Source organism: Bubalus bubalis, chromosome 11 (genome assembly GCF_019923935.1).
Source record: "Bubalus bubalis isolate 160015118507 breed Murrah chromosome 11, NDDB_SH_1, whole genome shotgun sequence".
NCBI lineage: Eukaryota > Metazoa > Chordata > Mammalia > Artiodactyla > Bovidae > Bubalus > Bubalus bubalis.
Window position 1 is genome coordinate 21876249 of NC_059167.1, and position 144179 is coordinate 22020427.

The window sequence follows — 144179 nt, forward strand, 5'->3', positions numbered from 1 at the left end:
AAGGAAATGGCAACCCACTCCAGTGTTCTTGCCTGGAGAATCCCAGGGATGGGGGAGCCTGGTGGGCTGCCATCTATGGGGTTGCACAGAGTCGGACACGACTGAAGCAACTTAGCAGCAATAATACTTTTCTAAGGATGAAATTTTAATTTTAAAAGACCTTTAGAAGAGAATGTGTTCAATAATTATTAGTTTCAGTGATATTAATAAATTCATGTGAGAGGAAGACCCTGTGAATATAAGGAATTTTTAAAAACTGTCCACTGATTTTCATTTTGTTTACTTAAATAATTAATTATGGATAAAGTCTAGTAAAATAAACTTTCACTTCTAAAATTAAGAAGTCATTTCCAAAAACTAATGTGAGAAAGAAATCTCTAGAGTTGATAAATGTGGAGATTATGAGAGAAAGCTTTTGAAGAAGCTGGGAGTGCTGTAATGCTTTTTCTTTTATAATCCATAAAGCAGACATGTTACTGTCTGCTTTTTCTGCTCCAAATCCATGATAAATTAGAAACTAACAATGAAAAGACCACTGTCTATTTGGAAAAATAAAAGAAAAATGCAATGAAAAAAATAAAAATAAAAAGCTAAGATCATGGCATCCGGTCCCATCACTTTATGGCAAATAGATGGGGAACAATGGAAACTGTGACAGACTTTATTTTCTTGGGCTCCAAAATCACTGCAGATGGTGACTGCAGCCATGAAAGTAAAAGACGCCTGCTCCTTGGAAGAAAAGCTATGGCCAACCTAGATAGCCTATTAAAAAGCAGAGACATTACTTTGCCAACAAAGGTCCGTATAGTTAAAGCTATAGTTTTTCCTGTAGTTATATATGGATATGAGAATTGGACCGTAAAGCAAGCTGAGCACCAAAGAATTGATGCTTTTGAAATGTAATGTTGGAGAAGACTCTTGAGAGCTCTTTGGACAGGAAGGAGATCAAACAAGTCAATCCTAAAGGAAATTAACTCTGAATGTTCATTGGAAGGACTGATGCTTAAGCTGAAACTCCAATACTTTGGCCTCCTGATGCGAAGAACTGACTCATTGGAAAAGACCCTGATGCTGGGAAAGACTGAGGGCAGGAGGAGAAGGAGACGACAGAGGATGAGATTGTTGGATGGCATCACTGACTGGATGGACATGAGTTTGATCAAACTCCGGGAGTTGGTGATGGACAGGGAGGCCTGGCATGCTGCAGTCCATGGGGTCACAAAGAGTCGGACATGACTGAGGGGCTGAACTACTGAACTGAACTGAAGACCAAAGAAGGAAATTTTTAAATGATACAATAACAATAGAAAGCAACAACAACAAAACACAATAGAGAGGGACTGACAAGCCCCCAGTCTCATCATATTTTTTTTTTTTTAACTCATGAACTTCATTTAAATTGGAAACTTCAGGGCTTCCCTAGTAGCTTAGAGGTGAAGAATCCACCTGCCAATGCAGGAGACACAGGTTCAGTCCCTGGTCTAGGAAGATCCCACGTGCCAAGGGGCAACTAAGCCAACATGCCACAACTACCGAAGCCCATGTGCTCTAGAGCCTGTGCTCCACAGCAAGAGAGGCCACCGCAATGAGAAGCCCAAGCACCGCAACAAAGAGTAGCCCCTGCTCATCGCAACTAGAGAAAGTCTGTGTACAGCAATGAAAACCCAGAACAGCCAAATGAATAAACAACAAAATACGAATGACTAAAAAACTGGTACATCCAGGGCCTAGAGACTGTCATACTGAGAAATAAGTCAAAGAAAGAGAAATATTGTATTATATCCCTTATATTCAGGATCTAAAAAGAAGTGATACAAATGAACTTATTTATAAAACAGAAACAGACTCAGACTTAGAGAAGGAACTTCTGGTTACCAGTAGGGAGGGGTGGAGGGGAGGGATAGTTAGGGAGTTTGGGATTGACATGTACACACTGCTGTATTTAAAAGTGATAACCGCCAAGGATCTAGTGCATAGCATAGGGAACTCTGCTCAGTATTATATAACAACTGAAATGGGAAAAGAACTTGAAAAAGGATACATGTGTATGTATAACTGAATCACTTTGCTGTACCCCTGAAACTAACACAACATTGTCAATAAACTATGGAACAAGTGAAAGTGTTCATCGCTTGGTCGTGTCTGACTCTTTGAGAACCCATGGACTGTGATCCGCCAGGCTCCTCTGTCCATGGAATTCTCCAGGCAAGAATAATGGACTAGGTAGCCATTCCCTTCTCCAGGGGATGCTCCCAACCCAGGGATCGAGCCCAGGTCTCCCGCATTCCAGGAGGATTCTTTACTGTGTGAGCCACCGTGACAAACTATGCTCCAGTATAAAATAAAAAGTTTTAAAAAATGATACATCACTTTTTTTAAAAGCTGATTACCAAACTTTGTTGAAACAAAACAAACAAAACCCTGGTACATCTGTACAATGGGAGGCTATTTGATGATAAAAAGGAAGAACTTATTGATACATGTAAAACATGGACAAAAATCAGACACATTATGCTAAGTAAAGGAAGCCAGACTCAGAAGGCTACATAATGTATGATTCTGTTTATATGATATTCTGTAAAAGCAGAAATTTTATAGACGCAACACAAATCAGTGTTTGCCTCTGGCTAGAGTTGGGAAGGGGTGGTTACGCAGGAATACAAAGAAATCTTAGAGGGTGATGGAACAGTTTTAATTGTAGTGGTGATTACGTGATTATATTAGTGTCAAAACTAAAAATGAAAAAGTGTAAATTTTACTGTATAAAACTAGCTGTTAATAAACCCAACTAAAACAAATGAAGCCAAAGGTAAGACTCTGGTAAACAGCTCTTGAACTCTTCAAAAAAAAAAAAAGGACTCTGGTGAGATTGCTCAATAAAAAGTGAAAGTCACAACAAGTAAACAATTTTAGAAATTGATAAATATTAAAGGGGTATGATTACAGATAGCAAAGTTTTAAAAATCAAAATGCTCTATGCCAACATATTTGAAAAACATACATTGAAATAGACAACTTTATAGAAAAAAAATCACCAAAATTATTTCAATAAAATGGAAAACCTAATTCAATAAATAATCATTCAGGGAATTGCACATATGGTTTTATAGGTCATCTTCATCCAACTATTAAGAAACCAATAAGCTTCCAAAAGTTAAAAAGATGGAAGTCACAAAATACTGTTACATGGGGTTACCATAGCTCTGTGGCAAACAAGGGCAAGAAAAGAACTTTTCAAAAAATGCAGAACATGAGAGCTGTGAGTTCAATTTTATTTGGGGCCAAATGAGAATTACAGCCTGGGATACCTCCACTCAGAAAGGGCTGAGGACCCGCTCTGAAGGCGGGGCCAGGGGTGGGCAGTCACAGTATATATATGATTTTAGCAAAGGAAGGAAGTAAAGGAAAGTTGCTCAGTCATATCTGACTCTTTGCGACCCCATGGACTATACAGTCCATGGAATTCTCCAGGCCAGAATACTGGAGTGGGTAGTCTTTCCCTTCTCCAGGGGATCTTCCCAACCCAGGGATTGAACCCAGGTCTTGCACACTGCAGGCGGATTGTTTACCAGCTGAGCCACAAGGTGAAGGGGGATACATACAAGCAGGCACACATTTTTGGCAGAAGATTGCTGCGGGTCATGAGAAGCAGATGCTTCTATTAAGAATTTTAGTCCTTTTCTAGCTATGAGAAGATGTGAGAAATTGAGCTCATAACATCTTCTCCTGAAAATGTCCGAGTATCTGAAGGCTTGTTCTACCAGCTTTTCCCAGAGCACAGAGGGCCTCATTCCTGATCTTTGGCCCGGAACTCCTTCTGGGGTGTGTGGAGGGTCTGCAACAGCAGGCAACAGTGGCTTCATTCTTGCAAAACCAGATGGTGATCAACAGCTTTTAATTGGCAATAGATGTCAATTAAACAAAAATAGCAGTGTATTTTAAAACACACAATCACACACATGCTTTTATCCTAATCAAGTTGGGTTTAGCAAGAATATAAGGATGGTTTAATAGCAATCAATTCTATTACTATTCAATATAATGAGTTACATTAATGGATTAAAGAAAACTATGTTAAATCTTATCTATTCTAGCGGAAAAAGTATTCCATGAAGTCAAACGCTCATTAATTATTAACAACAATTAGCAAACTAGAAATTAAATGACACTTACTTAACTACATTGAAACCTACAACCACAGCCTATGGGGGACACATCTGAAGTCACACAGATTGGATCTCTTGGTATTTGCTGCCGTGAAGGAGCTTGCACACTACGAGGGGCTTGTTTTGGAAGCATGTGTTAAGTAGTTGGGGTAAGTTTCAAGGCAGTGTGGTTTTATTCTGCACTAGATGCTCTCCGGAGAAGGCAATGGCACCCGCCTCCAGTACTCTTGCCTGGAAAATCCCATGGACGGAGGAGCCTGGTAGGCTGCAGTCCATGGGGTGGCGACTGAGTGACTTCACTTTCACTTTTCACTTTCATGCGTTGGAGAAGGAAATGGCAACCCACTCTAGTGTTCTTGCCTGGACAATCCCAGGGATGAGGGAGCCTGGTGGGCTGCCGTCTATGGGGTCGCACAGAGTCGGACACGACTGAAGCAACTTAGCAGCAGCAAATGCTCTCAGAAAATGGGGGCAATTCTGAGACTGGATATTTTCATTTTTATCCAGGACGCCCTCTAAAGCCCTTTTTCATGAGTCTCTGCCTGCTTCAGTCTCTGTGTGTGTGCATTAGTCCCTCAGTCTGACTCTTTGCAACCCCATAGACTATAGCCCACCAGGCTCCTCTGTCCATGGGATTCTCCAGGCAAGAATACTGGAGTAGGTTGCCATTCTCTTCTCCAGGGGATCTACCTGACCCAGGGATCAAACCCTGGTCTCCTGCATTGCAGGCAGATTCTTTACCATCTTCGCTACCAGGGAAACCCTGCTTCAGTCTCTACCCCTGGTAATTTTGACACCTAGTGCAGGCTTTAAAACCTCCTAAGGTGTCTGTCCACCTAGATGTAGTATTTAAAGCCCTGAGAATGGCCCACCCAGCCTTCACCATAGAGCACAGCACAGGCGCATATCCCCCACCACACACACACCCTCCCTTCCAGCCACACCAAACCCCTCAATGTCACAAGCTTCCTTCAGGCTTCTAGGTCGCTGCTCGGACTTTTAGCTCAGCCCAGAAGGCCTCTTTTCTGGGCAAACTCGAGTCCCAGCTTAAGGTCACCTCTCTGCAAAAGCTCTAGCCAGTGGTCCTGCGGCCCCTTCCCCATTTTCCCCCGTGTCATCTCCCCCCTCATCCTTCCTGCAGCCCCTCCTTCCTCTCTCCTGCCCTTCTTCCATCCTCTTTTCCTACTTCAGTGAAACACTGAGTCTCTGGACCTGCCCTGCTGGGCTCTGAGGAGTCAAGGGTGATCCAGTGACAAGACTCTTAAGGAGCCTCAAGGCCCCAGCAGTGTCCACACCTTCAGCCCCGCAAGCCCAGCCCTGGCACAGGCCTGGCCCTTTGCAGACACACTGTTGGATGAGAGGAGTCTGTTGTAGATTGAGTTGCATTTCCCACTATGGTAGGTTCAAGTCCTAACCCCCAGGACCTGTGAACGTGACCTTACTTGGAAACAGGGATTCGAAGATGTCCTCCTGTTTAGATGAGGTCATAGTGGATCAGGCGGATCCTAATCTGACGACGGGTGGAGACAGAGGGAATGCAGGAAGTACAGGAAACTAATACAGAGTTCCAGGCTCATTGCCTGTGAACTCTGGGCCACATTCCCTCTCTATCGCCCCTGGAGGCCACAGCTGCCCAAAACTCCCCTGCAGGCTGGACCCCAACTTTCCAGTTTTATCCCATCAGCCTAGCCTAAGCCTCCCCTCTGATGGGCAGAGGACTAGTGTCTCAGTTCAGTTCAGTTCAGTTCAGTTGCTCAGTCGTGTTCGACCCTTTGGAACCTCATGGACTGCAGCACACCAGCCTTCCCTGTCCATCACCAACTCCCGGAGCTTGCTCAAATTCATGTCCATCGAGTCGGTGATGCCATCCAACCATCTCTTCCTCTGTCGTCCCCTTCTCCTCCCGCCTTCAATCTTTCCCTGCATCAGGGTCTTTTCAAATGAGTCATTTCTCCTCAGGTGGCCAAAGTATTGGAGTTTCAGCTTCAGCATCAGTCCTTCCCATGAATATTCAGGACTGATTTCCTTTAGGATGGACTGGTTGGATCTCCTTGCTGTCCAAGGGACTCTCAAAGAGTCTTCAACACCACAGTTCAAAAGCATCAGTTCTTCCGAGTCTCACCAGGCGGACACTAGATGGCGCCAGCAGGCTGAGCCATCCCAACTCCCCCCAACTGTGGGCTGATCTTCCAAGGCCAAGACAAGGACCAGGCATCAACTACTTCAAGTTCTTCCCCAACAATTGGCTTTTGTTCTATCAGAGAGAGGAAATCAGATCCTTCTGCCAGCAAATCATCCTTCCCAGCCTCAGTTTGAGTTTCTCGGAGGAGAAATAAGAGGAACCAGATTACTGCCCCCACGCCCCCACGATACCCCCCACCCTACCCTCCAGATTCTGCCTTTCCAGGTTGGGTGTGCTCTGATCCTTTGGTGTTCCCCTACATCTTCCTGTGGGAGGCCAACCAGTTCTTTTTTCACCCCAGAAGCAATTCCCTAGGACAAGCTTTAGTTCCTTCCCTGAACAAGTATGATGACCCTTCCCTGAGTCCAGGACCCTCAGCCTCACTCCTGAACCCTCTGCAAGACTCCCTACACACTCTCTTTCCAGTACTCCCTTTGTGTATTTCTCTGTCCTTCCTCTTTTTCTCCTCCTCCAGTTCAGTTCAGTTCAGTTCAGTTCAGTCGCTCAGTCGTGTCCAACTCTTTGCGACCCCATGAATTGCAGCACACCAGGCCTCCCTGTCCATCACCAACTTCCGGAGTTCACTCAGACTCATGCCCATTGAGTCAGTGATGCCATCCAGCCATCTCATCCTCTGTTGTCCCCTTCTCCTCCTGCCCCCAATCCCTCCCAGCATCAGAGTCTTTTCCAATGAGTCAACTCTTCGCATGAGGTGGCCAAAGTACTGGAGTTTCCGCTTTAGCATCATTCCTTCCAATGAACACCCAGGACTGATCTCCTTTAGAATGGACTACTTGGATCTCCTTGCAGTCCAAGGGACTCTCAAGAGTCTTCTCCAACACCACAGTTCAAAAGCATCAATTCTTCAGCGCTCAGCCTTCTCCACAGTCCAACTCTCACATCCATACATGACCACAGGAAAAACCATAGCCTTGACTAGACGGACTTGTGTTGGCAAAGTAATGTCTCTGCTTTTGAATATGCTATCTAGGTCGGTCATAACTGTCCTTCCAAGGAGTAAGCGTCTTTTAATTTCATGGCTGCAGTCACCATCTGCAGTGATTTTGGAGCCCCGAAAAATAAAGTCTGACACTGTTTCCACTGTTTCCCCATCTATCTCCCATAAAGTGATGGGACCGCATGCCATGATCTTTGTTTTCTGAATGTTGAGCTTTAAGCTAACTTTTTCACTCTCCACTTTCACTTTCATCAAAAGGCTTTTGAGTTCCTCTTCACTTTCTGCCATAAGGGTGGTGTCATCTGCATATCTGAGGTTACTGATATTTCTCCCAGCAATCTTGATTCCAGCTTGTGCTTCTTCCAGCCCAGCGTTTCTCATGATGTACTCTGCATATAAGTTAAATAAGCAGGGTGACAATATACAACCTTGACATACTCTTTTCCTATGAGGTTGACTCTTCAACAACATGGGGGTTAGCGGTGCCCACGCTCAGAAGTGGAAAATCTGAGCATAATTTTACAGTCTGCCCTCCATATCCAAGGTTCCCCATCTGTGAATTCAACCTACCTCAGATCCCGTTCTATTTGTTGTTGTTCGGTCACTCATTGGTGTCCAACTCTTTTCGACCCCGTGGACTGCAGCACACCAGGCTTCCCTGTCCTTCTCCATCTCCCAGAGTTTGCTCTAACACACATCCATTGACATGTTGGATCGGCAATGCCATCCAACCATCTCATCCTCTGTCGTGCCCTTCTCCTGCCTCCAATCTTTCCCAGCATCAGGGTCTTTTCCAATGAGTCAGCTCCTTGCGTCAGGTGGCCGAAGTATTGGAGATTCAGCTTCAGCGTCAGTTCTTCCTTCTGTACTATTCACCATAGTATTTGTTGTCGTTTAGTCTCTAAGTCATATCCAATTCTTTGCAACCCCATGGACTGCAGCACGCCAGTCTTCCCTATCCTTTACCACCTCCCAGAGCTTGTTCAAACTCATGTCCATTGAATCAACGATGCCATCCGATTATCTTATCCTCTATCATTTCCTTCTCCTTCTGCCCTCACTCTTTCCCAGCATCAAGGTCTTTTCCAGTGAGTCTGCTCCTAGTATTTACAACTGAAAAATATCCATGTATAAATGGATGAGTGCAGTTCACAGCCATGTTATTCCAGGGTCACCGGTACTGTCATTTTGACCTTTCGTCTCTTATTCCTCTCCATCCAGTACAGGATGCTTGCAGTGGTCTCCTGGGTGGGTTTCGATTCTGATTCATTGTCCACCAAGTTCTTTTCTAATATACTCAGAGCCTCTCCTGCTCTCCAGAATCCTTTGATGGCTCCCACTTGCCTAAGGGAAAGTGGAAGTTAGTCGCTCAGTCGTGTCCGACTCTTTGCAATCCCATGGACTGCAGCCCACCAGGCTCCTCTGTCCATGGGATTCTCCAAGCAAGAACACTGGAGTGGGTTGCCCTCCAGGGCATCTTCCCAATCCAGGGATCGAACTCGCATCTCTTATGTCTCCTGCTTTGGCAGGCAGATTCTTTACCACTGAGCCATCAGGGAAGCCCTCTTCCTTCTGTATGTATGTGTGTGTGTGTGTATATATATATATATATATATATATATAAAAATTCTCTCTTCTTATGAGGACACCAGTCATACTGGATTATGACCCACTCTAATGACCTCATTTTAACCTAATTACGCTTTTAAAGATGCTGTCTCCAATTTCAGACACATTCCAAGATACTGGGAATTGAGACTTCAACATATGCATTTGGTCAGGGGAGTGTGGACACAATTCAGTTCATAATACTAAAGATTCTAGTAAATAGTTTTATTTTCTCCAGAAAGGCAGATGGAAATAGCAGGCAGTGAATATGGTTTATTAGTTCCTAAGCAAAGCTCTTTGGGGAGCTGTGTGTCCCTTCCCAGAAGGCAGATTACTAATTTGTAACAAATTAAAAGATCAGATACATTTTCAACATTCTTTGAGAATATCTTCTGTGTGCTTAGGTATCAGGCATTTTGCTTTTTTAAGGAATAGTTTATTGAAGAGGCAATATATTCACTTGCTACAAAATTCAAAAGTGCAAAAGGTATGGAAAGTGACCCTTCCTCCCAAGTCACTCTCTCTCCTCAAGAGGTTCTCAATGTTACCCATATCTGGAGTGATTCTCTGTGAAAAGAAAAGGTTGCACATTGACACATTTAAAAGATCTTTTTTTTGGTATACAAATGATAGTGTTCCAGCACCCTCTTCTGTGCCTGTTTTGTTGTTTGTTTGTTTTTACAACAATGTATCCTGCAGAATAGTCCAGAACTGTTTTATTCTCTTCCCCTGCCTCCTCCACCATATTCATTTAATGTTTGATGTATCATATGTAGTTAGCCTGTGTTGATGATCATTTAGGTTATTTTGAAGTTTTGGCTTTATTCAGTTCAGTTCAGTTCAGTCACTCAGTTGTGTCCAACTCTGCAAACTCATGAATTGCAGCATGCCAGGCCTCCCTGTCCATCACCAACTCCCGGAGTTTACTCAAACTCACGTCCATCAAGTCCTTGATGCCATCCAGCCATCTCATCCTCTGTTGTCCCCTTCTCCTCCTGCCCCAAACCCCTCACAGCATCAGGGTCTTTTCCAATGAGTCAACTCTTCGCATGAGGTGGCCAAAGTATTGGAGTTTCAGCTTTAGTATCATTCCTTCCAATGAACACACCCAGGACTGATCTCCTTTAGAACGGACCAGTTGGATCTCCTTGCAGTCCAAGGGACTCTCAAGAGTCTTCTCCAACACCACAGTTCAAAAGCATCAATTCTTCGGCGCTCAGCTTTCTTCACAGTCCAACTCTCACATCCATACATGACCACTGGAAAAACCATAGCCTTGACTAGACGGACCTTTGTTGGCAAAGTAATGTCTCTGCTTTTGAATATGCTATCTAGGTTGGTCATAACTTTCCTTCCAAGGAGTAAGCGTCTTTTAATTTCATGGCTGCAATCACCATCTGCAGTGATTAGACAACTGCAATGAACAGCTTGTATACATTTGATATTTTTATGCAAGAACATCTTTCAGAAAAAATTCCTGAAAGGAGAATTTCTTGGCCAAAGAATACATTGTAATATTTTTTAAGTAAATAATTTTATTTAGAAACAAATTTATAGAAAGTTTTCTGAATCATTTGGGGGAGTATGTTGATGGATCCCCTTTAACATGTATTCCCTACGAACAAGGACATGACCCTGAATAACCTCAATATAACCAACAGAACAAGAAATTAACACAGATGCATCACTACCATCTAATCCTCACACTGGACTCAAGTTTCACCAGTTGTCCCAATAACGTCTTTTATGTCAAAGGATTCAATTCAGAATCACACCTTGCATTTCTCAGTGTTTTTTGTTCTGTGTGAACTTGGCATTTTGAGGACTATATGCCCTTTTTTGTAAAAAATACTCAGTCTGGGTTTGTATCATTTTTTCATGATTAGATTTAGGTTGAGTTTGGTGGACGTGTTGCATTCTGTCAGGTGGTACATGACTTTTGATTTGTCTCCCTGAATGAAGTAATGTCTACCAGGTTTACCTATATGGATTTCAGCTTACCTATATGGATTTGTGGCCTTCTATTTTATGCAATGGATTAAAATCTATTATCATTATTTTGATGCTCATGTCATTCCTGATTTGGTCAGTAGATGCCCATGCAAATGGGAGTACTTTGGACATGTACCCATCATTTTTTTAGCACTTTTTTTTTTTAACTTTCTGATACAACAAGATATTGCAAGTTCATCTAGTAATCTTCCTGCTGGGGCTCTGGAATCAGCCATTTCTCCAAGGAGCCCAGGTTCCTTTTAGTGGAAAACAGTCTTTAAAAGCCAAGATCCAAACTTCAGGTGTGCTAGCTGCTGTTGAAGTGTCACTGATCCCAAATCCTCTGGAAAGAGCTTGGGAATATCTAGCTCATGTGTGTGTACCTGCATATATGCATTATTTATATTTCTATATTTATATAGATTGAAACCATGAAATCTTACCATTCCAACCTGACACTGCATGGTTCATTGTGTTCGTCCTGTTTCCTTTTCTGATTGTGTAATTCTGCCCTCCCTTAGTGGTATTAGAATAGAATTGTTCAGTAAATGAAGGGAAGAGGAACTGCATTGTAATTTGATGGTTGTCGCCAAATTACTCTCCATGGATAATGTACCGATTTACACTCCCACTAGATAAAGGCAATGGCACCCCACTCCAGTACTCTTGCCTGGAAAATCCCATGGGCAGAGGAGCCTGGTGGGCTGTAGTCCATGGGGTCACTAAGAGTTGGACACGACTGAGCAACTTCACTTTCACTTTTCACTTTCATGCATTGGAGAAGGAAGTGGCAACCCACTCCAGTGTTCTTGCCTGGAGAATCCCAGGGACGGGGGAGCCTGGTGGGCTGCCATCTATGGGGTCGCAGAGTTGGACACGACTGAAGTGACTTAGCAGCAGCAGATATTTTTAAGCTTTTCCTTTTGCCAAACTGATAGGTGAAAAAAATATTACTTTCGATGTTTTAACATGTATCACTCATTATAAGGCAGCTTATTTTCCAATGTTTCTAATGAAAAATAAACGTGACAAGGAAGGAGTATTGTAGTTGGATGTAACCACTGTCCCTTAATTCCGCTTCAAGGAAATGATAGAAAGGGCAAAAACACCTCTCAACATTGAAATGGCTGCCTGGCTGCTGCTGGCAGAAACTTGGTTGCAAGCACTGGGCGTCTGTTCTGTCCCCAAAGATCTAGTGAACCGGCCCTGTACTGGAGACTTGGACGCGTTCGCGCTATCTCTGAGGACGCCCCCTGCAGGCAGGAGCAGGAGCTGGCAGGTTGGCAGCAAGTCAGCTATGCTCAGTGCTCTGTTTTTGTAGGGAACAGACTGTGGGACAGGAAGTCTCAGACACTTGTCTATGGGTATCCTGGATTTCTTTCTTGTGATTAAAATAATTAAAGTTTAATCAACCTAGAGGAGAAAGGCATTTCTAATTTTGGCAGATCTTAAGTTTTAGGTTGAAATTGCTCACACTGACCTTCTTTAATTAACCTGCAGAAGTGGTGATTTCAGATGCTTCCTCATCTTATATGCTGGTGCTTTGCTCCTCTAGGTCTCTGTAGCCTGAAGAATGGGCTGTCTATGTGGCTCAGTGGTAAAGAATCTGCCTGCCAATGCGCAAGATACAAGAAACTCGGATTTGATCCCTGGAGTAGGAAATGGCAATTCATCCCAGTATTCTTGACTGGAAGATTCCATGCACAGAGGAGCCTGGTGGGATGCAGTCCATAGGGTCGCCAAGAGTAGGACACGACTGACTGACGGAGCACACACACACAGCCCAAAGGAACTGCTTCTTCACACTTCCCACCTTATAGCTCCTTGTTGACTTACTCTTCTACCTAAAGTATTAAAATAAAATTCATCCTTTATGACGTAAAGCAAATAGCACCTTCCCTGGGGAATCTTTGCTCATCCCCCAAGAAATGAACTCTTCACTCTTCACTCCCCAGGCACTTTGCGGGTGCCCCAATAGCTTCCTTTAAGTTCTGCCTTAAATTTTAGGCAGCTGTTTAATCTCTTTCTCCTCTATTAGTCTGCAAACTCCTTGAGGACAAAGACTGACTCTTACTCACTGCTGTACTCCTGGGACCTAGTACCAGATTTTGTGTAAAGCTAACTCTAAAAAAAAAAAACAGAAACAAAGAAAGAAAGTGAAAGTGAAGTCGCTCAGTCGTGTCCAACTCTTTGTGACCCCATGAACTGTAGTCTATCAGGCTCCTCTGTCCATGGGATTCTCCAGGCAAGAATACTGGAGTGGGTTGCCATTTCCTTCTCCAGGGAATCTTCCCAACCCAGGGACTGAACCTGGGTCTTCCACATTGCAGGCAAACGCTTTACCATCTGAGCCACCAGGGAAGCTTTAAAACAACAACAACAACAAAAAACTGTTGAGTAAATTGGCAAATGAATGAATGACTAGGAGTGAGAATGGCCACCCCATAAAAAGGCTGCTGCTGCTGCTACTGCTAAGTCGCTTTAGTCGTGTCCGACTCTGTGCGACCCCATAGACGGCAGCCCACCAGGCTGCCCCGTCCCTGGGATTCTCCAGGCAAGAACACTGGAGTGGGTTGCCATTTCCTTCTCCAATGCATGAAAGTGAAAAGTGAAAGTGAAGTCGCTCAGTTGTGTCCAACTCTTAGTGACCCCATGGACTGTAGCCTACCAGGGTCCTCCATCCATGGGATTTTCCAGGCAAGAGTACTGGAGTGGGGTACCATTGCCTTCTCCATAAAAAGGCTACAGAACCAAATTCTGTAAAAGTCTTCAGAGCTCGATGTTCAAGGGCTTTGAGACCACCCTAGAAGTCACAGCACCAGCCCCCGTCCTTGGTGTGTTTGTGTGGAGCCGAAGTCCTTCCTTCACACACCCGAGATCACCTCAGATGCTCAGCCCAGGTCAGCAGGCTGAACCCGCAAGCATGCTGCCTTTTGCTGGAGGCTAGACAACCCACTTCCCCAGCAAGCTCCACGGCGGGGAAGTCCATACTTGCAAAGCCTCCGCAGCTTTCTGCCAAGTTGAGTCGTCAGCCACCCCAGGCTCGGGAACAGTTCAAGTTACCCCAGACGGGCTGTTCAGGACATTCCTATGTTATGAAATTTCCTTTTCTGGTGGCCCTGGGGCATCATGGGAAATCTGAGATACCAAACAGCTGTTCACCTCTGGGCGTGGGATGGGACAGTCCCCAAGCCGTGATGCTCCCCTACCTCCACAGAGCTTAGAGCAACAACCTGGGCCTGTCATCATGGGAATGTACCATGTCTATCCAGGTACAGATTCATTTCTTGCCTCAGGAACTTCTCTCTCTCTCTCCCAAACCCGGATGTCTTGGACCTCAAACTTGGACAGTTTCAATTTATTTTAAAATTCAACTTCAGGAATAATGAAACAACTATAGATCAAAATGCCATTTTCTTTCAACTGGCTTATTTTTTTTTTTTTAAAAGATAATACCTCATGCTGGACTTCCCTGGTGGTCCAATGGTTAAGAATCCACCTGCCAATACAAGGGACATGAGTTTGATCCCTCGTCTGGGAAGACCCAACATGCCTAGAGGCAACTAAACCCCTGTGCCACAACTACTGAGCCCACGAGCCCTAGGGCCCGTGCTCCACAACAGAAACAAGGGAAGCCACTGTAATGAAAAGCCTGCACCCCACAACTGGAGAGCAGTCCCTGCTGGTGGCAACTAGAGAAAGTCCCTGTGCAGCAATGAAGACCCAGTGCAGCCAATACATTAAAAACAAAAACAAAATAACCCATGCTGGCTGGTGAGGCTGCTGGGAAAATGAACACTGCCAATGAGATTGTAATTTGGGGTAACTTTCTTGGTGGGCAATTTGAGCTGTCTCAAAAGCCTCTAAATGTGCTTCTTCTGATCTTGCAATTCCATTTCCAGCAGTTTATCCCAGAGAAGTAATTTAAAATACTATCAAACCATTGGCTATAAGAATTTAAAAAAAATTGACAACCTAAAAGTCCAGATTACCAATATGATGGAGTCTATGCAACCGTTAAAAATGGTGTCAATGAAATCTTATGATTAGAACACTGTCAGTAGAAGGTGGAATTATGGGTGATTTTAACTTTCTTTCTAAATTTTCTGAAATGATTATGTGTTACTTTGGCATATTTAAAGATATTTTAAGTAGTCTGAGAAAGCCCGGCCCTGGAGATTGTTACTTTTGTCCTTGTCTAGGAGTCTCGGCTTTCCAAATTGGGAAATGGGGGTTCAGTAGCAGGGTAGGAAATTTCTTTTTTCCCCTTCCATCTCCTTTCCAATCTAGGCCAATCACTTCAAAGACAGCCCTTCCCCCAGCAGTTCTGCAGGTTTTGTGGGCTGTTTCTTTTGTTCCTCTCATCTGTCATCAAGAGGAGGGCTGCCAACCTGTGGTTGACCCCGTTTGGACAAAACTCCCTTCCCCAGCATTCCTTACCTGATGGGATATGCTTCTCTCCTATATTCCGAAGAGAGAGGTGACTTACCTCTCATTGAAACAAGCGGTCTTGTCTGTTTTTTTTTCTCGTGGAGGAACAACTCTTGCTGCTTGGCGAATTTATTTCTCATCACATTTTGCATAGCTTAAATGCCTCCTCCCTCAACGCTATGAAGGGCACATCCCAATCCTCTGAGATGAGAGTACCGTATTGTCCTCGTGACAGAATGCCATTTCCTTGCTCTGAAATTAAGAGTTCTTCCTCTATCTGAAGCTCACTGCTGACAACAGAGACTCTGAAAGGCAGTAGGAAGGGGATGAGGGCCTTGAGAGGCAGGCAGAATCTGGTGGGGTGGGAAGTGGGCTGGGGAGGGGATCACTCCTTCAGGGCTATCTGGGTTCGAATTCAATTCTGGCTCCACCTTGGGCAAGTCGATTCACCTCTTTAGGCCTCACTTCCATTCTATGTGATTCAGGGCTCTGAGTTGGTACACATGGAACACTTAGAACCCTGCCTGGTGCAGAGTAAGTGCTTTTTTAAGGACCAGCCATTACCACCATCAGACTTCCCTGGTGGCTCAGATGGTAAAGAATCTTCCTGCAATGCAGGAGACCTGAGTTCCATCTCTGGGTTGGGAAGGTCCCCTGGAGAAGGGAATGGCAATCCACTCCAGTCTTCTTGCCTGGAGAATTCCATGGACTGAGGAGCCTAGCGGGCTACAGTCCATGGGGTCGCAAAGAGTTGGACACAACTGAGTGCCTTTCATTTCACTTCTACTATCACCATCACTCTTCAAAGCTGGACCACTCGTCTCCCACCCCCTTGCAGTTATGGCAGTGTTGCCTGGGCAGACCCTACTGAAGACAGGTGTTCTGAGCTTGAGACTGGGTGCTGGGCACAGATAACCCCTAGAATGCTTTTCCACATGACACTGTGTGTAAACACATCCTGACCATTTCCCAGGGGGACAAAACTAAGGGTGGCCTGAATTTTTATCCTGAAGTACCCGGTACATCTTTCTACTCATACCCTTACTACCTGTTGAGTACTGTTGACCTCTCCTACCTGGCAGTGACCTCTTTTCACCTCTACACCTTCTGCTCTTTCAGCTCTAGGTCTCCAGCACTTCCTCTCCCCCTCAGAGAATGGTGTTGCTGTTTACCCAGCTGCTCAAACTACCTTATTCCCCACAGGACCAACAACTTCTTACATGGTCTCTCTCTTATGTATGTTTTTATCCCCATAAATTCATTCTTCTTAAGAGACAGAGATAGCTTCCGAAAACAAAGTGGAGCTAAGTCATTCTATTAATTAAAACCATGAGGGCACTTCCTGTTGCCCTTAGGAAGAAGTGAAACGTCCCAGCGTGGCTGGCAAGGGTTTCCTACCATTAGCCTCTGTCTGCCTCCTTCAGCGGTCCCTGAGCCCTCTGCCCTCAGCCCCCTGCAGCGGCCCTAGACCCCTTTTGGTTTCTCAAACTCCAAGTGCTTTTCTGTTGCCCAGGCAGACGCTGGGTCCTGCCCCTCAGTCTCACTGTTCTGGCTTCTCTCTTCTCAGTTACATGGCCTTTCACCCATAAAGTGTTCCTGACTGTCCCCTCAACATAACTTCCGTCACCACGGCCATCTCTGGCTGCTGCTCTGTCTTCCTTCCTGGCATGTCAGGAATTCCATGCAGGCCCCCAACTCACCACCTGGCTCACTGCTGAACCGCAGCCTGAGCACAGTAGTTGGCACGCTGAGAGGACTGACCTGTTTTCACTTGTGTCTGCGGTCCCTCCTCCTTGCTCCACACACCACCTCCCTGTCCCATCTCCTATCAGGCATCTGTTCCCCTCAGAGCTGGTGTTTTCATGCCCTTCATGAGTTCCTGCCCTTGGGAGGGTTTCTGCAAAAACTTTCTGGAAGGATCACATCTCTCACAACTGCCTTCAAAAGAACTTTTTTTTTTATTATTATTATTTAGAAATGCAGTTATATACAGAGAACAATTAAAATTAAATTAAACTTTGTACAAATATTAAAATACTATCTTCACACCCACTGCAATGTACAGGATACCAAAAAATATATATATAAAATAAAATAAAGCAAACCCAAACTGATTGGGTGACATCCTGCACAGTCAGTGATGCGCGTGTCATGTGAAACCGTTGCTGAGGCTCCATGGTGGCGTGATGAGCCGCCAGGCCACCCTCAACCCTCTCTTCTCCCTGCATGATGGTCCAAGCGTTTTGCCCAGGCACATCCCCCAGCTCCTAACACAGGACTCAACCTTGGGGTTCTCGTTCGAAATTCTACTCGATTTTCAACTGGCGGTTAAGAGGAGTTGCTTCCCAGGAAAGCTGAGCCTGCCCTTCCCTCTCTGGGGAACTAGCTACTCTACCACTTGGTCTACAAACCTGCCACACAAAATCCTCTCCGAGCCCCTCACCGGACTCCAGTAACAACAGGCCTTGTGCTGAAGGCCAGGAGCCCCGGCAGGCTTCAGGGAAGCTCCTGGACTCTGTCCTCAGCAAGCACATCTGGAATGAAGCTGTCAAGCCTGTGTCCTTTCCCTTCTGGGCCCTATATTTTCAAGGAGAGGGGGGGAAATAACAAACAAACAGGCAAGGATCTAGAAATGTCTGCAGCATTTTCCATTCTCTATGTAGCGATGCTCCCTGGGAATGGAAGTGACAGTTATATGGGAAGCGAGTGGTTTGAGCTCCATAGGGGTGGGGAGGGGAAAGGTCAAGTGCTAGGGTTCCTGTGCCACCACTGACGTAGCAGGAAAAGTATACCTTTGTCTGGCCATCAGCTTCTCCACGAAGCTTCACGGCTGGGGGAGGGGAGGAGGCGGCAGGCAGGAAGAATGGGGATGAGACAGGAGTTAAGTTCTGTTTGCAAATGGAGTGTTGGGAGGATGTACGTTGAAATGCCTTATAAAACCAAAAGAACTCACAAAGTGGCCAGGACTTGGCCCATTTCACAGTTCACACCCAGTGAAATGGGAACACAGCACACAAAACTCAAAAATGGCAAAAGATAGAGCCTACCTGCTGAACTAAGGCATTGAAAATGTTAGAAAATTTAAGTGATTTTTCACCATATACTGGCCCTTGAAAGTCACTGGAATGTGACTGCAAGTTGCCAAGATATAAAACCTGCATTGAGTCAGCCCGTGTACGCAAATAGAAGAAAAAAACGCTTCTTAAAAGTCCTTTGGTGCCGACTGTTCTCCTGTACAAGTCCTCTCTCTGCTGGGTTCCCCTAGAGGTGAGCCCGGGGAAGCCAGACCAGGGCAGCTTTCCCCACTGCTCCAGGCCCCTCTGGTGGCCCCCAACACCACCTTGTCTCTCAGCCAGCCCCCACCCCAAGGCCACCGTGGAGGCCCTGATCCTTCACAAGAAACAAGGGCCAGAAGCTCTAGAAACAGCAGTTCATGGCTGATGTGGGAGACGAGAACTAACTGCGGGAAGCCATCACGGCGGGTAAGCAGGGAGGTGAGGCTGGCCCGGTACCCACATGCCAGGGGCCTCCAGGAGGCAGGCTTCATCAAAGCCAGGGACAGGGGAGCAGGGAAGGGGAGCCTCCCAACTTTTCTCTCCTCCCTCCCAGGTGGCAAGTCTGGGCTTGTGATCCCCCCAGGGTGGGCGGGCAAGGTGAAAGAAGAGTTCAGAAGGCAGGCTTTTTCATTTTTTTCAAGCGGCAGGCGGATCATCTCTGTGGCTGGATAAACCGCAAACAAAAAGTGCAATCTCATGGGGAAAACCCCCAGAGTACTTATATAAAAAAAGGGTAAGAGCCCCGTTTAAAAAAATATTCTAGACGCGAGTTCAGGTGCTGGAAGATGGGGAAACGAAAGCTGCAGGCTCAGCAGTGAGACTCTGGAGGCCCCCCAGCCCATCCCCCTACAGGGCCTTGCTCCCTTCTGGAGGAAGACAAGGGTACCACGGGTGGAGCAGAACCTGTGCGGGCTGAAGTGACTGGGGTCGTGGGGACCCTGCCCTCCAGATGGGCCCCGGGTCAGCCACAGCCGGCAGGCGCATCTCTGGACACGGCCTCTTTGGAGGCCAAGGGCAGGCCTACTCCGTTCTGCACTTTCCCTCAGGCACCTCCTCCTTGCGGGCCAGGGCTGTGGGCGCCAGGTGGGAAGGAGAGAGAGAGAAACGCTTGGCAGGCACTGCCCTTACCTGAGAGGAAGGAAGACTACAAGAGTGAGAGAGGCCAGGATGAGTGGGAATAAAGTGCGAGTGTTGAGCAAGGGGGCGGAAGGCTGAGAGAAGGCCACCGGAGCTACCCTGTTAGGTCAGGAACTGAAAACGCCCTGGGCTTGAGTATTTTCAGGCTCAGGGGGGAGCAGAGGGGCAGCGCTTCAGGAACAAAATCAACAACAAGCACTCCCTAATGCCACATCTCATATAGAGGCAGCAGCCTGCCGAGGGAGCGGCCCCAGCGAGGGCCCTGGCCACTCCTTCCACACCAGGGCCCTGGAGCCAGTCTGCTCCCAAACCGTCCCCACCAGCAAGCGCACGCGGCGGGTCGGGGTGTGTGCTGATGTCTCCAGGGGGGTCGTGTGTCAGCTGTGACGAGTGGAAGGCAGCAGGGGAGGGCGGGAGGAGGAGGAGAAGCAGCAGCGAGCAAGCGGCAGCATGCTTCCCGGGCACAGTTACTAAGGCACGTGACTGCGGTGACGAGGACCCTCAGGACCAGGCTGGAGCTGCCTGCAGCCATCTGGGGGCTCGGTCGGTGCCCCGCAGGCCCCCTTCCATCACCACGAACCCACGACAAGGCCACTGGCCCCCAACTGCCAGTGACCAGTGGGGCATCCCACGGCATCTCAGAACTCTCACATCCCATGGGGGACGCCGCCGGCCCTGGCCGGCAAGGAAGCCAGAGCCACGTGGTGTCACACCCAGGAGGCAGCAGGCACCTTCCCCTCAGGCTCCAGGGAAAGAGAAAAAAAAACCAAGGCCAGGAAGGCCAGATGCTGAAGTAGGAAGTGAGGACTTGCATATTAGGAAGACAAATCATTAACAGCCACCTTCCTCCCCTCCCTTGGGATCTTCTGGACACTTCTCAGAAACTCACCAGGGCCAGGAGCTGCCACCTCTGAGCTAGACAGCTGGGAGTGAGGATGGCTGCGGGGTGACTTTTCACAGCCTCCGTCCTCAGTCGAGGCAGCACGCCGCCACTGTCAGCCAATGGCAGGCCCAGGGCCCCACACTCTGGCCCCTCCTGAAGCCACTTTGGGATCTGCTCCTGCCAAGGGCAGTGGTGCCAGCCTCCAAAGCAAATGGGCCAGATCCAGGCCTGGCCCCCCTGGGGGGCAGCAGCGCAGCCATGAAGGCTTGTAGGACAGCAACCAGCCCGCGTGACAGGGAAACCGGACGGGGTGGGAGGAAGGCACAAGTAAACACGGCGTGCTCGGGCCACGGGAGCCGGGGGGCTGCCACCCAAGAGCTGGCTGGAGGGGACCGGACGGCTCCGGGGAGGGAAGGGGTCAACCCAGCACGTTCAGATAACGTCCCCGACACAGGTGGAAAAGCTGGGGCGCGCAGGGAGCCAGCTCCTCCAGCCGTCCAGCAGGCAGATGGCGAGACTCTTCCTGGAGTTTCCAGCGAAGTGGGCCTGCGTGCCCTCAGAGGTGCGGAGATACAGACACACAGGTGGGCAGCTCAGGTCCCCGGGCAGGGCGGCTGGAGGACGTGGTGCTTAAACCCACAGGGAGAGGAGGAAGGGCAGAGAGGAGAGAAGCCCGTGGCAGCCCTCATGCTTCTTTCAACAGTGGGATGTCTGTGGGCGGAGGAAGACGGAAAGCAGAGCGGTTACCCGAGAGGGTGATGGCAGCGCAGCTCACCCCGCTGCGGGCCCCTCGCACGCTTCTAGCTAGTCTAAACCCCTCACCCCTTCTCCAGGCCTTCCTGCTCATCTCTCCGTCTGTCTGTGTGAGAAAACCTGAACAGCCAGTCCAGTACTCAAACCCTTTCTGGCCCTGCCACCCTGCACCCTCCTCTGCTTGGATGCTGATGGTTTAGTTGCTTCTCTTTCTACCCTTATTCTCATCTTATGAGGCTACTGAGCCCTGGTAAGTCTCACCTCCTTCTTAAAGCCATCCTTCAGCTGTGTGATTCTGAGTAAATCAATGCCCTTCTCTGGGTCTCAAGTCATCTCACATGTCACCTGGGTTAGACTGATACCTGAAGGGCCTGGCTTCCTGCACAACAGTCTGCCCTGGATAACTTGGGCTTAGCCTGCAACCAACTCAATAACCTCTGTGTCTGGTTTTGCACACCCCTCATTCTGACATACCTAATTCAACTGACATGAATTTGAGCAAACTCTGGGAGATATGGAAGACAGAGGACTCTGGCATGCTGTAGTCCATGGGGTGGCAAAGTGTTGGACACGACAGCAACCGAACAATATTCTGACATGGACCCTACCATTTGGTTCCATTTTTTTCTCTAACTCTCAGGTATATGCTCCATCTTCCCAACTGACTGACAGTCCATGCATGCAGACAGCATGTTTTGTGGTTCTTTCCATCGCACCTGAAACCTATTCCAACACCAGGCACAAGATGGGCTCTGAATAATGCTTGTTCAACACGTGGAACAAAGCCAGGGGACAAGGAGAAGGGAGAAGAGCTGGCACTCCAGGGCTCTTTAGGAAGGACAAGGACTGAGGTCTACATCAGTACATGCAGACACACAGCATGTATAGCTGGCTGCCCTGGGGGCCACTGGCTTCCAACTTTAAATCTGGCCCAAGTATTTAATGGCCCCTTCCTAGCTCTACATCCCACCAAGAAAATAGGAGGCATACTGATGATACTCAGGAAACCCTAAACCTGATCTGCACTTAAAAATTTCCAACTTCTTGGCTTGCAGATATTCTAAACCTTAGACACTAACTGTGGCCAGGACTTGCAGGAAGGGGAGAGCTCTAAAGCACTTTTGGCAGAGGGGTCAGGGGGCAGTGGTGGTGGGGTGAACGGGATTGGTAAGCATGGAAGTCCTGACTTTCTAAAGGGAAACATTTAGGTTTATTCTGCATCCTGAACCACAGTGGGATTTCATGTAAAGATGGTTTTTAAAGTGACAAGAATTGACGCTCCAGGCTCCAGTAAAGGCAGAGGTGTCAGGAGGGAGCAATTTCATCCTCTGACGGCTTTACCACAAAGGCCCCGGAGTTACCTGGGAGGCAGTATGGCACCATGGATTTTAATACAGGCTTGGGAGCAGATCCATCTGGCTTCAAATCCCAACTCAGCCATTTACCAAGACTTACCCTCTTGGAGCCTCAGCTTCCCTATCTGTAAATTGGTGTTTGTAACAACACCGTGAGGTCTGACCTGAGATAGTGCAAGAAAACCGAACAGCACAGGAGCTGACATGCTCCTGGTTAGAATGAAGCAGCAGAATGCTCTGGCAGAGATACAGGCTCCAGTTTTTCTAAGACCCCACACCTCCTTGTCATTCCTGTCCTTTCAGGAACATAAGAATTATAACAAGAGGACAGGCCCCACTTTCACCTCCAACTGGCTGTCTACCCTTTGATTTAGCATTTCCCTGAGGCCATGAATAGTTTCAGAGACTCCAAACCTATTAAGACTCACAGACAATAGCAAAAAGTCTCCCAATACAGAGCCCAAAGGCCCACCTAGGGTAAAATCCTATTTTGTACGATAATCCCCTAGGTACTATCCTTCTTTGCCCCAGGCACACCAATGATTAGAAAGGCTCACGCCCTTCCTCACTCCCAGCAAGGGCCCTGGGCACCGGCACAGACCACCTACCGTCTGTGTAGTCCTCTGATGCGAGGCTCTGTATGTCACTGTTCTCTGAATCCGGGGCTTCTTTGTGTGCCGCTCGGCTGTTCCCTGAGCCGGCCACCCAGGAAGAGGTGGTTGCCTGGTGCACCATCACAGTCTCTGAGCCCCGAGAGCCCCAGGCTTCACACAGTCCAGACTGGCCCGGGGCCTCTTCCTCGATGCCTGCAGAACAGGACCCCTGGTCCTGCGGGTGCGGCTCCCTCGGCCCGCTCCTCCCGCTGGGCCCAGACCCTTCTGACAGCACAATCTGCACTCTGGGGTCTGCTGGCGGCACGCAGTGACCGGAACTGCCGTATACAGCCTCCTCGTACGACGGGAGCGCAACCTGGACTCCATCCACCATGATGGAGACCTGGTCCCCGGACACTCCCTGGTCACGCCTGCATCCGGAGAAGGAAAGGACAAAGGAAGAATCAGAATATGCACACAAGTAGGTATCACAATACCAACAATACCAACCATTTCTGAGGGCTTACTAGGTACCAGGCACGGCACTAGGGCTTTATACACTTCACCCCACTGCATCCTCACCTGAGTCCTTCACCAAGAATGCGGATGAGGCTCCGAGGAGCTAAGCAACCTGCCCAGGCACACAGCTGGTAAGGGAGGAAACTAGGATGTGCACCCATTCCACCTGCTTCCAGAGACTATGTTACTAGCCTCTGGGTATACAGGCACCTGGCCCTCTGGTCCTGTGCAAAAACTAGGAAGCTCGAGACTCAGAAATAAAGCCACGGGCTCAGCACAGCTAAGCCAGGAAAGTGGAAGAGCGGTGGCTGTGTGTACTTGTGAACACACCCTGCCTGTACACTTCCAGTGGGCACACGGTGTGGCATGTACACTCGTTGTTGTTTAGTTGCTAAGTCGTCCCTGACCCTTTTGCGACCCCATGGACTGGAGCCCACCAGTCCCCTCTGTCCATGGGATTTCCCAGGCAAGAACACTGGACTGGGTTGCCATTTCCCCTCCAGGATCTCCTCAACCCAGGGACTGAATCTGCGTCTCCTGCATTGGCAGGTGGATTCTTCACTGCTGAGCCACCAGGGAAGCAAATTACATCTCCATAGAGGTCCTTTTAAAAAGAGGAGAAGGAAAAGAAACACCGTGATCTTGAAATGGGACACTGGACTCGAAAACTGAAGGAAGAATTCTGTTCTTTTGACTCAAGTCACTTTACTTGCCTTTTATTTATTTTTTAATTTTGTAAAGTTAAAAAAAAAATCTGTGGATTATAACACAAATGTCAGACAAACACAGAAAAATGTACAGCTGATTTATTCCAAAGGTAATACTAGTGTATGGGCTTCCCTACTGGCTCAGCAGTAAAGAATCTGCTTGCAGTGTAGAAGATGCAGAGCAGCAGATTCGATCCCTAGGTCAGGAAGATCCCCTGGAGAGGGAAATGGTAAATCACTCCAGTAATCTTGCCTGGAAAATCCCACGGACAGAGGAGCCTGGTGGTCCAGGAGGTCGCAAAGAGTCAGTCATGACCGAGCGACTAAACAACAATAATGCCAGTGTATAACCTCTGTCTGGGTCAAGAAATTGAACCCTGCCAGCACCCAAGCCCCAGCAACCCATGACCATTCCTATCACCTCACCACCAAAAGTAACCACTATCCTAACTTACATTAAAATCATTCTTTTGACTTTTATTTTGATAACTTTAATGCCTAAGCATGAATTCTTCAACATCGTTTAGTTTTGAGATTTTGTGACCTTTTATGAATGAGATAGATAATAAATGTGTGTGCCTGTGTGAGAACAGGCGTGTCTGGTTTTGTATTTTACTCGACATTATGTTTGGGAGATTTAGCCGTGCAAACACCTTTTTTCTGGATCACTTTTATACACAGGCTCCCACCCCAAACCAAATAAATCTGGGGATGGAGGCCCAGGTGCTGGCGCCTGTGTTTAGTTCCCCACTGGAGCCTCTCTGTGCATCCAGGAGGGGGGACTAGGGAGACAGGGCAGCGGCCTGCAAACCCGAGCCTGCCCCAGAATCGCCTGGAGTGCTGACGAAAGGCAGAGCCTCTCATTCTGTCAGTCTGGGTGGGGCCTGGAAATCTGCATTCCTAACAGGTTCCCAGGTGATGCTGCTGCTGCCGGGACCACATGTGAGAACCACTGACATAGCGGAAATAAAACGGCACTGAAGTGGGAGACTGGGGTTTAAATCTCAGCTCTGTCGTCACCTAGAGCAGTGGCACCCAACCTTTTTGGCACCAGAAACTGATGTCGTGGAAGATAATTTTCAGGGGGTGGTTTGGGGAAGATTCAAGTGCATCACTTTTACTGTGCACCTTATCTCTAATCTAACACTGCCACTGATCTAACAGGAGCTACTGGTCTGTGGTCCAGAGGTAGGGGCGGGTCCCCTGACCTAGAGGGATGACCCTCTCTGACTTTTACCTCTCTGAGCCTCAGTTTCCTAATCTGCAATGATCCTCTGAGGATTACGATGATGGATGTGAAGCAAAAGCACATTGCCTGGTACACCTGGAAGTTTAACACACGCAGGGCCCTCCCCTTTCCCTGGGCACACACGGACCAGCAGAGGCCAGCAAGCCCACCAGCACCCCTCTGCCAGTCCAGGGCCAGCCCCCAACAGTGACGCCTGCTGCCACGGCCACTGGGCTCACCGGCTGTGATGGAAAGACTTCAGCTTTGGCTGCAGCAGCACAAACAGCACCACGAGGAGGAGAATGAGCGCCACGGAGCTGGCAGTGGAAGCCACAATGGACAGCGTGGGGACCCCGAGCGACGTGTGGGTGTCTTTATCTATGGAAACAAGCCATCATCACCAGTGTTTTGTACCCAGACACATGGAACATGAGCCCCATGGCTGACCTTCAAAGGCCCCCTGCATGGTGCCCCAGTGAGATGTGCTAGGTATGGCCAGGGTCACTTTTGGAGCAACGGTGCAGAGCCAAACGGCTTTTATGTCAAGGAAAATGGACATTTCCCTATTCTGTTCCTGAAACTAAAACTCCCTTCACCTTGGACCACTGAGGAACATCTAACACCTAAATTCACTTACCCCTAGAGATCTTACCTTTATAAACCCAAGCTGATCCTGTCCTCAACAGCAGGTTCAAAGACATGAACCATTCAAATGCACACATCTTTCCACCATCTAAAGTTCGACCCATGTGGCAGGAAACTATAAAAACAGGGCTGTAATAACCCTCTGTTCTAAGGTCCTGCATCTTTAGCTGTATATCTAAGGCTGGTCTCCACCCTTCTCCAGGGTGTCACGGTCCTGAAACTGGAGTGAAAAGCCCGGAAATGGCTGCATGTCACACACTTTCCTCAGGAGGCTGGACCTCATGTCATGTACGACAGGAGGAGGCTGAGGGGGAGCGTGCTTCTGTCCAGCTGGACTGCGGCTCTGCAACAAAACAGCGCCCTTCCATTCAGGGAAAAAAATATACCAGAGACACTACAGAAGGTGCCTGCACTGTATCCCTGTGTTAGCAGAACACAGCCAGAGGTCACCAGCCCTGAGCTAGAGCATCAAGGGACTTTGCATCGCACAGCAGATGCCTCAGTGACTCAGCTGAAACGCCGTAGGACACGCATCAGCAATCCAAAAGTCTAACCGAGATGTGAACCCCAGAGGAGGGGAGGCTGCAGGGCGCCAGAGGAGCCACACTGCCCTCCACAGCACAGGGCCCTCTGGAGCAAGTGCGTGCCACTTCCTGGGAGCCGGAAGGGAAGCAGGAGCCCAGCAGCAAGTACCCCACTCTCGCCTGCCAAACTGACCCTCGTTGAGACGGCAGCTGATCTCCATGGCTGGTTTCCACTCGCCATTCTTACACGTCAGGTATTTGTAGTCACCCTTCAACATGTAGCCTTCGGCACACAGGTACTCAATGACGCTGCCGGAGTTCAGGGGGTCTCTGCAGGGCCGGGGGTGGCAGATGTAGCCACCATTCTCTGGCTCCGGTGGCAGGGAACACACTGCAGAGATGGAGAGAGAGGAGGTACCTTGATGAGGTTTTCCAGCGGGAGTGCCGTTGGCAACACGGAGCGGGGCAGTGCTGAAGGCCTAGGTAGGAAACACCTCAGGAGCAGAGCACCAGACCCTTGGAAAGGCTGCTGCCAAACACTGGAAGCTCAGGTTGCCAAAGACAGAAGGAGGCGCCCTGGCAACAGGGGAAGCCGGGCTGCCAACACCACGCCCCCCTGCCCTCCCCCTCCCTACTGCCTGCAGAGAACCGCATCCTTCACTCAACAGTAGACTCTGACCAAGCTATATTTACAGAGACCTAGTGTGTAATACGGTTTTAATAAAACCTGCTGGAACACAATGAAACCAAGTGACAGGTGGTAAAACACCAGTAACCTGCACGGGGGAAATGTTAGCTTTGTTTCCAGATCAGGATCAGAAAGGACTCCTTTGTGTGATAAAATGTGCCTTCTTGGCTTCTGATGCGTTTCCTGGGAGGCTTCCCAAGCCCCCTGCACCATGCATTCCCTGAACTGCGTGGTCACTGGCATCACTCAACTCCATCCTACAGTGAAGCCTGTATTTTTCATTGAGGTAGGTCTGCTCAGTTTTAAAAGCACCTTCATTCATCTCTGTGGAGTAGTTATCATGCCTCCCCTTTGATGATGAGGACGCTGGTCCACAAAAGTTAAATGACTTTGAGCCAAGTTTAAGGCAGAGAGAGTCAAGGGCAGACCAGGGAACAGAGCTGGGTCTCCTGATTCAAAACCTGTGCTCTTCCCACCAGCAGACACTGCTTCCACCCCAGGAGTGAGCGGGCCTTTAAGAACTGTGAATGTCAAGGTTACCTCCCTCTGAAACAAGGAAAATGGCAAACGGTACCTAAGTGCTGGGGGAACTGGGATGGAGACAAGCTGCCGTAACAAGCTCCCTGGAGCGGCCCAGGGAGAAGGCGGCCTCCAATTCCAAGGCCTGGGGAGGACGTGAAGCGCCTGGATGGACACTGCAGAACCCAAGTCCCCAGGCAATAGATCAAAGGGTGTGCCTTGCAAAAATAGGAAGGGGACAACAGGGGCCCTCAGGGATCACTGTTTAGAAGAAGATATGCTGGCAGGTGGCCAGGCACCCACAAACTTCAGCTTACCCCAAGCCTTACTAACACAGGAAAGATGAAAGTCTCCAAAGGACTTTAGATTTTGCTGACATATACCCTGTCCCCATCAAGATATCACCAGGACATCAATATGAAAATAAGAACCGCTGGGTTTCTGTTTTTCACTTCCTCTAATAGACTGAGTTTCTGACTGTCTGAGATAAGGTACTCTCCCTTCATGGGACTGCCCACCACTCTCACCAAATAAATACCACATCCCTTCAGCCTGCAAACTGCTCTTATGTAAGATGACTGCCAACCAGGAGAGGCGGGGATATGAAGTAAAAAAAGAGATAATGGTTCCCTGCCCTCAGGCTACTTATCACTGAGATTCAGAGAAAAGACTCCATTACTTAACCTATTAAAATAATGAGGTAGGTCCACAGGTATCAGAGAAGTCTGAACGTCCTCTCTGAAACTAGTAGATGAGCCCAAATAAGCCCACTCAGCGCCCTCTAAGGACACGCGTCATCTCTAGACTCTTCCCATGCCACCCAGCTCGCCCAAAGGCTAGAACAGGAGGGAGACACAGGCATCACACCTCTCCTGGTGCCTCTCTAAACTCTGGCCAAGGTGCTCAAAGAGCTGGCCAGCTGGATTGCCAAAGGAAGCTCAGCAAACCACTTTACCTTGTACACTCTCCCTCTTTTGTTCAGGGCAACAAGCCTGCCAGAGATCGCCTGGCTCTCTCCAGATTGTGTCTAATTGGTTCATTTCCTCAGTGTAATTACTGCTGAGCATCTGACAGCAGCTCCCAAAAGCAGGCAGGACTCACACAGGTCCAGTATGCGGGGGAGGACAGTCCCAGGGGAAGGGCTGCTGATTCTCAAGTCATTCCGGCTCTGCTGGGCACTTCTGCCCAAAAAGCCCACGTCGTCATGGAACCCCTGAGAGGGCCCTGGACATCACCCGGCACTCACTGCATCAGTACCAAAAGTGAGGTCTACAAAGACGCTACGTACAATTCATTCTGGTTCACTAATATTTACTGATGACTGGGCAGGGATCACTGTGCTCTGCTCTGAAAAAGGATAAAAAGACACGCACTGCAGGCACATGTGTGCTCAGCTGCTCAGTCCTATCTGTCTTCTGTGACCCCATGGACTGTAGCCTACCTGGCTCCTCTGTCCATGGGATTCTCCAGGTGAGAATACTGGAGTGGGTTGCCATGCCCTCCTCCAGAGGATCTTCCCAACCCAGGGATCAAGCCTGCATCTCCTGCATTGCAGGCAGATTCTTTACCACTGAGCCATCTGGGAAGCCCAAGCACTCCGGGTACTTGTAGCCAAACAGGGGTATGACAAATAAGTCCACACGTGTATTTTAAAAGCTTCTTTCTTCATGGCTTCTGAGTTTTATGTCGTGACACATTTTGGAGAGTATGTTTAGGAAACTCTTCTAAACATACACTCCAATATTTTGTTCTCAAGTTTTACAGACTGGGTTTTTGTTATGTAAATAATACCTTCAGAGGGGAAAAAAAATTATAGGAAATATATACCTAGAAAAAAATTCAAAAAGTAAGAGGGTGAACACAGAAAAGTAAGCCCTCTTTCCCAGTCACTCAGTGCTTCTTCCCAGAGATACTCCACACAGATTTTACCCTATACATGTCAAAGAATGAGATTAGTGCTGCAAGAGGGGGAGTTCAGAGCAGGAGAGATCAACCTTGTGTGGGGAAGGCCAGGAATGGCTACTGGAGGAAGCAGCATTTTCAATGGGGCTTGATTCAGCAGGAAAGGAGGTGGCGGTTTGAATCGAATGCTCCAAAGTAGCAAAGTGTAGATTAAGCCCAGAGAACATGAGGTAGCCTAGGTTAGCTTGACTGCATTAGAAAATTTGTCCAAATAAATAAATAAGTAAAATAATGGTAATAGTAGTAAGAGAATAGAGTAGTAGTAGAATAGAATAATATCGTGAAGAAACCCTTTTGCAGAGGGGCCCTGGCTGCAATAGGAGGTGTTCATACCATATTCAACGGGTGAAATCACAAGAAGAGCTGACTTTGATGTAAGGTGAAGAGAGGAGGAGAAAACCTCTGGAGAAGGTCAGCAGTACAGCCACCCTCGCACGGGGAAATAAACTGGACTAAAACGTTCTAGGAGGATCATACAAAAGAGACAAACTAGGGTAGAGCAGCCTCAGCATCACAAAGGGACCGCCCCAAGTCAAAGGAAGACATAAGGAGGTCTCAGAAGGAAAAATCAGAAAAAGGCAGGATTGTTTTAAGATGCCAAGAACATAAGGAAAAAAATACAGCCCTCCTGCCCAATCAGAAAGCAGAGTGGGAGCGTCTTGGCAGGGAGCAGGCGTTGGGAGAGGACCCTCAGGGATGCCTGGGCGTCAAAGGACCGGGAAGAACATGAGGAGGAGCAAATAAATCACTCGGTGGCTTCCGGGAGCCACTGTTCTGGGCAAGAGGCTGACTTAATCTGTGCATCAGGCTTGCTCTCTCTGACAACCCCAGGTCCGCAGAGGGAGTTTCAAGATCTGTTCGTAGCCCCAAGAAGACAATGAACTCATCTGATTTGGCAAAGCTGCATAATTTTAAAAAGAAGAGGGAGAAAGCCAGAAGACAGAAATTTTACAGAAAAAAAAAAAAAATCAATTAGCTCTCTTTAGCTTCCTTCTCTGCTTCCCATTATCTCTTACAGCCACTTTTCTTGGCCTCCCATGAGCACAGGAATCAGCGAGGTAATTCTTCAGGGTGCCTGTGCAGTGCCCAGGGCACAGCTGTCATGAAGCAGGAGACACAGACCAGATGCGGAGGGAGCAGACGGAGGGGAGGCAGAATGATCTGGCTGGTACTCCCACCCCTGAGCCTAAACCAAGAGCAGAAACCAATAAGAACCCCCAGTCAGCCCTCAGATAATGTGATTTTCTTCTGCTGTTCTGGGGACCAGACTTTTAAGAGGAAGCGAGGAATCAGAGACAAAACAAATTCTAAGATTCCATAACAAATGAATCAAAACAAGCTCCAGGAATGGCCTTGGAGTCAAAGTGTCGAGTTTAACACACTGTTCAGTTCAGTTCAGTCGCTCAGTCGTGTCCAACTCTTTGCGACCCCATGAATCGCAGCAAGCCAGGCCTCCCTGTCCATCACCATCTCCCGGAGTTCACTCAGACTCACATCCGTCGAGTCAGTGATGCCGTCCAGCCATCTCATCCTCTGTTGTCCCCTTCTCCTCCTGCCCCCAATCCATCCCAGCATCAGAGTCTTTTCCAATGAGTCAACTCTTCGCATGAGGTGGCCAAAGTACTGGAGTTTTAGCTTTAGCATCATTCCTTCCAAAGAAATCCCAGGGCTGATCTCCTTCAGAATGGACTGGTTGGATCTCCTTGCAGTCCAAGGGACTCTCAAGAGTCTTCTCCAACACCACACTTCAAAAGCATCAATTCTTCGGCGCTCAGCCTTCTTCACAGTCCAACTCTCACATCCATACATGACCACAGGAAAAACCATAGCCTTGACTAGACGGACCTTTGTTGGCAAAGTAATGTCTCTGCTTTTGAATATGCTATCTAGGTTGGTCATAACTTTCCTTCCAAGAGCCCCTTTTAAAATGAGGTGTGGAGGGCAGGGATGGTGAAGATCAGCTTGAAGAAGGGAAGCAGAATGCAAATACCTAGTTCAGTTAAAAAGACTCAACAGAAGAGACTTCCGTCTGATGTCAGTCATCAAGAAAACCCTGAACTCCCACAAATATGTATAAAATAGATAATGAGAACCCCCTGCATAGCACAGGGAACTCTACTCAATGCTCTGTAGTGACCTAAATGGGAAGGAAATTCAAAAAAGAGGGGATATATGTATACATATAGTTGATTCGCATCACTGTACAGCAGAAACACAACATTGTAAAGCAACTATACCCCAACAAAACACAAAACAACACCCCCCACCAACTCCCTCACATCGTGCGTACGTGCCAAGTTGCTTCAGTCGCGTCTGATTCTTTTGTGACTTTAAGTGCCTGGGCTTAAGAAACTGTTAGTGTCCACTTGCAGGTTTGAAATAATGTCGTTTTACACTAAAACCAGTGTAGTGGCATTTATAACACAATGGGCACACAGAAATAGGTGCTTAGTGAAGGTGCTGAAAGAAAGGATGGCCAGAGAAAACTTTCCTAGGAATTCAGAGGGGAAAAAAGTGGTTCCCCCAAACCCAGCACATCAGCACAGCAGCTGTGGTCACCAAGGGACGCAGCAGAGGCGGTATCACACGTGTCCCTGCGTGGCTGTAACTCCATCACACAATCAGAGCATCCCTCCTCCTAAGATGCTCTAGCAGGGCCACAGAGCTAAGCATGACAAGACCAAACCCTCAGAAAGATTACAGTCGACAGGACACAGACATGCAGGGCTAACTCTCATGTAAATGAAAGAAGCAAAGTGCTCAAAGCTGAGCTCTTCTATTGGCCCTGGGTGTCCTTCTGAGCAGGGACATCTTTTCTGTTCATCTGAGAACTGCTGGCAACCAGAGGAAGGTGAGGGCCCAGGCAAAGAGAAGCAGGTGTGAAGAAATAGAAAGGGGAGGAAGGAATGGATGGGAAGCAAACACCGAGCACAATACTGTCCCCCAGAAATACGATGCGGCCACAGAGGTGATTTTAGATTTTTCTTAGTCACATTAATCTTAATGATATATTTTATTTAACCAAAATATGCAAAATGCATGTTTGATATCTCAATACATAATATAAAAATTTATTAATGAGATATTTGATAATATTCTTTTCTACAATTATGGCACATTTCAGGTCAAACAAATCTCATTTCAAGTTCTCAACAGTCACTCGAGGCTAGTGGCCATTGTACTGATGGCACAAATGATGGGGGTCTGAGAACAGAAGGAAGGGTTCAGACCACACCACTAGGTGTGAGACAGGAGGGTAACAGCAGATGAAGATGCCGTGGGGCACTCAGGGTCCCTTCAGGTTGTTCTTTAAAGCACTGTTGACATGCTTGCTTTCAAAACCCTTTCTCAATACACGAAGGTTTAATTTCTATTTCTAGCCCTCAAGGCTTTGTTAGGAATAGAGAGAGCCAGAGAGAAAGCAAGGCAAAACGGGGAGTGGGGGTTGGGAAAGGTATTCAAATGTGCAAATTTCTTTTTGGACGTAAGACTAGGAAAATAATAATTACTGCAAAAAATATTATTACTGTGCCAGGCACTCTTCTGAGCTCTCTCTTTACACAAAGCAGGTACTATATTTTTTTCCATTTTACAGATTAAAAACAATGAGGCTTAATTTTTTTTTCCATTTTACCGATTAAAACCAATGAGCCTTAGCTGAGTTGAGTAATTTCCTCCGAGCCGCTCATCTCTAAATGACTCAACAGGCGCTTGGCTCCTGAGCTGCAGGCTTGACAGAGAAGTCCAGGCAGACCTGCAGAGGAGGCGAGGGTACCAGTCCATCCCCCAATGGACTAGGCCTGGACCTCTGGAACATCTCGCTGCTCTGGGAAAGGTGTGAGCTCGCTAGTTCAACAGGGAGGTGATTCTCCTCAAGAAAGCCTCTCAAGGAAGCTGGAACTGGGTATTACAGACAAATGCAAGGGGCTGGGGTGGGGGTGGGGGTAGTGGTTGGGTTACCACATCTCACTGTGGTATAAAGGTTTCTTCTAAGGCCTCCCTTAGAAATCTCAGTAATAATAGCTCCTATTCACTGCTGCTGCTGCTAAGTCATGTCAGTGGCGTCCGACTCTGTGCAACCACATAGAAAACAGCTCACCAGGCTCTTGTCCCTGGGATTCTCCAGGCAAGAACACTGGAGTGCCATTTCCTTCTCCAATGCATGAAAGTGAAAAGTGAAGTCGCTCAGTTGTGTCCGACTCTTCACGATGCCATGGACTGTAGCCTACCAGGCTCCTCCTATTCACTGACCACCTACTATATGCCAAGTATCAGTCTAAGCACTTTACATGTCTTAACACAATCAAATTTCACAAAAACCCTATAAGAAACGTATTGTTATAACATTATACAGATGAGCAAATTGATGGAGTGAGAGAGGTTAAAAAATTTGGTCACGGTCACCCGGTGAGTAAAGATCTGAACCGAGGAAGGCTGGCTTCCGCTCCATGGCACTGGGCAGTAACAAGGGTTCTGTGTCCAGCTTCTCCTCTCACAGCCCACCTGAGAAAGTGAGCCACAAGGAGGGGAGCCCAGTGACAAAGGCGATCTGCGTGCTGCCTGTGGACACTGGTCTCTCCTGGTCTCAATTTCTATACATGCAGGCACTGAACCAGAAGGCCTCTGAGGTCTTGTCTGCCATTTGCAAACCTGCGTCAAGCTGGGTGGATGGCCAGCCTCATCGCCCCCTGAGATTCCTCTCCTGTTAGTCCTGTAGCCACCCCAGTTCTCAACTGAGCACCGTGTGGGAGGCTCGAGGAGAAGCATCCTATCTGTGCAGAAGCGCCTGCAGCCATGTCAGGGCAGAGTCCCACCTTGGGTGCACGGCGGGGGCGGAGAACCAGGCCAGAGGAGGTTGGCTCCTCCAGAGAGAACCAGGGGCTGCTTCTGTCCATCGCTTTCCCCCTCGCTCTGCCTTCCTGATCCCCTAGTCAAACAGTCACCAGTCTAAAACAGGCAGCATGCAGCGAGAGGGAAGAGACGATTTCTCATGCCATTTGCAACCTTCCTCTCCTCTGAGACAAACCTTCCCAGCGGTCAGACAGGAAGCCCATTGTCCAGCCAGGATCCCTTTTCTCATGAGAACTTCCCAAATGCGAGGGAGGGCCAGCTGCGGGCACTCCAGCCTTTCCCAGGGTGTGGTCCCAGAGCAAGTGGGGGTGAGCAGTAGCAGAAGCCACCATGGCTCAGGCTGCCCTCTCGCAGGGGCCAGGCCCAAGCCCCGCTCCTGGGGACTGAGGCTCACATGCAGGTCCAGCTTCAGAGGCTGTCCCTCCTGCTTCAGGCCTGCATCTTTCACTCCCCTCACCTCACAGGAGAGGGGACATGCCAGCCAGCAGGTCAGAGCCCACAAGAAGGAAGAACATTTTCTTTATGGCACCTTGCCCCAAACATGAAAACTCCTGTCATCTGAGAGCGGCCACCAAAGTCGTTCTGAAAGAAGCAGTGCTGCTCCTTGGCCTGGAAACCCTGACCTGAGAGTACACAGGGTCAGCTGGAGCCCCACCCAACTGTCAAGACTCGGCTCCCAGGTCGCCTGCCCAGGACACCGTCCCAAAGAGAACTAAGCGGCATGGGCAGAGCCTACCCCCGGCCTACAGTGAGAGCAGCCGGGTGAGCTAGGACAGTTCCTCACTACGTGGGCTTGGGCAGGTCTTCCCATTCCCCAGTTCCCTCACCTCTAAGAGGTGGACAGTAAAGGTGTGTACCTCATGGGCACTAAGCAGATTCATCACAATCATGCCTCTCACATACCAAGCAGTCAATAAACAGCAGCTCTATCACCCTCCTCTTTTCTCCACACATCTTTCTGCCTCCCCATAAAGCACTGGCTATACTGTTGTCTCTGCAATTATTTTCTCACAGGTCGGTCCACCCCAGCTCTCCACTAACCCACCCACATACCCAAGCTGTAGGGCAAGCATTTGTTCTGCTTCTTGTATTCCCAGATCTCGGTACAGAAACTGGCAGAAACTGACTTCACCTACAAAATTTTGCCCACATTTCAAGGCACTGTCTTTTTAAATGCAAAGGGTCACATGGTTTCTGATTTGAGATGAATCAGGAGCAGATAACAGCTGAAACAGGAGAGAAGTTGGCAGGCAGGGCACAATGTTTAGAATGACATAGTCATAGGACACAACAAAAAACTGGTTAGAACTAACAAGGCCCAAGATGGTGGAAGATGAAACTTCCAGGAGACTCTGAGCCTCTTTAAACACTCACTGTAACGCATCAGCTAAATGACACATCGGCCAGGGCCATGACAGCTCTGAGGCCAACCATAGAAAGCTGAAAAGCGGGTGGTGGCCCAGTTCCTGGAAATCCCCACCCTCTTCCCCAAAACAGTTGGAATAACCCTCCCACTTATTAGCCTATGAAATCAGCCAATCCATACAAAGTATAACCACACCACATTTCGGAGTCTCGCTTTCTGAGATGGCCCACACTCTTGTCTGTGGACTGTGCTTCTCTGTAAATAAATCTACTTCTTACCTATCACTCTGTCTCTCACTGAATTCTTTCTGCAATCAGACGTCAAGAACCTGTGCTTCATTAAGCCCTGAGACCAGGTGTGTGATCTCAGTTAAAAGACCTTGGGCTCCATCCTAATCTGAGCTGCGTGGTTTCTAGCAGGGAGACTCCCTCGGCATGGGACATCTCATGTTCTCTAAAATGCCATCTCCCCGTGAAAATACACTCCCAGCCACCAGAATCGGGCCATGCAGGGTCACAGCATGGTCTGATGGTGAATAGGGTCTGACCTGGGGGCCTGCCCTCTCCTGGGCCTTACTTCCTAGCAGCCAATACTCACCTTCGTGAAGTGCTTAAGGGGACGGATGAAAACTGTTACCTGAAAGTGTCTTGCATCATGCCTGGCACACAGTAGGCACTTTCTTTAAATTCTTTACATTTATTATTCACACTATAAATGTGATTTGTAAATGTAAACTGATTTGTATAAATGTAAACTAATTTCTTACCTGTGGTTTTTGGAATAGGGTAGGGCAAAGACTCCAGCAAAGAAAAAGGATTGCTTCAGAAATTTCTCGATGTCTGGAGAGGGACAGGCAGTGAGAGGAGTAGGATGAGCACGTCTACCAGGCTCCTCTGTCCGTGGAATTTTCCGGGCAAGAGTACTAGAGTGGGTTGCCATTGCCTTCTCTGGGGCATCTTCCCGATCTGGGAATTGAACCCAGGTCTCCAGCACTGCAGACAGACACTTTACCCTCTGAGCCACCAGGGAAGATTAATGGCCTCCATATGGCCTGTTACCCTTTCACCCCTTTTCTCACAGCTCAGGGACTTGAGAGACACGCGGCCACCTGGGGCTACACCTTCACCCCACCCCTACTGTACAACTGAGAAGACGAGCAGGCAGGAGGACCCTTCTCCCATTGCTGCTCCAGGCCGGGGCCTCACAGTATCAAAAACCCTCCCACCCACCGCAGTGACTTAAGAGAGCAGCACCCACAATTTTCCACCGCCTCCACCCCAGGATGGTGGGATGCCAGCAGGGCTAAGGAGACAGGCCATTCCACGTGCATTAACAAATGATATTACGTTCCCCTGAGAGCAGTAAAGGGTTAAGAGAAAATAGATGTTTATTTTTTCTCATCAGCGACTGCTACTTCCTGGTCTCATCTCCTTTCTCCTATCATTGAAGAAGCTGCCCACGTGTCTGCTCTTGCCCTCAGAATTCCCCACCTCTAGGAGGATGGAGGCTGGTCCTCTGCAGGAAGGCCCCAGTCAGCTGCTTAAGGCACTTAGCAACCTCAGAAGGAGAACTGATGAGCGAGTGATAACTGACTTCAGAGTCTGGCTGGGAGTTTACGACAGGGCTGGACTCAGAGTTGTGGTTTCATTCCCAGTCTACCATCTGATGGAAATACCTTATGCCAAGTCTGGTGTCAGGCACACACAGTAGGCCTTTGAGAAACACAAATTTAAATTTAAAACAAATTTTAAGATCTCTGCTGTCCAACAGGGTAGAAGTGATGAAGAGAATTAACATTTATCATCAGGCGCTATGAGAGGCAATTTAAAGTTACCATCCTATTTTTAACTCTCCCATCCTATGAGGAAAGTGGTGTCATACTCAATTTGTTCAGATGAAGAAAGTGATGCTCTGAGCAATTTAGTAGTGGCCTGAGATTACAAATCTACCTGGTAGTAGAGCCTGGATTGAAACTCGCATGCCTTTCTCCAGCTCCTTGACTACAGATGCCACCAAAAAAGTTACCCCAAGACCTACAAAAGTGTAGCATGGGGGTGGGGTCCATCTGACGAAAAGTTGCAGTAATTCCTGTTTGGAGAAGAATGTGGACTGGTGAGTTTACTTGTGCCCAGAGAACTCAGCTCATATCTCAAGTGGGGCCACATTTTTCCAGAGAGCTGGGGGGAAAAGGCAAGACGGTTTCCTTTAGTAATCTGTGAGCATTACAAACAATGAAGCTATTTAAGGAGCACGGATCCCAAAGCTGCAAGTAGGAGAGGGCATGGGGGCATTTTCAGCTTGGGAACACCCACCTTCCAAGAGGGATACATGACAGGAAGCCCGCCACTGAGTGCAGAACGGGGGTGTGAGCTACATTTAGACAGAGGGCTGCCCCTCTGCCCACCGCCTGGAATACAGAGGATCACCAGGGCAGCTCTGCCAAGGCCCAGAATAAACAGCCTCTGCTGCGTGCCTCCAAACAGGGAGTCAGGCAGCGCCTTGCTTATGCTGGGTGCTCAACAAGCCACTGCTGCTTGCCCAGGCTCACACACCTGCAGAGAACGAAAGGGAGCAACTGGTAAACTCTAGCCACAGACGGCGGCAGAAATCAGCTGAGGGGGCAGAAATCAGCGATGGAGGTGACCTATAACTGGCAAGCGCCACACTTCTTGGAAAAACACCCACCCAGTAATTGAGGGGTAAAGGTCTGAATCATCTTTTCTGAAGAAAGAGATGTGATGGATCTTGCTGTGACAGACAAGGTGCAAATAACAGACTACAGGTCGAAGGCCGGCCATAAAGTGAGCCCTGCACATTCCGTGGGGGTTTGTGTCAGGCCTGACCCTACCATGAAACTAGGAGATATAAAAAGGAAAAGACAAGGTGGTTCTTTGGAGGGTGGGGTGCGTGGCATGGGGAATGAAGTGGCAAGGGCCAGGGGTCATTGCCTTAATCACCTCTGAGCCAACAAAAATGAAGAACACTGTGACCAATGGGCCATGGGAAGATGGAGTCAAAAGTTACAAAATCTATTCATCTGGAGAGTCTTCCTCCATCTCGTAAGGAAGGAGAGTCTCTTCTTTAAATGCCTCATCAGTTTAACCACACTATTCATACAGCCACCACAGGAAAAGGAGCTTGTCTGGCCTTCTTGGTTTCCTCTGCACTTCCTAGAAAGGGAACTTCCCACCCTCTGCTATCATCAGCTGATCAAGGGTGCTGAGAAGTCTCCCCAGAGGAGTTTTATTCTTCTCTACTCCCAGTCAATCCTAAAGGCAATCAGTCTTGAATATTCATTGGAAGGACTGATGGATGCTGAAGCTGAAACTTCAATACTTTGGCCACCTGATGCAAAAAACTGACTCATTGGAAAACACCCTGATGCTGAGAAAGATTAAAGGCAGGAAGAGAAGAGGACGACAGAGGATAAGATGGTTGGAAGGCATCACCAACTCAACTGACATGAGTTTGAGCAAGCTCCGGGAGTTGGTGATGGATAGGGAAGCCGGGGTGCTGCAGTCCATGGGATCGCAAAGAGTCAGACACGACTGAGCGACTGAACTGAACTTTCAGCTTGTGAGTCTTTCTAAAGTTCTGGGCCAGACGGAGCCAGAGGACTCCTGGCAGATCCCTTTCCTTGTCCCAGGCAGCAGGGAAGGCCAGAGTCTCTCTCACCTCCTGTGAATTCACTCACATCAGACCCTGCTGTGAGGTCCATGGCAGGGCCCCTGCCCTCAAGCGCTTTCTCACATGTCTGGGACCTGCTTCCCCTTTGATTTTAGCTTGAGTATTTATTAGCCTGGCTGTGACAGACTGTCAAGATCCCTTGATCATTAAACAAAGCAAACACAAAACAGATTAGTGAGCTTCAGGGACAGAGTCTCAACCGTGCTTTTTGTCCATCTGAGCCCCACCTTCCTGTTGCCTCCCCTGCCTCTCTCAGGTCTTTGGGCCCCTGCGCCTGGTAAGCCACTTGTGACTGACCAGTCAAGAGTCTAGGTCAGAAGACATTGCCTGTTGCAGCCTCAATCATTTGTGCATCAGAAGATACCTGTGTCCAAACATCACACAGGTGAACAGAAAATATCCTTTAATCTTTTGTCTTCCAAAGAATGGTTTAATGACTTTCACCCATTAGAAGAGAGTTAAAAAACACTTGCAAACCTAGATTCTTATTTCCTCTGGATTTCTTTCTACTAGGAATGCTTTCTCAATATAACAAATTCATATCTATGAGCCCCAACCAGTGTGCCAGGTTGGTGATAGAACTTCGAGAGTAAATAATACATCCCTGGTGACTCGGACGGCAAACAGTCCACCTGCAATGCGGGAGACCCGGGTTCGACCCCTGGGTTGGGAAGATCCCCTGGAGAAGGGAATGGCTGCCCACTCCAGTATCCTGGCCTGGAGAATTCCATGGACAGAGGAGCCTGGCACGCTACAGTCCACGGGGTCACAAAGAGGCAGACACAACTGAGCGACTTTCACTGTCCCTGAGGAGACTTTACACTCTTTGGGGGTACAGATGAGGCACCCCAAGTAGGTTATAATAATAGTAACATCTACTCTATCTCCCAGAGTTCACCTAAGGATTGTATGTATCCCTCCGTTCTTTCAACAGGTTTTTACTAAGCACTACAGCACTGTGGCAGGCAATGGGGAAGGAGGGTTGGGAAGGCAACAAAGATACAGACCCTACCTTCTGGGAGCTTATGGTCTAATAAATAACCACAGGAGACACATGTTAGAAATCAATCTGGGCTACACTAGGAGGTTCTGAAGAAGGGTTAATTCAACGGGGGAAGAGATCAGAAAGGAAGAAAGAAATGATACCAGAACTCCAAATCTAGAGGTAAACAGGACTGTGACATGGGATGAAAGACTGTGATTAGGGGACTGTGACTTGCATAAAGGAGGGGGAAGAGCATGCAAGGGGGAGACAAGGGCATAAGCAGAGGAACAAGAAGAGGGTGTGTGTGTGTGTGTGTGTGTGTGTATGTGTGTGTAGCAGGAGATAGCTGGAAATTCAGAAAATCAGGGAGGGCCCCAAATACAAATCTGAATAATGAAAAACTCTTGGGTTTTCTTCCCTATAACGAGATTTTAGGGATCTTTCCAGTTCCTAAAATGCAAAGTCATGTTACTACTAATAAAACAAAAAGCCTGCTCTATGTTTCTAATCCAGCTGAAGAAGCCATCTGAATCTCCCTGCCAACTCTGGCAACTAGTTTTCAGTGGAGCTGGGGGTGCAGGTGTGGCAGAGCCAGGGCAACAGAAGGACCGAAAGAAAACCATGTGAGTTCTCCGGTGCAGATGCATCATGTGTCTTAAGTGTGCCAAGGTGAGGGGGCCCGGGAAAAACTGCAGGGACTAGAGCAGAGAAAAGGAGTACAGAGAAATCCTGCGGTCAATTTCCTTCCCAGGGTTCTCTCACACAGCAGCAGATGGCCTATCCCTGGAGGACTGAATCTCGGAAAACAGCTGCTCCCAGATCCCGGTCTAACAGCTGGGGTCACAGGACCTCTCCGCGCAAGCTGAATGCCAGAAATCAATGGGTTCCATTGTGCCTTAGCTCTCATGTCCAGGCTCATGCCCTAGGCCTGCCTGGAATTGAGGACTGAGAAAAATAAAACTATACACTTTGAAAGACTGCACTTGCAAATTCACGGAAAGATATAGTATTATAAAGTCCAATTTCATTTAAATTACCTTGACTTTGCTTGGAAACTATTGAGATGCTAATTATTTGAGAGATAAAGGAGAGTGGGGGCGGGGGCAGGGAGCAGAGGGACAGATCATAATCGGAGGAAAACCCCAAACTGTCTCTGGCCCTCCTCGTCTTCCTGCCCATGGCACAGAATACCAACCAAACCAAAAAGCAGGCGAGATGCCCCATGTACTGGAAAAGGGGATAAAAATCCATAAAACGGTGTGTGTGTACACAGAGGAGTGTAAGTGTATGATTACATAATTAGGCACATTAAAGTATTTATACTGCTGAGACTAAAAGCCCCCACTCAAAGGCATTCCACCAAAGTTGAAAGGGGAAAAAGAAAATAGAAAATAAAGCATCTAATTGCAATCTTCCACAAAGCCAGACATCCCCAGCTGGTGCCACAGCTGAATTCTCTTAATTAACATGTTGTAATGGCAAGTATGAAAGACACTGTATGCTTATCAATTCCATGCCTTGGCTAGCCAGGCATGGGAGAAGGCCACAACGCTGCTATAATTAAAGATTTTTCTCTTTCCATTATAATGGTACCCTGGTGTGGGATGTCAGTGGTTTTTGCTTAAAAACTTAGTTGTTTAAAGCACACATACAATAAAACTCTATACTCACAAAGTCAAGGACTGAGACTGGAGTATACAAAAGAGTTCACAGTCCAGGCACGAGTTTCTAGTTTATTTTTGGTGGTTGATTTTCTCTTACCTCCCCAAACCTGGGACTTTTCCAGTTAGAGAAAGCCAGCAGTGTTTGAGCAGCCTAGCCTTTTAAATAAACGCAGCCCATCTGACAGCTTAAAATCATAGGTTAAAAGTATCTAAATAGAAAAAAGATGACAGACATCAGCATATAAACTGCCAGGGGAAAGGCCTTGAGCGTAGGTCAATATGGACTGTGTTACAAGGGACAGATTCAGCCCCAGAAGCCCAGAAGGGCCTTGCACCCTTACAAACAGGGTTTTGTTTCTACACAATTCTTGATCACAGGGGAACCTGGTTATAGTCTTTCCATTTCTCCAGAGAGAGCCCCCGTGAAGTCAAATGATAGGTTTATATATTATAAGGAAGATGGGCTCTCAGGAAGCCAAACAAGATGGTAAAATGCCTAATTATGCTTTGGCTTTTATACTCCTGGACAGCATAACTCAGGTTTTTTTTTTTTGGTTTTTTTTTTACACTATTCTTTAACTATTTTCTTCCTCTTCACCACTGAGGAGGGCCGTTGACTTAAGAGTCAGCAAATGCTCAACCGACACTAAAGATCCCCGGCTCTTGGCATGCTGAGCTTCAAAATCTTCTCCTCAATTATTATCAGCTTTAGAAGACCTGCCCTTCTTATAACTACCATCAGCAATGTCATTTTCCCATTTTCAACTCATCTGTAGAGAATAAAGGGCCCCAAATCCAAGTTACTGCTGCAACATACACGGCTGCACAGATGGAGTCCGTGAGGCTGCTCAGAGCATGCTGCAGGCTGGCAGGCAGCCACACCCCAGACCCACCGCTCATGAGGTTTCCTTCTCAGCTGCTGCACCAAAGTCCAAACTCGTTACCCAAAAGGCAACTGGGGTGTCAATTTACAATGTACCAAAGTACAGGTTGTTTCTAAGACAAACTTTTAAAAGCTGACTGCTCAGCACTGTTTCAGAACCACCTAATGAGGTATCTGATTTGCACTCTTTTGCCCCTTACACCCTAGCCCCAAAGGCCCGAATACGAATGAGGAATGTGTCTATGGATCACTGGCACTCAGCAACACACACATACCTGCACTTCACAAAGAAGCTGCAGGACTGCAGCCAGGGTGCATAGGTTTGCACGGCACCAAGGGAAGCCAAGCTAGTCGGCACACGCCACAGGCCTGTTACTCATCCTGGGTTTCTCATTCTCTCTGCCTTGTTGATGGAAAAGGCTTGTCACATGTGCAAGTGGCGATCCTGAGTCTTCGCAGGTACTTCTTGCAGTGGAATAATGTGAGCAGAACATAGTCTCTCCCTTCCCACCTCACCCCCAGCTGCTGGGAGTAACTAGGCCTACAGGAAAGAGAATCCATGTACTTCATAGACTCCACAGGAGTGGGTGGGCAATCCTCTGGGGCTAGTCTATTTGTACTTGCAGCCCATGTGCAAAACCAAATGAAACCATACACTCCAAGATGGCAGAGAAGTTGCAGAGCAACTGATTCTGAACTGTGGGCATGCTGCTTTCTCTCACACAATCCTCTCAATTTTCCCAGCCAGCCTCACCTCTCTGAGGGACAGAGATAATAAAGAGCAAAGAGAGCTGTGTGTGTCACAGAAATCCCTTGCATTCCTATACACTAACAATGAGAAAACAGAAAGAGAGATTAAGGAAACAATTCCATTCACCATTGCAAAGAAAAGAATAAAATATTTAGGAATATATCTACCTAAAGAAACAAAAGACCTATATATAGAAAACTATAAAACACTGGTGAAAGAAATCAAAGAGGACACAAATAGATGGAGAGATATACTGTGTTCATGGATCAGAAGAATCAATATAGTGAAAATGAGTATACTCCTCAAAGCAATCTATAGATGCAATGTAATCCTTATCAAGCTACCAATGGTATTTTTCAGAGAACTAGAACAAATAATTTCACAATTTGTATGAAAATACAAAAAACCTCGAATAGCCAAACCAATCTTGAGAAAGAAGAATGGAACTGGAGGAATAAACCTGCCTGACTTCAGGCTCTACTACAAAGCCACAGTCATTGAGACAGTATGGTACTGGCACAAAGACAGAAATATAGATCAACGGAACAAAATAGAAACCCCAGAGATAAATCCATGCACCCATGGACACCTTATCTTTGACAAAGGAGGCAAGAATATACAATGCAGAAAGGACAATCTCTTTAACAAGTGGTGCTGGGAAAACTGGTCAACCACTTGTAAAAGAATGAAACTAGCTCTTTGAGGAAGACGTGGTCGTGGCTGCCGCGGACCTTTGTCCGCCCGCTCCTGCTCCTGACTCACCGCTGTTCGCTCTCGCCAAGGAACAAGTCGGTCAGGAAGCCACGCCGCAGCCATGGCCTTTAAAGACACTGGCAAGACTCCTGTGGAGCCAGAGGTGGCCATTCACCGGATTAGGATCACCCTCACCAGCCGCAACGTGAAGTCTCTGGAGAAGGTGTGTGCTGACCTGATCAGAGGCGTGAAGGAAAAGAATCTCAAAGTGAAAGGACCAGTTCAGATGACTACCAGGACTCTGAGAAAAACTACGAGGAAAACTCCTTGTGGTGAAGGTTCTAAGACTTGGGATCGATTCCAAATGAAGATTCACAAGCGACTCATTGATCTGCACAGTCCTTCTGAAGTTGTCAAGCAGATCACTTCCATCAGTATTGAGCCGGGAGTCGAGGTGGAAGTCACCACTGCCGATGCCTAAATCAACCTTTTTAATAAATCAATAATCAGTTGTTAAAAAAAAAAAAAAGAATGAAACTAGAACACTTTCTAACACCATACACAAAAATTAACTCAAAATGGATTAAAGATCTAAATGTAAGACCAGGAACTATAAAACTCCTAGAGGAAAACATAGGCAAAACACTCTCTGACATAAATCACAGCAGGATCCTCTATGACCCACCTCCCAGAATATTGGAAACAAAAGCAAAAATAAACAAATGGGGCCTAATTAAAATTAAAAGCTTCTGCACAACAAAGGCAACTATAAGCAAGATGAAAAGACAGCCTTCAGAATGGGAGAAAATAACAGCAAACGAAGCAACGGACAAAGAATTAATCTCACAACTATACAAGCAACTCTTGAAGCTCAATTTCAGAAAAATAAATGACCCAATCAAAAAGTGGGCCAAAGAACTAAACAGACATTTCTCCAAAGAAGACATACAGATAGCTAACAAATGTATGAAAAGATGCTCAACATCACTCATTATCAGAGAAATGCAAATCAAAACCACAATGAGGTACCATTTCACGCCAGTCAGAATGGCTGCTATCCTTTAAAAGTCAACAAGCAATAAATGCTGGAGAGGGTGTGGAGAAAAGGGAACCCTGTTACTTACACTGTTGGTGGGAATGCAAACTAGTACAGCCACTATGGAGAACAGTGTGGAGATTCCTTAATAAACTGGAAATAGAACTGCCATATAACCCAGCAATCCCACTGCTGGGCATACACACCAAGGAAACCAGAATTGAAAGAGATACGTGTACCCCAATGTTCATCGCAGCACTGTTTATAACAGACAGGACATGGAAGCAACCTAGATGTCCATCAGCAGATGAATAGATAAGAAAGCTGTGGTACATATACACAATGGAATATTACTCAGCCATTAAAAAGAATACATTTGAATCAGTTCTAATGAGGTGGATGAAACTGGAGTCTATTATACAGAGTGAAGTAAGCCAGAAAGAAAAACACCAATACAGTATACTAACGCATATATATGGAATTTAGAAAGATGGTAACGATAACTCTGTATGCAAGACAGCAAAAGACACACAGATGTACAGAACAGTCTTTCGGACTCTGTGGGAGAGGGCGAGGTTGGGATGATTTGGGAGAATGGCATTGAAACATGTATAATATCATATGTGAAAGGAATCACCAGTCCAGGTTTGATGCATGATACAGGGTGCTTGGGGCTGGTACACTGAGATGACCCAGAGGGATGGGATGGGGAGGGAGGTGGGAGGGGGGTTCAGGATGGGGAACACATGTACACCAGTGGCGGATTCATGTCAATGTATGGAAAACCAATACAATATTGTAAAGTAAAATAATTAATTTAAAAATTAATAATAAAATAAAATGAAGCATTAAAAAAAACACAAGAACAAAAAAAAGAGAGCTGTGTGTGTGTGTTAAGTTGCTTCAGTCATGTCTGACTCTTTGCGACCCTATGGACTGCAGCCAACCAGGCTCCTCTGTCCATGGGATTCTCCAGGCAAGAACACTGGAATGGGCTGCCATGTCCTCCTCCAGGGGATCTTACCAACCCAGGGATCAAACCCACATCTCTTAGGTCTCCTGCATTAGCAGGAGAGGGTTCTTTACCACTAGTGCCACCTGGGAAGCCCAAAGACAGCTGGGCCTTCTGCAAATGTGGGCTGGCCCATTACAGTCAAATCTTGTTTTGTGGACTACTCTGTTACTCAACTGTTAAAAAAAAAAAAAAAGGCGATTACTCAGAATGGGTTTTAGCATTTATCTACCAGCAATCTGAACAGTGTGTCTGGGGCCTTAGTTTTCACAAAAAAAAAAAAAGGGAAAAAACCACTGGTCTTTAAAAGCAGCAACATGATGTCAAAGTTAATGTCTTGAGGCTTCAAGCTAAGCCCTCGTCCCTCTCCTGCACCAGGGCCCATACCCACAGTGGCAGCTGAGCCTCTGCTGGCCTACACCCTGCCCTAGCGACAGGCTGGGATGATCCCCAAAGAGGAGCCGCTGACTTCCCAGGGTTCCAAACCTGATGCCTGCCCTGGACATGCTCTGGGTCCGTGCCAGGGAGCTTGGGGTGGGTCAGCTGGGAGGGGCAGGCCCCGCCCAGGCCCAGTGGCTGGTATGGAAACTGTCACTATGTTCCTGACTTAGGCAAACTGGGCAGTACTTCCCTTGGCAATCATTTACTCTTCCCTCTTTCTACTGGAACTTAATAGATCTTGCGATGATGTGTTTGTCCCCACTGATGCAATCTCCCTCAACAATAATTTATTTTCTCAATTTTCACTTTCTATAAACAGCAGCTACTAGTAGTCTATTAAGAAGAATACTTTCTGACTGATCCTCTTTGGTATTATTTATAGTCCAAAGCTACCCAATCTCCTTATTTACAATTGTGAACGGGTGGAGGGCATGGGTCGAGGGCACAGAACTCAGCACGGACAAGGATTCTGCACACTGTACCCCGACTCCTGATTAGGCACAAGGTGACCCATGTTGTCTGGATCTGAGCAATCATCCCTGGTCAATCCCAACCTAAAACGAGCAGCATGGAATCCACCGCACTTCGTGCCTGGCTCCACTGGGCCCACCTGGGCATAGCACCTCCACAGGGGCCCTGGTCAAAGTTTAGCTCGAGCTGGCACCTAACACCTGCTCCTACCCAGACAGCACTAACCTCGTGGCCTAAGTTGCTGTGCCCTGCCAGGGGAAGCTGCGGGTGGCCATAGGCCACGGGCAATGTGCGACCACGCTCACCCAAGACAGAAGCCCTGTACCAGGCCATCCCTCTCTCCAAGGACCCAAGAGCGGTGGACAGAGCTGGGGTTCTCCTCCTGCCCACCTGAAGGCATATTCTAGCTTACTCTGGTCAGCTAATATTCCCCAAAGCCACATTTTTCCTAATGCTGCTGCTCTCTTCTCAGAATCTGAGAAAGGCTGCCCATTTCTTTCTGTAAGTCTAAATGTTTCTCCTGGATGTGCCAGGCTCTCCACAATTTGGTCTGTCCTGTTTCTCTGACGTCAAGTCCCGCTAGGCTACCCCCACCATTGGGCTTACTCACCCATGTTCGTGGCCTCAGGTCAGCCTGCTGGCTCTTCTCAGCTCCTCCTTCCCCTCTCAAACGTCCTTTCTTACCCGACATCAGCTTAACACCCCCCTCCCCCGACAGTGCAAGGCCTGGCCTCAGTGCTCTCTTCTGTAGGAATTCCCTTTCTCTGAAATGAAGTGCCCACGACTTCACAATTTAGCCCACACTTACTACTGTTTTGTTCACCGTTGCTATGCATGAGTCGGTCTTGCCTTTCCAGGGTACCATGAGCATCTCAAAAGAACAGCAAATCCACGTTCTCCAGCCTGAGCACACTGAAGGCACTGGACAAAAACGTGATAGAGTCTGTGCCCAGAAGGGCTGATACCTCTTACAACATGGACTGTTTAAATGCTTAAAAAGACCCCAGTTCTTGCATCTCAGGGAGTCTCTCCCCCTCAATACCCCACTCCTGGACCCAGTCCTGGCAAATCCTGACACTTCTGCCTGCAGAGAGTGAGCATTCCAGCTCTCATCAAAGCGTCAAACAAAAGATTTCACAACACCCCCATCCCGCTTCAGGCTCCAAAGCTCTTCAAGGGCACCCTGTTTAAACAAGAGGTGCGGTATATTTTTGGGAAATGATGAAGCAACTTCCCATAAGAGAAAAGAAAAAAATTCCCCAAGTGCAAAAAGGCTTCTTTAAAAAACAAATATAACACCCTGCCTTGCCAAGGGCAGAGAGAAAGAATTTGACATCCAAGCTCTTCATCCTTGGCAAAGAAGCCTGCTGTGCAGGAGCAGGAGAGACAAGCCGTGGTGGGTGGGAGAGGGAAGGAGGCAAATCCTCCCGGCCAGGCGTAGAGTGCAGCAGTTCTCAGAACTGGTGGCCCTACCTAATGCCTAATTTCATTCTGCCAAGGTGCCATGGAAGCTCCCCATCTCCTCCTTCTCTTCCTGGACTCCTTCAACAGCAGATGTGACCCTGCCAAGCTGGGTGCTAATGCAGTATTTCACACCCACCAGAGACACTTCCACTTAAAAGCAACTGCACAGGGAATTCTCTGGCGGTCCAGTGGTTAGGACTGGGTGCTCTCACTGACAGGGCTCAGGTTTGATCCCCAGTCAGGGAACTGAGATCCCACAAGCTGCACCACACAAAACAACTATGGTAACTCCTTTGGAGGAGTTGCTTAGTCACTAAGTTGTGTCTGACTCCTTGCAACTCCATGGACTACAGCCTGCTGGGCTCCTCTGTCCATGGAATTTTCCCAGCAAGAATACTGGAATGGGTTGCCACTTCCTTTGGAGGATGGTAAAATCCTTTTGCAATGATCGCATTCTTCTTTTTTTTTTTAATGGGGAGGTCGGTATGTTTTGTATTTTATACATTATGTTTGATCATAAGGATTATTTTCTCACATATTCCAGAGTGTCTGCATTTCAGCGGAGGGCGCACGAACAAACTGGGTTAGGAGGAGAAAATTCGTATCATTTTGCTTGATCTGCAAGGCTTACCTAACTACTCCTCATCTTTCATCTTTATAACTACTGCTAATCAAACAGTACAGCAACATTAGCAGTACTTTTCAAATAAGAAGAAAGAAAAGCATCACCCGCAAAGGAAACCACTCAGGTCCATGTCCATATAAAGGCCTAATGTATTCATACCCAGTAACCAGTATCTGTGTGTTTAGACCTCACTTTGGCATAAGCCCCTTCTCCCTGAACTGGAGAATTCATGCCCATATGGCCTGTTTGCATGAACCAGGAGGCAGTGTGCAACGGATCAATCCTAGCTTTGCCCTTATCAGCAACACAGCAAAGAATAACTTGTCCCCTTCTGCTTCTTACTCTCCCAATCTACCTAGTGACCATTCTCAAGAACCAATGAAAGGGCCATAAACAAGCTGTCAAAGAAAGTCTCATCTTTCAGACACAAAAATGATGTGAAGAAGGCTCCTGCAAGCTCAGAGTCTCTGACTTGCAGCCCCTTCTTAGGTCCCCACCCCAACCTCCTACAGCAAGCACACAGGCCTGCAGGCGTTCATGTGGGAGCCCCCTTTCTCTAGAACCATGTGGATTCCTGCTACAAAGCTCTTTCAGAAAAGAAGTTAATCTACCTAGTCTGCATCTTTAACAGATTTCCAGAGTTTGTGAAATTTTCTTTTTTTAAGCTGCTGAAGGGGAAGCAGGAGTCTGGGTGTGGCTAAATGGAAAACACAACACCATCCAGAATTCCCTCCCTGAGCAGCGCCTTTCTGCTGGCAGCGTTATCGCATACATACAACTCATGCATCACTTTCAAAATACGCTAGTCAATTTGAAATAAATGTCAGTTTATTATTTTTTTCAAAACGAGCAGTAACTGTGGGGGACTAGGTGCTTTCATTTGTCTGTTCAGCACATTCCCGCCCTTGCAAGTAAGACATGCTGGAAGACAATTTATTAGGATGTCTACATCAGCTCCTTAACCACAAAAAAGAAATCCCCTTCGCTTGTGGTTACTAAAGAACCGGAGTGCAAAGTGACAGGAGTCAACGCAGTAAACAATTTATGGGGAAGGAACTTGCGGGAAGGGAAGGAGATGGAGCAGCTGTCCCCCAGAAAAGCCACAAGTGAAACAAAGACTAAAAAGAGGTCAACTCCAAGTCTTCATTTTAATTGGAAAGGCTGAGTTAGTAGGGATGAAAGATGAAAGGGATGATCATCTTAGAATCTGTATTTGAGTTTTGTGGGGCCTGGCTGAGAGTCAAACAAGCTCTCCCCTGACACATGGGGCACATACAAACACTTCTAAAACATAACTAAGGGGTAAATAATATAATTTATGGTGTTGCTTTACTGAAAAGATCGGCAGTCAAAGCAGCATCTGAGGTGAAGGGAACAGCATCAGCGAGGCACTGGGGGCCCATCTGATGGTGTGTCATGGGAATAAACGCCTGGTGGCGTTTCCCGGACCGAGCATAGGCTAGGGAAGTGGCTGGAGAGATTGCACAGGTGAGGGTACAGACCTTAATAGCAGCCTCACAGCAAGCTTTGAGTTTGCTTTTGTTTTAAGGGGAGAAGAATCATGCTAAGTCTGAGATTTTTTTTTTTTTTTAAATCTTTAAACTTTACAATATTGTATTGGTTCTGCCATATATCGAAATGAATCCGCCACAGGCATACACGTGTTCCCCATCCTGAACCCTCCTCCCTCCTCCCTCCCCATACCATCCCTCTGGGTCTTCCCAGTGCACCAGACCCAAGCATCCGGTATCGTGCATCGAACCTGGACTGGTGACTCGTTTCATATATGATATTATACATATTTCAATGCCATTCTCCCAAATCATCTCACCCTCTCCCTCTCCCACAGAGTCCAAAAGACTGTTCTATACATCAGTGTCTTTTTTGCTGTCTCATATACAGGGTTATTGTTACCATCTTTCTAAATTCCATATATATGCGTTAGTATACTGTATTGGTCTTTTTCCTTCTGGCTTAAGTCTGAGATTTTGAGTTATGCTGCCTGCAGGGTAGAAGACAGATTTGAGGGGAGGGAGGTAAGGAATATACTGGAAACAGAGAAACCAGTTAAGAGTCTAGTGAAAGGTGAGGCCTTGGATGTTAGCAGTACTTTTTCTTTTTTTTTTTTCCCCTTAAAGGGGGCTACCATTTATGCCCCCAACTGTAGTTAACCTGGCAGCTGCCTGCCTGCACACTGCCCCCACCCCCCTGCCCAGCCAGCCCGCCCGGACACAACCAGGAAGAAGAGAGCTTCCTGGTTCCTTCTCTAAAAGGAACTCAAACGTCCAGTGGAAAATGGGGGCTTTAGAGAGGGTAGGCGCTTTCAGAATCCCTGTCACTGGTGAGTTCTGGTCCTTGGACAGCAAGTTGTGATGAACTAATAAACACAAGGATCCAAAATCAGAGTGCACCAGCATCTCAAGGAGACACGGCAATAACCTGCAGAATGCTAGGACCCTCTCTTAAACAAAGGATCTGGGAAAGGTGACTAAATCCCTGCCTATCCTTCCATCCACACTGCTCCCCTCACCCCAAAAAGCTCAAAAAAATTCTGCTATAAAAAAAGGCATGGAAAATGTTCTATTAAGGCTCTACAAATGTTCTGAGAAGGTATAAAATTAAGTGGCTGAAGGGCCTGGGAAACGGCAGACAGCATCCACAAAAGTACACTAGTAAACTTGTAGAAGAAAGACTTATGTGGTGGTCCAGTGGTGAATCCACCTGCCAAAGAAGCAGACGCCAGTTTAATCCCCGGGGTCCCGGAAGATTTCACACGCTGCAGGGCAACTAAGCCTGTGCGCCACGACTACCGAGGCCCCACCCTAGAGCCCCTGCTCCACAGCAAGAGAAGCCCGTGCACCGCAACTAGAGGAGACCCCGCTTGCCGCAACTACAGAAGGCCTGTGCTCAGCAAGGAAGACCTACGGCAGCCATAAAGAAAGAAAGAAATTGAAAAAAAACTTCTAGAAGAAAATATGAGCCCATCTTTTATGAAATTTGAAGAGGATTTCTTAAGAAAGTCAAAGAAAACACATTTCAGAAAGAAATAATTATGAATAAAGGGGCAGTGGTTCTCAACTCTTTGTTCTCAAGTCCCCCTTACACTATCAAAAATTATTGAGAATCCTCAAAGTTGTCTCTGTCTTACATCTATCAACACACACCATTGTTGAAAATAAAACTAGTTTTTATTACTAATTTACAAATTCATTTAAAAATAAAATCACAGTGATTGTGTCAAGACATATTATGTAGTCTCTGAAACTCCACTACACACCTGTGAAACAATGAGTGCAAAAAAGGCAAACAGTATCTTAGTAGTAATGCGAAAACTGTTTTAACCTTGTCAATCACCTGAAAAGACCCCAATGACCCTTCAGAACCACTGCCATAGATAAAAGTTAAAATAATCTGCAAACTAGAAGACAGTCAAAGAAATATGAAACTCAAGAGATTCCATTTTATGTCCATCAGATTGGCAAAAATTAATATCTAACAATACTAGCTGTTGCAAAACATATGGTGCTGTGCTTAGTCACTCAGTTGTGTCTGACTCTTTGCAACCCCATGGACTGTAGCCTGCCAGGCTCCTCTGTCCATGGGATTCTCCAGCCACGAATACTGAAGTGGGTTGCCATGCCCTCCTCCAGCAGCTCTTGCCAACCCAGGGACTGAACCCAGGTCTCCAGCATTGCGTGTGGATTCTTTATCATCTGAGCCACCAGGGCAGAACTATGAATTTTCATATGCATCACTAGTGGTGAAAACTCAAACAACTACTTTGGAAAGCTACTTGGTAATACACAGAAAGTTGAATACTTCTAACAATTCAGCAATACTATCGTTAGGTGTGTATGTCAGAGAAACCTTGGACACATGTACAAGGATGTTCCTTGCAGTATTGTTTTTAACAATGAAAAACTTGTCACCTATATGTCCATTAATGAGAGAGTGGTTACAAATATTCTGGTATATTAACAGTATATCAGAATTCCAACTAAAAATGGAATGCTATACCCTAGGTAAAACAAATTTATCAACATAGCTAAACCTCAAAAACAATGTTGAGTGAAAAAAGGAAGCTACAGAAGATTACACCCACTTTAAAACACAAAACAATATTCTGTATCACCTAGGAACGCATGAGTAAGTATGTAAAACTTGTAATATACAAAATGCAAAAAAATAAATCAATGAAATCCGACTTCCACAGATTGAGGGCCCTTTAAAAAACTAGATGTAAATGCACATGTAAGTATGTAAAAATACAAGAGGCATGGTTAGAAGGATACATATTGATTTAGGATACTGGCTATATCTCTGCAGAAAAACATGTGAAGCAAATGAGGTAAAATATGAAATGCGGGGGCAAATATCCAGGTGTATTAGTCTCTGTATTTTTTTAGTATTTGAAAATTTTCATTGACTAAGAATGGGATAACAGATTTAAAGTGGCTATTAGTTGAAATATATCACACATTTACTATAGGTATTTTACAACACCCCCAAACTAAGACATATCATTCTTTTGGGCCATACCCCTAGGCATGTGAGATCTTAGCTCCCCAACCAAAGATGGAACCCAGGCCCCCTGCAATGGAAGCACAGAGTCTTAACCACTGGACCATCAAGGAAATCCCAAGACATGTTAATTCCTAACAGAGTGTTTAGTAACTTGGTAAGTTTTCTAATCTTCACAGCCACCCCAGGTCCCATCTGGTGCCAAAATACTGACAGAAAAATCATAAGATTCACCAAGACTGCCAACTCCTATGGAAGACACAGCATTACCTTTTCCAGGGCTCTCAGTGTAAACGATCCTGAATCCCAGACCAACTTCCACCCCCCCACTGACTGATCCCTGACTGCTTCTACCCCCAAGATCCACCTGAAAACTAAGCTACCACACAGCATCTATAAAAATGCTTTTCTTAAGAGTCAGAGGCACATGCAGTTAACTCCCAAGCATGACCTGTTTAAAGGTCCTCGGCCTCAAAGCCCCCACCACTTACCTACCTTCCATAGAGCACCCCGACTGACCCAGTGGCTATCAGAGTCACCTTAAACTTACATCAGTTAATACCATGCCTCCCCTTCCCCCTTAGTTAACCTAAACACTTAGTCCTCAGGAGTGGGGCTTCTATGGTGTCAAAACCCAGATTCTTAACCCCTAACGCTTCCTGCAGCGGAGGGCATTTGCTAGGGTACAGTGTTTCTAAAAGTGCGGCCAACCTCACCACCTGAAACAGTGTGTTAAATAGCTTCTGCCTCTGGAACAAATGAAACCTGCACTCTTGTTTTCTTCTGTTCAGGAAAGAGAACTGAAAGGAGGGGAGATTGTTTGATATTATTTTAAAAAAAACTTTTAAAGAATGCAGATTGCTGGGCTGCACTCCAGACAAACTGAATGGTTCTTTGTGGGCATGGGGTGTGTGAACCTGATTTTAAAAGCACAGGCAATCTGGGAAAGCATCACCCAGAGGATGTTAGTTTTCTCAGTCTGATGAAGGACTAAAATCTCATCACCATTTCTGCATCCCAGAATCTTAGGCGGCCAAATGCCAAACTCCCCTTTCCTGCTCTCCTTGGTTTGGATCCTGCCTTCCCACCAGGCCCAGCATTAAGTCTCAGCTCTCTGGAAGCCTTCCTGGATGACGTCAGGCTTAATTCTCTTCCTTCTAATAGCACTCAGTACCTGAACTGCTCAAGGGAATGAAGATGCATTCTATCTTATCTTTTCCCCCAATTAGACTGTGAGGACTTCAGCTTCTGGCAGAAGGCCCAGTGCATACGTAACAGTTTAACACTTATGTGGTTGATCTGCTAAAGACAATGACATTGGAAAGTCAGTGTTAAACACACACACACACGAACACAATGTAGTACAAAAAGCATTTCACTTGCAATGGGAGGACCTGGGTTCAAAACCAGCTTTATCCTTTCCTGGCTGTGGTAAGTCACTGAGAGAACACTAGTGTGACATGATACCCAAGAAAGCGCTTTACATTTTGTCAACTGCCAACAGCAGCAAGCAACCATTATTTCTCTGATCTTGGGAGGTGGTTCATATTATTTATTTCTCTTTAGAGCCAAGAAAGTAAAAACTGAAACAGGCATCGCTATCATACAAACATACAGAGAAAGCCTTGGAGACAATTCCCAAGGTCTGTGGTTAGTCACAAGCTCTGCTGGAACCTCACGGGCTCAGGCCTCTGTGCTTCCACCAGGGCAGGGAAGAGGGGGCAGGGAAACGCTCAGTAACTAGACCGTGCCTGGCACACCTCGTAGGTCTGCAAATGTTGAGTGACGAAAAGCTTGCACACACTACCTGGGACAAGAGAGCCCCAGGGCCCTCTCCCCCTGGGGCCCCTTCTCACAGGGCCCCCTCCCACCTGCATGCCAAGAACAAAGCAGAGTTTCAGAGGAGCAAGGTAAGTGAGCCAGAGGCCCCCAAGTGGGTGTGAACTGAAGAGCGGCAACAGTCTCGGCTTCTGGAAGTACTGTCAAAGCCGGTCATTAAAATCATCCTCAAACTGCTCTTCCAGTAAATGAAAAAGCAGAGTGCAGTATCCAGCTGCCTCAGATTAAAGCAGAGGAGTGGGGGGAAATGAGAAACAGAGTCAGGATTTCCAATTACTACTAGCGTGAGCGTGTTCAGAAGGGAGGAAATTAATGGAATCATCAAAAGGCTGGTGATTTCACTTAAAATGAGTTAAATCAGCCTCAATCTTCCCTGTTTCCAGGGAGACCTCAGGCTAGTCACTGCCTGAGCTGCCTGAAAGCCACCCAGGCAGGATCAGAGCGGTTAAGTGACAGTCAGCCAAGACAGAGGCTGGGGAGACGGGCCAGACGATGGTTCTGAGGCAGGACATGCTAATTTTCTCCAGGCCAGGAGTCCTTCAGCTTGCCAATACAGCGGGCAGGAAATAAAGACTGCAAACGGGGTCCAACTCAATCTGAAGAGTGGCAACCTCCCCTAGGATGGTGAAAACATTCTGTAACTCACAGCTCCCATAAAGTGGGCATAAGAGAGAAGGGAATAGGGGAAAGACTTGGGAGCCTGGATGTGCTCCTCACAGAGATGGCTAGGGTAGGACCCCTGGGAACTCCCCAGGCACACCCCAACCCCTCCACGCACGGTGCACAGACACTGACGGCCAGCTGCGCCAGAACACAGAGTGGGTAAAGCGAGCAGAGAGGGAGGAGAGAGACGAGGGCAAAGGAGGGCGATGAACACAACGTAAGAAGGGAGAAATCAAAGGAAAGGAGGCGCGTGGGTGCATCCCTCTATTCCATACACCAGCTAATACTTCCACGGGCCTCCCATGAGCACTGTGCTGGGCAGTGCGGAAGGGAGGCCAACATCTCTGGGTACCTGGAAATGAGAACTCAGACATCCAGAAACACTGCTGGCAATGAGTGTGATGTTCTGGGGTACAGGGACCAGCACCTGACAATGATGCGAAGTCACCCCTCTGTGGGCAGTTTTATGGGACAGCATAACTGTAGAGGCCAGAGACTCTAAAAAGTAAAGTTACTCTAATTTCCAAACTTCTCTGGTTTCACTTTCAGACAGTCAGTCCCTCAGTGGGATTCTGGTTCAATATCAACAGAAGTTTTCACACAAATTAAAGAATAAAAAAAAAAAAAAACAAGTTAACAAGCAAGCGGAAGTTCCTGACCCTGCTGAGGAAGCCATCAGAGAAGGCATTAAAGAATGCCAGGTAGGATTTCCCTGGTGGTACAGTGGGCAAGAATCCATCTTCCAAAGCAGGGAACACAGGTTCAATCCCTGGTCCATGAAGATCCACATGCAGCAGAGCAACTAAATCCACGTGCTGCAATTATTGAAGCCCGTGTGCTTAGAGCCTATGCTCTGCAACCTGAGAAGCCACCACAGTGAGAAGCCCACGCACTGCAACTAGAGAGTAGCCTCAGCTCTGTGCAGACAGAGAAAGCCCACACGTAAGCAATGAAGACCCAGCACAACCAAAAAAGAAAAAAGAATGTTGGGTATCCAAGCTCAAAGGACCCTGGAGAGCGCTTGCCCCTGAGCAAAGTGAGGGGCCTTCAGTTACTGCTCGTGAGAGGTGGTGCACAGGCTGATCCGTGGGACCCCAGCTCAGCACCCTGCTCTCCGTACCATGGACCTCAAGCTGTGGAAAGACTTAAAACACAAACTTCCAGAGCTCGCCACTGCCTAAAAGGGCAGAATAGGAAGTGGAGGGAGGAGATGCCCAAAGTGATGCCGCTGAGGCTCCCCAGGCCTGGCCCCTCCCTCTGTCGGATAGCTGGAAAGGACCAGAACTGGACTGGTGAAGGTAAGAGCCCAGCCAGCACCTTCTTTAATCATTTAACCTCTTCTCAGTTTTTAAGTTAGGCTGATCCACCTGCAACATCCTATTTCTGACCTTCCTCTATCCCCAGCAGTTTGTGACCTCTCCAACCCTCTGTTCACATCTTATCAAATTTGCTCTGGAAAGGTCAAGTGGGCTTTTTCAGCCCAAGTGCAAACTGGTGGTTCTCAGAGTGTGGTCCCCAGACCATCAGCAGCAGTCCGTAAGAACTTAGTAGAAACACAGACTCTCAGGCCTCACCTGAGACCTGACGAATCAGAAACTCTGGAGGTGAGGCAAAGCAATCCAGGCCCCCAGAGGATTCGAACATACACTCAAGTTTGAGACCCAATTGTGCATATGATCTACAAGGGTCAGCTGGCTGCTTCTCTCACAAGCCGGTGACTCTTAGCTGGCACAGTTGAATGACCTGAACTTCAAGCTAGGAGCCCACGGAGCTGCCACTGGAGGAAGGAGGAACTTTCCAACTCAGCCTGTCTTCCCCTGCTTCTAGGTTCAAGACCTTGTACAAGAAAGTACACAAACTGCCCTTGAAGCTGTGACCAGAGGCTGGAAAGCACGAGCTTGGGAAGAAACATCTTGATGGTCCTGGAGGACCTTACCTAGCAATGAGAACAAAACAAAACCTCCCTTCGCCAGCTCTACACTGCTGAGACCATACGTCAGAAGAGACAATGGTGAGTCAAAGAGCCCAGGCCTCTTCCTGACTAGAGAGCTGTCATGACTCTGATCTGCCCAGATGCCATCCTACCCAGTGGAGGCTGCAGTATTTGTTCTGCAGGAAAACTGCCCTAGGCCAGACACTCAGGGAGGTACCTGATCCCACCCCTCCCTGGGGCCTTGCCATGGGACCTGCAGAAGGCAACAGTCACCAGCGGTGGGTGCCCTGACACATCCTGGGACACGTTGGGGTGGCAAGTGGGTTTCCATGGGGGTGTACCGGGGTTGGGGGGGGGGGGGGGACTGGCACTATGGTACAGAATCTGGAGCCTCAGGTACCGCCAACCACAGCCTAAAGAGAACTCTGTGTCCAGGGTTAACTTGTGCCTGGGTTAGCCTTCTGCTTCCCTAGCTGATGCCAGGCCCTCATTCCCAACAGGACTCTGGGGCTTTCCAAGAGGAACATGGGTCTTTCCAAGAGGAAGATTTCTAGGCTTCTCAAAATCCTGACTACAGCCACCTTGTCTGACATGACTATGTCAGTGGAAATTTAAAAAAATTTTTTAAAGGATCCCTCCATTTCTTCTCTCACATTCTTTGTTCCCAGGAGTGAGGCAGTCTCACACTTGGGAGATCCAAGCTTTAGACTCCACAGATTTGGGCTTTAGATTCAAGATTTGGGGCTCTGTTGGAAACTTTAGTTTGATCTATACGAAGTGAGCTATTTAAAAGCCAGCCTTCTGCCCAGGGATGGATGAAGGATTAACCAGTTAGTGTTAACCAAGTGCTTCGAGCAATTCAAAGAAGAGATGCTCTCTAAAGGAAAAAAAAAAAAAGCATTACAGTAATCCTTTCCACTGGTTTACCCAGAACTTTTACATGTACAAACTCACCTAATCCTATCAATCCTATCATAATGTTAATTATTCCTGCAGGGCCAGGGCTTTCTGTTACCAGTAACAGAATTCTGAACAAGAGGGACCACAAAGCTTCTCAAGTGCCTGACAAGGAGGTGCTGAGAGCAATAGCATAGAGAACGGGTTCCTCTGCTAAAGGTCTCTCATAAGAAATTTGAGACACGGGGACGTCCCTGGTGATTCAGGGGTTAAGACTCTGTTCCTCCACTGCAGATGGCAGGGGTTTGATCCCTGGTCAAGGAACTGCATCCCAGGTGGCCGAAGCGGAAACACATCTCTACTAGAAGGCACGACGGTTCTCTGTACTTGGACACATCAAATCACAGGAGAGTCCTCACCCCAACAGCTCCAGGCACTGGCCGGATACCAGCTGACCAGTCTTGGATACACTTGCATGCCCATGGCCAGCTGCTCCTCCCCTCTTCTCCCTTCCCTTCTCAAGCATGAGGAAACTTCCCCATGGAATTCCTGATGTGGGACCCCGTGCAGTGCACCAGACTGGCTGAAATAAGTCATTCTTGTCAGGCAGGCCTCCCACGGGCTGGCTGGGCAGACGCAGAGGATGAGGGACCAGCCTGGAGGGGCGGCCTCACTCAGCCAGTCCCTTCCAGTCCCCACAGGCAAAGAGTCCATTCTCCTCCCTATCTTCTCCATGGACTTGTACCAAAAGCAACACCCTCTTCCAGTCCTCCACATTTCCTTGTTTAGATTCATTCAACCCTTAATCCATTAACTGGTGTTTGTTTTTTTCTCTAACCTTTTGACCTTTAACACCAAGCTTATTCCTCCACCCTCTCCCTCCTCCACTGCTCTGACAACTCGGCTAGGAAGAGCACCTACCTGCCTCCCCCAGCAGCATCCGACCCCTCTGGGTGCTTCCCCCAAACTGTGCTTTTGGTGATGTACAGCCCAACCTCTGAACTCTTAGGCTAAGGCTACGCTTCTTTTCTTTTTTGAAACCTTGGCTTCCAAACATACTCCACCAAAACAGAAGAGACCACTCACTCAACCAGTATGGTAAAGCCGCAAACGAGTTTAGAGGACCGAGTATACCAGACTTCCAAAGTTTCAACAGAAGTGATGCTGCAAGTTCCAAAGGAAGGAATAGCCCAGTGAGCCCAGCAGACACGAAATTCTCTCTGGACCTCTCCTCCCTCCAGACTGGCCCCGACAGGCTGGCTGAGGCATCACGCGACAACAGTGGTGACGGCCACGCCCTAACCCACGTGGTATGTGCGTCCTTTTACAGGTAGCAAGACTGAGGGACGCTGAGAGACGTCTCGAAAATTACACAACACGCGAGTGGCAGGACCAGGCTTCCAACCAGCCCACCTGGCCCAAGAGACTGCATTCTTAGCCTGACTATGCCATCTGTCTCCCCTATTTGCCTCAGGTCTTAGGTAGACTCCTCTCCCTCAGAGAGGCCTTTCGCAACCATCCGCACCTGAGCCGAGCCCTGCCTGTGGGTATTCCAGGGCAGCAATAGCGACCACAGGGAGCATCTTACAGAATTGGAGCCGGCAACATCGCAACCCTCGGCGGGAGCTCAACAGGAAACAGTGGACATATCAGAGTCTAAACCGCCCCGTCTGCATTCCTTCTGGTGTAGAGTCCTGTTCCTGGCTGCAGCCACCCGCCTCTCACGGGCTGACCATGAGGACCGACTACATGTGACAACTTCCAACAAGAGCCAGTCCAGTACCCAGTTCCTGAAAGTCCTCCAAGGCATTACCTATCTTCAGCTGCCCCACCCCACCCTGGCCTGCCTTATATCATCAACACACACTTGCTAAAGGAGTTGATGTCGCTTATGAAAACACGAAACCCAATCTGTTCCATGGCAACCCTGGGTGTTAGGGTCTGGAACAAGTCCACATGGTTTGTGTATCATGAGCTGCAGACAAAGGATTCAGGTTCCCCAAAGCAGGAATTCCCCAGAAGCCTTAATGAACTGTCCAGTCCCTTCAATAATCAAAGATGGTCAAGACCCTCGGAATCGGAATCCTGTTCATAGGGAAAACTCTCTGACATCCTCCCAAGAGAAAGGGCTGAGACCAAGAGCTCCTGCTTATATCATTCAGCAAATACACATGTAGCCTAACTCTCCTTCCCTCAGACCTTATTTATTCTAGTAGTAAGGGGATGGGTGCTGTCTCAGAGGAGCTGACTTTGAACTGAATCTTAGAGGATGAAGTGAAGGTAGAAGGGGAGGGAGGGGAGACAGCGGGCTTCTAGCTACAGGAAATCTAGCCACTGAAAGAACAGTGTAAAGACAGGCTTGAAGGTTCTAGCGGTCAGGGAAAGGGGAATAAGGACTTTAAGGACAGAGGTAGAGGGAGCTGTGGACAGGGAAGGGAAGCCAAATCCATCCAGCTGCCGTCTCCCTCTCCAATGTCAGGCTAAGTTTAGGGCCAGCATGGTTCGCACATGCATTACTCCACACGACGTCACTCTCACATGTAATGAAAGCCTACCTCTCCTTGCTCCTCGTCACCCAAGGGAACCCTCACTGGGTTCACAGACTCTCGCTCAGGCTGAAAGTTAACACACTGGGTGATGAACTCGTCTGGGCGGCCTACCCAGCCCCACTCCCTTCCTCTCAGAAGACCGCCCCCTCCCCCCCCCCCCCACTACATTCACCCTCTAAAGCATGAAGACACTTCCACATCCTTCTCCACTGCCAAGAAGGATGGGCAGAGTCTTACGGGGAACCATTGATTAGGCTGCTGCTGCTCACAGGGCCAGGGACTCGTCCTGCCTGTCCTCACACACAGCACGGACCATGACCCTGCACAGGCCTACCAGGAGTGACCCCTCCCACCCCCACCTCCCCAGGACGATCCCTGGCCTGGTTATAACAAAGTACAAAGGACATTGTCCCTGACTTCAAGGAGCTTATGTGCAAACTTTCATAAAGCCAAGAAGAAAGAACATGAACTAAGATTAAGTTCCACTGCATGATGGGGACAAATCAGAGGGCCACACAATCCACTGATGTCACCAGCTAACTTCATAGGCCATAAGTAAGCAATCTGGAGCAGGCATGCATCGTCATCAGGAGCCTGAGTGTGGCTGCACTGGGTCCTCTGCAATCTAGCCTCCAAAGTAATGAGACCAACTGGGAAGCAGAAACATCCAAGGCTCCTCTCCTGTTGGCCCCGCACCTCGAAGAGTCGAGATAGGTGCTCAGCAAATATTGACAGGTGGCTCCCCACGCCCCGTTTGTCCTTGTCTGGTGCATGACAATCCCAACGACATTCTCTTCAGCCTCCCACTGCCAGAGTCAACAAGGCTAAGCTGTTGGAACTCAAGCCAGTGATAATAAATACACAGGTCCCGCCTTCTCCCAGGGAGACCTGTATCTACTGAATGTGAAGAACTGATAGTCAGGACATTTGTATTATATAAAGTGTCACTCGCTGGCTACTCAGAGTAACAAAGGCCAGAGCCGAATTATTTTACAATCTTGCAGGAGTTCTTGGCGATAACTTCCTGAAACACATTTCCCCTCCTTGGCTTAAACAGCTAAAATACTTTTTGTGAATTTGAGAAGAAAAAACGCTGTGCAAAGAATAAACCTTGAAGAGAATCTGTTTATCTTCTCTGCACTACTTCCCAGAATTCTGAATGATTAAACAGTTGTACTTTTAAAAGATTTGGCTACTGGCAAAGCTAACAAGTTAAAGCAGTTAAAACAGGGGGAAAACCTTGTCTCTAGGGAAACAAGTGAACCTGGGTAGGAAAAAGAGTCTTACAAAAACTTATGCTGTCAAACACAGCTGAGGAAAGGAGGAGGAGGCAAAAACACTACCAAAACGGAGAGACGAGAAGAGAGTTCTTAATTTTTAATTCTATCTTGTATTCTCCTAGATGTGTTTAGAAATTCTGTAGAATATAACCTTTCTTTCATATCACTGTGCTGATGAAATACCTCTTTAAAGAGCAGACCCTAGGGGGACTTCCCTGATGGTCCAGTGGCTGAGAATTCACCCTGTAATTCAAGGGACACAGGTTCGATCCCTGGTCAGGGAACTAAGATTCCCACATGCTGTGGGCAACTAAAGCCCATGAGCCACAACTGAACCTGAGTGCCACAACTAGAGAGCCCATGCACTCTACAGAGCCTGTGCTCCGCAACAAGAGAAGCAACAAGGCGGGCCACAACTAGAGAAAGCCCACATACCACAATGACGACCCAGCACAGTCCAAAAATCAAAGAACAGACCTTTGGCATTCTCTATTTGTTAAGGTTTCAAAAACCCTCTGGACATTCCTAACAACCAGCAGCTTTGAGGGAATCCCGGCTCTGAGATGCCAACAAGACAGCCTCACTGAAGGGAAGGACTGACTGTGAGATGACCCAGCTGACCCTCAGCCCCAGCACTGCAAAGGGCCACCGCTGCTCTTTTCTGCTTGGCTTCACGTGTGAGATGCCAACAGGTGGCATTTGAGAATCAGGGGCATGTGAACTGGGGAGAACTCATCTGTATGTGTCTAAATATACTCAGGATGCTGCACTGAACTGAATCCAAAAGAATCCAAGAGACACGGAAGAAACAAGGAGCACCTTCCAACAGAGCTAATCAGCTGTGGTGTCAAAAGTGCAGACTGGTATCAACTGGTGCTCGAGTCTGGTCCTCACACCTGGCAATTACTTCTCTGTACGCTAATGTCCTAAGTGCTTCATATGTACCATCTTATTTAATCCTCACAACAATTGTATGAAGTAAGATTATCTACTGTCTTCCCTATTCTAGAGAAATACCGACAACGAGGTCAGCAAGATTATCCAAGGTAATGCAGGCAGTGAGGCACCGAGGCAGTACTCATCCTCTTCGTGGAGAGTTCAAACTGTAGGCTGGCTTAAGGTGAGCTGGGTAAACAGGGCAGGGAGACCCAGCAGGAGGCATCCCTCTTAGTCACAGTGCACTGTGGACGAGTCGTCGCTAAACACTGCCATTCCTCTAAGCTCCAAAGCTGAACACACGGCGGCCAAAGTCACTCCTGATCTGGCCACAGTCCAGGCAGCTGGCTACACCAGTATCAGCCACCTGGAATGGGAGGACTGCTCACACCCTCGTAGGTGCTGCTGGGGTGATGAAGAAGAAAGGAATCTCCCAGTCAGTGAGAGGTGGTGAAAGAATTCATCTACAAACCTACCTATAACAATTAAAGACTCTGAGCACTCACCTAGTTGTTTTTTTTTTATTAGCACCCTGTGACCCTCTTTTACAGAAAGAGGTGGGTAAGGATAACCTGTAAGCTTGTAATTAAGGACCAGAGTAGTGGGGCACCTTTGTTTGGGAGGTGGAATGTGTGTTTAATGAGGCTTTAACCCAGAGGAGAGCCACTGAGGTGTTCAGTCTGGTAGACTTGTGGCTTGTTTTGTTCGGAATTAACAGTGCAAAGCTCATACCATGCACTGGCGGTGTTCTAATCATGGCACAACAATCAGCAAGCAGAGGGCAATTTCTCAATGTCTTTTCATGATGCCAGGGTTCAGCCAGCTCTATAATGACCCACCCAGCCTCCTACCACAATCCCCAAGTCTTTTTATAGTCACAGGTAATTACACCATGGAGAGATTACATCACGTCCTCAGCATGGTTGGCAGCTGACAGGAAGATGCTCTGCGGATGTTTTGGGAACTTCATTTAGCAAACAATTTGCTGTGGTCCCTATTGTTCCTTTCCAAAAATAGAACTGCCTTGGCAAACCCTGTGCCTGAACTGGGACCCAAACAACCATGGGTCATTACAGAAAAGAGCAGAGACAACCACAGAGGCAGACAGGGTAACCTAGAGATGACTCCTGCCTCTTTCATCCAGAAAGGAAAACAGATGGTGTCTCTCTTCCTCTGTCAAAGTTATCCTCTGAAGGATGCTGATCTGAGTGCTCCAACAGAGAGCAGTACAAGAAACAGGTCTCAGAGAAGCCGGCCACTCAGCAGAGGTAGTGTGGTTCTCAGCAAGAGCATGGGCAACAGAGTCAGACAGACTGGGTACAAATCCCAGCCAGCTTCCCCACCTACAACTGTCTGCCGCTGTGCAAGTTACTGAAACTCCCTTGGCCTCGGTTTCTCATTTGTAAAATCGTTACAGGACCATGTAGATCACGGGCATTCTGAGAGCTTTTACGTGATAACACAGAGCCTGACACGCAAATGATGCTCCGTACACATCACTTCCCTACCTGTCCTCTCTTCCCAGCTCAGTGTATGTACCTCGGACTCCAAGTCCCTTCAGAGACGGTGAGGTGAGCCAGGGCCACCCTGCCAACAGCTCTCTGCCAGAGTGATGCTAAGGGCCAAAGTCACACCATCCCCCTGAGAGCCGAGCTCTCAACATTTTCCATCTTCAGTGAACACTAAGCACCCAGCTTTCTCACTCTGCCTTCCTTGCTTTAGGTGCTTGTGTGATTTTGAACACAGCCATTAAGTGTCACGGCAACGGAAAAAAAATCAGAAACAAAATACTAAGTTTTTTCAATAAAATTGCTCAGAACAGGGAGAGAATGGAAATTAAAAGCTTTTTATACAAGTCAGCAAGGCAGCTGGCTTGGGACCATCCAACTATGCAAACATGGAAGGCAAAAGGGATTCTGAACGGAATCAATCCTTCCTTAACTGGTCAGGTTTGACACTTCCTCCCAATCCCTTATCCTCAACCCAAGAAGTGACTCTACATCTCTAGTTTTGTTTTGCTTTTTAAATATTTATTTACTTCATTTGGCTGCTCCAGGTCTTAGTTGTGGCATGAGGAATCTTTAGTTGTGGCATGTGGGATCTAGTTCCCTGACCAGGGGTCGAACCCAGGCCCCCTGCATTGGGAGCATGACCATTAGACCACCTGGGAAGTCTCTCCGGTTTTGTTTTTTAAAGATAGAAGAGGACGTCATCCACATGAAGCCTCCCGCCCAGAGTGACTCAACAGGAGGTCACATACCAAATCTGCTGTTGTTATTATTTAAAATTACACAGAGCACTTTATATGTCAAGCGCCTTCCAATCATTTTTATTAGTCCACACAACACCCACCTAACATCCTCAAGTGTTGTATTTCCGTTTTATAGGTGACACCAAGAGGTCAAGTGATTTACCTGAGGTCATACATACAGCAAGTTTCTTAAAGTCACAAGCAAAGAGACCTGGGAGAGGCTCCTACACAGCAGGGATCCTAATTCCTCTCCAGCCCAAGAAAGGCAAGTTGGGTAGCATGAGCACAAGCCTTATTTTTAGACCTGGTCTTCCCCTGCAGACTGTGCCCAGGTATGAGAAGTAAGACATGCTTCCTTTTGCCACTCTGAAAAAGGGAACTTTCAGTAACTCTCTCCGTCTCTGCTAAAGATATGACCAATGGGCAAGATGAACCCAATCCTCTGTAACCCTATCTCCATTATAACTCCAAATCGATGGCTGCCGATAAGAGAAACCAGGACAGAAAACTGAACTAGGGACATGACATACATCACTTTACATAGAGCTTTACCCCAGAACTCTCAAGTGCCTCTTCATGATGCTTTTCTTCTAAACCTGAGCAATTACGACCAATACTAGGCATGCACGTGGTATTTACAACCAGAGACTATGCAGACCAATCACCTCCAGAGGATGCCTGCTGACCTCTGCCCAGTGAGACTCTTGCAGTCATGTTTGTGCCAGGACACATGAACATATCTACTAGAGCTCTCTGGGTAACAAGCATCTCATTATAATGCCTCTGGAATGGGTGTTTAAGAGCAGCTATAGGAACAGGTAAGAAATGCAGGAAGAGACCTTTCCTGACCTGAATGCCTTTCCTCGACTTCAGATTATCTGAGAGTCTTGGTTTCTTGGCAAGCTTGCCTGACACACTGCTCATGGCAGGCTCGGCCATACAGGTGTGTTCTGGGTCTCAGGCCAAGCTGTGGGCACCTCCTTCCACCAGAAACTACTCCAGAGAGGAAAAAATATCACAACTTGGTGCACTCGAATGAAGCAATGGTGAAACCCCTTCCCCTGTCTGCACCCTGCTCACGCCAGTACACAGGTTTTACGGGAAATAAAAAGACTGGGCGGAGGCGGTGGGACAGCAGGGCAGGAAGGATTCTTTGCAGATGGGGAGGGAAAGAAAACAACAGAGCCAATTTTCCCATCCCGGTCTGAGCCCACACTACAGACTTATATTTTTTCCATACTGGAGAATAATAATCCCTTTATCCAGCCAGTCTGGGACCATCAGTCCCTGATAATTGATTTCAGACCCTGAATGGAAGGCTGGGAAGGTGTGGGTAGCTGGAAAATGGGGTGGGGAATGGGAGGGTGGGGGGAAGCCCATAAAAGAAAGTGGGGGGGTACAAGGGATGGCCCGATGAAGCTAAAGAGGCCGAAGGCAGAAGCTCTGCCCTCACACGGCCATGGGACGCAGGGACACCTCCCCAGCGGAGCCGGGAAGAGCACGCGTGCTGGTGCGCCAGGCACTGGGCGGGGCTCTGGCCCCAGGGCTGCCGTGAGCCCGACCCTGGGCCAGTGCACAGCCTCTGAGGTCCGTCCTAGCTCTGCCCAGTCCCTTCTTTCTTCTTACTCTGACAGCCACTCCATTCATACACATTCTTAGTGAGCATCGCTTGTTCTGGGCTGGGGGTAAGTTGGCAAACCTCCTCCATAAAGGGCCAAATATCTTAAAGTGTAAATATTTTAGGCTTTGGGGACTATCTGGTCTATGTCACTATTACCCAACTCTGTCATTATAGCACAGGTGAGGGACCTGAGGCTTACAGAACAGAGACTCGCTCTGGGTCACAGAACTAGCGAGAGCAGGACTGGGCCCTGAACACAGGCAGAGGATTCCAAAGTGCGCATCCTTACCTGCACATCACACTCTGAATCCTACACCTCGGTCCCATACATGACTATGGCTAAGGCAGGGGGATGGTTAAGTCACCCCTGGTAGGCTCCTACACCCCCACTTCCGGCTGGCTCCCTAGGTCCCTTGGAGCACCCCCGCCCTCCAGGACTGGCTCTCAGCTGTATCGCAGCACCAGCACTGAAGCCACCACCCTCTGCTCTCCCATTAACTGCTCCACAAGCAGAGAATCCCCTCTCCCAGCCTTTGGGAAAACAATGGTACTCAGTCTTTTCCTTTGCATACTCAGGCAGCAGGCAGGGGCTTACCTGAGGCAAGTCCGTCTCCAAGGAGGGTGCTAAGAATCACCAGGGGAAGGAATATTCCATGTCCCACGGAGGCCACGGCAAACGCTGAGGTGCTCTTTGGTGCTATCCTGCCATGGCACATCTTTTATCCTTCCAAGTTATTTTTAAAAGGAAAAATGTAAAAGCCAGAAGGAACAACTCTGAAGTCAGCCTCAGGTGGATTCACCTAGTTAAAAAAAAAAAAAAGGACATAAGTGAAAGCTTTAACCTATGTTAGTTATAATAGGCCTTCCTTTATGATAAGGGAAGCCTTGGTCACATACAAAGTTGAAAGAATTCTAGCAACTGAATCCCTACTGCCAGGAGAAGAGACAAGCATGAAAGTGGCTTTTCAACTCCTCCCTGGGGAAATGCCAAGGCCCATAGTAAGCTGCCACAGGCGTGCTTACCACCTGGGAGCCAGATCCTTGTGACGAGACAAGCAGACCAGAGCCGGCTCACCTGGGGTTCCGTCAAGCTGGGTAAAGCTTTCAGAAAGTGCCCTGCTGCCTGCCTGCCCTGGGGGCTCCAGCAGAGAGAAGGAAAGAGATGGTTGTTCACGTGGAGAGTGTTGCACCGAGTTTGCCTCTGCCTTTGCCACTGGACTCAGAGCAAGTTCAACTAACCGGAAAAAATAGAGAGAACACGTGTCTAAGAGGGAGAAACCACCACCTAGAGAAGGAACGCCACAGCCGGCGCCAAGAGCCCCTGGCTGGGCCTGCTCAACCACCAGAGGCTGCAGGAGCCCCTGGGGACCTGGCTCCCACCACCAATCTCAAAAATGGACTAATTACTCAAGGCTCACCCAACACACCTGCACCCCCAGAGGCCGCATCTGTTGGCTTTATGTGACAAACACTGAGGGGAGAACAAGGCATAACTGTTGACTAGCCTGACCATCCACTCTGGCTCAAAGACTTAAAGAAGAATAGGAACCAGTATCTTTAAAAAAGAAAAAAAAAAAAAAAAAAAAATCAGGGATCAAGACTTCTAAGGGTTTTTTCCCACTTGCTTTCAGGAAAGCAGAAGGGTTGATCATATAGATCTATTATATTTTACTTAACTCATTTGGTATTATTTATCCTAATTTATAAAAGATATTCCAAATATAAGGTTATACTTCCTCCTTAAACGTCATACACACCTCTTTCTCCAGTACGGCTTTATGTAAACAGATACGCGAGCCTGCCATCTACAATCATAATAAAGGATGTCCCTGAGGGATATCACCCAGCCCTGACTTTAATCCATGCATGAAGCCTTTGGCTCAGGCCTACACAGCCCTTCTAAAGAGAAGTACTGCAGATAGCAATATGAACTGCCTTAGTCTAAAGGAAAAGCAGCTATGAGGGTCTTCAATGAGCATGACCAAGGGGCTCATGAAGAGAGCTAGCCACTGGGTCTTCACTCACCACCCCTCAATGGCTGGGACTGTAGAGTCCTCTGTTCCCAGCTTTTACCCAGACTCCAACTTGGGCCTTCACAGCTGTAGAACAGGGATGGTTCGTGGAGAGGTCTAGGGATGGAGTCTGCTAGTGACCCAAAAGGGTACACAAAACCACGTGTGTGTAAATGTGTAAAAAGAGTTATGTAGCTAAGAATGGTAGAGTCAGAATGCCAGAATTCAAATCTCTTTCCTCTATTATGACTTGTGGCCAATTTACTCTCTGAGGCTCAGTTTTCTCAACTGTAAAATGGAGACAGTAACCATACAATCATCTTCATAGGGCTGATGTAAGGATTCAGTTCAGTTCAGTCCCTCAGTCGTGTCTGACTCTTTGTGACCCCATGAACCTCAGCACGCCAGGCCTCCCTGTCCATCACCAACTCCCGGAGTCCACCCAAACCCATGTGCATTGAGTTGGTGATGTCATCCAACCATCTCATCCTCTGTCGTTTCCTTCTCCTCCTGCCCTCAATCTTTCCCAGCATCAGGGTCTTTTCAAATGAGTCAGCTCTTCACATCAGGTAGCCAAAGTGATGGAGTTTCAGCTTCAACATCAGTCCTACCAATGAACACCTCAGGATCAGACAAAGTGCTCAAAACAGTGCCTGGCACTTTGCAAGTCCTTAGTAAACAATGGTACCTGTTGCTATCATAATTATGAATAAGATCTGAGCATCAGAAGAGACCTTAGAGGTCATCAGGCTTCATCTCCTCTTCTGAAAGAAGCCAAAACTAAGGTTCAGAGAGTTAAAGGTTATGCCCAGGCCACCAGCCAGTTAGCAATGGATCCCTGGTGCTGCCACTGTACATGCAGCCACAGCGGGTAACCTGGGCAGGCACTCACCACCCCGCAAGGAAGAACAAGGGGATCATGGAGAAGGACACCTGCTCTTGCCACATGACAGCACGTGCAGAAGCACTTCTGCAGAGAATGGACGAGGCCAGATCAGGGTGGTGCTCACTGTTCCGTGCACGAGTGGAGGCAATCAGGAAAGACTACCCAGGAGAGGGGATGCTAGACAGACTACTAAACGATGTGTCCAGTGGAGAAGGAACACATTAACTACAAGTGACTGGGAGCAATGGAACCCTACACTCCCAGGAGACGCTAGAGGCAGGTGCTAGGCTAAATTTAAAATCGATCCTGAAGACAAGGACTTCCCTGGTAGTCCAGTGGCTATGACTCTGTGATCCCATGCAGGGGCCTGGGTCCATCCCTGGTCAGGGAACTAGATTCCACACGCCACAACTAAGACCTGGTGCAGTCAAAGAAATAAAAATAAATTAAAAAATAAAAACTTTATCATTGAAGACCATGTGGAGCTTACAAGGATTATACACAGGGAAGTTCTAACACCAAATTCTTTCAGGAAGATCACTGTGGCACAGATTTTAGAGGACTGGTTACCAAGTGGGAGGGTAACTTGGTATGAGGGAGGGTTACCAAGTGGTAAAGAATCCTACACTTAGCATTTTATAATTAATGTAGGGGATTCCCCATTGGCTCAGTGGGAAAAAATCTGCCTGCCAAGAGGGAGACCTGGGTTCAATCCCTGGGTTGAGAAGATCCCCTAGAGGAGAAAATGGCAATCCACTTCGGGACTCTTGCCTAGGAAATCCCATGGACGGAGGAGCCTGATGGGCTATAGTCCATAGGGTCACAAAAGAGTTGGACATGACTTAGCAACTAAACAACAATTAAAGTAGAGCTCTCTGGAGAACCATGTGACAATATCTAGCCCCCAAATGCACATATTCTCTGACTTATCCATTCTACTTCTATAATCTGTCCTCAGAAACCACTTGTGTGCAATGATATATATGCAGGATATTCAGTGCATTATTTATACTGGCACAAGACTGAAGGGACTAGTTAAATAAGTTACATAACAGAATACATGCAGTGGTTTAAAGAAGAACTGGGCAGTTCAGTCCGTACTAATATGGAATGACTTTCAAAGTTAGTACGTGAAGAAAACCATGTGCGTGTGTGCATGTGTTTTTAAGATACACACACGTGCACATGTGTGTACACACACACGTGTGCATACACACACACATACACACACTCTTGTATGCACTGAAAGTCTCTCTCTGGAACTGATGCACAAGAAACTGACAGCTACCAAGTGCTGTTAGGGAGGGGATCTAGGGGTGAACAGGGCAGAAGGCTCACTGTTCACTGAACGTATTCCCTTTTCATCGCCTTGAGCGTTGTACCTTGTGTATTACCTAATCAAATAGATAAAATACAAAATAAAATTAATGCAGCAAGGCCTTCCCATAGGCCACCCACCGCCTTTCTCAACAAATGAATGGACACGCCAGTAAATCTGATTTTCCCTGCGAGGAATACAGTGGGTTGCAGGGCTCAGCACAAGGGTCATCTCCTGGGGGAGTTCTTTTCTGACATGTCACACCCACCTCCAGTAGAAATAACCCTCTTCTTACTCCCCAAGTGCCCTGAGCACCCTACTCTGACGTTACCTCTATCAGGTGATTACATCTGTTTATCTGTCTTACCTCACCAGGCTCAAAGTTCCTGAAGGCAGGGACCGTGAATTACTCAACAGGGAATTTTCAAAAGCCGTCACAGGGCCTGGCACCAGACAGGCAGGCAGCAAATGTCTGCCGAACTCATGAATACTATGGGGAGAAGTGAGTATGGAACTGGGGAAAAGATGCATACATATAAGCCCATGTTTTGTTTTGAAGAAACAGCTGGTTCCTCCCTTACTGTTAAGCAGCTACCTGGGACAAGGGACTAATTCCACCATGAGTCAAAGACCTGATCAAGTGCAGAACAAATGGGGTGATGGAAATTAGGGCTCTGCAAAGAGAAAAGATGAACAGAGGACAGTCAAGGAACGTTCACACGCAAGGCTGAGCCAAGGGTAGTGCTTTAGAAATAACTTGGAGAAAAGTGAGTCCCCACGGCCCCAGAGTATCCCAAAATGGGAAAACTCAGCTATTATAGAGAAAGGGTCACGCTACATCTAATCATTTTAAGAAAGGATCCGCTTTGAATGCAGAATTTTAAAAAACTGTCCTTGAATTGTGGCTTTAGACCAAGTAAAAAGAAAAACACTGAAAAGAAATTAAGATTGAGTATTCATTACTATGCCTAGAAAAAACCTATAGGTGAAAACTTGGGGGAAAAAAAAAAGAATTCATTTCACTTCAGTATTTTTGGGGGGGGGGGGATGTTTTAGTGACTACTTCCCCTGATTAAAAAATTATGATTTAGAGAAAGAAAGTAGAATGGTGGTTGTCATGGTCTGGGGGGAGGAAGGAATTGAGAGTTACTATTTAAGGTTTTGTCAGATGAAGAGAGTTATGGAGACAGACAGTGGTGATGACTGTTCGACATTATGAATGTACTTAATACCACTCTTCAAAATGGTTTAGATAGTAAATTTTATTTTATGTGTGTTTTACCACAGTAAAAAAAAAAAAAAAAAAAAAAAACTGGGAAAAAACTATGATTAAGAGGAACTGGGAACTAATCATGCTTACTTCCAAAGCCTGCGCTCACACCCATCCTTACAAGGCATGTAGCATCTAAACCAGACGTGAGGAGAGAGGAAAGGATCTGGAGGACCAACTGCCACCAACCAGCCTGCTGGTCAGGAACGCTCTCTGGCTTCTGTTTTCACACCTAGAAACGGCTCTAAAGCCTCTCTCAACCACAGAATCCTCCAGAGCGCATCCATGCTTCTCTTTGTACAACTCACTTATTCCTCCAACAGCCAGCGTTCCCTTCCAAAACGTGAGGTGAGGAAGAGTCATGGAAAAACCTACATTCACCCTTTTGATTCTCCTTCTTGGGATTCTTGCTGCCACCTCAACAGCCTGTGGTAAAAGGAGACCACCATGATCTGGACTGCCATCGGGCCCCTCCCACTTCTGTGAACCCAAAATGTCAAAAGCTTCAGTGACTGCCCTGCTGAATGTGATGGTCATAAACATTCATTTCCTGTCCAGAGCCAAGAGGAAGGACACTGCCTTCACCTCTGCTTCCTCATCTGTAAAATGGAAGCTGTGAAAACCAAGCTTGAGTTATCTCACTGCTGCTGCTGCTAAGTTGCTTCAGTTGTGTCCCTCTCTGTGCGACCCCAGAGACGGCAGCCCACTAGGCTTCCCCGTCCCTGCGATTCTCCAGGCAAGAACACTGGAGTGGGTTGCCATTTCCTTCTCCAACGCGTGAAAGTGAAAAGTGAAAGGGAAGTCGCTCAGTCGTGTCCGACTCTTCACGACCCCATGGACTGCAGCCTTCCAGGCTCCTCCTTCCATGGGATTTTCCAGGCAAGAGTACTGGAGTGGGGTGCCACTGCCTTCTCCGGTTATCTCACTAGTTTCTAGTTAAGGCTCAAAAGAGACAAAATGAAAGGGACTGCTTGCTCTGTGAACTGGTAAGACTCAGACCTTCTATTCAGTCTCAGCCTCTAAGCCAAGACAGCAGGTGACCTGAGAAAACTGCTCATAAGAACGATGACAATAAGCATGGCACGCCTCCGGGGCTGAGGACAGCCTGTAACACGAGCTCCGAGTTCACACAGTTTGCTTACTTGTTGTTGCCATAGATGCTTCCAGATGAACCAAAGAGCCTGCTAAGATTAAAGGTATCCTAAGAGTCGCTCACAGCCTAGACAGGCAGCAGCAGGGGTCAGGGGGAACCTTGGAACAGCCGGGGCACCCAGGACCCAGCCCCTTGTAGCCCCTGTGCCTGGGGCCCATTCCTGCACACACTGCCCCATTCTCCCTGCTCCTCAGGTCGAGGATGTCACAGTCCTGCTGCAGGCGCGGTCAGGTGACACTCTACTGAGCCCTCCTCTGTGGAGGCTAAGGGTTCTGACTCAGCCCTGCCAGCCTCCCAGAGGCTACCTGGGTTTCTCTACGGCTCAGACTCAGTTTACATGAGTCACTCAGGACAGATTATTTCCTAAGTCATGGCCATCTCTCCCTTAGTTATAAGAGGTAAGTGAATAGGTAAGACCAACAGAAATCCTTTCCTTGCTTCAGACTAGTCTGGAAAGGGGATGGTGGTGATGGAGAATCTAGAATAAGTTTGTTCCTTTGATTAACCGTCTTCACCAACCCCCATACTACCATGTGATGGGGGGAAGACAACAGTTCATGAAGTCAGAACAGAATTTAACCCTTGTATTTCAGATTGTACGGAAAATAAGTGTTAGCTTTGTGGAGTTCAGAGCTCCTCAAAGGGTGTGATAAGAGCAGGGAACGTGCCGTGGGGCCCTCCTTGCTTCTCCCTTTCTCCCAGTGGCGCCTCCCGGCTTCACTCATTCATCCTGATTCGGCTGGGCCAAAGCAGCAAAAGATACCTAAATGCCTCCCACTCCTCCCCCATAAAATGTCAAAATTACATTACTTTTAGATGTCTTCAGTTCACTTTTTTCCTCCCTGGGGATAAATGGCTCCTTCCAATTTTGCTAACCTCTGTATCTTCCCCTTTCTTTTATGCCACCAACAGCTGAGTACTTCAATAGGCACGAAGTTGTCTTTTGAACTCTGAGATCCTTGAGAGTCATAATGTTACTTTATCCATTTCCTTTTCATCTCCAGTCCCAAAGCCCAAAGGACACAAATATCAGAGGTCTTGTTAAAATTTACCTCTTACAAATCACAAAAAGAATCCTCAGGTTTTCTCAGAAAAACTTCCTGGTGCTTCCCTGGTGGCTCAGATGGTAGAGTCCACCTGCAATGCAGGAGACCCAGGTTAGATTCCTGGGTCGGAAAGATCCCCTGATGGAGGGCATGGCAACCCACTCCAGTATTCTTGCCTGGAGGATTCCATGGACAGAGGAGCCTGGCGGGCTTCAGTCCAAGGGGTCGCAAAGAGTCAGACACAACTGAGTAACTCACACTTTCACTTTCTCAGGAACCACTGAAGCCAGGGTAAGGCAGGTACTGGAGACTTTTCTGAATTGCTCTGATATCCCTGTATTCTTGTCTTTCTTCCCCAAACTGCTCACTACAGCCTCTTGCTGTTTTGTTCTCCCTACCCTGTTCCTCAGGCTTCAGACAGCAGAAACACCAGCAGATACATGGCACCTTCCCTGTAATCATCTCTAATGACTCTTTTCTAGAACCCAGCAGGATGACTGCAGCATGGACCTGCAGGCAGGAGACATCCCTCACGTCCTAGCACCACCACCCAACAGTGGCTGGGCCTCAGATGAGTCATTCATTCTTCCTGGCACTCAGGGCATGGGCCTGGATGATCCCCCAATGTCCTTTCAGTTTTAAGCGCTCTGGAATGTCTTCTAGGGAAAAGGAGGAGCCCCGAAGTATTTCCTCTGAAACAGAAGTCAATAAAAGTTCTGAGTAGAAGGAAGAAATGTGAAATCCTTCCTCTTTATTCCCCAGAGCAGACACAGCCTAGCATCTACCTCCCTCTGCACTGCAACAAACTCAGGAGATGCTGCTTTTCCATTTAGAGCTTAATCAATCCATCACCACATTTGCATAGGCCATTTATACCCAGTGTTCCTAAAGCCCTTTCCAAAAATAACAAACAACTAACAACAACAACAAAAAACCCAGCCTCCACACACGCAAAGGCAAGGATCACCACAGAGCTGTAAGGGCCCAGAGAGAAACAGAAAAACGCAAGAGAGGACGGAAAAGAACAAAGACAGACAGATTCAGGACAGGAAAAAGGAGAGACCAGGCAGAGCGCCTTGGCTCAGGCCATACATTTCCAACCCTGAAGGCAGGAAAGTATCTCTTCTCTGGACTGATGGCCTGAACCAAGACAAATACTTTGCCTCCCGATGCCTCTGTTTCCTCATCAGTAAAACGGAAAGTTTCATGTTCGTCTCACTCAGAGAGGATGGATCCGTGGAAAGATTCCAGCAGACTGGGCAAGAACCTCTGGTCTGCATGGATGTTGCTAGTTAGGTGGTCCAGGGCAAGTTATTTTCAGTTCCCATCTACAAAATGGGTAAATAATACCCACCTCATTGGGCTGTTGGGAGGTAGAAACAGGATCAACGTGAAGGATCAGAACCGCGTCTGGAATACTGGGCCCTCAAATTAGCGCTGCTGGAGGCCCCTTCCTGCTCTAACAGGCTGTGACTGAGCCCACATGAAACTCCCAAAGGGCACTGTTGTCCTGAGACAAGGCTCAAAACACAGTTAGTTTAGAAGAAAGAAAAGCCACGAGGTTAAACAAGTAAACCTCCAGAGGTCTCTCCCATGAAGTTCTAAAAATATATATTTTTAAGGAACTGAACATGCCTCTCTCCAAATTATATAACCTTGTACGTGAGCATCCTGAAGTGACATGTGTCTAGAGGGACCAAGGAGGTTTCCCTAAATATGTCCCACAGTGTAAACATGCTGTAGGACAGGATAAGGGGAGAGTTTACATGACTGAGATGCACGCACACACACTCTCCCTCTCATTACCTCATTACATAGGTGCCATTGTGCCATTATTTTACAGATAAATGCAATCAAAGGGGCCGAGAAGTCTTTCCTCCTCATGCTTTCATACTGCAGAGGGCTCCCTGCTCTTTTTTCCCAACACAAGGTCAAGCTTATTTGCATCTCCTCTGGGAAAACTCATCAACTGAGCCCACAGCATGGGACAGCTCTTCTGAACCCCCAGCAACAATGCATGAAGACTGGGAGAACTAATCATAACCTTCCCTGTGGACCACTCACAGTTACTTAACTGTTGTATACTACATTTACTGCAGGTGGCAAATTCCTGCAGACCCCACCAACTACCTCTTTCTGTGCCCCAGAGTGTTCAACATTTATTTGTTCACAGAAGGGGAAAATAAAGATAAACCCCAAACCCCATAATGTGTGTAGGAAATACAAGATGGCAAAGTAGCAGCAGATATAAAATAGGAAGAGAGGATAGACAAATCCTAGAAGTTTTGCCAGGCAGGAAAACAGATGCTTGACAGACATGGCTGTCATTGGTTCCTGGACCCAAAGACACATCTACCTGTCATCACAGCCCTCTGCTTGGTCTCCCTCAGAGCTGAGCAGAGCAGGTTTCAATACTAACTTGGCAAATAAAGGCTGGGAAGCTGATTTGCTAAATCCTATTTCTCAGGGCTCTGTGTTTGCAGTAACTATACTGCAATTCAGCAAATATTTACTGGCTGCCTTCGGTGCAAGGCCTGGGTGGTCACAGAGATGATGTGGGGCATAGTTCTTACTCTCAAGGAATTCACAATCTCCACGACAGGAATCATATGTTTATCCATATAGCACTGTGAAACTATTACTAGGTTTTTTGGTTTTTTTTTTTAATTAAAAAAAGTGCTATGAGGACACAGAGGCCATAAGAACAAAGGATTCTGGTTGGGAGTAGGTGGAGGTGAAAGAGGAAGCTTTGAGCTGGACCTTGACGATCATGCACAGATTTAGTGAGCTCTCTGGCCCGTTCTGCATCCACAGGTCTAATTATAAAGAAAGAAAAAGAAACGGAAGAACAATTCACCGAAAGGATGGCAGAGGGAGAGAGGAAAAATAAACAGTGATAATTCTTTCTGCCAAGAGTTGCTGACTGCTGCTGTCTGGCAACAGGAAATAAATATATCTATATATCTTCACTCAAGGGGATGTTTAGGTGCTAGATTTTGGTCTTCTAAATACATACTCATGGCTGTGCAGGAAAACACCTCCTCCAGGTCAAAAATAGCAAACCCAAGAGAACTGGCTGAAGCAGTGGTGTTTACTTTTTACCATCCCCGTGGATCACTTTCCAAAGGCTCTCACGCGGGAGGGTATAAACAGGTCTGTGTCACTTCCTGGTTCTCAGGCCTTCTGCTACATTCCTAGTCAGTCTGGGAATGCTGCCTATTTAAAAATAAACTGTAAAAACTCACCCAAAACCCCCAACTCCAAACCACTCTTTACTTTGCTTCATTTGATTTCACTGGAATTAAAAGGGGTTCAGCAAGCAATGAGACTAAAATGACCACAGAGAATGGATTCTCAGGTGAAAATGAAAATACAGGCTTATTGAGTTCAAGGTCAGGAGATTTGGATTCTACTCATGTTCTGCCTCTAACTGGAAAACCTGACCTTGAAAAAGCATGATGTTTCACCTCTCTGCACAACAGCCGCTTCAGCGTTAACCCCAAGATAGTTATCCAATCTTTCTGGACCTCCATTATCCTTATCTATAAACTAGCACTAACAATAGCTACCTTGTAGGCATCATATCATGTAACACATGTTATCATATGGCACGAGTATGGTGTAAGTATATCATATGGTGTAAGTATCACATGGGAATTACATGTAAAGCACTTAGCACATTGCCTGTATTCAGTAAGTCGTCAAAAATAGGTGTTCTAGTTTTCACAATCTATTATTGTCATCATAATCTGAAAATGTAAAAGGCTGAGCTAGATGGATCACTACCTGAAGAGCCTCTCTGGCTTCAAAATCCTCTGGTTCTTTAAGAAGAATTCACCTTCTCCTTCTTTTTTTCTTTTCTTTTTTTGATGTGGGCCATTTTTAAAGTCTTCACTGAATTTGTTACAGTATTGCTTCTGTTTTATGTTTTGATCTTTGGGCCTCAAGGCACGTGGGATCCTAGCTCCCTGACCAGGGCCAGGGATTGAACCCACACCCCCTGCAGTGGAAGGCACAGTCTTAACCACTGGACCGCCAGATAAGTCCCTTCTTTTTTTTCTTTTCAGGCGGTTAGATGGAAAGGAAGGGAGATCAACTTGGAGAAGCATGACAGTTACCAATATATCCTCAATGTTTATATTAGATACACTACAACACAATTAAGGAAATTCATCAATGAGTTGAAAGGGGCATCTTCCGCTCCCTGGGGAAGAGCCTTGGCTGTGACTCACACTGAAGCCACAGCATGGGTACAACTGCTGCCTCTACGGCCTTGTTCATGAAGCACAACACCCTCCAGGGCCAGCACAGTGCAACTTCATCCACCTCATCTCTACCTGTTGTGCAGCTCCTTGTCCTAAAAGTGAGCACGTGGCCAATCAACACACTTCTAGTAATGACTAATCCCCCCTGCAAAGCAGTCCTGTTTTAAACAAAAAAGTGCCTTCTCCTTAATATAATTTGCATGTGGTCAAAAATTTAACGCCCTTCCCCAAAAGTTAAGAGTGTAATCAGGGTATAGTAACAAGATCGAAGTGCTAGACTGAAATTAAATTCAGATGAAATTAATAGGCATTTTCTTGTATTCGCTCAGCATTCCCAACATGCTAAAGACTATAGAGGATGCCAAAAACTAATAGGATGCGATGACTGAGAACCACAAAGGATGACACTGAGGTTTCTGGCCTGTGACTGGGTGAATGGTAGAAGCTACCACAAGAGGAAAGAATATATGTGGACAAGCAGGTGCTGGTGAAGCATGTGATGAATGTAGCTCAGGTTATGTTTGGAAGGACTGAACTACAGGTACTTGGAGAATATCCAAGTGGAAAGGTCTAGCAGGCAAATTAGAAACGAGTATGAAACTCTGCAAAGTGCTCCAAACTCAGGATATAGCCCTGGAGTGATTGACCTGAAAGTGATTGGCTGAAAGCATGCAAAAGAGATGAGAGCTCATCCTGGTGAGAGAGCTAAGTGAGAAGAGAGTCAAGACAGGATCCTTGGGGGAACACTAACTTTCTAAAGCAGAATGTGAAGGAAAGAGAGATCATTAAAGACCCTCCCAAAAGTACAAGGAAACCAGGAGCCTATGCATCAGAGCTGTCACGGGAGGGACACGGTGATTCAAGGAGAATGTGAGGGTGAGTGGCAGACGCAACAAAGGTCCCATAAATGAAGCCTAAAAGACATCCATCCATTGGATCTGATCACGAAGTTATCACTAGTGACCTCCTCAAGAGCGGATTTATTAGAGTCATGAGGGAAGATCATGAATTCAAAGTGAGAAAGCTCAGACAATAAGGGCAAAACTACTGGGGGGAAGGATGGTGGAACTGGAAAAGAAGAAAGAAGAAAGATGGGATGATGGCTAGAGAGAATTTGTGTACTACAAATTCTGAGAGTTGTACCTTCTCAGTTAACCTAAAGTTTTCAGTTAAAGCTTCTGGAACTGCAGCTCTGAGACCCTCCCCCCACCCCCACCCAATCAAGACACTGTCTTCTAGTCCAAATGTTCTTGTGTTAAGTTCCAAGAAGCCGCCTAATTTATAAGCAAACCATGACTCTTCCCATCCTCCTCACAAATTACCCAAACTTCCTGTAAGTTGTCAAGGTTGGACTGTGAGGCCCCAAGCAAGAAGGAGAAGCAGGAACTTGCCTACTGTTCCTTCCCCTTTGATTAGTCCCACGCCCCAACACCACCTCTGCCCTAACATGACCCTCTCACGGTACAGAGCCATCCACCAAGGCCTGCATGCTCTAGGTCTAGCTCCAACCATACCTCTGGTTCTCTCAATGCGGAGTTCAAAGTCAGGACCTGAGAAGAAAGGATCTGATTAATGCACAAGAAGGAATATTCCCTTAAATCTCTAAATACAGACTCAAAACTTATTTCAAATTAGTCAAAATTCAGGCAGAGGTATCAAATGAAGAATCTCATCAAGTCCATGTATCATCTAAGATTATGTTAAGAGGGACTGTAATAAAACTCAGCAGATGAGAAAGAAGCATCGTAATTTGATGAGGGAATCTGATAGCTCCCCCAGTCTTAACACATATCTTACTGACTTCATTCAACACATATAAAAAGCACCTCCTTATACTGGATTCCACAAAAGGTATAAAAATGGGGGAAAGCTCATACCTTTAAAGAGTTTACAGTCTACAGGGGAGGTAAGACACATACACAAGTAACTACAATGAGGTAAAATGTGAAAACCCAAGGGAGATATATAGTCAAAGTGCCAAAGAGAAAACAGGGAAGTAAGGTGGAGCCAGCAGAAGGAAATGAAACAGTCAATGAAAGAATTAATCACAACATGGATTTTAAAGTCATAGGGAGTTCAATCCTGATTCTGCCTCTTGTTTTTTAGAGGTACCTAGGTGTCCTGCGTTACCTGCTGTGAGTCATATACGAAGTTGGGGTAGCAATACCGAGTTCGCAGAATTGTGAAGAGTCCGTGATTCACACATTTCTGAAGAGTTGAATACAATATCTGGCCCAGAGTGAGACTAGAGAAGCTGGCAGGGCCACCGCACACAGGAATTTAGAGCTCCTGTGTCTGCACAGAGCTGTCTGGACCCTCTCTCATGGACAGACAGCTGAGCATCCACTATTTGCTCATCAATTGTGCCTATTAGTTCAATCAGTCACCCAGGTTGAATGGCACTATGGTCAGGAGGCACAGGAATGAGGCTCAGAGCGTATGTATGCGTATGTTCACGTCAGGATAAACCTGGAACTACACACTCAGTGTTCAGCTTGGAAGCATGGCATCACAATACAGGTGAAGTTTCAGATTATACACCACATACTGCATGACACTACAGCATGCTGTTCCTTTGGACACGGTAGCTGTTCAGTAAATGTTTGGTGCAGTGACATGACCTGAACCTGGTTGAATTCCCAATGAAATCTGTCTCCCTGGATTAATTTTTCAACAAGTGAACACAGGAGGCAAAAGACACCTAAAAATTAGCCTGAGGGACACAGAAGTCATAATGGAATAACAGAGACTAGATTTACGTTTTCCTTAAACAACTAGAAAGTCAGATATAATATATGAAATAATGGTTTTCAGACATTTAAAAATAGGTAGCACAGGGCAGTGATCCTTGAAAAAAGGGAAAGAAATGTAGAGTCCTTCTGGTGCCCCAGCAGGGCTAACCTGCTAACTAACTCCCTAAAGGCATCTTCAGACCAGAGAGTAGGCAAATAAAACCCTGAGAGTTCAATGATTTCACTGAGTTAGAGAGACAGCTGGGAACTGGGGGATGTCAAGGAGACTAGAATGTGCAGGGCAAAGTAACTGAGAGGAGGGAGCTCCAAGGGAAAAAACTAACGATCTGCCGAGGCTGAGTGTTGATCTGTGCACGTGTTAGAGGAAACTAGAAAGGCTAAGGAAAGAACCAAAGGAAAGAACTAACCCCCAGCGCTCACAAAGAGCCAGAAGTTTACACGTTCCCATGGGCCAAAGTGGAAACAAAAAATCTCCTGGTTCACAGGGCACCAGAAGGGATCTTCACAAGTGTTGGCCTCAGTAGTGGGACCATCCTAGACCTCAACTAAAGGCTGTCTGCAAAAAAGAAAAAGAACAAAAATAAATAAATAAATAAAGGCTGAGAACCAAGCCTTGAAAGGATCAAACCAATTCTAAGTAGTAACTGAATTGCTTCTGAGAACAAAGCCAAAAAGTTTTTAAAGGAATACAGAAAGTTTCAGCACCTAACAACATACAACTCACTATGTCTAGTTTCAAATCAAAACTGAGCAGACATGCAAAGAGGCAGAAAATTATGACCATGACCTATGGTTACAGGAGAATAAACAAACAGAAATAGACCTAGAAATGACACAGATGATAGAACTGGTGGACAAGGATGTTCAAATCTCTGTTACAAATATACTCTGTGTGTTCAAGAGAAAAGAGGAAGGGACGGGCATGAGACCACAAAGACTCAAATGTTTAAACTTCTAGAGGGAAAAATACGAATACCTGAAAATAAAAATATACAGAATGGGATTAACAGATTAGACACTGCAGAAGAAAAAATTCAATGAACTTGAAAACACAGCAATAGAAACTATCCAAAGAGATATACACAGAACATAAGTCAGAAGTATGACTGTATCAAGCAGCCTAACACATGCATAATTGAGGCATGGGAGGAGCACATACGTACGCACAAAAAAATTTTTTTGATGTAAACTATAAACTCACAGATTCAAGAAACTCATCAAACCACAAGAAGAAGTACCTCAACAAGAAAACACAGCATGGCACACTGTAATCAAAATGATCAAAATGATCATTAAAGAGAAAATATTAAAAGCAGCCATGAGGAGGTAGGAGGAGAGACAATGCACCCAGAGAAACAAAGAATCACAGCAAGTCTCCTGTTATAAACAATGCAACCCAGGAGGCAACAGAGCATCATGTTCAAAGTATTGGGGAAAAAATCAATTTGACACTGATTTCCTAAGGAAAAGCTGACAGGAACTATGAGTTCCCATCACTAAGTTTTTTGTGCTCTGCAGTAATATTTTTCAGAGAGGCCTGTGCTGAGCACAAGACGTAAACTCAGTGGTCTTACAAACATCTGCAAGTACTTGTTGTTGTTTAGCCACTAAGTCATGGCCAACTTTTTGTGACCCTCATGGATTGTAGCCCACCAGGCTCCTCGGTCCACGGGATTTCCCAGAAAGAATATTGGAATGGGTGGCCATTTCCTTCTCCAAGAGATCTTTCTGACCCAGGGATCGAACCAGCACCTCCAACATTGGCAGGCAGATTCTTTTAACACTGAGCTACCAGGGAAGCTCTTTGGAAGTACAGTATTCTATGAGGAGTAAAAAGGGGTAAAGACCCTTTCTTATTTTCGTAGAGACACGTTTTATACTCTTGTACTCAGAACATTACAAACTGAAGCTTATTTATACAGTCATATTCCTTAAGACACTGGAAAAGAGATAAAAAAGGTCTATTAGAGGATCCATCCCTTAGATGAAGAAAATCAAGGAAGAAAGAAAAAGTAAACCCCATCATGGAAAGAGTCAGCTTCACCAGCATTAGGCCTGAAGAGGCCTCCCTCCCTCAAGTGTACACATCTACTGGTTAATGTGTCTGATGGACCTTTACAGATTCAGATAAAATATTTTTTCAGAATGAAAGAAATATTCCTTAAGAAGAGGTAAAAGTAACTCAAGAAGTGACATAGAGTTACTCAATTCTTAGCTATGCAACCCAGTCCAGGGTAACATAATCTTCTTCTCATTAAGTACCCTGGGCAGGCACCCCATTCTTCAGAGTCCAGCCTGGGGTTCTACCCTGGAGGGACCATTAAAATGGCAATTTATCTGTTTTCGACATTGGCTGGTCTGGTCTCTCCAGTAAACTGTAGTTAATAAACTATAAGGTCCCGGGAAGGCTGGAGCTCTATCTGTTTTTTTGTGCTTTCTTTGTAAACTCTGAGACCATCACTCTCTCAAAAAACCCTAGTATAGGTGCCCAAGAGGGACTCTCCTTCCCAAAATAACTGACTGCCTGAACAAGTGGTTTTCAATGGGGGCAATTTTACATGCCACCCCAGTCCCAGGGTTTCTAGCAACATTTGGAGGACTTTTTGACAGTCTTAACCTGGGGGATGCTATTGGCATCCAAGCGGCAGAGGTCCAGGGTACCAGCAAACATCCCATGATGCACAAGACAGCCCCCCAGAACAAAGAATTTGGCCCCAAATGTCAAAAAGGCTGCAGCTGAGAACCCTGGCCTGAGTGGATCAGCATGGTGCTGAGCAGGTATCAGCAGAAGTTGTGCATGTCTTGTAAATTCCCTGCCGCCACTGGCAAGTCTCTTCCTATCACCTGTCTCCAGGCAACACTTTGATCCAGCTGTTGTCCCTAACTCAGGCTTACAGTCCCTCAGAGAGAGGAATTTAGTAAGAGTTTAGATGTCTGGGTTTTCACCCCATCTCGGCCACTAGCTGTTGGTTCTGGCTGTTACATATCACAAAATTTTTCTGGGCCCATTTCCTCCTCTGTAAAACAGAAGGCTTGGAAAAGACGACTGAGGAGTTCTTCCAGCTCTAAAATTCTATTTGAAATGCTATCTGTCCTTATCATGAGCCAAAGAGAAAGGATCCAGCTTAGTATGCACATCCACCCCTTAAGGACAGAGGTTCTGCTATTGTAGAGACAGAATCTAGCCAAGGGGGAGCGCCGGAGAAGCCAGGAGCTCAGGTACAAGCGATCCAGAAAAGGCTCTGCAAACACTTGCTTAAAGCCCAGCCCAGGCTCTCAGGTTTAAAATACATAGGAAAGTCTCCCTTCTGCCTTTTCAGGTCAATCTTATTCATCAGTGTTAAAAGGAGGAGGGGGAGGCTTGGGCCACTGAAGAGCAGCCCTGGAATCACTTGGGAGCTTAACAGAGACACTGAGTCTCAGGGTCTGCTCCTAAGTCACTTCAGTCGTGTCCTGACTCTGTGTGACCCCACAGATGGCAGCCCACCAGGCTCCTCTGTCCCTGGGATTCTCCAGGCAAGAATACTGGAGTGGGTTGCCATTTTCTTCTCCAATGCATGCATGCATGCTAAGTCGCTTCGGTCATGTGTGACTCTGTGCGACCCTATGGACAGCAGCCCACCAGGCTCCTCTGTCCACAGGATTCTCCAGGCAAGAATACTGGAGTGGGCTGCCACTTCTTTCTCCCTCATCCCTGATCTACAGAATGAAAATCTGCATTTTAATAAGATTCCCCCAGTTTGAGAAGTTAGAAAAGTTTGAGAAGCCCTGGTTTAGGATATACTGCCCTTTCTATTCCCTGCTCTGTCATCTCCTCACTTGTAAAGATGACTTTCAAGACTGTCCACATTCCATCCTAACTCCACCTCCTTGCACAGCTTGTGCACATGTACACACACACACACATACACACCAGTTCAGAACTTCCAAACCCAGAGTCACCGACAGTCACGAGGACAAGTTCCTTCCTCTTTGCCTCTTGCCTACATCCACTGCTGCTGCTAAGTTGCGTCAGTGAGATCCCATAGACGGCAGGCAACCAGGCTCCCCAGTCCCTGGGATTCTCCAGGCAAGAACACTGGAGTGGGTTGCCATTTCCTTCTCCAATGCATGAAAGTGAAAAGTGAAAGTCAAATCACTCAGTCGTGCCTACATCCACACAAGGCCAGAAAGAAACAAGACTTGAAGCACAGGCTAAATCAGAGCTTTTCTGAGCGACTGATTCAGCCCACCCCTGCCGTTCAAAGACTCCTCAGGAGGTGGGACAGCGAACCCAAAGGTACAAACTCTGATGGGAAGAGACTCGTCATTTGCATCTGAACAGAGACCGACCAGAGTCCAAAGTTTCATTGTTTTCCTGCCGCCGCTGCTGCCTCACATTACAGAAAGATTCTTGGGACACAGGCTAAAGGGCAAAGCACACACACCGAGTAAACAAAAACACAGCAAGGGTTCTCCTGGGGGTGCGGGCAGCTGGAACAAAGCAAGACCACGGTGAAGGGTAGCCTAACAGAGTGCTGGAACACAGGACAGAATGTGGGGAGAAGGGGGTAGACTCTGCTGAGCGGCTAGTGCGGGAGAGGAGATTAGGTTGGGGCTCAGCCCCCACCCCACCCGCGGGCCTAAGCAGCAGATGGCTCAGCCCCAGGCAGCTGGCAGAGACAGCCAACTGCACGTGCCTGCCCGCCCCTCCCCAGGGCTGGAAATGAAAGGAGCAGGGGCCAACCCAAGCATCACCTCCAAAGATCACCCTGGGGGTGGGATGGCAAAGTCACCCAATGCTCTGCCACCAAGTGATGAACCTGGAAAACATCTCTAGTGTCATCCAAGGTTCTTCTGCACCCACCTTTGCTGCCTCTGGTCACCTTTTATTAGGAGCAGACTCATGGGGTCTGTCTTGGGATCCTAAAGTTCAACCTATCCATGTTAAGAGAGGGAAACTGAGGCCTAGAGGGGGACCACGGCTTGCCCCAGGAACACAGGGCTTGTTAGTGGCTGAACCAAAACTCAGCTCTCCCAACTCTTCACTCAGCAAGGTTCCCCAAATACCTCCCACCGAGCCCCCCAGACTGAGTGCCAGCCCCAGCACTGTTCCCAGTGCTCTGTCCACTGAGCCCTCCAGGAATGGCTCCTGGCCAGGCCTCTGCCAGATGAGAATGTCCGGTAGCGCTGAGTCTCCAGGAACTCCAATGCAGCCAGAGCAGCTCAGGGGAAAAAATTCACGAGTAGCTACCTGCCTCTTCCAGAAAGGAAGCAGAAGGTACACACAGTTAACACTCAAGGAAGGCTGTAGTTTGGGGGGCGTGGGGGGCGGTGTGTGTTTGGAAACGAAAAAGGCTTGTTCTGAGAGCTGAAGGGAATTATCAGCCAACACAGACTTGGAGGCGAGTCGGAGCTAACTGCCAAACTAGACTGGCTTAATTAAGACTCTCCCACCCTCTTCCCCAGGAAACCCACCCCCTCCTCTGGCCGGTCACACTAGCCATAAGAAGCAGTCATTTCAGGGAAGCTGAAGCCCTCTCTGGCGACCTGGCCCTGGGGGATGGGCTGTCAGCCAGGGGGCCAGGCCGCTGGAGCTTCAGGGCCCAGCTGCCCTTACTGTCAGCTCAACATCTGCCTTCAACAGCACCTGCGCTGCAGCCCACTCTGGATCACTGTGTGTGCAGAGTGGAAGAAAACACTCATTAGCTTTTCAAATATAACCCTCTACAGAACCTAAATAGAAGGCATAGTTACTCAACTGCAAAGCAGAAATCCTCTTCTCCTCATCAAACAAAGGTGCACGTCCACAACCAGCTATGTGGTTAAAACTGGGCGAAAAGAGGCTAAGGAGTACTGGGGTGAAGTTCGTTGACTAACTGCACCTAGAGACCTGGCAAACCCCAGCTCCAAGGCCTTGAAGCATCAGTATAATGAAAGCAGCCTAAGGATGAGAGGTCTTTCCTAAACGCTTGTGGCTTTGCTGCTGCCTCCACACTCCAGGGCAATCACCATAGGCTCCTCCTGCCCTTCAGGCCCAACATCAGTCCAGGACCCTGTACATGGATATGTGGGGCCAGAGAGTGGCCTGCCAGAAAAACCGCCTTACTCAGGGGCTGAAAAGCAATGTCTGATCTAGTACAACCAAGGGGTCATAATGGGCCCTGTGCTCAAACCCCTTCACATCTGTCACAAGCACGCTGCGGGTGGAGGGGCGCGGGGGTGCAGTGAGGGCAGGGAATCAGGACACTACAGCCGGACTTCCTTGTCTTCCACCCCAACAACAGCCCCTCAAGAACTTGCCCTCCTGAAGGGCAAACGCGGTTTTGATTTCCAAACCTCACTGTTTGAGAGAACTTCTTGTTTTCTCTCTCAGTTTTTTAAAACAGATGAATGCTCCCCTAGGGAAAAAGCAGCTGTAAATACAGTAGAGGGCAGAAAGAGAACACTGCTAGGAGTTCCAGAGGAACCATTATACTATTGTAAAAAGGCTTCTCAAAAGAATGAACACACCCCATTCCAAACAGAAAACACACAATTTCCTGTAAAGGACTTGTCTGAAGGGTAACCTTTGGGCAGATGGTTTCTCTAGGCTGCTCCCTGCTCTACTCAACACTAAGACCTTGACATGAAAAGTGAGTTAGTGATTTTCTTCCTGGGAACCTTAAAGGAACTAATTCACAACTCAGTCAGCCTGCTTGTCTATTACTATCATCACTACCATCATCATTATCATGAAAGGGCTAAACTTCATCACCAAACTGCTAGAGACATTTAAACAAATTTAAGCCGTTACATTTTTAGGCAGACTGATGCCACAGTATTCACTAGTTGAGATGAGAATGGGAAGAGGGTATAAATCTGAGACGGGCAGCCTGGTTTCTGCACTTCCAAAAGGAACTGCAATGTTCAAAGGCTCAGGATTCTGGGAAATCACCCACTGGCTTATTTTACCTCTCCATCACAAGTAATGAGGCTGCCACCCCAAAACCCATTTGCCAAAAATAAAAGATCTAAAGAAATGTTTCAGAGAAAGTTTGTGAGAAGAAAACTCAAGCTGGTTTTATTTTCAAACAAGCTGCAATTAAATGGTTTTGCCTCCGTAACCACACTTCCTACCTAGAACTCCAGTAAGTTAGATGTGCCTCTCAGATGCAGACTGGATTACAGGGAATTCAGCTGGCTGAAACTGGTCTCAGCCCACAGATATACCAACCTGTCTGCACAGTCCGGGTTGAATATAAGAAATAAAAGCAGGGTAGGAAATCAGCAGTACACTTATAATTCTGTCTTGAGTCAGAAGAGGAAGATACTGCTTTTAATTTCACATAAGATTCTATTATTAGAAGGAAACATGTAACGTAAGCCATAAACCTCATCAGTGACAAAGCAAAGAAAAACATGTATTTATAGAATATATTTAAATCCCTAAACTTCCCAGAGGAATCAATTTGCCACTAATACAAACAAATCGAACTGCATCTACTCACCACTGCCCCAGATGGTCTGTTCCCTTAAGCTACGAGCTTCCCTATGGCCAGGCACCTTTCACATCCTCCTTTAGAGAGGATTCATCACACATGCACCTCCCCACAATTTCCAAGAACACTGGCCAACTTCTGGAACGAACACAGTTCCATGTGAACTGGAGTTTCAAGAAAATCTCTGAGCGGGACAAACTCTTGGGGGACAAGCTGGACCCTCTCTGATCTTTCCATCTTCTCTCAGGTCTTGGTTTCCAGAGCCCTAAAAAAACTCCTTGACGGTCTTCCAGCCTCAGGCCACCCAAAATCCTGTCAGGAACTACACTCTCAAGCACGTCACATTAGCTTCCACCTCTGTCTGCTCTGTGCAGCACCATGTCCTACATGAAGCCTACAAAAGGCACAGAAACCACAGGCCCCAGTCCACTTTCAGTGGAGATGGAGAAGCTGCCTACCCTGACAGCAAACAATCAAGGCACCCAGTAAGGCAAGAGTGTCTATTTCAGTAGTCTATGTGGGTGCAATAAAACACTAAATCGTGAGGTATGCATTTCAGAAAATAAGGAAGAATAAGCAGCAACTACTTGTGAGTTATGGACAGAATAATGAAAAAAAAAAGAGAGAGAGACAGAAATGGACGTGAACCAAGACAATTAAAGAGGGCCTTATGGACTTTCCTGGGAATCCAGTGGCTAAGACTCTGAGCTCCTAATGCAAAGGGTCCAGATTCAATCCCTGGTCAAGGAACTAGATCCCACATGCATGCATGCTCAGTCGCTCAGTTGTGTAAGACTGTTTGCAACCCCATGGACTGCAGCCAATCAGGCTCCTCTGTCCATGGGATTTTCCTAGCAAGAATACTGGAGTGGGTTGCCCTATTCTCCTGAAGAAGATCTTCCCGACCCAGGGACAAAACCTGCATCTCCTACATTGCAGGTGGATTCTTTACCATGGAGTTACCTCGAAGCCCAGATCCCACACACCCAACTAAAAAGATTCTGCATGCTGACACTAAAGATCCTGTATGCCACAACAAAGACCAAGCACAGCCAAATAAATATTTAAAAAGAGAGAGAGAGGACCTTAAAAAGGAAGGAAGGGAGATTTGACCTGAAAGCCTTGAGAGCTGAATTAGTATGTAGACAGGAAGAAGGAATTTCTGGGGCTGAAAGGCATAAATAAGCATGATAAATTGGGAAGGCAGGGGTGGGGAAAGAAGCCAAGAATCAGGGAAGAACAGAAAAAAAAATCCATTTGAGATCCTTCAGGGCAAGGCACAATTCTTACGGTTTCCCTGATATCTATTACTTAACAGACTCTGGTTATTCCACAAAGTAAATTAAGTATTCCACTGAATACTTACAATAAGGCCAGACTGTACATCTATGAAAAACGGGCAGAGAGATTCAGCTTTGGATCCATAGGTAGTAGGGAACCAATGAATGTTCTTGAGTAGGAAACATGACTTCATCCAACTCAACAAGTATTTACTAAAGGCCTACTATGTAAGAGGTACCAGACTACTCAGTCTTCGCCCTCAAGGAGCATGGGGGAAGGGACGGTAATATGACCTCCTGCACACATAGGGCTGCATTCTCTTACCTAGTCTTACTTGAGATAAGAAAAATGTTCACGGGACATGAACCTGGCAAGGGAGACTAAAGCAGCCTGGGAGGCCAGACAGGATGTTAAGGTCTGGGCCAGGGTGGTGGTGACAGAAACCTCCAGCAGAAAGAACTGGCAGGAGCTCGTTATTGATCAGACAGGAGGGGCTCAGAAGAGGGGAGTCATGATGACACAAAGTCAGAAAGCAGCAAGATTCAGTGTCAATTTCCAGATGGTGAGAGCTTCAGGCCATGCTTTGGCCCACTGATCGCCTAAGGCTAAGGTCAGTCAGCTCCAACATTCTGCCCATTTTTGGGAATAAGGGTTACACATTCCATCCTTCCCACTCGCCCAGTTTTTTATGCTAGTTGTGATTTCCTGTAATTTCCATTTGCAAGGGGGTGAAGGAGATGGATGAGTTGACAATTCCTTTGTCCATCACACAGTAATAAACACATCTCAATGGTCAAGCACTAAACTTCTACTGGCAGCTCTTATTCGGGAAGAGAACGGGGGGAGGAGGCATTACATTTTAAAAGCCATGAGGCAGTGTTCTCCTTACCCAGTGAGTTCTTCTCCCGGGCAGAGCCTTCCCAGAGACATTTAGCAAGGCAGAGGCAAGAGATGGAGCACCACCAACCCTAAGAGCCAGCACCAGTTCCTACAGAGAAGAGGCCCAAGACCCCACCCCACCTGGCTATGTGAAAACTGAATGCACAATCAGGAGGGCAGAATCAACATGAACAAGGCCCAGAACGCTTGGGTACACAGCATCAATGGAAACTAGCAGCTGGCCTCCCACAGTAACTGCTCTCAAGGCGGGAGGACACCTGAGGACTTGCCAAGTGCTTGTCCCAAAGCAGAGCTGCCCAGTGTAAGGCTCTGAGCCACAGGAGGGCCAGCCCGGCTCTCAGAAAGGCAGTCCCTCCTCTGAACCCTGACACGCTGCCGGCCACTGCTGTCCCCGGCCATCCTAGACACAAGTAGCACAGTTAACAGGTGAACAGTGGTGACTTCTGGAATGGAAATCACAGGTGATTTTCTTCTTCCATGAATCAAGTAACCTGTATTTCCTAATCTTTCTTCAAGAAATAAGTAGAGGGGATTTCCTGGTGGTCCAGTGGCTAAGACTGCAAGCTCCCAGTGCAGGGGCCTGGCTTTAATCCCTGGTCCGGCAGCTAGATCCCACTTGCTCCACGTGTCGCAACAAAGATCAAAGATTTTGTGTGCTACAACTAAGACCCGGCACAGCCAAATAAATAAATAAAAATATTTTTTAAAAAAAACTAATAAGTTCATTTAAAAAAAGAAAGAAGTAGAAATTGTGATTTCTTAAATTTTTTTAAAACAAGTTGGTGGGAGAAATGAATTTGACATGTGTACCATTAAAGCATAGTCCATAGGTCACAGAGAGTCAGACACGACTGAGCGACTAACACACACACACAAATACACACACATCATTAAAGTGAAAGCGCAGCTTAGCCCTCTTTCCTAACCATTAAACAAGAATAAGAGGAAAAAGAGAGTGCAGACTGAATGAAGAACAAACAGCTGCGGGTTAAAACAACTCGGTGGATCCCGACATTTTCCAAACAAGTGCATCCCTCCCACCTGTGACAGATCCTGACTGCCTGAGAACAGCCACCCATACCCTCCACACAGGGGCTCGGAGAACTAAAACTGGGGTGCTGAGGATATGTTAGCACAAAACATTTTCCCAGTAATTGGTTTAGGCTTCCTATGGACGGCAAAAGGCCTTTTAGAAGTCCGTGACTTGGCTGTACCAATGGAAGAGGGATGTTTTGTTATCCTGCAGGACTCGACTCTGTAACTGGGATGGTCATATTCCCAGTGACATGGAACCTCAGGATAAGAAAAATAACACATCATTATTACTACCTGGAATCTAACTGCCTAATCACTGCACATGACTCTAAGCATTTTCCATCTAATATCTGATTTAATCCTCATAAGAACCTTAAAAGGTACTACTCCTATCTCCAGGCTTCCCTAATGACTCAGATAATAAAGAATCTGCCTGCAACATAGGAGACACGGCTTTAATCCCTGGGTCAGGAAGATCCGATCCCCTGGAGAAGGGAATGGCAGCCCACTCCAGTATTCTCACCTAGAGAATTCCATGGAGAAGCCTGGTAGGCTACAGTCCATGGGATTGCAGAGTCGACCAAGCAACTCTTTCTTTGGAGAGCAACTCTCTATCCGGACAAGGTACAGAGAGGTTAAATAATTTCCCCAAGGCCACAGAGATAGCAATTCACGACAGCAAGATTACAAATGAATCAATCTGACACCAAAGCATATAATCTTGGTAGAGGTTCAAATCAATTGTTAGATTATGTAATTCATTTCAAATATTAAAATTATCCTAGATGTATTATAGAATAAAAGGAAAAATTCCCATTCACTCTGGGAAGAAAAAAAAAAACAGGAAGTTTTGAAGACTGTTCACACTGCGGCTTGCAGCTCTACCCCTTCTTGAGTGGACTTGGACTTGGATTCCCAGCTCTACTTCAGAACCTCAGCAGAGCAAAGTGTTTTAACTTGCAGACTGATTCTAGGTAAGAATTCCTCAGTTAGAGGTGGATCAGGTGACTTAGCACACTTTGAGAAATACTGCTTTGGGGGTATTCTACGAAACTTTCTGAAGCCACTGAAGAAACTGAGAACTAGGTCATTAGATGTTGACGGCTAATTCCCCCGAACGGCGAATGAGACACATCACCTCAGTCACAGGCGCTGCATGTGAAGAATGCTGTTGGCAGAATGGAGTGAAGGGAAGCGGGAATTCAGAGACTTTAATTCCCAAAGCTCTCTTTTCTTTACAGACCAGCATCTGAGGAAGCCATCTGCCCCACACCTTCCACAACTGAAATAACCTGGCTAGAAGCTGCCCCATAAAATGAGCCTGATTCCTCTGAAAAGTAACTGCCAAAGATGGATACACTGCGTATTAATGACCAAATTCAGATATCCTTTATAGAAACCAACACAAAAAGGCTGACAGGAGAAAAAAATTTTTTTTAATGTCTGTTTTTTTTAAAGTCCCAATACAGGGCATGTTGCCTGGGTCTTGGCACTCATTTGTAAACTGAAGACAGAGGCACTTGCGGGGGGTTTTGCCTCTCAGTGTTTTACAGTTAATAGGTATCCATCCACATATGCAAGCTCACAAAGTTTGCCCTTCCTCTTTGGCTTAAATTATCTATGTCAATTGCATTACTATCCAAGAAAGATGGCTCCAAGTTCAGGACTGCTTTCGGTAATATGATTAGGTTGTACAGAAATGCTAATGCTTTTCTGGGCACCAGGCTGACCTTTCCCTGATCCTTTCTGGTCTCTGAGGGTAAGTCCTGGCTGCCGCCTCCCTTTGAGGAGGGACACCCACCCCCATTATGATTCCTTGGGGTTTTCAGAAAGGTCACACAGTGCAGCCAAGACTTCAGAGTGTCTGCTTCTGCTGCTACTTACCAGTTGTTCATCCTAGAAAGGTGTTTTTTATCCTCTTTTGGCATCAATTCTCATAACTGTAAATCGGGTATAATATAAGCAACCTATTTTGAAGCTGCTGTGAAGATTATATAAACTATATAAGTCACTTAGATCATGAGTGCTTGGCACCCAGAAGGCACTCAAGACATGTCACCTTTTATTAAGACTCCACCGTGTAATATTAACAAGGTTTTGCGTGAACCTAGAGTTTTGTACTTCTGAAGCAGTCTCAATTCATTATTGCTACAATCAGCCCTCACAATAATCGTTTACGATAGACAGGACTGAAGGTTTACGGACACGTCCTGCTATAAGGAAAAGGAACTGACCTGATCTTTACTCGTGAGCTGCATGTTCATCAGTTCCAGGTACTGGGTCAGAGACCCATCTCCGTCATCTTTGGTTACCACTCCCCACACTCACGCCAGCAGGTATCAATAAATCAAGGCTGGGCTGGACTGAGGGTTTATGGCAAGGGCTGCCCATGCTATAAACCAAGCAACCCCAGGCTTATGGCAAGGCGCTGGGGGAACAAATCAGAATCACTGTTGTAGGGAATTCCTCCTAGCTACCCTGAACACACAGACAAGAGGGCTGACTTCCCCAGTCCTGACTCCCACCTCACCCCCGAGAGGAAAAGCAGCAGCTGCAGGAGAGGGGGCAGCCAGAGGTCACTTAGAGGGAAATGGCAAACTGCCCTTGCACAACCTCTGTGGCAGCCGGGAATCAGGACAATATGACGCAGCATTACCCAGCCCCTCCCGCTGGGCCAAATGGGGGAACCCATAAATGTGGCACTTCAAAGGCAAGGTAATGCTGCCTTCAGTAACCGAAATGGAGTTGCTTTAGAGTAGAGTACAGGCCAGTCTATAAATACCAGGGATTAAAAGGCTTCCTGCCGGGCCCAACTGCCACCGGCCTGAAGACAAAAGCTCTCTGGTTCTCCAGACCCCAAACAGACTCCGAGACGAGTCCTTCAGGTTAGAGCTGCCATCGGCCAATGGTCAACCCCTCCAAAGCGATACCCAAAACTTTTTCCTTCTTTTCCAGCTCGGCCAGCCTCTCCTTTCCACATCCTTCACCCAGGATCATCCACTCCCCAGAACCCCTCCACAGCAGCTCCCCCACGCACTCTGGTCTCTCCAGGCTCCCCTTGTCTCCCTCACCACCTCATCCTCCACCCCAACTTCCTCATCAGTATATATTTTTATCTGCCATGAAAACAACAAAGACTTTGGAATCATTTTAACCTTGGTTGGAGGTACACACAGTTACTTACACTACTTTTGAGGGGGGGGGGGGGGGACTGTGCCAGAGTCTTCACTGCTGCGTGGGCTTCCTCTAGTTGCAGCAAGCAGGAGCTACTCTCTAATTGAGGTGTGTGGGCTTCTCATTGCAGTGGCTTCTCTTGTTGCAGAGCATGGGCTCTAAGGGCTCGTGGGCTTAGCAGCTGTGAAGGGCACAGGCTCAACAGTTGATGTGCATGGGCTTAGTTGCTCCACGGCACATGGTGGGGTCTTCCCAGATCAGGGATCAAACCTGTGTCTTCTGCATTGGCAGGTGGATTCTTCACCACTGAGCCACCAGGGAAACCCCAGTACTTAACGTTTTTAGAGCCTGATTTTCTGATGTATAAAGTGGATACAGGCCCACCTAGGAACAGCACCCAGCACAGGGCCTGGCACAGAGCGTGCGCTCAGGACCTCCTGCCTTGTCCCAGTCCCCACAGGATTTTTCTTCTTCCCTCTTCCCTGGGCTCTGTGACTCTGATACAGTCACTCTTTCTAGGTATCATACCTGCTACATCCAAAGGTCTCAACTCAAAGGAGTGACTCAAATGACGAACGTTTTAGTCACTGATGTTATCTGTGGAGCAGACACATTCTGGGCAGCCGGTGCCATCAGCAACCTTCAAATTACACTCAAGACAGGCCTGGTCACCCTCTATCTCCTCACCACAAAGGACCCATCTGGGGAGGAAAGCAACCAGAGGGGACGGGAGGACACGGAGTTGGGAGTCACTTCTGGCCAGAGGCAGGAGATAAATAAAGGCCTTGTTAAGATAAGGGTAGCACTTCCACACGCAACTAAAACCCCAAAAGAAAAATTCCCATAATTCCACATTTACATGTAAAACTTTTAAATTAATTCTGACAGCAAGAACATCTGCCAGTTTTGCTAGAAACACCATCTGGTTCACTTCTGATAAGGCCCAGGCACAACTTCACACGGGCCAGGAACTGTCTACAGTCTGGTTCCCAAAGGGTGGCATCCTAGATGACAGCTCCAAGGCAGGGTGCCACTCCCCCTCCCTGGAGCCCCAGAGCCGTTGCTGCCAGCTCCTGATTAGGCCTGAAATAAACCCAGAGTTTGATTCTTCCCTAAGTTTCTCCTCTAAGACCTCCAGGCACTACCCTCACAACCAGGATTAATTTAAGCAAGTCTGTCTTCAAAAACCAGATAAATACTACAGCAACATGACAAACGACCTGAACCACTTGAGTTTCAGAGGGGCTTTTACAGAGTGGGTGGGAGGGCTGCTTCTTCACTCAAGAGTCTTAAATTTGTGATTAGCTAACTGTAAGAGGGTCCCCTCCACGAGGCCTTTAAGGTCCTCCAAGTGTCTTCCTTTTACCGAGCCAACAGGAAACACTTTGATGCACTTCATGAGGCCTTCACGCCGCCATAAATAAGGAAAAGAAAGCAGCCTGGGAGTCAGAGCAGACTTGTCTCAAGGTGCAATGACTTGGCTGGTGGTAGCGCCACAGCAGGCCCACTGTTCAGATCCTGATGGGAAATTAAGCATAAAATATGAACTCAACACCCACAGCAAGGATACACTCCAAGGAAAAATGGACTACAAGGCTCACCAGCCACCATCAAACGCAAATGGAAAAGGGTGTGTTCGAAACACAGGGTAACAGGATAAAAACTATCAAGGGCAAGACTCTGCACACGTATGCACACGCTTTCTTCCGGTACACCAGACAAACCTGGGTTGCCAAAGCTGCAAACACTGCAGCGCCTCTACTGTTCACCAATTCTGGGTAAGGACTTCGTGACCCCTGTGAAGAAGGGAGCAAGGCAAATGTGGTCACGCCTGTTATGTAAAAAGAGAACTGAAAAGGGGAGGGTGAGAAGCATACTGTACAAACCCAAGGTGAGAAGCCAGGGCAAAATCAGCTCTGGCCCCACAAGTGGGTTCGGTGACTAGAACCTCTCACTCTCCTGAAAACAAGACTGGGCAGAAATCACTCAGGGTCTTTTTTTTTTTTTTTCCCTCTCAAAATGTGAATACACAGAAAAGGAAGCTCAACACTGATTTCCCACCAAGTCTGGCTTCAGCTCACCCAGTCAGCCGCACAGACAGGCAGCTAGCTGAGGAGCAGGTGGAAAGTCACCAGCAGCCCCCAAGGGGTGTGGAGAGAGAAGCTGAGAGGCCTTGTGCTAGCCTTCCAGGACAGGAGGAGGAGGCCTGGGAGGCTGTTGGTGTGGACTAGCAGCAGGGCAGGTTAGCAGAGAAGGCTAGACTGAAGGAGCTGGGAAAACTGAACCCACTACAAGGGCAGTGTTCAGGAGTCCCCCATAAGACAAGCAAGAGGATGTGAAAGAAAAGCAAGAGGAAACGAGCCCCTCCCTTCTGTCAATCTGGATGCAGTCCATGTGCCTTGGAGAGTGGAGAAAGGAAGTGGTCCTAAACCAGCCTCTGCCCTTCTCGGACAAACTGACCTTCAGTAACCCCTGCTGCCCAGGCCAGCGGCGTGTTTCACATCCACGGCCCTGGCCAGGGCTTCCCATCTGCCCACTGGTGAGACCTCTCTGGTTTGCAAGAGGGGCCAATAGGCCACAAGAGCATTGGCATCACCATTTCTGCTGCTAACTCAGCACTTGGCCTTAAGACAGGACACCTGGCCTAAACTATACTCTATGCCTCACATTCTGAAGCTTTCAAGTGGGCATCACTCTCTCCTCACTTCCAGGGTGACTGAGAGGATAACAGGCTAACAGGCAATAATTATTGAGCACTGACTAGGAGCCAGGCAGTGGGCTAGCTGCTTTGTGTGTCTCCTCCAAACCCCTGTATGTAGTAGATATTGACTTTAACCCCATTTTCAGTTGACAAACTGGGGCTTAACAAAGAGACTCACCCAAAGTACGTAAGCCAGACAGAAAACCTAATGCTACAAAAAGCAAGGGTCAACTACTAAACATCACTTCTTTCCCCAAATAAAATGCCATGAGTTATCTTTTAATTGTCAGACACCATACCGAGTGTTTTAACTATCCCATTTTATTTTCATGACAATCCTAGGAGGGGTTACTTTTCAACATAATTTCAATCATTTAAGTTATCCATGCCAATGGTGAAAATTCAAATGAAACAAAAAGCAAGTTTAAGAAGTTATAGTTAACCACTGTAAAGCAATTATCCTCCAATTTTTAAAAAATAAATTAAAACAAAAAGAAATTCTAGTTTCCTGTTACCCTTTATCACCCCAGAACTCCCCATCCCAGGTAATTATTAATATTCTGGTGGCTACCCCTCGAGAGCCAGCCAGTGGTAACATTATCACCTCCACTTCACAAGGGATAAAACTCCACGTCTGAGAGGTTAAACCCGCTCAGGGTCATGAAGCTGGGAAGTGGCTGAGCAGGGCCAGCATGAGGGCAAGGCCTGCTCCGCGCCTCCCACTCATACCCACTCCCCCAAACAATCGTCCATTTTCATTCGCCATAGGAAAGGGGGAAACTCAGCCTGGCCCGCAGCCAGTCTCACTCCTCCACTTTCCTGACCAAATGGAAAAACAGCCAGAGCGGTCTGAGCACACCCCGCCCCAGCAGCGTTAGTGCTGCTTCGTATTTTCAAATCTAAGCTGTCCTGGGCGAGGCAGGACCTTCCCCTCCAGCCCGCTCACTGTCCACACAGGCTCTTCTGCCTCTAAAAGGGAGAGAGGCAGGACAATGGGGAAGAGAAGAGGAGGTCAGGCCAGGCCTGCAGGAGACCCTGGATCCCCATGTCAGCAAGAAAGGACACTCTTCAGGACAGCCTAGGAGTGGGAGGCGTCTCAGGGGGGCTCTGGACCCACAGTTGGTGTCCCAGTCAGAACACACCTACAGAAAGACAGAACAGGACGGCAACAACGCTGATACAGGATAGAACTGCAGAGCCCTCAAGATCCCCACACAGAGTCCTAGGAACTTAGAATTTCTGCTCTGGCTTACCCCCAAATGGACCCTCTATTAACCCCAAAACTGCACAGGCTTCTAAATACCAGGGTGTTGCCCCTGTGGCCTCCCTGCTCCTCTGAAAAAATAAAAGTGAAATCTTCTCAGACTATACAGCAATGCTTTTTCCTTAGTTAGGAGATGCAACGTGCCCTTTTGAATTACACATACTTTCACATCTCTGTCCCACTGATACACAAAAACATACTGACATACTGATCTGGAGAGCACCCACGCCGACACAGGGGTAGGGACGAGGAAAGGGGTTGCTACATTGCTTTTCATGCACAAGTTAAAATCTACCAAGTCTGCAATTCTAGGAGTTTTCTTGTTTCCCAGCAGGATACCAATGTTTGAGTCAGCCTCAGCCCCAGCTGACTCAGCGCCCCTATTTATCAGCACAGTGAATTCTAAATGCCCACTGGTCAGCAAAGGCCTTGGCTGTCCCACTTGTAAAATGGGACTGAAATCTTCCTCACAGTAATTATCTGATTCCTTATGTAAAGTACTTTGTAAAATAAACAGATCTTTATTGCTATTAATATGAACATTCAACCTGCCTAAGTAAATGAGGAAGAAACTTAAACCAGCCCTTCTCTCCTCTAGGGGTTTGAAATCTATGAGAGGAAAAGACTAACCAAATACTGACAAACGATTCAAAACCTCTGTTATACTGTGCTGCAAATAATCCCTGTGGGTAGATGATTATGTGGGAAAGAGCATTCAATACTTGTTCAATTAATAAATGAGTTCCAATGCACTGCTTGAAAAATATCTACTTGTTACCATCCACAGAAAGTTTTACCAATACGAAAGGTTGGTAAAACTGTGAAATCTGTTCTTGCACTGTCTCACATACATTCCAAGAAAGCGGTCAGCATTTGCAGAGAGCAGACGTTCTTTCAAAGACGTGATTTTTCAAACCACACACAGATCTTCAAAGCAGATGACCCACACAATTCTATTTTATAATTCCAGGAGTAAAAGTACCAACCCAGAAGAGCTCGGGTTTCCCTGGTGGCTCAGTGGTAAAGAATCCTCCTGCAATGCAGGAGATGCAGGTTCGATCCCTGGGTTGGGAAGATCCCCTGGGGGAGGAAATGATAACCCACTCCAGTATTCTTGCCTGGAGGATCCCACGGACAGAGGAGCCTGGCGGACTACAGTCCACAAGGTCACAAGGAGGTGGACACGACTGAGCATGCACCCAGAAGAGCTTGGTTCAGGAGAATAAACAGAAAACAAGCCATCTTATGTTAACCACTTCCTTGCCTGCAGCCAGATGTGCAGTGGATGTCATGTATCTGTAAAAAAAAAGGCCAAACAAGTAGATGGCACACGTGTAAATTGGATTAAGGGTGTGACTGATACCTCTTGAGGCTTTTAAAAGAATGACAGTTTTCCAGAAACAAAGTCCTGCACCTGAATATCAGAAGGGGTAACTCTCTGATCTAGGATCAAAATTCGTAAGGGGTCCTGTAATTTGTTTTTGACTGGCCTCACTGAAACATTCTGGACAACAACCAATATCCTCTCTTTCCTTCCCTCCCTCCCTCCACCTCCACAGGTCCTGAGCTCTCTTCTTTTCCAGCCACCAGTCGGAATGAACTTGATGAATGTTAACAGCTTCTTATCACCCTGTTTATATTTGTTTTCCACTCAAGCCAGGCCTCCCTCAAAATGTTTCTTTTTAGAATTTCATCAATAATGCCACTCTTACATTCCTTGTCATAAAGGTTCAAAGTCACCTTGCCCTCTCACCCTTTTTACTTTAATCCTCTACATCTGGTCAATTCTGATCAACCAGTTAATCCAGGAGCTGAGTATAAAGAAGTGCACGAGACAAGCACTGACCTTGGGGAACTTACAATCTTGGCCAAGAACCTGAGCCTACATGGGAAGTGTGCTTATTGGGACCCCTATCTGCGCCAGTAGTGTACGAGGGCCTTTACCACCCTGGCAGGTTACAAAGCCAGATATAACAGGAAGTGAAAGTGAAAGTCACTCAGTAGTGTCCAACTCTTTTCAACCCCATAGACTGTAGTCCATGTAATTCTCCAGGCCAGAATACTGGAGTGGGTAACCTTTCCCTTCTCCAGGGGATATTCCCAACCCAGGGATCAAACCCAGGTCTCCCACATACCAGGTGAGCCACCAGGCAAACCCAAGAATACTGGAGTGGGTAGCCTATTCCTTCTCCAGCAGATCCTCCTGACCCAGGAATCGAATCAGGGTCTCCTGCACTGCAGGCGGATTCTTTACCAGCTGAGCAACCAGGAAAGCCCCATAACAGGAAGATATACTGCAAATTAACATTATTTAAAACTGAGACTTAAAGGAAATGGAGAAGAAAAGATTCCCTAAAGAATGCACACCACTGATCCTACTTCCCTCCCAATTTCTCACTGTTAAACTCACACAGGCTTTTCTCTCTAAACTAAAAGAAAGGTGGGGGAACGGGTGGAGGGAAGATACTTCAGGGTCAGAAAACATCCACACATTAAAAACTGATTGGGACTTCCTGGCAGCCCAGTGGTTAAGATTTCATACTTCCATTTCAGGAGGCACAGGTTTGATACCTGGTCAGGGAACTAAGATCCCACAGACTGTGCAGCACTCAAGTAAAGCCAGAAAATGGGAGTCCAGACTCCAAATTCCTAGACCGAGCTTGCTCTACAGAGAAAGGCAATTTGCTCTCTTGCTAGGGAGGCCAGGTAGAATTCTCCAAGAGAATGTTTCAAGCCCTCCTCCTTTCCAAGGTGATTGTGGGTTTGGAGCACAAATGTCCCTGAAAAAGCCAGAGCCACTCCTCTTGAGCAGCCAAGCTGAACGCCTGCTTCACACACCAGACCCCTCCAGCACTACTGTCATAGTAAATAGCCCCGGGTATTGCCCCGGACTGTTAGCCTCATGAGGGCAAGTACTGTGTCCATTTTGTTCTTTGTTCACAATGCCTGAGCAACCACAGGCATTCACTAAGTACCTGCCACACAAATGACCTGATTCCTTCCTTCCTCTTGGTTTCTGTAGCAACCCTCTGCCTACCTCCCACCAGTCTGACATCACAGCCCAACCAGACTTTCAGCTCACAAATGATTAGGACTTGAGGGAGCATGTAAAGGGGAAACTAGGATGGACCAATGAAATCTTATGAAACCCAGAGCCTGTTTTTCTTGCCATCCTGCTGTGTAACAAGCAAAATCCCCCACAGGACCGAAACGAGGAGGTAGACCGCCTTCCCATGGCACAGTTTCTACCTAGGGGTAGATGAGAATCAAGGATTGATAAAGGTGTGGACTAGCCAACACGCCATGTGTTAACCCTCTAGAAATGCCCTGAGCGTGCCAACTGAAAGAACAGCACCCACTGAACACAAAACTGCTCACTGGCTATCTGGAGAAAGATAGTATATGCGACAACTCAACCCAAGAAGTCTGTTTCCTTCCTCACTGCTTAAAGACATAGTTAGAGACCTTGTTCACACTGCATGCATGTGGACGGGTGGCTGACCCACATGAAATAAACCTGAGGAAACCAGAACCACGGTTGCAAAGGGTTTCGGTCTGCTAACAGGGTGGGAAGGAGAGGCAGTCAGCTCGCCCAGACAGCATGTTCTCAAATACTGGGCAGTCCTCCTACATCCAGGATGCCACCAGTACCTGCCACCGCCTCACCTGGGTGAGAGAGACCGCAAGGGGAAAATGACTCAGAGAACACATCCCGTCGGCCTGGAGTCAGAGTGTTTTTTAAATTGTAAGGAAGTACAGTACAGAGATAGAAGAGTTAAGCAGGCCAGGCTAAACACAACAACTCCCATTTCAAGAACAGTTCTTCTTCCGAAGAACTGAATTTAGAGGCTCATTCTCTTTTGTAATTTCACTACTAAAGACTCAAAAGCCACAATCACAGAGGGATATGAGTTTGTTCCTAACGATATGAACCACATACCCTTTTGGGCTCCAGCCCTCTTTCCTGGAAGAGGCCCAGGGAAAAGAAGCCGATCACACTGGGACAGAAAATGCACCAGACTAGGAATGTGAAGCCCTGGCTTCTGCCCTGGCCCCGTCAGCACTCAAGGAAATGAGCTCTGAGCAACCATATCCCATTTTTCTCTATAAAGTGAGGTGGTGAAATGAGACCATCCTCAAGTCCCATTGTTCCAACTCCGGCATTTCACGAGCTCTCTCTGGTCACATGCCTGACATACTTTGCAAGTATCATCTGGATACTGTCTCCTCACTCTTTTGAGGCTCCTAGTACTTAGGAACAGAATTTAAATTAACAGGTAGTGAAAGTGAAAGTGTTAGTTGCTCAGTGACTCCATGGATTGTAGCCCATCAGGCTCCTCTGTCCATGGGATTTCTCAGGCAAGAATACTGGAGTGGGTTGCCATTCCCTTCTCCAGGGGATCTTCCCAAACCAGGGATCAAACCCAGGTCCCCCCAATTGCAGGCAGATTCTTTACCATCTGAGCCACAAGGGAAGCCATTAACAAGTAAAGCCTACTCCAAATCTAAAACTTTTGGCAGTGAACAGTGGCTGTGAAGTTATGGCTGCACTCACACACATTTAAACACACACACACATACACATACACGAACTTTCTGGAAGAACTGGTCCGGGGACTTAGCTACAGGTACAGGAACCTGAAACAGGTACAAGGGAAAATAACTCAACTTCCTAGGTTTTGTCTGGCTTGTGGACAAAAGGCATGTGGCCTGTGTCCCACATATTTTTGAGGTAGAACTTTCTGGACTCTCTGATCCTCAGGTGCCCTATACATGCACACTTCCAAGAGATTCTGGTAGGAATCTAGGAGCAGGAGAAGCAAGACCAGCTACTGATCACAAATGCTAGGAGTTCCAATTAAGACAAGGGCGAAAGTAGGCATGGCACTATTTCAGTACTGAGGCTGCTATGATGCAAAGCCACCCAGGGGTAGATTCTGTAGAGGAAATGACACTCCCAGCAGCACCATCTGTTCCTCTTTGTGTCTGGCATGATCTATATTTTAAACCTTGGGTGCAACTAAGGTCTGCCTGTAAGAGCTGTTCTAAAGAATATTTTTTCTAGACTTGTGTTTACACAGCCCCTCCCCCTCCCCCATCACTGGCTGGCTTTCTCTTCAGCGGGCACGCCACTCCCCTGCCCAGCAGCAGCCTCAAGCAGGTGCACAGAGCCCTTGCATGCAATTTTTCATACAGAGAGGAAAAACTTTTGAGAACTATAAATTACATTGATAAGGAAGGCTCTGTGGGATTCATGGTAACTCTCTCTCCAGAAGACATGATGATGTGATTTAGAACTGGGAGGCTTCATGCTAAACCACCACCCCATCCCTCCTCCCCGCTCCCTTTTTTTTTTAAAGTAGCAGTACATGTGCACTGAATTTAAGCACTATTGCATCTATTAGCTCTCACTACTGTTTATAAAGTTCTGCACCAAAGACCTGGAAACAATGCTACTGGAGAGTTCAAACTTCTTAAATATATGATACAGACAGAGAGACAGAGCACCTCTTCTTAAATTCAGGGCAATACCTTCAACATCTTTCGACAAGAGATCTCACTATACTGTTCTTACCCAAACAAACAACATAACCAAGTAGAACATTAAATCCAAAATAAAAATACAGATGCAGCTTTAAAAATAATTCCCTGAGAAATGAAAAAAATCTATGCCTACGCAAAAACCATGAGTTCATAGCAGCACTATTCATAATCACCAAAACATAGAACCAACCCAAATGTTTTTCTGCTGATGAATAGATAAACAAAATATGGTATATCTATACAACAGATTATTCAGCAATAAAGCAGAATGAAGTAGTGACATATGTTACAACATGGATAAGCCTCAGCAACATTATGCTAAATTAAAGAAGGCAATCATTAAAGACTGCATAATATATGATTCTATTCAAATGAAATGTCCTAATACGTAAACTACAGACAGAGCAGTGGACTGGTGGTGCCCCTGAACTAGAGGAACTGTAGAGAAATAGGGAGTGATTACTAATGGAGTTGCTTTGGGAGGTGATGAAAATGTTCTAAGATTAGATTAGATTATGGTGATCGCTGGACAATGCTAAATATAGTATAATCCATTGTTTGTACATTTGAAATGGATGATCTTTATGATATATAAATTATGTCTCAATAAAGTTGTCTTTTAAAAATGTCATGACAAAATAAAATCACCCTCCAAAAAAAAAATCTCCTTGAGCCAACTTAGAAATAATCTAGATGTATAAAATGAATGAAAAAAAAAAAATGAAGTTGCTCCGTCGTGTCCAACTCTTTGCAACCCCATGGACTGTAGCCTACCAGGCTCCTCTGTCCATGGAATTTTCCAGGCAAGAGTACTGGAGTGGGGTGCCACTGCCTTCCCCAGGGGATCTTCCTGACCCAGGGAACAAACCCAGGTCTCTCGCACTGCAGGCAGACACTTAACCATCTGAGCCACCAGGGAAGCAGATGTATAAAAAAGGGTATTTAAATCACAGCTGATCTAGTTAACGGAATTTTATAAAGCCACTAAAAATAATTATAAAAGTTATGTGTCATTACAGGAAAATGTTTATGCTGTAATGTTGGATGATAAAAAGAAATAGAAAATCGAATGTACAGGACTACCACAGAATACATACATGGGCATGATGTTTGTGTTAGCATGGTAGAATCACAGTGGTTCCCCTCCTCTATTTTCCAAGTCTTCTGTAATCTTGTCCCAGCCTATTAACAATTTAAAAAAAAAAAAACCTCAGTCTCCCCTCTCCCCTCAGTTTGTCTTGACAACTTAAAATGCAAAATAAGCAAAACCACCTTGTTCTCTTTTTCAAGTTCTCTTTTTTAAACTCCCATCAACTCAGTTTACTGAGATCAACCAAGAATAACCCAAAGAAGGAAGAAAGGGATGAATACTCCTTCTTTCCCATTCCCAGAAGCAAGTTTCATTGGCCTCAGTTCAGTTCAGTTGCTCAGTTGTTTCTGACTCTTTGTGACCCCATGGACTGCAGCATGCCAGGCTTCCCTGTCGATCACCAACTCCCGGAGCTTACTCAAACTCATGTCCACTGAGTCAGTGATGCCATCCAGCCATCTCATCCTCTGTCGTCCCCTTCTCTTCTTGCCTTCAATCTTTCCCAGCATCAGGGTCTTTTCCAGTGAGTCAGTTCTTCACATCATTAGCCTAGTCTAGCCAAAATTTCAGCAAGGAGAGTCTACATATAGGGCAATTTACACTCTAGTCTTCAACTTCTGTGAATGAAGGCAAGTCACTGCTGGCAGGAGGCTGGATTTGGAAAGATTAGACGTTCCCCTTCTTAAAAACGGACAGAAAGAGTGCTTTAGCAGCACGTATACTAAAACTGAAATTATACAGAGAAGATTAGCATGGCCCCTGCGCAAGGATGACACGCAAATTCGTGAAGTGTTCCATAAAAAAAAAAAAAAAAGGACAGAAAGAAAGGGGAAATTGGGGAAAAAACCCCTATCTGTGTCTCTTCCCTGAGGTTCTGTGTTCAGTCACCAACTACAGGAGGAAAGAATCCTGAGTCATCAAATTTTTCACCACACAAGATCCTCTTGAGTAATAAGGAACTGTCAGTCACAACCTCTGCATCTACAAACCCAGGCTAACTTTGATCAGGAATCCCAGGCTAACTTTCCCCAGATTAAGCAATGAGGCTCTGCCAAAAATAAAAATAATAATAATAATAATAATGCTTGTATACGTGTTGGGGGGTACACTTAAGGGCACAGTGCTATCAGGTAATTTTATAAGGATCCACTAACACTGGCGACACTAACAGGGAACTACATCTGTTTCTGCTTGAGAAAAATGCTTCAATAATATCCTGTTTCTGGAGGACTGCATGAATTCTTGGCACGCAGCTTCTGATGTTTCAAGGGTGGCTATTTTCCTCTTTTGAGATGGAAGAGTCAGGGAGGCAGAATACATCACAGGCAACAACAGAGTCTGTGAAATCTACTTAGTTTTCACCATGGTCGCTGCATTTCCTGCTCCTGCTGTACCAGCACCTTCACAGAGACTCAACCGTCCCCTAGCCCTGACGGCAGCACAGGTGGCCTTCCACAGCTGCAGCGACCCAGCTCAGCACCACTGCAAAGTCTACCAAAGGAGTGGAGACTTCCACACTCAGGTATGAACCAGACGATCAGAGAGCAAATAGAGGAATCCTGCCGGTTTCTAGGCCAAGGAACTAAGAGGGAAAGAAAAAGGCCAGCACCACAGACACAGGTGAGTACAAGAAAAGGGAAACATCCGTAGGTGCCCACAGGCTCTGCTGCTAAAACCTAGCCCTTGTCTGAGGTGCCTCTTTCCAGCATCTCTACTTTTTCTGATAAAGATTTTACAGAGACACCGGAACTCATAGCCATCTAAGGGTAGAACAGCTGCTGCCGTGAATCCTAGCCAGGGCAGGAGTAAACGTGTCTTGATGCTCAAGGATGGTCCTTGAGCTGTCCTGAGACTGCTTCTTTGGTCTCAGATCCATAGTTGATAGCAGCTTCCAACACCCATCACATATCCCCCAGCCCCAGCCTCGAGCTGCAGCCTTCATTCCAACCAATAAGGAAACAACACTGGCATATCACGGGCCTTATTTCTCACTGCTCTAGTTTCAAGTTTCCTGCAACGTGGCAATGTAACTTAAGAATATTAATTTTTTTAAAACTCATTCCATTAAGTGAAGCCTCACCACAGTTGGATAAGTGAGTGGACCCTAGCCTGAAGCCATCCTCGACCAGGAGAAAGAGTCTCTATTAACATACAAGCATTCGTCCCAATGCTTACTCTTAACCCAAGAAGCAAATTTGCACTCAAGTCTGCACCACAGTAATATCTGCCTGCAAAGTTAAAAACAGAAAAGGCACTGGGCTTCTCCCTCTCCTTGTCCCTTCTCCTGTTTCTCCTACTGCCTGAGGGAATACCCCCAGACAAGACTTCCCTACTGTCCAGGAGAATGGAAGAGGGAAAAGGAATCCTGCTAGTCAGCTTTCATTAGGAGATCACATGTCAGTTCAGAAGCTCAGGAAAGTGCTTCCTGCATGGCAATTACACAACTGGGCCTGGTGGGTCTGCAGACATTCAGGCCTCCAAGTGGGCATGTCAGGCCTGGACACAGGCATCATGTCCCTCTCTGCAAATCGCCCCTTGGTAAACGGAGAACTAGAGAGGAAGACGAGGACATGTGCTCTCTGGCCTTCCTTCTCCGCCTGCAAGAGGCTCTGCTACAGACATTCTCCCCAGTTCAACTGTTTTGGAACAGAAATAAGGAAGATTACATGACTCACGAATTTTTTCAAAGACACAGTACTATAATTCTCCGGGCCACAGACAGATACCAGTAGTTATCTGGTTATCAAAGAGCTAAGAATGTGGAAAAAGAGAACAAGGAAAGATTTTAAACATAAGGCAAATTTTTTTCCTGGAGGATGGAAATGCATAATGCTGAGTAGCAGTAAACTTGAAATACGTTCTTCCTTTTAAGAGTCAGGTGAATAATTCCCTTTGGAGGGTGCATACATGTGTTATGGGGGGTGGGGAGGAAGCTATAGGGATTGCTGCCCTGGCCATCGCAAGGGAGGAAATCCCCTAGGAAGAGACCATTACATGACAGCACATGTTCAACCACCACATGATGGAGACCAGCCAGGAGACCAGACAAGAGTGCCGAGGGCTCATCGTCTGCCAGCCTGCATCTGCAACAGCTCATTCTACCTTTCTTCCTTTCGTTTCTATCTGCCCAAATTCTGACCTTTGAGCAGGCAAGCCTCAAGCAAATAAGCTGAACTGTGCCATTTGACAACGGGTTTTCTCTGAGGGTTTAAGCACTGCAGGGTGGTGGTGGCGGCGGCGGTGGAGCCCTGGGATGTCTTACTCTGATCAGGGTCCTGCCCCATCTAGCTGTAGGTGAGGTCTGGTTTCACAGAACACTTCTACTACAGTATCCAAAAAGCCACTCCGTGGACAGGGATTTCTATTTATCAGGTCTTGTACCAGTACTGTCCCCTATTACCACACTGGGCAGAACTTCCTTAAGCAGCAATGGCCACCAGTGAAAATTAACAACATAATCCAAAATGAGTTGATTTAAAAACTGTGAACTCTGTAAGGAATGGCTGGGTTCTGTCTTACTCACTGTAGTAACCCGAATACCTAGCACACAGTGCCTGGCATATATCCTATATCACAAAACTTTCATGAAACTAAAGAAAAGAAAGAATGTATGAACAAGCGAATGTTGTGCAAACATACCATCAATGTGTACCCTGGAGAAAAGAGATAAGGATGCAAGTGATCTGAGAAATAGCCGGAGGAAGTACCTACCACCAGAGGACATTCTATGGCAACAGCAGCTTCAGGCCTCCTTGCTGAACTTCCCTCGAGCCAGCTAAAGATGTGTTTTCGACGCTCTTCTCCTGGGTCTCACGGTGCCCCAAACCACCTCCTTCTCCTGACCTCCCTTACGGGTAACTTTTCCCACTTCAGCTGCCCCCACAGTCACAACCCTGTGGGAGGGTCAGACCGACACCAATATTTGGAGCTTCTAAAAACCAGAAATTTAAAAAAAAAAAAAAAAAGTCTACATACACAAACAGGAAGTGGTTTCGGTGCGTCTCAGCCCTGATAATAATGAAGTTTTGAGATTAAAGACCAGAGACGCGGGAGCTCCATGAAGCTCCGGGGCTTGCACACCTGGGCTCCAAGGTTGTCCTGCGAAGTCCACCATCGCTAAGCCGACCCTGCCCCAGCTCGGGACCCGCCGCTTTCGTTGACCCTGACGCGAAAACGGTTAACAAGTAATAAAGAAAAGAAAGCCTCTGCCTACCTCCTCTCCTGAGACCTGCAAAGTGCGGTCTCCACCCTGAACTCCGGTCTGGAGCGCGACCCCGCACTGCCGGAGAGGCCCCTGGGCAGCGCGCCCCGGTGCCGGCCACCAAGCTCCCGGCCGTAAGCCTGCCGGTCGGTGCTCCTCCCGGCCTCGGCACACAGCCCACCCCGCCAGCCCTCCCGGCCCACGCCAAGCACCGGGGCTCCGCCGCCCGGGGAGTTGGGGTGACACCCCGGGGCGCCGGGCCAGGAAGCGCGGACAGCAGCCGACTCGGGGCGGCTGCCCGGGCTCCCCAAGCCGTCCCCCTCCTGGGCTGTGCGCGCCGGCCCCGCGCCCCTGACAGCCGGCCCGGTCGGGCGCTCCTGTGACACAATGCCCGGCCCTGCGCCGCGCCCCCGGCCGCGGTGACAACTCACCGGGGGGACGGCGCGGCGACCTCCGGGATGGGGGCGCTCGCAGCTTCCGCGGCGCTGGGATCCGCTCCGTCGCCCGCGCGCGCCCGCAGCCCTCTCGGGTCTAGGCGAGCCCCCGCGCGCGTGCCGTCGTCTGGCCGGCGCTGCGTGAGGAGGAGGCCGGTGGCAGGGGGACGAGGCTGTCGCCGGCTGAGGAGAATGGAACACCGCGGCGGCGGCGGCAGCAGTGGCAGTGCTCGCGTCACTGGGCCAGCTGTACGGTGCGGGCGGGGGAGGCCGCGGAGGGGGGAGGGGAAGGGGCGGGCGAGGGGCGGGGCCACGCGCGCGCACGTAACGAGCGCCGGCGTCGGCCGCCGCGATCGTCCCGTTGGGGAAAAGGCCCGGCCGGTAGATGGCTGCCAGCACGCACGCGCCGCCGGCCGGCCCGCACGCCCCGCGGCAGGCGAGACCCAGGAAGAAAGGGAGTTCTTAAAGGGACCGTCACGCCGACTCCGCCAGAGTAGACTGGGAGGAGGTGTTGCGGGCTGACTGCGACGGCTTTGCGCTTAGCCTCTCCAGTTCTTCTGCTCTTATTGTTTGTATTATTATTTGTATCATTCGGCTATGATTTGGTTTTTTGGAGTACTGTTATTTGCAAAGGATTGGTTTGCTCTCCGGTCGACTAGGCGCTTTCGTTCCTGCTGCCTTAGCTTAGGATTTAGGAATCTCTCTTCAGGCCCGTCGCTAAGCTGTTGTTTTTGTTGTTGTTGCGAAGCCTACCAGCGTCAGATTGTCCCCGGGGTAGGGGTGTAAAAATGCAGATTTAGGGTCCCTCGTTCAGCCATTCTGATTCAAAAAGGCTACGACTGGAGTCTTTAAGCAGGTTAAAAATCTATTTTAACAGGCTTTCCTAAAAGGGATTCCTCAGCGTTCTAAAAGCACGCAACGGATCTCAAAGTTCAGAAAACAAGTTCAGCGCGAGGGCTGTCAGAGTCGGCTCTAGTACCCCGCCGCACTCCTGGCTTTATTTCCCAGCCTGAGCTTTGTCTCCCAGGGCTATTTTCCAACATACAGTATGCAACCAGTTTGAGCACTTTATAGTTATAGCATCTCTCTCTATATATAGATGGTCCCCCTGCGGCCATAGGAGATAAGTCCTCTGCTTGTGTTTACAGGGCTTTATTGTTGTTTTAATAGCTAAGTCGTGTCCCACTCCTGCAACCCCATGCACTGGAGCCCACCAGGCTGCTCTGTCCATGGGATTTCCCAGGCAAGAATACTGAAGTGGGTTGCCATTTCCTTCTCCAGGAGATCTTCCCAACCCTGGGATGGAATAGCATCTCCTCTATGCGCATGCAGATTTCTTTATCACTGCGCCACCAGAGAATAACCCCTTAATGACAAAAAGTTTTGATTTTATATCTTTGCGCCCCAGGGTCTTGAACAATACTTGTCTCAGAGGTGCTCAATTAATGTTGAGGCGTTCCTACTTGATAGGCAGTGCCAGAGTCTGGGCTTGGACTCAGAGCCTCTGCTGCAGCTTGGGTCAGGCAGACTCTTAGGGTCTCTCACCCAGCCCAATTCTACTAGCTTCTCTAAAAAAGTGCTGTGATTAACAAGTCAAATGTTTGAGGTAGTTCAAACAAAGCAAGCAGAATGTCCACCACCAAGCATACACACCTATCCCAAGGAAACCCTGGAGAAGGCAATGGCACCCCACTCCAGTACTCTTGCCTGGAAAATCCCATGGACAGAGGAGCCTGGTAGGCTGCAGTCCATGGGGTCGCTAAGAGTCGGACAGGACTGAAGCGACTTGGCAGCAACAGCAAGGAAACCCTCCCATTCTGGGGCCTGCATTACCGCTGCTGCTTCCTTTCCCATAAGCCTGTCCTTGTTCTGCCTTCTTTACTCCCTAAGTTCTGTTAAAGAGAAAACCCACAGGCCCAAAATGGCGTCACTTGTGCTAAAGCCCATGATTCCAAAGCTAGATTTAATACCGAGCCCAATTGCAGTTTCAATCTTTACCATAAATGTAATCTTAACGAGTTTGGAATTTTCTGGTCAGCACCAATGAGAAGCTGTCACATAATAATCTGTCACAGGGACCCTCTCCATTCCCCATGAGAAGAAGAAACAATCTACATAGTAAACCCCTTGGCACTTCTTCCCTCCCCGCACTTTCATTTCTTTTAACAATAGGTCCCTTGCCCCACCCTTTTTCCTGTAAAAAACCTTCCATTTTGTACAGCCCCTCTGAGTGCCCTTATAGTTGCTAGATGGGGTTCTCCCTGATTCCTGAACCATTGAATAAAGTCAATTAGATCTTCAAAGTTATTGGGTTGAATTTTGTTTTTTAACATTTCCGAGATCCAGACTCACTGCAGAAGGTGGACACCCTCCCTCCCTGCTCAATTTCCTCTTCTAACAAACTGGAAAATTCTTAAAGAGGTGGGAATACTGGACCACCTTACCTGCCTCCTGAGAAACCTGTTAGAAAAGGCAGAGGAACCAGAGATCAAATTGCCAACATCCACTGGATCATGGAAAAAGCAAGAGACTTCTAGAAAAACATCTACTTCTCCTTTATTGACTATGCCAAAGCCTTTGACTGTGTGGACCACAACAAACTGTGGAAAATTCTTAAAGAGATGGGAATACCAGACCACCTGACCCGCCTCTTGAGAAATCTGTATTCAGGTCAGGAAGCAACAGTTAGAACTGGACATGGAACAACAGACTAGTTCCAAACAAGGAAAGGAGTATGTCAAGGCTGTATATTGTCACCCTGCTTATTTAACTTATATGCAGAGTACATCATGAGAAACACTGGGCTGGATGAAGCACAAGCTGGAATCAAGATTGCCAGGAGAAATATCAATAACCTCAGATATGTAGATGACATCACCAAGCAAAGAAGAACTAAAGACCCTCTTGATGAAAGTGAAAGAGGAGAGTGAAAAAGGTGGCTTAAAACTCAACATTCAGAAAACTAAGATCATGGCATCTAGTACCATCACTTCCTGGCAAATAAATGGGGAAACAGTGGAAACAGTGACAGACTTTGTTTGGGGGGCTCCAAAATCACTGCAGATGGTGACTGCAGCCGTAAAATGAAAGCTCCTTGCTCCTTGGAAGAAAAGTTATGACCAACCTAGGCAGCATATTCAAAAGCAGAGACATTACTTTGCCAACAAAGAGCTGTCTAGACAAAGCTATGGTTTTTCCAGTAGTTGTGTATGGATGTGAGAGTTGGACTATAAAGAAAGCTGCTGCTGCTGCTGCTGCTGCTAAGTTGCTTCAGTCGTGTCCAACTCTTAGCGACCCCATGGACGGCAGCCCACCAAGCTCCTCTGTCCATGGGATTTTCCAGGCAAGAGTACTGGAGTGGGGTGCCATTGCCTTCTCCAAATAATGGCATTTACACTACACTAAAACAAAAGTTTTAAACTAACACACACTCAAAACATATCACTTCCTAATTTTACTACATTGTACTCTTATCTACGCTTTCAAGTTTATTTACATCTATTATGCATGTATGTTGGAAATACTATATCATATTATGCTATTTGGGCTTCCCCAGTGGCTCTGCAGGTAAAGAATCTGTCTGCAATGCAGGAGCTTCAGGAGTCAGGGGTTCGATCTCTGGGTCAGTAAGATCCCCTGGAGGGGGAAATGGCAACCCACTCCAGTATTCCCACGGACAGAGAAGCCTGGCAGGCTACAGTCCATGGGGTTGCAAAGAGTCAGACACGACTGAGCACATATGTGTGATGATGACTGTGCTATTTAGCATCTCTTCCCGATTCCAGGTTCAGTGACATCTCATTAATAACTGAAATCAGACATAGTGAAAGTATTTACATCACAGAAATTAGTAAACACTACAAATTACCCCCCAACTCCCAGAACAAGCTGGTAAACATTTACCAGCATGTGTGTATCTATAGAAGTCACCATGTAGGAACAGTGAATCCAGCAGAGATGGCCCAGGGTTGGATACACTCCCCATTAAAGCCAGTGAGTGAATGAGGACAGAGAACATGGGTTACCCCTAAGAGACAGCCAGACCCTAGAGAGTCTCCATTTTACAGGGAAGGTTGGGTGAAAAAGATTTGATGCCCCCACAGTGTGTTGATTCCATTGCCTCCTCTGAGGTACACTAAGAAGATTTTGTTTAAATTCCCCTGGCAGAGTTGGAGCCCCAGTTACCAGGGATGAAGGGACAGGAACCTGAAAGGAAGGTTGAATGAACAGGGGCCGCCAGTCCCTGTCCCTTGTGAATGCCTGACCTCTAGTGGTGGAAGTGAGAATGCAGGTCTCTGCCCTTCAGTCTTTTATTTATTTGTTTATTTTTAATTAATTTAATTTTGGTGGGGAGTGCTCTTGTCTGGAAAATCCCATGGATGGAGGAGCCTGGTAGGCTGCAGTCCATGGAGTCGCAAAGAGTCGGACATGACTGAGCGACTTCCCTTTCACTTTTCACTTTCATGCATTGGAGAAGGAAATGGCAACCCACGCCAGTGTTCTTGCCTGGAGAATCCCAGGGACGGGGGAGCCTGGTGAGCTGCCATCTATGGGGTCGCACAGAGTCGGACACGACTGAAGCAACTTAGCAGCAGCAGCAGCAGTAGCATGCAGCATCTTGTTTCCCCAGAAGGGATCAAACCCATGCCCCCTGCATTGGGAGCACAAAGTCCTAACCACTGGACTGCCAGGGAAGTCCCGGCCCTTTAGTCTTATGGCAAGATTCTCAAAACTCCCTCTTCAGAGCTCAGCCACAGCACTCCCTAGCAGAAGCACATGACAGCGGGGACAATCTCTGTGGGACAGAAAATGGGCCATGGACAGAGCCTCTGCTTCAAACCAGAGTCTCAACTATTCCCTCAAACCGATACCTCCTTTGGATAGTATTTTGTAACACCCTCTTACTGCTAATACTTTGGCCACCTGATGCAAAGAGCCAACTCACTGGAAAAGACCCTGATGCTGGGAAAGACTGAAGGCAGGAAAAAGGGGTGACAGAGGATGAGACGGCTGGATGGTATCACCAACTCAATGGACATGAGTTTGAGCAAACTCCGGGAGATAGTGAAGGGCAGGGAAGCCTGCCGTGCTGCAGTCCATGGTGTCGCAAAGAGTCGGACAAGACTTAATGACTGAACAACAACTTCCTACTATGAGATGAAAATCACAGATACCATAAACTTCCTACACACATACTTGCAGAAATTAAATGTATACATGTTACCAAAAGACAGCTATCAAAAGAATATTCACAGCATCATTATCTGCAATAGCACAAAACTGGAAACAACTCAAAAGTCCACCTACAGCAGAAGGGATAGATCCATGTGGTATGTCTGTCAATGGAATACTACACAATGACAAGAATGAAGACTTTCAGTTCACACAACCATGTGGCTGAATCACAAGTTTGAAAGAAGCCGGACACTAAAGAAGCATATACTACCTGATTTCACTTATATAAAGTTCAAAGATATATAGGCAAAATGAATGTCAGGTGTTAGAAGTCAGGATGGGAGCTAGTTACCTTTCGGGTGCATTGTGACTAGAAGGGACTTAAGGAGTGCTAAGAACATTCTGTTTCTTGATCTGAGTCCTGGTTACACAAGTGTTCATTTTGCAAAAGCTCGTAAGGTGTATACTTATGATTCATTCACTTCTTTGAAGTTCATAGTTATTCAATACGAAGTTTACTAATAGAAAAAAATCAATCAATCCAGTGCTTGCATCTAGAATCATCATAACTTTGGTAACTGTGAACACAGATGGATGTAGGGATATGGGTTTAGAGACCCAGATGCCTTGAGCAATGTTGCTGCCTGTTGATTTTTATGAAATGGTGAGCTCTTTTCAGCAGTTAGTAAAAATAAAACTCTTCATTTATGTGATTGTTGTATTTCTGATGGTCATAAACAGAGGCTTTTTTTTTCTGCATAAGCATCCAATGGAGCATCCAAGAAACTGCAGTTTCTTACGATGCAAGGCTGCTCTGTCCGTTGCCGACCTACTAGCCTCCCCTCACCCACCTTGCCAACTGTGAAATGGGTATGATGACAGTATTTACCTTGTAAGACTGTTGTAAGGATTAAATAAGTTCCTTTCAATAAAATACCTGGAAGAGAGTGTGGCACACAGTGAGCACAAAATAAGTGCTTAAAATTACTTTCATCATTCTGACTTGCGGTTCAGTCCCTCAGTCGTGTCCGACTCTTTGCGACCCCATGGACTGCAGCACACCAGGCTTCCCTGTCCTTTACCATCTCCCGGAGCTTGCTTAAACTCATGTCCATCGAGTTGGTGATACCATCCAACCATCTCATCCCCTTCTCCTCCTGCCTTCTATCTTTCCCAGCATCAGGGTGTTTTCCAGTGAGTCAGTTCTTCACATCAGGTGGCCAAAGTATTGGAGTTTCAGCTTCAGCATCAGTCCTTCCAATGAATATTCAGGACTGATTTCCTTTAGGATGGACTGGTTTGATCTCCTTGTAGTCCAAGGGACTCTCAAGAGTCTTCTCCAACACCACAGTTTGAAAGCATCAATTCCTTGGTGCTCAGCTTTCTTTATGGTTCAGCTCTCTCATCCATACATCCATCCATATTATTCTGACTACCCCCACCCATTAAATGCCAATGGTACTGTTAATCCTTATAACAACCAAAAATACCCTCACAGTTGTCCAAACAACTCCTAGGAGGTGACACTGCCCATACTGAACCATGGTTTTAAACCCACCAGATGACCACAGCTTACAAGAAGTAGCAGCAGCATTCATTCATTCATTTACTCACCCACCATATGCTAAGGACAACTTGTTTCAGGCCTCACCCTTGGGTTGCTACCAGGCTGAGTGGGAAGACAAAGATGTCCACAGATAGTGACAACACAAGATAGCAAGTGTTTACATAGACTAGCAAATTGCCTATTGGCGATGCTAGCCTCCTGTAGAGGAGTGTGGTCAGCCTTCGGTTTGTTTTAATTTTTTAATTTAGTTACTAGTATTTGAAAAGGAGATTTCGCATAAAAAGTAAGACTTTCTGCTTCTCTTTTAAAATGCAAAGCTGTGTACACACTGGGCCTGCGTTTGTGTGTCTGGCTGAGAGCTCCGCATGTGCCACAGCCTCAACCTGGCCTTCATTTACTTCCCGTGTCTCGAGGACCCTGGAGCTTGGGGCCACCGTCATAGATATCGCTGCTGGTAGCTATGGGAACCCCAAGGAAAATGAAAAGTCGCCAGGATAAGCAGGCGAGTGAGTCTCGAATGCTCGTTGCAGGCACGCTTAGTCATGTCTGACTCTTTGCGACCCCTTGGACTATATATAGCCTGCCAGGCTCCTTTGTCTGTGGAATTTTCCAGGCAAGAATACTGGAGTGGGTTGCCATTTCCTTCTCCAGGGGATCGTTCAGACCCGGGGATTGAACCCAGGTCTCCTGCATCTCCTGCATTGGCAGGCAGATTCTTTACTATTGAGCCCCCTGGGAAGCCACCTTGAATGCTTGTTGGAAGGCAAATAAAGAGGGAAAGGATAGGGATTTCCCTGGCGGTCCAGTGGCTAAGAATCTGCCTGCCAGTGCAGGAGGACCCAGGTTCTATTCCTGGTCTGGGAAGATCCCACATGCCACGAAGCAGCTAAGCCCATGCACCACAATTACTGAAGCCCTCGAGCCTAAAGCCTGTGCTCCACAAACTAGAGACGCCACCGCAGTGAGAAGCCTGCACACTGCAACGTGGAGTAGCCCCTACTCCCTGCAGCTAGAGAAAGCCCACATGCAGCAATGAAGACCCAGCACAGCCAAAAATAAATAACTATAAAAGTTAGAAAAAAAAGAGAGAGAGAAAGGACATTTCACTGGAGAAGGAAACGGTGTGTTTAGCGGCTGTGGTCTGCAGCAGGGGCGTGCCGAGGACCAGTCGCTAGGACATAGAGGCCTGTGGCAGAGTCCTTGGGCCACTGCAACAGGGGGTGGCCTGGGACCAGCTGGAAGCCAGGCCAGAACTTGGAAGTTCCCAGGTCTGAGATCAGCCTACTGTCTTTCTCTGCATACTTGCTTGACTTGAGATAGTCCAAAATCAGAGCAAGTGCCAGGACTGAGGTGCTCTCAGACCCTGACCACAGTGTCCTTGCCCCTGGGATTATCTATCACATGTCTGGGGACTGGGGCTCAGGAGATGAACAAGAAGAGAGAATAAAGTGGCAGGAGCAGCATAGTCCTTGGAGTCCTTGCAGGGCTGGTCTAACCTGGCATGACTGAAGGGTTCAGAGACAGCTTCTCAGCTCCTTTCACATGTCTAAAATACACCATTCATGTCCCCTAGCTCAATGCTTCTCAAGCTTTTCTGTGCACACGAATCACCTGGCTATCTTGTTAAAAGTGCAGATCCTGGCTTAGCAGGTCTGGGGTGGAGCCTGAGAGTTTGCATTTCAAACCCACCAGGGATGCTGTTCTGCTGATCCAGAATCACACATGGAGACCCCAGATAGGAGTTTCTCAACTGCCCCGCTATTGGTATTGTGGATCGGATAATTCTTTGCTGTGGGGAGCTGTCCTGAACATTGTAGGATATTGCAGCATCCTTGACCTATACTCACTAGATGCTGATAGCAGTGCCCTAGAGTTCTGTGCTAAGTTGCTTCGGTCGTGTCCAACTCTTTGTGACCTTATGGATTGTAGCCTGCCAGGCCCCTCTGTCCATGGGTTTCTCCAGGCAAGAATACTGGAGTGGGTTGCCACGCCCTTCTCCAGGGGATCTTCCCGACCCAGGGATTGAACCCACGTCTCCTGCACTGGCAGGTGGATTCTTTATCACTAGCACCACCTGGGAAGCCCACAGTCCCCCAGTTGTGATGATTAAAAAAATGTCTTCAGATACTGCCACATGTTGCCTGAAGGAGGGACAAAATAGCTCTTGGTTGAAATCCTCTGATCTGGAGTCTGGAGAAACTCTTAAAATGTAGAGTTTATATGTCTATGGGCTTTGCTGAAATTTAGAGAGCCTTCAAGGTACTGAGCAGGGAAGACTGCATAATTTGTAGGGCTCAGTACAAAATGAAAATGTGGGGGTCCCTGTTCAAAAAGCAAGAAAAACATGCCACTAAAGGTACTAGAATGTAAAAGTTCTGCCTTTACAAATATTTTTATTACTTATGGAATCTATCTGGGGTAATAAAGATACATAAGTAACAAACTAACAAATTGTAAAAAAGTATTTTTAGTGTCATATTTTATATAATGCAATCAGTTCAGTCCAGTCCAGTTGTTCAGTCATGTCTGACTCTTTGCGACCCTATGGACTGCAGCACACCAGGCCTCCCTGTCCATCACCAACTGCCAGAGTTTACTCAAACTCATGTCCATTGAGTCGGTGATGCCATCCAACCAGCTCATCTTCTGTCGTCCCCTTCTCCTCCTGCCTTCAATCTTTCCCAGCATCAGGGTCTTTTCCAATGAGTCAGTTCTTCACATCAGATGGCCAAAGTATTGGAGTTTCAGCTTCAGCATCAGTCCTTCCAATGAATATTCCAGACTGATCTCCTTCAGAATGGATGGTTGAATCTCCTTGCAGTCCAAGGGACTCTAAAGAGTCTCCTCCAACACCACAGTTCAAAAGCATCAATTCTTTGGCGCTCAGCTTTCTTCACAGTCCAACTCTCACATCCATACATGACCACTGGAAAAACCATAGCCTTGACTAGCCGGACCTTTGTTGGCAAGTAATGTCTCTGCTTTTTAATATGCTATCTAGATATAATGCAATATATAGTGATAATTCATTAATGTTAGATCTTGATTGAGCATAAGCATTTTCTGCCTTGTTTATCTGCAAGTTCATTTATTAGGTCACCAAAATTTATAATTTTCGTAACTTTATTTTCAGTCAGTATAATGGAGAGTGACGTTAGTTGCCCTTGCAAATGTAAGATAGTAAATATTTTCAATAATTTTTTATTTTGAGAAGGAGTTTTCTGTGGATGCAGCTGTTACTGAAGCTGTTAAGAATATTTTATGGCCTGTGAATACATTTTTAACAAATTATTTCAAAATATAAATTTTGGTACATTTAGATCTGATGATTCCCATGGAACAATCTTTCCAGGCAGATTTAATTCTTCATACAAGCCAGTTTCATGTAAGTTTGAATTTGTTTTTAAACGTAAATTTACACCACGCCTCTTTAATGTTTCCTTTGACTATTTCTGTACCTTGAGGTCAAATAAGAAACTGAAAGTGGCCTCATTTTTGGCATGTAATTTAAAACACCTATTTATGCACTCTTTCATTGTATCTTAAATGACAAGAAAACTTAATTTTGAAGTCACCTTGCTTGTTAATAACTGGTTTAATTCAAGCTTCATATGAATATAGTGTTCTTTTCCATTGAATGAAAAAATTCAATTTGAATCTAATTTCTCTTTGTAAGCCTGTGAATATTTGCTTTGTAATTTTGTAGTAGTTCTTGAAGATTATCTAAACTCCTTGAAGAATTCTAATAATTCCTTGATATGCTCTTTTATAATATCTATATATATGCCATTATTTTGTAATAATTTATTGACAAAATTTACTGCCTGAAGGCCAGCAATTCTTTTCTGGGAGCTCAGATCCAAGAGTTGTCCAGACACTGCAAGGATGGGCTCCAGGGGCAGAAGCAGGCCCCCCAGGGGTATCGGGTGCTGCCTTCCTGTGAGCCCCTCCACCCCCCCACCCCCCGCTCCTGTGGTTTCTGCCGCCGCCACTGTCACTGCTACCAGTATGGGTCCAGGCCTGACTGGGCCACACTGGGGCCCAGTGGTCCCCTAGACTTTGCCAGGCATGCATATACTTGCAGGGCCACTAAGCATTGTGCTCCTGTTGCCTGCCCTCCTGGGGTCTTGTCTCAGGTATGCTCCATCAAGTCATTGGACTTCACTTACAAAACACTTACCCATTTCAAAGATTAAATTATTAGAAGTTTCAAGATGGAGACAGAAAAAGAGCATTAAATCAAAGCAGATTTAATGCTCTTTCTGAGCATAAGACCTGTTATAACCACCCAGGCTGCACACCCAGGAACCCGACCCCACACTGGGTGGTGTGGGAAATGGGGCTTAGTGAGAGAGTGGTTACCAGGAGAACCCACAGGCCTCTCAGAGGCAGCAGGAAGGCCTGCGGAGAGGAGAGCTAGGGACTTCCCTGGTGGGCCAATGGGTAAGACTCTGTACTTCCACTGCAGGGGGCATGGGTTCTATCCCTGGTTGGGGAACTAAGATCTGGCATTCCCTATGCAACAGTTGGGGGAAAAAAAGAGAGAGAGAGAGAGCTAGAAGACTCTGGGGGCACTAGGAGTTGAATTTAGAATCTACAGGCAGGCAGCCCCTGCACAGTTCCATGGAGGCAGGGTGCTCTGGTGGCGACAGGAGGCGCTGGAAGAAAGCCTGTTCACAGGGACTGCTGGCTCCCACGGTTACTCAGGGAGAGACCCTCCAGGTTCAAGGCCCTCTTCCTCTGCCCTCTAGCTCCCTACACCTTCTCTATTTGCTGCTTTCACATCATTTCTTTTCCTAACTTCACTCCAACTTTTCTCTGCCTCTTCCTCCTCTATCCTGCCCTCCTTTGCAAATGGGTGTATGCAGGGGTTGGGGCGGGCCTAGATCTTTCTTGGTGGTAAGAAACTCTTCCATACAAAGATTAATTTCAGAAAGATGGAAACCTTCTCCCCAAGGCCAAACATAAGTGGGGGGGGGGGAAACATGGCAAAGGAAAATTGGCCTCAAAATGCAAATACCTTTGGAAAACTTGAGTGAAATTCTAACACCAGCCTCTCAATAGCTTGCACGGAAGGTCACCACAGCTTCGGAAGGCACTGCCCAAGAATAAGCAGGGGACTTGGGCTGAGAAGAGCGATCACAGCAGAGAGAATCTGCGAGGCAAATCGAACATCCCGTGCACAACAGTGCCACCAGTGTTTGGGCTGCCACTACTGATAAATTACACGTGTGCTCAGGGTCTCAGTAAAAGGGCATGTTCACGTTCATGGCAATCCTGCGAGGCAGGAGTCAATTCCCTGCTTTAGCAATGGAAAAATGGGGGCTCAGAAAAGTCAAGTGACAGGCTCAAAGTCAGTTACTTGAGCCAGTAATTGTCAGAGGCAGGATTCAAACAGTGGTGTACCTGACTCCAAGTCCGGTACCTGTTCTGTGCTGTTTCTGTTCAGCCGCTCAGTTGTGTGCACCATGGGATAACGTGTCTTTGTCCCAAAGCTGCCCTTAAGCAGATCAGCACGGTCCGCAAAGTGTATCTTTCCCCACATCTTTTTCAGCCTCCTGGCCTCTCTTTTTGGGTCTTCTTTGACCTGATACGGCCACCCAGTGCTACCAACTGGCAGTGGTGGAATTTCAGGCATGGGAACATGCCGGTGGAGAGAGATGTCTTCTGGTTGGCACACCGCTCTGGTCCCTCATTCACCTATTCCAAAGGGCAAGATCAGCTCTGTCTGAGCTGCTGTGTTCTGTGTACAAAACCATGATTTATGGGACTTCTTTCGTGGTCCAGTGGTTAAGACTCCATACTTCCACTATAGGCATGAGGGTTTGATCACTGGTCGGGGATCTAAGATCCCACTTGCTGCACAGCACGGCCAAAAAGAAACAAAACTATATCATGGTTTATGGATTTGTCCCTACATTATTTCTACTGTTTATCAAAGTCTCACTCCTTGGCAAACTTCAGGCATTCAGTTGTTCCCCATTTCCAAATGCGGAGGCTGAGTATAAAGCTGCAAGAAGGAATGATATCCATGGAGTGCCATGTGGGCGGGGTGTTAGGGAGGCACTCATGGGAACGCCTGTTCTGTGCCCTTTCTGTCTGAAACGAGTCACTGTGATGCCAGTCTCTGAAGGCACTGAGCGGGGCTCCCCTGGAGACCCCTGACACCTGACCCTTCCTTGGCCTCTCCTTTCAGAACAGAGTCTCCAGGTCTTTGCTCAACAGTTTTGTGAGCTAGCCGAATCCCCATCCATGCCGGCCGCCCGTCTAGCTCTCGGAATGCTGGCGAGCCACAGGCAACGTCTGCTCCAGAGGCTTAATCCAGCCTTTGGAAGCTTTCCCTTCAGAAATCTCTGGCCTGGCACCACTCCCAGCTCCAGTCAGCAAAGAGCTGCTGCATCACTGCGGCTTTTCCAGCAATGGCTTTGTACGGTCGAGGGATCAGCTTTGATCTCTGTGGAGCTGGAAGTATTGGGGATGGAAGAAGGAGGCCAGAGATGAGAAGGCAGGAGGGCCTGTACACACTTGCTCAGGACCTTCTGCCCAGCACCTGTAGGCTCCATACAACCCCAAGGAGCTGACAGATGTGACTTACATAGTCACAGTTCAACTTTGATACTAACCCTCAGGCAGAAATAGTTGTCGGTTCTAGCAGTATATCAGGGAATTTGGAGTTAAGAAGGATGTCTCTGAATGCGCCTTTTCATCCAGTCATAGGCATTTTGATATTTTGTAATCATATTAACAAAGATGCTCTGTCTACAGTACTGCTCTCCAGGTTCCCCAGCTTCACAGATTAAAGTACTCCTCTCTAACATGTCTTGGAAGAAGATAAAACTTTTGTGACAAGGGATAGCATAGACACTAAAAAAAAAAAAAAAAGAAATAATCTGTCAGAAGTCACAGCAGTTTGGGGAATTCCTTAGTGGTCCAGTGGTTAGGACTCTTCACTTCTGCTGCAGGGGGCATGGGACAAAGATAAGCTCTGTCCCCCCAAGAAGGTCCTCTGCGGGCCATGTTCCGCTCTCCCTGCCACTTTGGGAAGGTCTTCAGCAGTGTTGGTTCCTCTCCATTCCATATTGGAGAGGATCTGCAAGAAGATCCAGGTCTCAGAAAAGATCCTCAGGGCTCTGATGGAGGTCCTGTCCACCTAACCAGAAATCCAGCCACATGTGCACACAGGGCTTGCTCTTTCTGCTCTGTATTGCACAGTTTGATCTCGTTGCCACCAAGACGGTCTCAAGCTGACGTTGCTCAGCATAGTTAATAATGTGCTTGAACTTGAGTATCTTTAGGTGGAGCAGGCCCATTCTCACGCTGCCATGGGCGGACCGTCCACTCTGCATTGCAAGCACTTGGTATAGAGGATACAATTATCTGGCTGACAGCCTAACAATTGTTTTTAAAAATGATGGGCCTTACTTCTCACACATATTTTTAAGTCCAACCTTCTCTGGGAGGTATGAGGAGGGTATTCTCCAGCAACTGACTCCCTCTCCAGGGCTGTTGGTCTTTGAACATCTTTGCAGACATAGCATGGCTTTGAGCTGATCTGGATTTTAATCCTGGTTTCACTGATTAGCTGGGTTTAAAGGACTTCTCGTTGTAAACCAGAGCTCACTTCTTCTGATTCATTGATATGCATCAAACATCTTTAAAACACCCATGAAAAGTGAAATTGTTCGTCGCTCAGTTAAGTTTGACTCTTTGCGATCCCACAGACTATAGCCCACGAGGCTCCTTTGTTCATGGAATTATCCAGGCAAGAATACTAGAGTGGGTAGCCATTCCCTTTTCCAGGGAATCTTCCCAACCCAGGGACAGAACCCGGGTCTCCTGCATTGCAAGCAGATTCTTTATTGTCTGAGCCACCAGGGAAGCCCCACTAGTTAAATTATTAAATTACTGTCCATTCTTAACAAGAAATACTGTGCGGTGATAAGGATAGGAAGGATAGGAAGTATCTCCAAGATATATTGCATGCGTGCTCAGTCACTAATGTATCAATAAAAAGGGAAAGATGTGCTTGTAGTATACCAATTTTAGTTTTCTAAAGAAATGTGGATTATACAGACATATAACTGTTGTTTACACCCATTATCTCTGGGAAACATGCACAAGAAAACAATTTTGGTTCAGAGTGGGAAATTGGAAACCAGTGTCAGAAAGACGTCCTTCTCACTGTGTATATCTTGTACCATCTGGATTTTTTTTTTTTTTACCATGTATACATTTTCCTGTCTAAAAATAAAAATTTTAATACAACAAAAAGTAAAAAAAAAAAAGTCTGCATCATTTATCCCAGTAATTCCACTGTGACTCTATCCAAATTGGAAATGTAGACCGAATGGCGGTAGTCTGACTGGGACCACGCTTCACCATCCCATTCACAAAGAGTGTCCAGGATCTTGCCTTGGATTGCCAGTATTGCCCTGATCTGCCAACCTTGTCAAGAAAAAGAAACAAAAGCAGCTGGGCTCTGTTCTTGGTGATCCTTCTTTTCCTTTTGAGGCTCACAGACCATTCACTGGCAGACCCCACCCTGGGGCTGACGTCAAGTTCGCTTTTTGCCCTGGGCTGGGCCGGATCATGTAGCCTGGCAACAGAAAGTCTGCAGGTCCCTGCCCAATCCCCTGGGCTGCCCAGGGCCCTGGCATCTGGCTGTGCCAAAGCAAGGAAAGGCTCCGGGGGCTGGTGGGTTGCTCTGGTAGGGAGAAGTTAAGGGCACAGTGATGGAGAGAGAGGGAGGGAAGCCATGTATGACTTTCCAACACTGAGCAGAAAGTGCCTGAGATGCTCGGTGTTTGGAATCTGTTCTTTAAAGACAGGTCCTCTCTATGCATCCTTGAATAGAAGGCAAGTGCTCCGTGAACAGACACATTTCCCAGTTGTCATCTTAGGGAGACTTCCTTGGTGAAAAAGAGCCTCTGGTTCCTGCAGCCACTTGAGAAGAGGGCCACAGGGGCTGGGCTAGGCGGTTTGTGGGGGCTTGGCTCGGGTGGAGCTTTGTGACAGGGAGCTCTGGGTAGGGTACCCACCTGGAGTCCCCCACAAGCTGATGGGGAAGAGTGAGTGAGCCGCACTTGGCCTGGCTCACTCCCAGCCATCCTTTCTGTCTCTGTTTCCAAGTCCCTTCCTCAGGGAAGCTCTCCCCTCCCCCAGACTAGGTTATATCCTCCTTTGTTCCCTCATAGCCCTTATTCCCTGGTGGTTCAGATGGTAAAGAATCTGCCTCAATGCAGGAGACCTGGGTTTGATCCTTGGGTTGCGAAGATCCCCTGGAGTAGGAAATGACAACCCACTCCAGTATTCTTGCCTGGAGAATCCCATGAACAGAGGAGCCTGGCAAGCTACAGTCCATGGAGTTGCAAAGAGTCAGACACGACTGAGCAACTGACACTCATTCTATCCCTCTTTGCAACGTGCACCTGTCTCTCCTTCCACCCAGCCACTAACACCACATGCTCCACGAGGACAGTGGCCATGTCTGCCTGTTTACCACCAGCCCCAGCACCTTGCCCCTCGAGAGCATAGAGTGTCAGCTGAAGGAGCAAACGAATGAGAAAAAGGACAATCAAAGCAGGAGGGTGCCATGCAGAGGCCCCGCTGCCCTGCACATCTGCCTCCGCCCACCTGGCCTCCCGGCAGAGACAGAGGGCAGGCTGGCCTGTTTCCTGTGCCAGGCAGGGGAAGCCGGTGTTTCCCAAAGATGCTTGTTGTCACTGTTCCACCTGCATAATGAATAACAGCCATTCTTCCCCAAGGATGAAGTCATTTCCCTGGATTCAACATAAAACCCCATAGGAAGGAAACTAGTATTTATTGCACACCTACTACGTGCCAAGCAGTTGGGTATCTTAATTCTCACAACAGCTCTGCAAAGCAAACAATTCCTGTTTTCACAGATAAGGCAACTGCTGCTGCTGCTGCTAAGTCACTTCAGTCGTGTCCGACTCTGTGCGACCCCATAGACAGCAGCCTACCAGGTTCCTCTGTCCCTGGGATTCTATTCAGGCAAGAACACTGGAGTGGGTTGCCATTTCCTTCTCCAATGCATGAAAGTGAAAAGTGAAAGTGAAGTCGCTCAGTCACGTCTGACTCTGCACAACCCCATGAACAGTAACCCACCAGGTTTCTCCATCCCTGGGATTCTCCAGGCAAGGGTACAGGACTGGGGTGCCATTGTCTTCTCCATAAGGCAACTGAGGCTCACAGATGTTCAGTCATTTGTCATGTTCATAAAATAAGATCCGAAATTTAGACAGAGAGGTGTGTGTAGTCCCGAAGCCAAGTCTCAGTGGAGGACGGCGTCCTGGTGAGCCTTAGCCCTGAGCCCTGCTGGCAATGCCCGTGGGTGCCTCTCCGCTTGACTCTCAAAAATGAGGCAATGATGGGAAGGCCCTCCCCAGAGAGGAGGAAAGAAGGGGGAGAGCATGAATAGAGAGATGAGACCAAGTATGTCTTGTGTCCATTTATTCCTCAAACCTTCTGGATATCTGTGTAAGGCCCAGGGGTTGGGGACAAAATGTCATAAAATACAAGTCCTTCCCTCATAGACATCCTTATCTGTGGGTAAACTGAATAAGAAAATCAGACATTAAGTTTAGCAAAACTGATGCTGTTAGTTCATTCATTCAATTTTAAAAAACGTTTGAAGATCTCTACAATAAAATGTTTAAAAATATGTATTGTAGGGCCTTCCCTGTGGGCCCATTGGTTAGGAGTCCTCCTGCCAATGCAGAGGGCACGGGTTCGATCCTGGTCTGGGAACTAAGATCCCACATACAACCCGGCAACTGAGCCCATGCACCACAGCAGGAGAAGCCACTGCAATGAGAAGCTTGCGCACAACCACGAAGAAAGGCCCCCACTGCTGCAACTAGAGACAGCCTGCACAACAGTGAAGGCCCAGCCCAGCCGATAATAAATAAATACATATTTTAAAAATAAATTAAAAAGAAAATCATTCTTTTTTTTAATCTAGAAGGAATTATATTTTTTTCTTTCACCTTGCTTACTTTTTAAAAAATTAATACATTTATTTTAATTGGAGGCTAATTACTTTACAATATTGTAGTGGTTTTTGCCATACATTGACATGAATCAGCCACGGGTGTACGTGTGTTCCGCACCCTGAACCCCCCTCCCACCTCCCACCCCATCCCATCCCTCAGGGTCATCCCAGCTCACCAGCCCTGAGCACCCTGTCTCATGCATCGAACCTGGACTGGCAATCTCTTTCACATATGATAATATACATGTTTCAATGCCATTCTCTCGAATCATCCCACCCTTGCCCTCTCCCTGAGTCCAAAAGACTGTTCTTTACATCTGTGTCTCTTTTTCTGTCTCGCGTATACGGTCATCATTACCATCTTTTTAAATTCCATATATATGCGTTAGTATACTGTATTGGTGTTTTTCTTTCTGACTTATTTCACTCTGTATAATAGGCTCCAGTTTCATCCACCTCATTATAACTGATTCAAATGCATTCATTTTAATGGCTGAGTAATATTCCATTGAAAAGAAAGTCATTCTTACCCCCTTGGAGAAAAAAAAAATGTAGCCCCATTCAAACACAGCACTCAGGGTGTGAAGAAAGCCCAGAGGAGGGGGTGTCCAACCCAGACTGAAGGGGCAACCACGCAAGGTGTCACTGAGGAGGGGCCATCTGAGCTGCGTTTTGCTAGACAGGAAGGAATTCATGGGGCAAAGGGGCAGGAAACAAGCATTGCCGGCAAAGGCTACATGCCGAGGGAGACGCCGAAGTATGAAACAGCATGGCCTGCTGAGAGAGGTGTAAGTGCACGTCAGTTCCTTGGACTGCAAGGAATTCTTTGGACTAAGAGTCCCTTGGACAGCAAGGAGATCCAACCAGTCAATTCTAAAGGAAACTAACCCTGAATATTCATTGGAAGGACTGATGCTGAAGCTAAAACTCCAATACTTTGGCCACCAGATGTGAAGAACTGACTCACTGGAACAGACTCTGATACTGGGAAACATTGAAGGCAGGCAGAGAAGGGGACGACAGAGGATGAGATAGTTGGATGGCATCACCGACTGGATGGACATGAGTTTGAGCAAGTTTCCGGAGCTGGTGATGGACAGGGAAGCCTGGCCTGCTGCAGTCCATGGGGTCGCAAAGAGTCGGACACGACTGAGCAACTGAACTGACGACTGAACTGACTGTCAATTCCTATGGCCAAAAGGAGGAAGATGCTTCCTTCAATTTCTTCTGTAGAATTGTCCCTCGATTTAACATTCCTCTGGGCTTTAGGGATTGGGTTTGCTGTTTTCCGTCCTGATTTCTCACTTTTGAAGATAGCATGAGAACCACCAGCAGATGAGCGGAGGAACGGCGCCACCTAGAGGCCACAGTGTGAAGCGAGCATCGAGTTCCCTCAAAATTTGCCTTCCGCAAACAAAATAATCCTGCCTGCCATTCAGCTCTATCAAAGACCTGAGCATCAGGGAAAGCCCCTAATCTCCAGGGACAAAAGGCGAAATGAGTCGCGGGCAACATTTCCAAATGGAGAGAGGAACTGAAATTCAAGTTAAAGACATGACTTACAGGCATAAAGGAAATTAGCCAAAAAACACTTGGACTTGCTCATCATTTCATTCAAATTTAGCAATAATAATAATGATATCCTATTTATGGAGTGTTTACCATGTGCCAGTCACATGGGTACACTGTGCTATGTGATGAACATATTCCCTCTTGTTTAATTCTCAGCAACAACCTTATAAGAGAGATACTACTATACTTATTTTATGGTGAACAAAGGGCAGTTCAGAGAGGTGGACTAACTCTCCCAGGATCACACAGCCAGGACACAGACAAGCTGGGATTTGAACCCAGGTTTGTGGACTCAGAAGCTCAAGCTCTCAACCGATGAGTTAGACACCCGATGGATATGGCCATTAAACAGGTCCAAAGAGGAACTCATCATCTTTGCCCAAATCTTCCCCTTCCCCCTGCAGATGGTACTTCCATCCCAGCAGATGGTACTACCCTGCCCACATCCAGTTGTTTAAGCCAGCCTCCGAAGAGTTTTGATCCCACACCTAATCACTCACCAATTTGTGATTCTTTCATAAATATCTTTATAATTTTTCTATTCTCACTGCTGCCTTAGTCCAGGCCAAGGCCATCTCTTGCCTGACTGAATGCTCTTCCAGCAGTCTCTCTCCTTCCACCAGCACTCGTGTGATTGATTTACAGTCATCTCCCCCATTATTCACTCCATGACAATAGGGTTCCACTGCTATAAAGAGATGGGAATACCAGACCACCTTACCTGCCTCCTGAGAAACCTGTATGCAGGTCAGGAAGCAACAGTGGAAACCAGACATGGGGCAACACACTGCTTCAAAATTGGGAAAGGAGTATGTTAAAGCTCCATGCTGTCACCCTGCTTATTTAACTTAACATGCAGAGTATATCATGCAAAATGCTGGGCTGGATGAAGCTCAAGATGGAAGAAAGATTGCCAGGCGAAATATCAGCAACTTCAGATATGCAGATGACACCACCCTAATGGCAGAAAGCGAAGAAGAACTAAAGAGCAATTTGATGAAGGTGAAAGAGGAGAGTGAAAAAGCTGGCTTAAAACTCAACATTCAAAAAACTAAGATCATGGCATCTGGTGCCATCACTTCATGGCAAATAGATGGGGGAAAAATGGAAATAGTGGCAGATTTTATTTTCTTGGGTTCCAAAATCACTGCAGATGGTGACTGCAGTCATGAAATTAAAAGATGCTTGCTCCTTGGAAGGAAAGCTATAACAAACCTAGACAGCATGTTAGAAAGCAGAGACATCACTTTGCCGACAAAGGTCCATATAGTCAAAGCTGTGGTTTTTCCAGTAGTCATGCACAGATGTGAGAGTTGTACCATAAATAAGGCTGAGCACTGAAGAATTGATGCTTTTGAACTGTGGTGTTGGAGAAGACTCTTGAGAGTCTCTTGGACTGCAAGAAGATCAAACCAGTTAACCCTAAAGGAAAGCAGTCCTGAATATTCATTGGAAGGACTGATGCTAAGACTGGAGCTCCAATACTTTGGCCACCTGATGTGAAGAGACGACTTATTGGAAAAGACCCCGATGCTGGGAAAGATTGAAGGCAGGAGGAGAAGGGGACAAAAGAGGATGAAATGGTTGGATAGCATCACTGACTCGATGGACATGAGTTTAAGTAAACTCTGGGAGATGGCAAAGGACAGGGAAGCCTGGCAGTCCATGCTTCCTGCAGTCCATCGGGCTGCAAGGAGTTGGACACGACTGAGTGACTGAACAACAACGATGCACAGTGTTCAGTGTTAGAATTTCCCCTTTTTAAAAAAAGGAGTGTGTGTATGTGAGAGTGTGTGTGTGTTGCCAGATAGTTGGGGGAAAGGCCTGTGGGAACAGGAGCTACACAGAGTAATCCCTCTGAAAACAGATGCGGCCTGAAGCACTGAGCAGGCAGGTGGCTTCATGCCAGAGACAGATGACCCAGCAAGAGAGGCAGAGACAGAAGACAAGTCTGGATCACGAGCAACAGCTCCTCCTTTTCAAAAAATTATTTTTACTTATTTATCTGGTTGTTCTGGGTCTTCGCTGCAGCATGTGAACTCTTAGCTGTGGCATGTGGGATCTAATTCCCCCACCAGGGACTGAACCCAGGGCCCTCTGCATTGGAAGTGTGGAGTCTTAGCCACTGGACCACCAGGGCAGTCCCAAGAGCCCCTCTTTTGAGCAGACCCTTAAATGTTTCACAGTCAAAATGCCCAGGGCACCCCCAGGATCTGGCTGTACTGAGGACTGAGGCCACTTCTCCAGTATCATACAAAATGGAATGAGGTGTGGCCCTTCTGGGAGTAAGGGAAAAACCCCACTAGGTTAATTGTAAGACTCCCTCTAGATTTCCTTACTGGCACACCTCCCACAGGACAGTCCTCAAACATGAGCATCATCTGCTTAAGACACTTAACTCTAAAGATTCATCCAAGTGGCATAATAGCTCAAAATACTGTGACAAGGCCAGTTTCATGGGACATACGGTGGGCAAAGTAGCACCAATTATACCCTGTTCCCTTTTGCTGATGCATTGATCAGGAGGGTCTACTGTGCACCATGCTCTAAGCAGTTGTGAGCAGAAACAGACCTGGACCGGTCCTCCCACAGCTTCGAAGTCCCTGCTGCCTACAATCCAAGCTGTGTAACTGAGCTGGCGGGCTCCAGGTAATTATTTGCTGCTGCTGCTGCTGCTAAGTCGCTTCAGTTGTGTCCAACTCTGTGCGACCCCAGAGACGGCAGCCCACCGGGCTCCCCCATCCCTGGGATTCTCCAGGCAAGAACACTGGAGTGGGTTGCCATTTCCTTCTCCAATGCGTGAAAGTGAAGTCGCTCAGTCGTGTCCTACTCTAGCGACTCCATGGGCTGCAGCCCACCAGGCTTCTCCATCCATGGGATTTTTCCAAGCAAAAGTACTGGAGTGGGGTGCCATTGCCTTCTCCGAGGTAATTATTTATCTTCAGGTAATTTTTTTTTTCTTTCCTGTTTTCTGTATTTCTAATTTCCCATTCTGATAAACATATATTATTTCAATGAAGTATGAAATAAAACATATTTATGTTTAACAACTATTACCTTTACCTGCTGGTTTGTGTGATAAATTTCTTCTTAAGGCTTTATTCTCAAGAACTGGGAATGATTCCTTTTGACACTGCATACTGCTCTGTGTCTAATCAGGAGATAGAAACTACACAATAATTTAAAGTGAAAGTGAAAGTCACTCAGTCATGTCCGACTCTTTGTGGTCCCATGTCCTATACAGTCCATGGAATTCTCCAGGCCAGAATACTGCAGTGGGTAGCCTTTCCCTTCTCCAGGGGATCTTCCCAACCCAGGGATCAAACCCAGGTTTCCCGCATTGCAGGCAGATTCTTTACCAGCTGAGCCACAAGGCAAGCCCAAGAATACTGGAATGGGTGGCCTATCCCTTCTCCAGAGGATCTTCCTGATCCAGGAATCGAACCAGGGTCTCCTGCATTGCAGGTGGATTCTTTACCAACTGAGCTATCAGGGAGGCCCACACAGTAATTTAAAGGGGAAACTGAATATAAAGAGGTACTAAGCTATGAAAAGAGAGTAAATATGAAGATATAAAGCAAATGCTCGAAGGTTCCCTAAGGCTGAGGGGAGTCCTCAAGGAAAGACAACTTGGAAGGGGAGCCCCTTCCTCAAGGTTGGGGCTCAGACCGCCCTGGACAGGGTGTGGCTGCAGCCCACTGGTTTGGGGCAAAGAAGTTTAGGGCAGAAGTGCTTTGCAGTTGCTGGGTGAACAGGAAACAATTGTCGCCGGCGCACAGAGGCTGGTGAGAGGGAGTGAAAGGGACACTACAGGCTCAAGGCTCGGAGCACATGGTGTCCGCCTCAGGAAGGCATGGGAAGGTGGTCCCCAGGCTTGAGCCAGGGCGGCAAGGTTGCCAAGAGACTGTCCTGAGTATGTAGCTGGAGTTGGAGGTGGGGGGCCCACAGGACAGTCCCACACACCTAAACTGCTCACTATGGAGCAGAAGAAAGAAAAAGTAAAAAGCGCAACACACAGGAACCAGGGAGAGATGCTGTCTTCCTCCTGCAAGGATCCTGCAGCTCCCTCACCTGGAAACCTCAGCATCGTGTGTGTGTGTTAAGTCACTTCAGTCATGTCGAACTGTGTGTGACCCTGTGAACTGTAGCCCGCCAGGCTCCTCTGTCCATGGGATTCTCCAGGTGAGAATACTGAAGTGGGTTGCCATGCCCTTCTCCAGGGATCTTCCTGACCCAGGCATCGAACCCGCATCCCTTATGTCTCCTGCACTGGCAGGCAGGTTCTTTACCACTAGGGCAACCTGGGAATTATCCAGAGCAAGTACTGACCGGTAAATTAGGAGGTGCGAGGCAATACATTCATAACTGGCACGAGCTGTTATCAGTCATTTGCATAGGGGTTGCCAAGCTTTTTCTATAAAGAGCCTGATAGTAAATATCTTAAGCTTTCTGAGTCATACAATTTCTGTCAAAGCTATTGAATTCTGCTACTGTTGCATGAAAACCAGCAGAGACAATAAGTCAACAAATAAGCATCACTGTTCCAATGAAACTTGATTTACAAAAATAGCCAGTGGTTTTGATCCACAGATCATTTGCCAACTCCTGATTTAGAACTTTAGATTGAATCATCTGTTCTGCGAAGGGGATTACATAGAGAGGAAGGGGGATGAATGCACAGAGCTGAGGTGGGTGGTGGAGGCTAAGAAAAAGGAATTTAAATGGAGATAATGTCAACATTGTATTTTATTTTGTCCAAATTAGATGAGTGCTCTGTACTGAATGTTTGTGGCTAACCACCCCCCCAAAAAATTCATTTGTTGAAACCTTAACGCTCAATGCAATGGTGTTGGGAGATGGAGCCTTTAGGATGTAATTAGGGCATGAGGATAGAGCCCTCATGATGGGCTTCATGTCCTTACAGGAAAAGACAGGAAAGGGCTTGCGCTCCGCCATGTGAAGATACATAGAGACGGCCATCTAGAAACCAGGAAGTGGGTCCTTACCAGGCACTGGCTCTGCCGGTATCTTGATCTTCTCCATCTTCAGAACACTGAGAAATAAATTTGTTTTTTAAACCACTCAGTCTATGGTAATTTATTATAACAACCCAAACTGACTAAGACAGTGAGCTATTATACTAAAGGATCTAGTGGGGGTACTTAATACATTTTTATCTCTAAGGGTCTCTGCAAGACAAAGGCCATGTTGTGCCACCTTCTTTTCAGGAAGCTGAGACTGAGAGAGGTTAAGACACTTGCCTCAACTCATAAAGGCCAGCTGAGCCAGAATTTGAGAGATTAAACTGACGCCTAAGGCTGCCATGTCCACTGCCCCTCTCGCAAGGGACAGGTGGGTGTTCCCCAGCTGGGCTGCTTTCTTTGCTAGATACCCTAATAAAGTTGGATTTAATGACCCTGATTGTTGACAGGCTGGGACTCCCAACCTGGAGGAAATCAAAGCTTAACCTGTGATAAGCCCATCTCCTGAAATGTCCAAGGCACTTAGAGATGAGAGCTGAGTGCTATCTGACTTTTCAATGGCGCCCCATCAATTACCAAGTTGATGCTGAACTGTCTGGCTAGGTCACTGTCCTAGTGACCTCTGCTCCAGTAATTCCTCCCAGATAAAGAATCATTTCTTAATCAAGGGTGGAACATTTGTTGGCCTTTCCCTTAATATATCGCTGACACTACATGTGTCCTTATTCTGATCACACCTATTAGATGAGATTTTTCAAAACAAATAGTAAGGGGGCTTCCCTGGGGGTCCAGTGGTTAAGAATCTGCCTTGCAATGCAGGAGACACCAGTTCAATTCCAGGTCCAGGAAGATCTCACATGCCTCAGAGCAACTAAGCCTGTGTACCGCAACTGCTGAATCTACACTCTAGAGCCCTTGCTCTGCAACGAGAAGTGCCACCGCACGCAGAAGCCCATCACCACAATTAGAGAAAGCCTGCGCGCAGCAACAAAGACCCAGAGCAACCAAAATTAAATTTAAAGATTTTTTTTCATAAAAAAATAGCAATGATTTTATTACTGTTCATTGAAACGTGTCAGTCTAGGTACCTTGCCTAATTTCCAGTTCTGACAACAACCCTGAAAGGTGGCTATTACTGTCTCTATTTAAGAACAAAGATGACATTTACATAGCAGACATTATTAATCCTTGAGGTAAGCAATTTGGTAGGATCTTATGTAAGGAGGGGAAAATTGAAGTAAAGAAGTTTGAGGAGGTTGACCTGACCACCCCACTTATCTCCATCTGAATCCACATCTCTCCAGAGGTTTAATTTGGAGTGGAAATACAATGCACAGGACCCACTCAGGATGAGACGGAGCCAGGTCTAAAGCCCAGCCTTATCTCTTACTAGCCATCTGACCAATCACTCCTTTTCTCTACTGAGGGCAGTTCATGGCATTTCCGTATGTCTTGTAAAGGCTTTTATTCTAGACTACTTGTCAAGGATGTTTGTACAACAAACCTCCTTAGAAGACAGAGATAGTGTTTCCCTCAACGTGAGAGGGAAGATTTGTTCTCTCCCAGGATAACAAAAATAATGCCTCCCTCAGGGGCAAAGTTTAAACAGGTTTGCTAGCAGCCCCCTTTAAAAGGGTATGGTCTACACAGCTGAGTGACCCTAAACTTTGCAGCATGTGTGCTAAGTCGCTTCAGTCATGTCTGACTCTTTGTGACCCGATGGACTGTAGCCCTCCAGGCTCCTCTGTCCCTGGGATTCTCCAGGCAAGAATACTGGAGTGGGTTGTCATGCCCTCCTCCAGGGGATCTTCCTGACCCAGGGATCAATACTGCATCTCTTACATCTCCTTACCTGGCAAGCGGGTTCTTTACCACTAGCGCCACCTAGGGTTACAAAGAGTAGGACACTACGAAAGCAATTTAGCAGGCAAGGCCACTACTAAGCTTAGGGTCTCTCTCAGCTGTGACACAAACCCATGTATAATCCCTATCTGAACCCACAACTCCATTGCCCCACGACACTTGGGGAGCAAGAGGGAGCAAGAGGGATCAACAAAAACACAAACTTCATGCCACCTGCTGTAGCTGAATAACAAAGTCCTTTGTCTCTGACCCAGAGTTTCATGTCTTCCATGAACATCTATGAATGGTGGCAGGCTAACTTACTAGCATGAAAGTAGGATAAAATCTCATGCCCTTCACAGTCCTTAACACTTTCACCCAAATGTCAAAAATAGTAACTTTCACCTTCTCACCTCCCACTGCACCCCAACCTCCTGTGGTTTGGCATCAGCTCCCAGGACACTACTGAAGCTATTTCTGCTGATGTCACCAAAGACTGTCTTACTGCCGGCTTCTGTGGGTATCTGATTCAGACAAACCTTTCTGAACCTTTGCAGCCTTAACAATAGGGGCACATCCTCCTTCCGAAGTGCGTTACCATTAGATTCCACGAGACCGAACTTTTCTGTCCTTATTGGTCCCTTTCATGGACTCCTCTTCCCTTAGCAGCCCCATCAATGCCCTGCCCACCTCCCGATTGCTTCACCTGCCCTCCCTGGATGATCTCACTCACACTGTTTGAGAACCTCAAATATGGTTCAATTCCATCCAGTTCAGTCGCTCAGTCATGTCCGACTCTTTGTGACCCCATGGACTGCAGCATGCCAGGCTTCCTTGTCCATCACCATCTCCTGGAGCTTGCTCAAACTCATGTCCATCAAGTCGTGATGCCATCCAACCATCTCATCCTCTGTTGTCCCCTTCTCCTCCTGCCTTGAATCTTTCCCAGCATCAGGGGCTTTTCCAATGAGTCGGTTCTTCGCATCAGGTGGCCCAAATATTGGAGCTTCAGCTTCAGCATCAGTTCTTCCAAAGAATATTCAAGACTGATTTCCTTTAGGATTGACTGGTTGGGTCTCCTTGCAGTCCAACGGACTCACAAGAGTCTTCTCCAACACCACAGTTCAAAAGCATCAATTCTTCGGCACTCAGCTTTCTTTATGGTCCAACTCTCACATCCATACATGACTACTGGAAAAACTGATGCGATAAACTCTAGCTTTAGTCCAGACCTGTGACACAACTTACTAGCCGCCTTACCACTCACCTTCCCAGCTGAGTGACTTCACCTCAAACCCAAGTGGTCCTAAAAGGAACCCATCCTTCCTTGGCGCTTCACACCACCTAATCCTCCTTCTTGGACCCAGGCTCTCGGATTGTGGCACACCCAGCCAGCTTGTCGCTTCAGGAAGCCATCCTTGCCCCTTCGCTGCTCCTCACACCCCACAGCCAAGCTCCCTTTGAGTAGTGCTTCTCTTACACTCGGGAATCTGAACACCCCCACCTCCCACCAGGCCCAGACCTCCTGCTGTTTCTCCTCAGGCCCCAATCCTTCCTGCCTTGGGTGACTGTAGTGCCCAGTTAACTTGGTTTCCTGCCTCCCTTTTGCCCCCCAAAGCCTTCACCCCATCGTTGCCAGAGCTATGTTCCTAAAGTATTAATATAAACCGAATCATGTCATCTCCCTGCACTAAGCCTTTCACTTGCTCCTCACTGCCTGTCCGAAACGTCACGGTTATTAACGACAGAGTTCACCATGCTCTCTAAATGTTATGTCCCCCTCCCCCTCCAACCCTTTCCCTTAAGTACCCCTTCCATCTGTCTGCTGCAGCCACTGGCCGCTCAAACTGGAAAAGAGGTGGTGAGGAGGTGTCTCTAAAGAGCATTCATAACTGGCACTGACTGGTTTTAATCGGTATTGTCTGGAGCCAGGAAGTCCTAAAATGTTGCGCTAAACCCTAAACACATCTTCTGCCTGCCTCAAACCTGTTTGAATGTCCTTGATTTTTCTTTAAAAAAATAAAGTCATGGTTCGGATCAGGAGCCATAGTGCTACCAAATTGCCATCAAGATTGTTTGCTTCTCAGGCTGAGAAACAATCTGAGCAAGTCCTTCATTCTGCCTAGTTAAGGTGCTGATAGAATAGGGTTTCTTAATAAAAAATATTATATATATATTATGTATGTATGTATAATGTATCATTTATTTACATTCCACCCCCCCCAACTTCTCTTTGCTTTCTAAGCAAGCAAATCAACACCCTTGAGCGTCCACCAGGAGGCGCCAGGGGGCGTCGAAAGACCTGAGGTCCCTTCGCGATTGGCGAGGCGGCGGTGGATGCAGCAGCGATGGAACCCGGCTTGCTTCCTTTTTTAAGAATCAGCGTGAGGGAAGGGAGCAGCAGATCTGCGTTATTTTAGGGAGACCTTGTCGCACTCCCCCTCCTGCGGGTAGGGAGCGTCTGGGGTGTGCGCGGCCCCATGGAGAGACGCTGGCGGCGGTGGCGGCGGCGGCAGCTGGGGCTACTATCGCGGCTGCGGCCGGCGGTAATCCGACCCCGCCGGCGAAAGGACTGAAGAGGCACAAGGGAAAGCGGCGAGCTGCGAACAAAAGCCTCGGCGCGGGGCCGAGCCCGGGACGTGGGGTAAGCGAACCGGCCCGGGCACCAGGGAAGCGGACGGGCTCGCTGAGCTCCAGGAGCCCCAGCCTCGCTGGGATACGGTGGGGCCACTCGGAGGACGTCTGGGGACAGGTGTCCGAGCCTAGACTGGGGTGGATGGCGCTTTTAGCACGGGCTTTAAGAGAGAATCGGGTGCATCTGGGAAGACCCAGGCTCCTTCATCTCCCCGGGCGAAACCCGGTGGTGGGGTCGCGGGGAAGGTGGGCACAGCTCCTTGCAAGCCCTGCCCAAGAGGCAGGAGCAAGGATCAATCAGCCCTCCCGGGGAGGTCTTTTTCGGGCAGAGGCACTTCTCTCCTCTCTACCGTCACCTCTGGGCCCTACGCCTGGGTCTCCTTTGGCAAAAGGGAAATCAACTATAAACTTCTTCCTTGGGCAAATGGGGTCTTCACAGCAGTGCTCTGTGAAGATGCACAGACCTCCTTTTTTGTTTCTGCAAAGCTGCCTCCCCGGTCGCCCGCCTAAGCGACAAATGAATACGCTAATCCTCTCGGGAATCCTCCAGAGCCTCTCGGGTCGGCTGCCGTCCGCACCTCGATCTTTTCATTTTAACCTGCAACAGGGAGGAGATGCATGTAGCGGGCCAGACGCCCGGGGGGAGCTTGGCCACGGGCCTCCGCCCCGCACTCCGGCGCTGAGGGAAGCAGAGGCTCTGTGCATCCTCCCGCCCGCTTGGGTTTTCAGGGCATCGGTATTATGACTTACATTCCACCGGGCCTTTGAGCCAAATCCCAGAGCGGATTAAGTTGGGTGAGGGGATGAACAGGAATGGGGGTTTGGGGGGGGGGGGGTGGACTGCTTTTAAATGTATTCCTCGATGTCCCTCCCTTGTTATCCGCAGTGACTCCACAAAGGGACAGGGCTCAGCCATGGTGGATCCCGTGCCTGAAGAGGAGAAGCTGGGAGCCGAGCCCGGAGGGTCAGGAGGGGACGAAGCCGCTGCGTCGGTGCCCCCTGACTCCCAGGGCGCCCAGCAGCCCACGGCGTCTTCGGCCTCGGCCTCCGCCGTGGCGCCCCGCAAGGCTGAAGTCCCGCCCGCGGCAGAAGGCGGGCAGAGGGAGCAGTCCCCGCTGCTGCACCTCGACCTCTTCAACTTCGACTGTCCGGAGGCCGAGGGCAGCCGGTACGTGCTGACCAGCCCCCGCTCGCTAGAGGCCTGCGCCCGCTGCGCCGTTAAGCCTGTGGAGCTGCTGCCCCGGGCCCTGGCGGACTTGGTGCGCGAGGCTCCCGGCCGCTCGATGCGAGTGGCCACTGGGCTGTATGAGGCTTACGAGGCGGAGCGGCGCGCCAAGCTGCAGCAGTGCCGGGCCGAGCGCGAGCGCATTGTGCGCGAGGAGAAGCGGCGCCTCTTCACGCCGTTGGGCCCCGCGGCCGCCACGGCCTCGGCCCCCAGCGCGGGCAGCAGCAGCAGCTGCAGCAGCGCCAGCCTCCCGGCCTCGCCTGCCCCGCGCGCCGCTCGCAAGGCCTCCTCCAGCCCGTCCCCGGCCCGGACCCAACCCCCGCCCGCGGGGTCGCGGGCAGGTAGGAAGAGCCACTCACTGGACTCCCTGTCCCGCCGGCGGGAGGGCGCCCTCAGCTCCGAGTCCGGAGCGTCGTCGTCGTCCTACAGCGGAGAGAGCCTACGGGAACTGCACTGGCCGCCGCGGGCCTCGGCCAGGAACAGCTGCGCGGCGGGGTCGGCGGCCTCGGCTCCCAACCCCCTGGGCCGCCCATCCGCCCTGGCCCTGGTTCCGCTCACCGGCCGCAGCTTCAGCCTCGGCGACCTGAGCCACTCGCCCCAGACAGCTCAGCACGTGGAGCGCATCGTGCGCCAAGTGCGCGCCGAGCGGGGTCTACGCGGGGTGCCTGAGCGCGACCGGAAGATCGCGGCGCTGATGTTGGCGCGGCACCAGGAGGAGCGCCTGCTGCTGGAGCAGCGCGCCACGGCCCACGGCCAGTGGGAGCAGCAGCGCGTCCGCGCCGAGCAGCGGCGGGAGCGCGAGGAGCGCGAGAAGCAACGCGCCCTGGAGCAGGGCCGCCGGGCCTGGGCCGCGCAGGTGGAGGAGCGGCGCGGCCGCCGGGGTCGCGAGGAACGCGAGGAGGCGCGGCGCCGGCAGCGACAGTGCGAGCGCAGCGAGGAGCGGCGGCGGGAGCTGGCCGAGCGCCAGGGACTGCTGCGGCGGGAGCGGGCGGAGCGCACGGCCCGGGAGGATCGGCAGCGCAAGCTGCAGCAGGAACAGAACCTGAAGCAGCGGGAGGAGGGTCTGCAGGAGGTGCGCGAGCGGGCCGAGCAGGTCCGCAGGGAGCGCGCTAAGCGTGCGGCCCAGGTCAAGCAGCAGCAGGAGGGCCAGTTGCAGCGGGAGAAACGGGAGCTTAGCCGGGCGGAGCGGGCGCGCCACGAGGCGTTGTTGAAAGGTCGGGCCCGGCAGGAACGCCAGGAGCGCGAGGGCCTGCGGAGTTCCCTGGAGGCCAGCTTGGGCCGCGCGCAGGAGAATTACGAGCAGTTGGTGGAGCAGCGCACCCGGGAGCTGCGCGAGCGGGCCCGGCGGGAGGAGCTGCAGGGCCGGCGGGCCAAAGAGGCTGCTGAGCGCAAGGAGCGCGAGCATCAGGCGCACCTGGAGGCGCTGGCCCGGGCAGGCGAGCGGCGGCTTCAGCACGCGGCGCAGGCGGCCGAGGAGGCGGTGCAGCAGAAGGCGCGGCGCGTGGGCCAGAGCCGGATGGAGAAGGAGCGGGCCCAGCGCGCCAACAAGGAGAAGGTGGAGAGGGACGAAGACTGCCGCCGGCGGGAGCTGCTCCAAGCCATCGGACGCAAGCTGGAGCGCAGCGAGCAGCTGTCTCGGGAGCGGCGCAGCGCGCTGGAGAGCGCTCGCTCCACAGCCCGCGCCTCCTTCCACGTGCGCGAGAAGGTGCGCCAGGAGACCAACACGCGCTCCTTCGATCGCATGGTGCGCGAGGCCCAGCTGCACGCCAGCCTGGACCGTAAATGACCGCCGCAGTGCGCAGGCCAGACTGCCACGCTCAGCCCCGCGGCACCCCATTTTTTCCGGACCGCGGGAATCGCCAGTCGGGGCACAGCACCGTGGCGTCGCCAGGCTTCTGACCAATGAGGCGATGAGAGGACTGATGTATGAGACCCGTCAGTCCGCCGCCTTTGTTTTTAAAAATCGGCTTTGTTTGGAAATGACATAGCACAATCTTCCACCACATCCCACCTTCTTGGCTCCCACCCTGGCCCTTGCCAAGGTTCCCAAAGTGTC

At 47.6% G+C, this 144179-nt stretch overlaps 3 protein-coding genes and 1 non-coding gene across 9 annotated transcripts in view; 3 read left to right on the plus strand and 1 right to left on the minus strand.

Moving 5' to 3' along the window:
- Positions 1–17276: 17276 nt before the first annotated feature.
- On the minus strand, positions 17277–112334 carry SUSD6 (sushi domain containing 6). Of its 6 annotated transcripts, XM_044924804.2 has the most exons (7): positions 112110–112334; positions 107485–107569; positions 68921–69125; positions 26931–27128; positions 25808–25946; positions 23130–23545; positions 17277–21124 (listed from the first exon to the last, which is right to left on the minus strand). In XM_044924804.2, exons 3-7 carry the CDS (start codon positions 69039–69041, stop codon positions 21099–21101), a joined length of 900 nt encoding a protein of 299 aa, XP_044780739.2. In that variant the 5' UTR covers positions 69042–69125; positions 107485–107569; positions 112110–112334; the 3' UTR covers positions 17277–21098. The 6 variants fall into 6 exon arrangements, with proteins under 6 accessions (XP_044780739.2, XP_006056207.3, XP_006056209.3 ...); XM_006056145.4 differs by lacking the exon at positions 107485–107569; XM_006056147.4 differs by lacking the exons at positions 107485–107569; positions 112110–112334 and adding an exon at positions 111189–111425.
- On the plus strand, positions 44836–45315 carry LOC102397182 (40S ribosomal protein S20-like). The gene has a single exon (XM_044924805.2). It carries the CDS (start codon positions 44908–44910, stop codon positions 45265–45267), a length of 360 nt encoding a protein of 119 aa, XP_044780740.2. The 5' UTR covers positions 44836–44907; the 3' UTR covers positions 45268–45315.
- Positions 108179–108281, plus strand: LOC112577907. The gene has a single exon (XR_003102106.1). It is a non-coding gene; the product is annotated as a U6 spliceosomal RNA (small nuclear RNA).
- Positions 112335–141742: 29408 nt separating the features above from the next.
- CCDC177 (coiled-coil domain containing 177) overlaps positions 141743–144179 on the plus strand; it is a 4362-nt gene continuing 1925 nt past the window's right edge. The window contains exon 1 of the mRNA XM_044924806.2: positions 141743–144179. This exon is cut by the window's right edge and continues 1925 nt beyond it. Within this exon, the coding sequence (XP_044780741.2) occupies positions 141813–143909 (2097 nt within the window). The 5' untranslated portion in view covers positions 141743–141812 and the 3' untranslated portion in view covers positions 143910–144179.

Excerpts from the sequence above, each read along its gene's own strand:
- LOC102397182 (XM_044924805.2), top strand. The coding sequence starts at position 44,908 with ATGGCCTTTAAAGACACTGGCAAGACTCCTGTGGAGCCAGAGGTGGCC.
- SUSD6 (XM_006056145.4), bottom strand. The coding sequence starts at position 69,041 with ATGTGCCATGGCAGGATAGCACCAAAGAGCACCTCAGCGTTTGCCGTG. Across the intron at positions 25,947-26,930 it reads CAGCTGCCGTCTCAACGAGG|ATAAAGACACCCACACGTCG; the intron begins GTCAGTTTGGCA and ends TTGTTTCCATAG. Across the intron at positions 23,546-25,807 it reads AAGTCTTTCCATCACAGCCG|GCGTGACCAGGGAGTGTCCG; the intron begins GTGAGCCCAGTG and ends CTCCGGATGCAG.